We start from the raw sequence: 137110 nt of genomic DNA, 5'->3' as shown, positions 1-137110 counted from the left end.
TCACGGTGTTTGCAACCAGCAAGGCTGACACACCTCTTGGCTTGTTAACCCTCGCCTGGAACCCCATGGTCACCCAGCACAGCAGTCCTCCTTAATCTAGGTACAGAGCAGAGAGGTACGTGCTGGCCCAGCATCCTGAAGAAGTGCTGCGGCCAGGGCCAGAATCCGCTGTCACCCACCCCCTCCCCTGGCACCCCAGCTTGGCTGGGAGACAGCACCCCTCTCCATCCTCGGCAGCGAGGGGTGTGGGCAGCAGGGCCACGTCAGCCCCTCCCACCAGCACACAGAGCCGTATGTGTCTTGTCTCACAAAATGGGCTCTGCAGGACCAACTGGCACCCTCCTAGCCCTAAGGCCAGCCACCCTGCCCGTCACAGCCCCCACGGGGTTCCCCCCAGGCCACGCTGCTGATGTGACCCTCCTCCAGTGTCGGCCAGTCCCTCCAGATGGCACCACAGCCGCTGGTCCTGGCCAGCCCAGCCTGGCCCCCAGGCTTTACGTCTGCCCTGACAGCCCCCACACTGTTCTCCCTGTGAAGGTACTTCCCAGAGCTCAGCCGCGCTTCCCTGTGAGGCTGGGGGCCTCCAGGCAGGGGGCAGCTGGACAGCTGCCAGTACTTCCCGGGCTTTGAACCCCTCCCAGTCCCCACCAGACCCCCGAGGCCACACCCAAGTCCTCTTCTAGGAGGAGCTGGAGGTCCCTAGGGGGCTGCCATCCGCTCCTGCCCACAGGTGGGGAGGGTGGGGGCTAGAGGAGTTGCCCACAGACCTCTGGGGACAAACTGTCGCCATACCAATGGCGCGGCCCCGCCGTGGCCATCTGCCTTGTGACACTGCCAGCTGCTGGTCTCTCAAGATGAGACTCGGAAGAGCCAGGTGTCAGCTCCTGGAGGCCCCAGGCTGGGCATATGCACCAGGGCCAGTGTGTGTGTGCAGATGTAGGTGTGTGTGTGTGCAGGTATGAGTGTGCAGATGTATGTGTGCAGGTGTGTGTGCAGGTGAGTGTGCAGGTGCATGTGTGCAGGTGTGTGCGCAGGTGTGTATGTGGGTATGCAGAGACCTCACATGCCAGCCCCTCTCCCAGCTGCAGGCAACCCCCTTCATGGCCTCAGGGCTCTCACCTTTTTGGCCTCTGCCTTGGGCCCAAGTTTGCCAGGTGGGGGCAGCGTGGACACGGTGAAGTCGCTGGGGTCCTCACAGTCCCGAATCTTGGACTCTTTCATTAGGGAATCCAGTTTCCTCTTGGCAATGTTTTCCACACGTTTCCGGTTGGTGGAGGCCTGTGAGAGGCAGCCAGTCATTGGCCTCCGTCCCCCGCCTCAGGCAGCAGTGTGGACTGCATCCGGGGTCTCAGCAGGGCCAGCGCCAACCCCCTCCTCTCACACTTGGCACTGACCACAGGCTCACTCCTGCATCACCATGCTGGTCCTCACCTCCCCCCTGCTCCCCCTGGAGTGCACAGTAGGTGTGCCGTTTGTCCTGGGCCCCAGACAGGCCCAGGCCCATCTGATTCCAACGCCCGCCTCCTTCAGCTGCACCACACTGCCCTGGGACCCGCAGATGAGTCACGGGTGCCCAGCTGCCACTATGCGCTCAGGGCGGCTCAAGATCGGGAACCGACCACCATCCACCTTGTGTCTGGAGGAGATGAATGGGGGTGGGGGGCAGCCCCAGTGCGGCAGGGTATCTGGGCACCCCCACACCCAGGGTACAGTGGGTGCAAGGGGGCCAGTGCAGATGTAGGGTTTACCATTGCCTCGGGCCAGGCAGGGAAATGCACAGGCCCACCCAGTGCGCGAAGAATCCACTGCCTCGGGGCTTTCTAAAACAATTAGCCAGCAGGGCCAAGAACTCTACACAATTGCTTTCTCATCCGATGGCCCCTCAGGGAGAAATAATACCTCAGCAGCGCCCAGAAAAGGGAGGATGCTAATTAGAGCCCCCCCCCCCCCCCACCTCCCCATGGCCACCTCCCCATGGCCCACTCCTCTGCTGCTCAAGGCTGGTGCTGACTCCTCAGCCTCTCAGCACTGCCCCAGCCTCACGAGCTGGGAGAAGAGGTGACAGTCGCTCCCTGGGAACTCGGGGTTTGTATCCTGTGCGGGGGTGGCTGGGCAGGGGGGCCCCTGTGGCCCAGGCCGACTGCATGCCCAGCAGCCTGGCAGCTGTGCAACTTACCCTCAAGCTGCCCCATGCCCCTCTGTCCCTGCTGCCTCCATCCCCCAACCAGGCCATGAGCTGGCCCTTCAGGGCTGTGGCTCCCCCATCTGGGAAGAAGGTCCCCCCTCCTCACTCACATCCCCGTTGAGGAGCTTGCAGTCTTCATCGATCTCGTCTGCGCTGTCCTCATCAGACACCTCGCCCTCCTCAGCATCCTCACTGATGTTGGCTGGGAGCTTCTTGCCCTGGGGGAGCAGGTGGGCCATGAGAGGGGCCCTGCGGGAAGTGCTAGGAGGCCAGTACCCACAGGAGCAGCAGGTAAGGGTGGGCACCTTTCCCAAGCTTGCTCGTGGCTCTAGGGCCAGGGGCAGGGCCAGGGGAGGGCCAGGGGCAGGAGCAGCCCTGCAGCAGCAGCACGGGAGGGACATGCCCTGGTGTGCATGCCAAGGGCCCTAAGTTGATGGACCTCCCTGGGGAGATGGAGGCCAGGGCAAGGGCAGGTCTTGTCCTGACCCCTCACATCTATCACAGATGGTGTGGAACCCCAGCTGGTCTGGAGCAGGGCCCTGCCCTGCCCTGACCCTAAGTCAGAGGTCGGAGGTCAGAGGCTCAGCAGGATGCTGGTGCCAGGAAGGGCAGGCAGGGTCTCACCTTCACCAGGATCTTGCCCTTGAGCACCTGGGGAGAGGGCAGCGTGGTGGCATCCTCGCTGCTCACTGATGACAGGTCCAGCTTGTCCCCAAGAATGTCGATCAGATACTGGGCCATCTTCTTCTGCTGGATGACGCTGCAGTGGTTCTCGATGGACAGGATCACTGGGTACCTGTGGCCCCAAGATGGAAGGAGCAGGATGAGGCTGGGGGAAGGCCAGGTCCCACCATGTAGGACCGCAGGTCACCTGCAGCACTGCATGAGGAGGGGGGTCTTCACAGGAGCCCAGGAGAGATGTGGCTGCCAGCCACTCTGGGAGGGTGAGGACTTTTCCTGGTGGCCCAGCGGTTAAAAATCCACCTGCCAATGCAGAGGATATGGGTTCAATCTCTGGTCTGGGAAGATTCTACATGCCTTAGGGCAACTAAGCCCACAAGCCACAACTACTGAAGCCTGAGTGCCCTGGAGCCTCTGCACTGCAATAAGAGAATCCACCCAGTCCAACCAAAAATAAATAAATAAAATTTTTTAAAAAAAGCAACCGAGTGTGAAGGATAGGAACCAGAAGACCTTGAGGGTGGGTAAAGAAGGCATGTACTTCTTCTCCTCATAAGAAAAAAAATCAAAGGCAATTAGAAACTCCAGGAAAAATAAAAGGAAACGTTCAAGCAAGTCATAAAATGGGGTCAAAAAATGACGTGGACTGAACTGAGGTGCAATGTGGAGCAATGGACAGACTGTGAGAAAGATTCCCAACCACCGAGATCCTGGGGACACTGTCTGGTGTGTGGTCCTGGGGCCCAGTGTTGGCCCAATAGGAGGGAGATACAGCCTGGCACAGCTATGACCTGCGTGGTGCAGGTAAGGAGAGCAGTGTGGGCATTTTTGTAATAGGCTCTTCAGTTGTTTGATTTATTCTTTTCAGTCACGTGCACGGTTACTTGGATTTTTGTCAAAAGGCAACATAATCCTTTTAGAAAATGTAAGTAACCCCAGCCTAGAAGTTACAAACTGGACCAAGAGATGGCTGAATCCTGTGATGCAGGGAGGCAGGGCCTGGGCAAAGGTGCTTCTCGCCTCAGTCCTCAGGCGAGAACCAAGTGCCTGTAAATATGATGCAGGCATGGGAGGTGTGAGCCCCATCCCGAGACCCCAGCAGGCCCCTGGCTCTTTGGCAGATTCAGGAGACCTGTGTGTCCCAGCCCCACTGCCCAGGATGCCCCCGCACCTGCAGTTCCAGAGGCCAGGCTGTCCTGCAGAGGGCCCCCATGCCCACCCCCTTCCCAGACAGAGCCTGGGCCAGGTCTTCCCAGAGGAACCCCTCTGTTTCTAGTTCTTAAGTCAGTCTCCTTCTCGTCTTCATTCAATTAGCTCTTCCCTCGCCTGCAAGCCTCGCTGATTTGGGGTAACAAACAGTGTGGGGAGGCGGTCTTCTATTTTCAGAAACTAAACTGGATTTTGTTCAATAGTGTCTATAGCCACAGCTGAGTGACAGCAAAGTGAGTCTGGACGCAGAGTGGCTTCTTAAGGACAGTCAGCGCCAGCGGCACTGTTGGAGGCGTCTGACACCTGGCGTTGCTACCGAGTGTGTGGGGGTGGGGTTGCTGCCACACACGCCCCTTCCAGCCCGTGCTGCTATCGCACCCACCGCCTCTCCCCTCCTCCACCCCTTCCCTGCCCCTCATCCTCAACAAGAAAGCCCGAAACCAGCACCTCGGCCACTACAACCACTGCTCCTCAGAAAGGATGTGGGGGAGGGGCAGGAAGAACCCCTTGATTCCTTCCCCCACCTACCCCCCCAGGGCCAGCCCCCGAGTCCCAGTCACTCACTCATTCTTGATGAAGGCGTACTTGTTGATGGTTTCAATGACGTCTTTGAAGAGGATCTTGGAGGTCAGCGTGTAGCCGTGGTGCACGATGGGCTCCCCATCAGGCCCGTCCCAGCAGTCCACTGCAGGCAGGCAGACCTCAGTGGGTTCCAGGGACCCACAGCCCATGGGCTCTAACTGGAGGCAGTCTTCCTGCTCCACAGTTAACACCAAGAGAGACCTATGCCAGCCCCTGCCAGACACAGGGCTCCTCGGGGAGGCCCCCGGGGCCGAGCAGGGGTGCAGGGCCCTGGAGCCCAGCGCTCACCCTCCACACAGCGGCAGCCAGCCTGCAGGACCCGGGCGTACATGTCTGCCCTCGACTGGGACGTAAGCTGGTCGCCTGCGAGGTAGGTGTTGTGAGACGAGGTGATGAAATAGTGGCTCAGTGGCTGCGTCATATCCTGGTGCACGAGGCGGTGCTCTGGGTTGAAGATGTCGCCGGCGGGGCTCCGCGTGTAGTTGGTGAAGCCTGTGGGGAGCAGCGTGGGTGGAGGGGCAGCGAGGGGTTCAGCCCCCATGTGCCAGTCCCGCGCTGGGCTCAGCTCAAGACCACCCACCCTCATGGCATGTGGCCCCCTTGGCACCCCACTGGCCTGGCAGCACTGCTGGGCCAGGGTGGCACCCACTCACCGTCAATGCCCATTGCCCCTTTACTCTTGTTCTCTGGGCAGGGTTCAAACTGCTCAATGATGTCGCGACAGCTCTCAAGGGTCACGCCCGTCATCTAGGCCAGAGCAGGGGGCTTGAGACCAAGCTGGCTTCAGGCAGCCCCTCGTCCTCCTCCACCACGGCCAACCCTCCCACCCCACCTCTGGCCACTGCATCGCCCAGGGGCCAACATGGCGGGGCTGAGACTCTGGTCCTTGTAGTGTGCTCCCCCCACTGGGGGGCTCACTGGCCACCCCTAGTGTCACAAGACTTGGGACTCGATGGCCAGCAGAAGATAGAGGGTCCCCTGGCTTTGGAAGAGCTGGCGCTGGCTAAGGATCCCTGCCAGGGGGAGGGTCTTTGGCCTCATCAGCTGGGCCATCCCCCACTGACGCCGTGCTGGGGGTCTCAGGCTAGCAGGAGTGAGGCCTGGTATGAGAAAGTGCAGGAGGGCCAGGACTGTGTCCCATCTTGGAGGAGCGGAGGGGTCTCACCCGGCCCCTCCTGCCATCTGCCCAAGTCCCTCTCAAGAAAGTTGCACACAACAGCCAAGCCCAGGTGGCCCCATGTCAGAGGCTGAGCGATTCTTAGAGCCCCACAGTGCAGCCCCCAGGAACCCCCAGCTCTTGGAGATAGGCCCACCAGCAGGGCTTCCTGGATGCCCCCAGGAATCTGGGGCAGGTATAGATAGTGGAGTGGACAGATGGGGTCAGAGTTTGGAGCAGCTGCAGACCCAGGAGGCCAAACCACCCAGCTGATTTGGGCCCCAGACTATAGGGAGAGTTGTGGAAAGCTTAGGGCAAAGGTCAGGGAGCAAGGGGTCAGTGCTGCCCTTCCCACACTGGGACCCATTCCCTCCCTCCACCCCCAAGTATGCCAGCTGTTGGGACAGTTGCCCCTCAGCCTTGTGCCAACACTGCCCACAGCCAGCCTGGTACCCACCTCTCCTGCCTGGGCGAACCCCAGTGTCCCCATCAGCAAGGCAGGAGGGAGGCCCCAGCAAACCGTGTGATGGCAGTTGGGGGGAGGGGACCCAGGAGCACAATGCGGGGGCAGCTCCCCGGGTCAGGACACTGGCAAGAGGTCCAAGGTGACCACCACCCAGACCCAGGATGAGTCCACGGCCACTCCTGGTTCCCAATACCCAGCCCCCAGCCCTTCCCAGTGGTGGTCACCCCCAGCCCATCACCATGAGCTGACACTGTACGTGAGGCAGGTGGGATGAGGGCCCTGAGAAGTCCTGGGGCCAGGGAGTCTGACCCCAGAAGGGCAAGGCAGCTGGGGCCTGAAGGTTACCCCAAAAGTGGCTCTGCAAGAGTCCCGGGAAGTTACAGGCCTGGACCCTGATCCCCATGGCCTTCTCCCACAGCCTGAGGGGCAGTGCCTATGCAGTCTGTGTCTGACACCCCTATTCCCCACCCCCTTGGTGAGTGCTGTCTCCTCAGAGGATGCTGACCTTCCCCTCCTCTTCCACGGGCTTCCAGCCTCTGTCCACCAAAGCTGGCAGCACCTGGCCTCCACGCAGACCCCTGAGTTTCTGGACCCTGAGCTTTAGTTAGGCAATGCCTCTTGGAGAGATGGAGCTGCCTGGGGTCTAGGACAGTGGGCAGGCATACTTGGCTGGCCCCCACAGGCACCCACACATCTGCTGGACAAATGATTGAGTGAGTGGGCAATGGGCGCAGAACCCTGGGGGTGTGAGCCCAGGTGGAAAGGCTGGGCCATGGAACCTAGGCCAAGAGATGCTCGACACTAAAGTCGGGGCTGTGGTCAAGCTCTGGGCAGGGGCACGGTCAGAGCTGAGCTGCCCTCCTCCCCCACCTGCTTGGAGGCAGGGTGGCTGATGACAGCCTGGGCTGGTCCAGTATATGGGCCTCAAATGCCAGGCTGGTGCCCACTCTTCTCCCACACTGTGGACAGACTCAAATGCCTAGGGAGGCTGAGGGGAGGCCACCTTGACCAGGAGCCTGGCTCCTGCCAGGGGGCCCTCACCTTCTGCTCCACCTCCAGGAAGCGCAGCAGGTCAGTGGCGTCCAGGTGGTCCTTGTGGTTGCTGTAGGTGAGCATGAGCAGGTAGAGGTCCCGGCGTGTGGACATCATCTTGTAGAAGGCACAGAACTCCTCAAAGCCTAGTGTCCCCTGGTGGTCATCCGTGTCCGCCTCCTGTAACGCAATGTCTCTGCATCCCCTCATGTCCCATCCTGGACCTCGACTGAGAGGGGGCCTTCAAGCCCCTCACCCCTCAGGCAACCCTGAGTCAAGAATCACCTTTCCCCCTCTCAAGGTCACTGCCTGTATCACAGGCTCGTGGAGGGGCTCATCGTGCTCCCTAAGTCCTACAGCAGCAGCCTCACTCTGCCTCTCCCACCAAGAAGCCACCACGTGATCCATTAATACAGATCTCACCCTACTTGCCCCTTTCCTAGCCTTCCAAAGTCAACCAGCACCTGAACCCGGCAATGTCCCCCCACCTTCAGCCAACAACATCCACCCAGTGCCCATACTGGGCTGTGATCTGTAATCACAGTTGGCCGTCCATCGATTAGAAAAGCACAGGGCTGCCAGGCATGCAGAAATCCCCAACTTCAGCCTCTATCAGCATCTCTTCAGCAGAGATGACAGGTCCCTGATCTCAGCCACTGTCCTCACTTTTCTCAGTGAACAGCTCACACAATACCCACAGGAACCCCCGCCCCAGGCAAGCCCACTGGGCTGCTGATGAGACCACAGGCTCCTTCATGAATCCACTAGCTCAGGAAGGATGCACTGTGATGTCAGACTCGGGACACCAAGAGTCAAGGCCACAGGCAGACTCAGAGGACAAGGGCACTCAGTAACAAAGTCTAGGCTGCCCAGAAGATGCCAGAGGTGCTACAGGGCAGTCAGGCCCTGAGTGCTAGGTCAGGTCCTTGGCTGGCGGCTGGGGTGGGGGTGGGGATGAGGTGGGGGAGGTGATTGCCTGGCAAAAACAGACACCAGGTTCAGCACCATGGACAGCAGTGCTCACCAGCCCTGCGCCCAGTCTACATGTCTTTCCTCCTATGGCCACACCATCTGGGATGGCTGGAAAGAGGCCCCTCTGAATCAGGAAAATCACCCACGAGCCAGGGGGCCACAGCCACCCCCAAGTCCCCGAGCCCAGAGAGAGTGGGGCTCTCGGGAAGTCTATCCCTGCCTTTCCTGACCCTGTGGCCTGACACCAAGGTGGGCACCCAGCAAGCCTGTGTCCATCCAGAACCAGTCACCCAGGTGGGGTGCCCATGCCTTGGCTGGAACAGGACCCAGCCCAGAGTCATCTGTGCTGAGGCCAGCAGATGCCAGTGAGGACCCTGTGTCTGCCCAGTTTGAGGGCGGCCCTGCATCTCAGAGCTGGCAGGACACGCCCTGCAGGTCAAAGGGCCTCTTGGGGACAAAGCCAGGCTGGGAGCCCTTCCTGGGGCTGAGACTGAAGCTGGGAGAGATGCCCATATTCTGAGCATCCACCCATAGGGTCATCTGGCCTCCCTGAGGGCTCTGAGCTGGGCAGCACACCCAAGGCACGACTGAAAACCCTTTGGGATGATGAGGCCCTCTGGACCCAAAGGGATGGCCCCAACCCCTGGGCCCGAGGAATTCCTTCCGACGTGGTTCCGTGGCTGCTCTCCTCTCCACAAAAGGAAACTGCCGTGGCTGAAGGCATACACTGGCCGGAGCCACACTGCTGGGCCAGGCCTGGAGCCACCCAGGGTGCTCATCATGCAGGAGGCCCAGGGGCCACACCAGCCTCGCCCACATTCCACTGTTATTTTAGACTTAATGAAATTATGCTCAAGCCTCTCTTTACCCACCACACAGATCTATCCTTTGATTAGGGCAGTTCCAGGCAGTAGAAACAATATTGAGATTTCTCGACAATAAAATTGATGTTAATTATCAGAGTGGCTCTGCCTGGCTGGATGTCAGCCCTCTTTCCCTGGGCCCCCAAGTGCCCACGTAGGGCCCCATGCAGATGGGCCAGGAGGCCCAGGTGCTCAGGGGACACCAGGGACAACAGCCACTATGGGCAGAGCTGCCCAGGGTCTGAGGTCAGCATTCCTGGTGACAGCCCCCACTGGACTCTCTCCAGATCCTCGCCAGTCCTTCTCTCTTGCCAGTCCACCTCTCCAGTCCTTCTCAAAGTGGTCTAGACAGTGCCCAGATACCAACTGGCCTGGGGCTGCTCAGGGTGCTCTGCATGGGCCCCTCTTGCTCCCAGAGGGGCTGGGGATGTGGGCTCTCTGGAGCTCCCAGTGGGGGCGTTTTCAAGCCAGGACTTGACCTTAAGGTGCCAGAAGCCTGTGCCCACTCCATGAGGTGCACTCATCTTTTGTCCTGTCTCCAAGGCCAATGTGAGCCCTGTTGCCTGGCCCCTGGCACAGCCTCATGTTCGGGCAGGGACTGCTGACCCCCGAGCTGCTCCCAGAGGCAGAGCAGGCAGAGAATGGGGTGGGGGTATGGCTCTGCAAGCCTGAGCCACCTGCCAGTTCCTCACTGCCCAGGCAGGCTGTGTCCCCGCTGGGCCTTCAGGATGGGCCATGTGAGACCCCCCAGTCCTCAACCAGAATCTGAGATCATCCAGTTCACCATGCCCCCCTCCCACCCCTGCTATTTACACAGACCCACACACTCTGAGCTGGCCAGCTCCCCTTGCTCCAGCCAAGCATGACTTCCTGTCCATCACAGGAGCCCAGGAGGGAGCCGCCAGGGCTTGCACCTGGAGGGGCAGCTGGCTGTGTGTGTGCATGTGTGTTTGCGTGTGCACATGTGTGTGCATGTGTGCATGCATGTGTACGCATGTGTGCACGTGTGTCTCTGTGTGTTTGTCTGTGTGTGTGTGTGTGTGTGTGCATGTGTGTTGGGGCATGGCACCTCATTCAACCTCACAGAACCCTTTCCCCAGCAGCAGTGAGACAGCGAGTCCTGAGTGAGGGCAGGCTTTGCTGGCCCAGCCCCACCCAGAACCAGGACCCACTGACACCACCTGCCTTCCTCCCCTATCCCAGCAGGGGTTCCGGAAAGAGAGAAACTCATTACAGACAATAAAGGCAGCCGCTCAGCTGAGGATGCATTTTCATAACTGCTAACAGCAGTGGCAGCAGACCGCAGGGGAGGCGTTGGGTGACCAGCACTGCTGCCCGCAAGGCAGGGCTTCTGCCCCCCATCGGGGCTGGGGAGTCATGGGGTGGGGTGGGATGAGGGTACAGGCCCTGTGAGTGGTTTCCTTTGCTGGCCAGGCACCTGTCACGTGCCCAGTCCATCGGCCAGGGGAGGCCCCGGGAGCTGCTGCAGGGAACGAGCACAGCCAGAGGCAGCAACTTGGGGTATCTGACTGATCGCCCCTCAAAGGTCCAGACCAGCTGCTGCCTCGCTATTTGATGGCACAGCCCAGGACCCTCTGCAGCTCGGACAGGGTGGGGCTGCTCCCGACACACACCTGGGTCTGGGCTTACCTTGAACATCTGCTTCACCCTCTGCCGGGGCAGGTTCACGTTCAGCTTGTGAAGCAGCTGCAGAACCTCGCCAATGCTCAGGCTGCCATCCCCATTCTTGTCGGCCTCGTCGAATGTCTGCTTCAGCCACTTTGGGGCCAAGTTAGGGACCAACGTGGGTCCAGCAGGGCCAGCCATACCTCCCCTCCCCTCCCATTCCCGGGCAGGAAGGCGTGAAGGACCCCATCCCAGTGCCGCTTTCCCCAAACACATGAGCCAGCTGGGGCAGGGAGCCCACCTAGGTGGACAGCGAGGGTGCGTCCTGGGGCCCGCCCGCCCGCCGCACGCGAGGATATTGGTCCCGGGTGCGCTGGCGGCGGGCCAGGCTGTCCTCGTCGCTGATGCCGGCCATGAGGTAGCGCAGGCCGGTGACCCAGGTGCGCGCCTCGTCGCCGCTGGGTGAGACCAGGTCCAGCGACTCCCGGTGGCTGCCATGGTAGATGCTGAAGCAGCAGTTGGGGTCGAAGCTGCCGTCAGGGTAGCGCTGGAAGATCTCCGACTGCCGCCCCTCGCTTACCTCCTGGATGGAGTCGATGGAGACTGCAGAGGTAGGGGGGTGCAGCACGGTCACGGCCCTCCCCAGGGTTTCCCTCCTGTCTGAGGCTAGGGGAGGGGGCATTTCAAGGGGCCCTTGGGGTGTTGCTGTTCTGTCGCTTGGTCGTGTCTGATTCTTTGCAACCCCATGGACTGCAGCTTCCTTGTCCTTCACTATCTCCTGGAGTTTGCTCTAACTCATGTCCACTGAGTCAGTGATATCATCCAACCATCTCATCCTCTGCTGCCCGCTTCTCCTCCTGCCCTCAATCTTTCCCAGCATCAGGGAAATCTTTCCCACCCTTGAGGAGAAGGAAAAATCACAGATATGCTGGGGCTGGTGAGCTCGCCTCTTCCCATTCCGCTCTGACCCTGAGGTCTGCCCATCTTCCCTCTGGCCATTAAAGAGGTCCATCCTCCCCAAGAGAAGGGCTGCCTTCCCCCAGTCAGCCACCCTGGGTCTGTCCTCTGCGTCTGGAGTGAGGAGAACCAGACAAGCCAATTCCATCTGTCAAGCTCCGGCCAGTTGCCTCTCATCCTGGGAAGGCAATTGCTGGCCAGCACGGCCGAGAGCCTGTGGCGATCTCTGTGATAAACTCTGGTGCCAGCAGGTGGGAGCCAGGGGTGGTGGGGCCCCGCTTGGCATGTGCCAGATCAGGCTGCAGGAAGAATTTCATTACTGGCCACAGTGTCTGGAGCTCCGTGGAGCCTGTGTTCAGAGACTGAATCCTCAGGAAGAGATGAGCTCAGAGGTCATCCTTAGGGTCTGTTCCTGTGCACTCAGCAGGGTCCTTTCACATTTACCAGGGCACAGGTAGTCAGCAGCCCCTCTGGGAGCAGGTGCCCTGAAGTCAGCACAGCCAGGGACCCCTAGCATCACACGCTCCGCCTGGCTCCTGCTGCCTCTACCCCCAGCGCCCGGTGCCTGCTCCCAGAGGTGGGATTGGCACCCCTCTGGGCATGACCGTGTCTGGTGCAGTAATGGTGGGTCTCCCCGACTTACACTGTGAAGGGTAGCCTCACTCCTCTGTCCTCTGCCCCCACTGCCCCCTCCCTGGGGGCTCCTGCTTCCCCTGCACCCCCTGCCTGGAGGGGGCCTGTCCTGCCTGCTTCTCCATCCAGCTCCCTGTAGCTCACATGTCCTTGGCGAGGAGGCAGGGGTTTGGGGCCCCCAGATTAGGGGATGCTGACAGTCAGGAAATAGCTGCCTCTCACCCCATTCCTCTCTTCCAGGGACCCCTCCAAGGCCAGAGTCAGCTGGTCTCTCCCATCCTAAGCCTGCTGGCCTCAACCTACCACCGCCTCCCCAGAGGGGCCACCATGACCCTGTCCACCGCTCCCCTCTAACTGCCATCCGGTGTCCTTCTCGTCACTCAGCATGACGTGAAGTTATCCTACCATCAGGTGGTGTCACGACCTCACACCCAAAGACCAGAGTCACGTGGGTTAAATTCCCACAGCAAGCCCAGCACCGAAACAGTGCCTCCCGATGGAGCATAGGGGCTCCTGCCTGCACGGCTCACGGTGGCTCCACCTCCACGGGGCCCACAGAGCAGTCCCAGCCCCTTCCTCCAAGACACCCTCCCAGGGGGCTCCACAGTGTGTCTCTCCTGGGCCCCGTGGTGGTGGCAGCTCCCATAGCAACCACTGGGCTCAGGCCCTGCCCTGGCACATCTGCGTCTCTCCAGCTGCCAGAGCCAGAGGAGGGGCGGCAAAGTCCCCTCTGTTACCTGCAAGGGCTCACGTGTCCCTCCCTGACTCCCAGGACCCCCAGCAAGGTCCCTGTGCAAATCCTCACAGCTCATTACCCTCCTGACCCATCCAGACAGCCCTGCAGCCTCCATGCCCCTGCCGGCTGCTCACGCCCCAGGCTGCCTGGGCCAGCACTGGGCACCAAGTCCTGTCCTCAGAGTGCCCAGGGGGCCAGACCAAAGGTCCTTTTGCCTCTTAGCCCCTCCCAGCACCTGGCGCAGGGCTGGGCATGGGTGCCACCCAGTCTCCACGGAGTCCCAGAGGATCTGCTGGGTGGACAGCAAGGCCGGGGCCCTCCCTCCCCGACTGCATCCAGAGGCCACCACGGCTCTCCAAGGCCAGCTGAGCCCGTGTTCCAGGCCTGGGGACTTTCAGGTCTCAGGGTCTTGCTGTCCTTCCCACTGCCCAGAGGCTGCTCTGGGAGGGTCTCCTGTCCCAGGACTGCCCCACTCATTCTTGGCCTTCTCATTCTTGCATGAGGAGGGTCTCCTGCCCACCCCTCAACCCCCAGACAACTCCATCACTCTTGGCCTTCTCATTCTTGCATGAGAAGGGTCTCCTGCCACCACCACCCCCACCCCCAGCCACCAGGGCCAACCCACTCACTCTTGGCCTTCTCATTCTTGCGTGAGGGCCGCCAGCGGATGCAGGAGCGATGCTCATCCAGGAAGTAGAAGCGGACGAGGCCCTTGGAGCTGCCCCGGAGCTTCACCATCTGCGTCCCCGCCTGCATGGCACTCATACATCGCTCCACTGGAGGCCCACCGAGCCGCCACACAGACAGACCGACACAGACAGACAAATGGAGCACTGGTGAGTGCTGCGGCAGCCCCCTGCTCACCACAGCCTCAGGTGTACCCCCAAGTGCTCACGGGGTGCAGAGAATACCCCCCACCCATCAGGGCACCAAACTCAGACCCTCCAGGGCTGCCTGTGACCCCAGGTGCTGGCCCAGGTCACAGATCCAATCTGGGACCCTGCTCAGTAGCCAGAGTCCACACAGAGTTCAGACCAGCTCTGCCCAGCCAGGTCCATGAGGCTGAGGGTGCACCCAAGGGCACAAGTCCCAGAAGGTGCCGAGCCCTCACCTTCCTCACAGGGCCTAACTGCCTCCCCCCGACCCCTCCCTCCTCCATCCATTCAGCCTCCGTCTGCAGCCTGCACATCTCCCATGTCCCAGGGGAGGGGATACTGGCCAGGACAGTGGCCCCCAGGGCTGGAGAGGTAGCAGGCTCCTGAAGTCCCAGGGACAGGACCATCCCGGCCCCCCTTGGGCCTTTACAGCTTCTTACGGAAGGCCCAGAACCAGGAGGTGCCCTCTGGGGAAGCACCAAGTCATTAACCCACGGGGTCCCCTGATGAGGGACCCTCAGGTGGTGTGGAGGCCTGTGGCAGTGCCAGCCCCAAGGGACCAAGCAGTGGGAACTTCTCAGAGGAAGCCAACCTCTGTTCTTGAGCTGCAGGCATGGTGGGCTGCGGGGGGGCGGGGGCACCCAGTAGGGACAGGTGCACAGGGTGGTGGGCTCCACTGAGACACCAGGAGGTGAGGGGATGGTGTGGCCGCGGGGACATAGTAGCAGGTGAAGAGAGGAGGCTGGGGGTGAGGACAGGGATGGTGCAGGGGCCTAGAACAACTGGGCCAAGCCCCACTCCCCCAGGTGGACAGAGACCCAGTGGAACGGACCAACCTGAATGGGGCCCTCCACAGGCCAGCCCCACTGGGACAGACTCTACTGTCCCATCCCCCCCAGAGTCTCACCGCAGTCAAGAGCACCCACTCTGTCGGCCTCTTAGGGCCGACATGTCTGACCCCAGCATGCTGGCCTCTCCCCACCGGGGCTGAAGGTGCTACTGACCCCAAAGTACCAGGGATCCCCTCAGAGAGTGTCCAGCCAGCACATCCACCAGGACCATGCCCTCGGCCCCTCCTTGCTCCTGACTCCCCCACCCCTTCCTTCCCCACTGCTCGCCTGGGGTTCAGCCTCCAGACCCCAAGTGGGGGGCTCAGAGAGGCAGACCAGGGGATGCTGTCAGAGCCCCAAGACCCTCAGAGGGAAACCGAGGGGTCAGGAGGTTACAGGTTTGCATGGGGGCTGGTGGGAGCTCCCAGGCTTTTCACACTCCGAGGAGCAGCCCCACCCTCCTGATTCCAGTGACCCTGGTGCTGGGCGGGGCTCTGGCAGGGAGGAGCAGACCAGTCCCCGCCCCAGACGACCAACCAGACAGGCCAGCCCCCTTACCTAGTGGGCCAAGCTGCCACTGTGGGGACACAGCCACGCTCCCGCCGACCCAGAGGAGGGCCTCCGCCAGGCAGGCCACGGTTCCCTTGGTCCGGCTTGGGGTAAGTGGCCAGGGGACGGACATGCCCCGATGATGGCTGGGGTGGGTTCACGGAGGCCAGGGAGGGCCGGAGCCCCCCACCCTACCTAGGCAGTGGGTCAGGTGGTGGCGGGCAGCCCCAGAGCTCCACGGGGCCCCCTTCTCTCCTCGGCTCCCTCTTTCCCTCTTCGCTGGCCTCTAGCTCCCCTGCAGGGCTGTTCCCAGGCGCCTCTGGCATTGGCCTGACTGTCACCCGCTGTCTCTGATGGCCCCTGTGCCAGTCTGCCCCCCTTCCAGGGCCACGGAAGGGTCCTGGGAGAAGCTGCAGCCCAGGGTCTGGAGGTGGAAGAGTCACAGCGCCGCTGCCCGCCCTGCCCCACCTCTGCCCAATCCCCTGCGCTAATCCAAGCCTGGATCTGGCCCAGCTGGCCAGAGGATTTAGGCCAAGGGAACTCCCAGCTGGGGACCGGCAGGGACTGGCAGTGTCGTCCGAGGCCCCAAGTCACCAGCCCCTACAACCAGCTGAGTAGGGACAGGCAGGACAGATGGGTGGTCTCCCTGGGGACCTGGAGAACACAGCTGCGAGGCCTGGGGCAATAATCCTCACAGGGACCATCCACTGGAGCACACTCTCAGGCCCCCCAGAGGCGGTGTCCCCCACCCTTCCCGTGCGGGAGACCTTGCCCCGGTGGCTAGGGTGGCCAGGGTCAGCTGCCTGGCTCACGACCGACCTGTCCTGAGGGAGGAGCTGGGCCCAGGAAGGACCAGCCTCTGCCTGCTGACCTGACACAAGGCCTAGTCAAGGCCATGCAGCTCAGGCCCAGACAAGAGCAGCTGGGGGCAATCAAGCCCAGAAGGAGCCGACTGCTCTGTGGGCAGCTCTGGGGCAGCAGGAGGCACACCCTCCTCTCGTGGGCCAGGGACCACTGAGTGTCTGGGACTTGCGGGGCAGGCCATTTTGGCAGACAATGGGGCACAGGCCGGAGGGCAGAACCCCACTGAGTCACTGCAGCTGACCTCACGTTCCTCCTGCCTCTGGCCCATTAGCCCCAGCCACCCTGTGCCCCCACCTAGGCCCGCAGGGACAGCGACAGTGCTGGGCCGGCACCCATGAGTCCTCACTGCCATAAAACCCATGGCTCCTGGGCAGTGCGTCAGCCTTCCCTCCCCAGCACAGACGGTCAGGGCCAGGCCTGGGCCACAGAGACTGGGACAGAGGGCACCAGAAACCAGGCAGCCTGGGACACTTGCTGGGGTCCTCACTGGCTCAATGGGGAGCCTCACTAGCTGCAGTCTGGGGGTGCCCTCCCCTTCCACCCCTTCCAAGGCTCCCCGCTCAGGTCACGCCCTTGGGCTCTCAGCTGATCAAGGCTCTCCTACCACCACCTGGGGGCCTTGGGTCCCCATCTTCGTGGTCAAGGCCCCTGGGAGAGGGCACAACACCCACATCCCAGACTCCCTGCATCTTCATGGCTGCCCCGGGCCGTAATCCTGCACTGACCAGGCAGATGAGGTCAGGCTAATCCAGCCTCACTCTGGGCTCTGCAGCCAGGGCTCCTCTACCGCCCAGGGGACCCACAGCACCCATGATGCTCCATGAGACAGGTGGGCACAGGATTGCAGCCACTGTGCGAAGCCAGGAATGCCCCAGACTGCAGGGCACTGAGGGGAGCCCCCCAGGGGTGCTGCCTCACCCCATGGCGCGCCTGAGCACACCAGGTGCGAAAGCTACGCCCCAGTTCATTGCCAAGCTGGGCTCGAACCCACGACAGGCCCCAAGCCCAAGTGGCTCCGTCCCCCAAACCAGGAGGCCTGGGTCCCCTGCTTCTCACCCCCCACAAGGGCACCAGGCTGGCAACACCATCTGGGACCCATGCCCACACAGTCGCTTGAGCCAGTCCCACCCTTCACTCCCTGAGTCACACTTGGGGCCCAGGACCTGAGAAACCCCCTCCACTGTGTGGAGTCCTCTGTCCTGTGACCCTGGGGACTCTTTCAAGGCTCCTCGTCCACCTCGCAGCTACTGATGGGACTGCGTGTATTCACCTCTGCAATCCCCACCTCCTGAGAGAGGAAGTCCGGGCCTGTCCTGCTCTGCCCCTGCACTGGCTGAGACTTGGCACTCAAGTGTGGGTGGGCACAGGGCCCAGGCCACCAAGCCAGCTCCAGGAGATGACAAGGAGCCAGCATCTGACCCGGCCGTCCAACCTTCTAAGGCTCAGCCTCCTGAGGCAGCACCAACACCTCCAGCTGCAGCCCTGGGGGACCTTGGCCAGAGGACACAGCAGACAGGGGGCAGGGCACCTCTTGAGGCCAGGAGAGAGCACAGTGCCCTGGATCCTACAACAACCCCTGGAGGAGAGGCCCCGGGGGCCCACCCCACCTCAGCCGCTGCCCCACAGCAGAATTGCTGGCCGGGACACCTGGCCACAGCACCGCCAGGAAGTGGAGGCCTCAGGCACCTCACCTTGTCCCCCACCTCTGTTCCCCCAGCTGTGAGAAGGCAGCCCCAAGCCCTTCACTCCTTCCTTCCCCAAGCCCTGAGGAGGACGGCGGCCACGGGACATGGGCGGCCACTGCGCCAAGGAGGGAGTGCCCTCGCAGTCCGGTCAGAAGCTGGGCGGCTCTGGCTTAATTTTGTTTTTATGGCCAAGATCGATCTTGTCCTAACACAGCAGCCAGCACCTCCACCTCCCCCTTGGGAAGACTGGAAAATCAATTTAATCTTCCAACAAAACCCACAAATTACACCCACACTCTTCCTGGTGCGAGCACACACACACGCATGCACGCATGCACATGGACCCTTGTGGCACCCAGGCTCTCCATGCGGGGCACCTGCCTTATCCACTCGCCTTTCAGAGGGCAAACCTGTATCTCCCTTCCTGCTTGCCTGCCTCCAGCCCCTCCCTCCTCTAAGGCTTCAGAGCTTTCTTAAAGAACCTTTGAACAGGCCACTCCTTCATCCACTCTGCTCAGAGTGGTCAGCAACAGTGGGACACATGGGCCCAAGGCTGCTCTGGCCCTGCCCCCACTGCAGGCCCCCACTGGGTCCTCAGCCCTCCGCCCTCTCCCCACACTGCATGGCGGGCCCAGCTTAGCATGCAGTGGGTGCTCAGACAGTGCTTGGCTAGAGAAGGGGAAGGCGGACAGGGCCAGTGTGCCGGGCTCCAGCGCCCACAGGGCCTCAGCCCCTGGCCGGCACCTCCAGGAGGGAGGGACGGGCCCACTCACATATGGCGGAGATTATTTAAACGTCTAGAAGCAGCGCGCCCCCCCGCACGTCTGGGAGCCTCCTCCCCAACTATTTTTATTTTACCAGGCAGTGTGAGCTGGAGCCTTCAAGTCCACCCTCCCAGGCGAGAGACCTCGCGGAAGCTATGCCCAGGGCCTGGGGGCATAGAGCCCAGGCTGGCCTGAGGGGTCCACACCAGGCAGTGAAGTTGAAAGGTCACTTCGCCAGGTCAGCAAGGCCTGGGCCTTGCCCCCGACAGTCCTGGGGTAGGGCTGAGGGCTGGTGGCGGGGGCAGCTGCCGGGGAGGGAGACACTGTCACCAGGCTGTGCCCTTTTCCTCCCGCAGGGCCCCTCCCACAGGCAGGCAGCTCAGTCCTGCAGCGGAAAGAGGAGCCTTTGGTGGGCGGGGGCCTGGCCCTGGTGTCTCACCCAGCTGGGCAGTGAGGAGAGTCACAGGGGCAGGGGGTGAGTGGCCAGGCTCTGCTCTGCCATCTTGGGCTGTTTCTGACTACCCGCCCTCTGCTAGCCTGTGCACTGGATCTCAGGAAGCTGGGGATCGAGAGTGTCCTAGAGGATGGGACAGACTGACGGCCAGTCTTGCTCCATCCAGCAGGCCAGTCGGGCTGAGCTTGTCCCTTCCGCTTGCCCAGAGGCCCTTGGTGCTCCTGCTCTGGGCGGGGACAGCAGCAGCCTCCCCACCACCCTGCTCCCTCTGCAGCTGGTGGCCCAAGTTCCTGCCAGGATCAGTCCCAGGAGGGCCTGTGGGAACCTTCTGTCCACCGACTAATAGAGAGATGTAGCCAAAGCACTCACGGGGGTCGAAGCTGTCCACAGCTGTCCCACAGCCTCCTGTGGCAGTGGACACAGTAGACAGGACACTTTCTGGGGCAGGGGGTGTCCAGTGCCCTGCACCTGCCCCCTGGAGAAGCCCCTTCCCACACAGTGTGCCCCCACATTGTCCCGGAGCCATCTGAGCACCACAGGGGCCGGGGTTTTCCAACACTCAGCCTTCCTCTGCCCATGCAGCAGAGCCGGGGTCGCCTCGCACCAGCCAGGGACAGTGGAAGCCCCGGGTCCCCTACCTGGCTATAGTGGCACTCATCCCATTCCACAGATTTTGGGAGAGGACTCCGCTAGCAGTGTTCATGACCTCCAGCTCTCAAAGGCACCCCAGTGCCCGTGTTCTGGGTGCTCCCAAGTCCCCTCATGGCATCACTGGGCAAGGCTCGACGCCATGTGGGCCAGCACATGTCAGGATAGGCCCCGGGGAGCCACCGGGAGCAGCTGGAGGGGGAGAGAGCAGCTCACAGCGGCACTGGAAGAGGGGCACTTTCCTGAAAAGTCACCAGATGGAACCTGGTCTGCCTGGGGGGAGGAGAGGAAACTCCTGCCGGGCTGGGCGGGGGGGCAGCTCCGAGGGAGGGGTCCTTGCATACTGACGAGCCAGTCCTGCCCCAACCCCATACCCAGCCAGGCCCCGTGGGGAGGCCGTGCAGCAGCTGGTGGGGCTGGATGGCTACCAGGCAGAGTGGGCACAGAGCCACGAAGGAGCAGAGAACAGAGGATGCCCAGGCCTGTCCCCCAGCCCAGCCATGCTTCCCAGCCAGGGCATCGGCCACCTCCAGGCGGCTTCCTCGAGAGCCCTGGGGCCTGGGCACCGAGAAGATGTCCCAGGATTGGGCGGGCCCCCAGAGTCTGACTTTCTGAAGCTGCCCACCCTCCCCACCAGGGGCTGCCCAACAGCCCACTCCGGCCTCCTACCCTGGGGGCCCGGTGGACCCCACACTCATGCCACTTGCTGACCGAGGAGGACACTGAACCTGGCCCACTGGCAGGTCCACCACATGGCTCCGACCTCCAGGAGGAGTTTCTGAAGGAAACAGAGCTTGGCTGAGGCAGGCGAGGCCTGGGCCAGGCTGGGTCCTGTTCAATGTGAAATAGAGACCACCCTGAGTCACCTCGAAGCTGTCTGTGGGTCCCTGGATCTGAGCAGGCTGAGGAAACCCCCCGGGACTTGGTGGGGGGTGACTTCCTCATGGCTTGGAGACTTCCTGGGCCACCACACCTGTGTTCCCTGCCTTTGGGACACAGAGCTAGAGGGGGGTCCAGGGGCCCTGGTGCAATGGGAGCAGGTGGACTCAGAGCAGCTCACCTCTCCCCTTGGCTGACCGGCCGGTGCACAAGGCCCCACCTTGGGCCCCTCCACGCAGGCTGCCCGGCGGGGGTAGAAACCCTGGCCCACTTCCTCTCCCCACACTTCCCAGGAGTGGGGAAGCAGCCTGTCCTGGGGAGGGAGTCGGCTGTCCCACCTGGAGGCCCACGCCCACCGGCCTGCCCCACACAGTAAGGCTGTCCAGCCGGTGGGAGCCCACGTAGCGGAGCAGAAAGTGAAGTCCCGGGTAGAAACAGACGTTTCCGATTACTCATCCCCCTCCTCAACGCCCCTCCCACCACAACCCTCAGTGTGTGGAGCCGGCCTGGGCTCGGCACAGGAGGGGCCTTGAGTCCCTCAACCACCCGCCCCCACCCCAGGAGAGGAACACTTCCCGGAGGGGGGCCGAGCCACTGACTTTCCAAGAGCCCCAAACCACCGCCATCCGCTCATTAGCTGTGCAGATGGAAGCTGGACCCAAGACTCCAGCCATCTGCTCCATCCTCGGCTGCACGTTTGAGGCTGTTCTCTCCCTGGGAGGGAGAGAAGGGCAGAGAAGGGCCATGCTGCATGCCCCCACTTGAGCTGGCCGAGCCCTCTGCCCAGAGGATGGGGCATGGAGGGTGGGCGGCTCTCAGTGGGTCCCGCTGCTGACAGCCCACACCCCTCCAAGGACCAGGCTCTTCCCTCGCTGGTGGCATACCCTGGCCATGTCGGGGCTCCCTCAACCTTGAGACCTTGGGGCCATGTGGCAGCAGCCATGTCCATACAGGTGGGCATCCTGCACCCAGAGGCTCTGATGGAGGCTGGGCTAGACCAGAGGTCCCCGCAGGGCAGACTGGCAGGAACATGCTGGGTCAGGACCTCTGCAGGGACCACCCACCCATGGGAGCCCTGCTGTGCACTGGGCGCTGCAGTCAGGGAGTGGGTGCTCCCAGAGTGGCATGAGCATGCAGCCAGGCCGGGAACTATATCACCATTCCATCTGTACCACCAGTCACACTGTCCTCCATTCATAAAAGGTAACTCAGCTGGGGGGGGAGGGGCAGGAGAGGGGACAGGCAATCCTGGAGTAGCCACACAGGCCAGGCACACTCTTCTCAAGGCCACCTTATGAGGGCAATCTTATGCTGTCCTTCTCTTCCACAAGAGGCTCAGAGAGGGCCAGTGCCTTGCTTGAGGTCACACAGCTCATCAGAGGCACCACCAGGGACCCATGCTCAGTCTGCTGGCAATAAAGCCCCTGCCTTCTACACAGGCTCTCCAAGGCTCCCTGCCCCCCCCCCCCCAGCCCTCCATCATGCCCATACCAATCAGAGGGCAGAACAAACTGGGTCTAGAACAACCGGATCCAGACAAGTCACCAGAAGGCTGCTCCTGCTGTCCTTGGAATCCCTTAACTTAGAATCCCAGTTCTTGTGTTGTCTGGCCAGAGACACTCCTGCTGCAGCCAGTGGGGCTGGCCCCCTTCCCTCCCTGCCTCTCCCACCCCTGGTCCAGACCAAGTGCTGCACTGGGGATACACAGAGACCCTCTTTGGAGAAGTTCTTTCCATCCCATCCCTGAAGGATAGACCACGACACCCAGCACTTGGCCCTTCTACACTCAAGCTCCTTGTGCCAGGCAGCTCCGGGCAGCCCCAGAGGACTCCTGCCACCCCTGCTGACCTGTGCAGTCTGCCCAGGGCAGTGCCCAGGCCCCCAGGTCAACACAGCGTGACAGATTTGAGCAGGAAATCGCTCACATAGGTGCCAGAGTTCAGCAACCATGGGCAGGTCCCTCAGGCAGAGGCTACCGTTGCCCTGTCCATGGTGCTGACAGAGGCGTGTGGCTGCCCCCACCACCCTGGATGGGGGCAGGGGTAAACAGGCTCAGCCCCAGGGTCCTTCAGGTCAGGACACCCCAGATTTGCGCCCCCACCAAGGCTTCTGCCCACTGGGGGCAGGCTGGCAGCCGAGGAGTGTGTTGGCTCTGCCGGGGACCTCTTCCCACTGCCCATGGGAGTGGGATGCCAGCACAAGTAGGGACAACGTGGGTCAAGGGGCAAGCAGAGGGAGGGATGTGTGGGTGTTGATGTGAATAGGGTCACCCCAGAGATCTTCGATCAGAGTGGGGGGTGGGTGGGAGTCAAACATTGCCCACGTGGGGTCAGAGGGTCACCAATGGGCATCTCAGCACCTGGTCCTAGGCTCCCCAAGGAGCTGACTGTAGCCTTCCTCCAGCCCCTCCTGACCCCTTACCTTGGTCCAGGCTGAGCCCGCCGGGGTCCCCAGGTGCTTCCATGGCCCGCAGGCGCCACCCCCACCGCTACCAGAACAGCTTGAGGGGTCCCCAGGCAGCGTGCTGGCCCCGTGAGTCCGTCAGAACCGAGCGCCCCTCGCGCGCCCATGCCCGATCAACGATCAACGAGCTGAGTGCTGAGTGCTGCCAGAGCTGCCGCTGCTGCCGGGACCGCCCCTCCCGCGGGAGCCCCGCCCGCCTTAACCCTTCACTGCCACTGCCTCGGCCAGGCTGGGAACCACAGAGGGTGGGACAGAGCACCCCAGGCAGGGGTTGGAGTGGGGGTTGGCATGAAGGAGGCACTTCTCCAGCAGAGGCTCGGGGCACCACCCCTGGCTGTCCCTGACCTCACTCCCATCCTCTGGGCCAGGTCTCCTACCAGAAGGGACAGCTGCACGCAACTGCCCCAGGAGCCAAGTGTGGTCCCAGCTGGCATCCCCCACATCACTGAACAGCCCCCTCCCAGGCAGGTGGGCCGGATCCAGGACAAGTCACCCCACTCCACAAGGGGCCCCCATGAAGGTTCAGCACTTCAGGGGTGACATTTCACTGGTTGTCCTGGTGGGGGTTGTGCAGGATGACAACAGTGGGGGTCCAGGAGCCCCTGGTGACAGCCCAGCCTCTTAGCATCCAAATCCCTCCTGTCCCCGCCCCTGCCTACCAAAAGTCTGTGGGGTCTGAGAGGTGGTGGGGCTGTGGGGTACCAGAGAATAGTCTCCTAGCATGCTGCCTGGGGCAGGCCCTACCAGGAGCCAAGCAGGGGCACAGTCTCAGGAGGACAAGTGTGGAGCAGCGCCCCCACCTCAGCCCCGACCCCCAGCAAAGCCTGCCTCTCTGGCAGCGCTCCAGTTTGACCTGCTGTAGTGCCATCGCAGGGAAACAACACTTCCCAGATCAACACAAGGGGTTTCTCTCCCTCGGGTGCTGCTTTGAAAGCTGCTGCTTCTGCCCGAAGCCCCGTCTGGCAGGGCTGACCCCGTCTGCCTAGGGGCATCCTGGGGAGGTTTACAGGGATGAGGGAGCCTGGCCTGGGGCCAGGCAGGCAAAGGGCCTGAGGAGGAGGACTGGGGGCTCCTCGGGGCTCTCTGAGCCACTGCCTCCCCAGGGGCTGATGGCTTCCTGCCAGGCAAGGCCCCCAAGTACAGATGGGGAATGGAGCCATGTGGGCTATCACCACCACCACCTGGACCCTACCCAGGGAGGGCCCAGGGTCACCCACCCAGCCCCATGAGAAGGCAGGGAGCAAAGCGAGGAGGGACAGTCCAGCAGCCACACCTGGGCTTGGTAAGTCCAGTCCCCACTGGGAATGGGCCAGCAGCCCCAAACTCTCAGAAGGGGAGAAACCGGGGCAGGAAGGGGGGAACAAGGGAGAGGAGATGACAGGCTAAACCAAAGGCAGACCTGAGATGGAGAACGTGCCGGGGGGGGGGGAGGGGGGGACAGGGTGGGGGCAGGTGTGTCGGGGAACCTCAGGGCCCTGGGGGAGGGGCTCTGGAAAGCTCAGCACGTCTCCCTGGAGTGGACCAAAGGCCCCTTAGCCCTCCCCTGTGGAGCAGCCGGATGAAACTCAAGTTCAGGTTCTAATGAATAATCCATCGGTGTCGCCAGCCCCGCCCACTGAGCTCAGCCCAGCGAGATGATTTCCGTTACTGGGGCCTGCGATTAAAGGCGGTGATTAAAAGCTGCCTGCTGCACATGTTAATTTGCTTAAGATTCTGATCTCCTAAATCTCCTTTCTGGGCATTTAAGCAAAATTCTGCCTTTGGGAGCATGTGATGTGGCCTGGCTAGTGTGGGTGGGGCTGCACGTGGAGGAAGGGCCACCAGCCCCCAGTTCAGGAGTTTGATTTCCTTCTTGTTTGAAGAAGCAAACAGGACAGTCAGGTGATGGGGAGTGGGCACAGGGCCACTGTCTGAGCCCCATCTCTGGGGCGGGTGCCTTGTGCCCTTGAGCCTCAATTCTGTCCTCCAGGCTGGGCACACTGCCCTCTCTCCTGCCCCCCTCCAATGTATGACACTCCTGCTTTGGGATCAGGCTCGGCTGCCTCAACCTGTTTTGGGTTGACTGGGGGACCAAGGGCCTTGCTCAGGCCTGGGGTTACAAGGAAGAAGGGGCTTCCCAAGCCCTGGGGACGGAGCCCAGACCTGGACACCCAGAGCTGGGTGGTGCATTTGGCCCCACAGGTCAGAACAGTTAAGGAGGACCAAGCCCAGCACTGTGACCTCTCTACCCCACTCTCTGGGGCAGGGCCACTTCCCAGCTCTAAAACGCTGTGTCCGGCAGGGGCCAGTCTGAGGCTGGATCTGGCCATGAGCTCCAGCTGGGTCCAAACTTCGGTTCCCAAGCACTGCCGGGAGGAGCCAGGAGACTGTGCCCTAAGACATGGGCGCCAGCCTGCACCTTGGACCCAGAGCCCTTGGTTTCCAGGCAGGCCTGCAAGGTGGGCAGACCTCATGGTGTCACCTTGGTTTCCCTACCCGAACTGGAAACACTGCACATGTGCCCCTAGGACCAGGCTCTGGAAGGGGGCAGCCACTCACTACCAGCTCCTGATAGCCAGGGCCACCTCAGGACCCTGCTGAGCCCATCCTCCCCTCCTAAGGCTCCCTGACCAGACCTGAGCTGGCCCTGATCCCCCCACGACACGCACCAGGGGTCACCTCCTGCTAACGCCATGCTCGGTGTCATGTGTGTATACTGCCATCACCCCTGGTCCTACAGTGTCTCCACCTAGCTCTGTCTCTGCTGGGGGTGGGGGGCTCTAAAGACTGGACAGAGACTCAGAGAGGGGCGGGGCCGCCCAGGGTCTCAGAGGGCAGAACCTGGTCCCCAGCTCCCACGGCCTACCAGAGCCCTTCCACAGCCTGAAACCCAACTCCCACTTAAGAGTTTCATGGTTTACTTAAAGGGGATGGCACAGCCCCTGTCCTGTGGTCCTGCCAGAAGAGGTCCTACAACTCTTATCCCCAAAAATGCATCAGGCAGCCCTGTCCCTGAGCTAGGTTGGAGACCTGGGCCATGACCAGGACAAGGTCTCTTCAGGCTCAGGGGACTCCCAAGGGCCTATGTGAATGCATGTGTGTGTGCCCTGAGGATGGTGGGCACTCCCGTGCACAGCCTGTGGCAGCCTGTACCTGACCCTCTGGCCTCAGCTTCCCCATCTGTAACTGAGGAAGTTCCAGTAGTTCTGAGGGAGTGGCCAGCCTGGAGCCCCAGCTGAGGCCATGGATGGTCTGGAGGGCAGGGAGGAGCAGTGGGCACCAGGCAGGGTCGCAGCTGCAACCAGGCCATCTTGTGCCACAGGTCCAAGTGCAACACCCCTCGTGGGGGCCGCTGTGAGAAGAGCCCAGCCCTGAGCCAGGGGCCGCCGTGGGGCGAGCCCAGCCCTGAGCAGTGCCTGGGCTGCAGGACAGCTGGGCAGCCTGGGCCGCAGCGGCCACGGAGCTGGACGGCCCTCAGGAGCAGACAGCCTTGAGGAATCGCCTTGCCACTGGTGGAGTAAGAAACCCTCAGAAACCTTCACGGGGCACCTCAAGGTTCCGGATTCTGACTCCTACATGAACCTCCAGGGAGATGTGCCCCAGGACCCTCTGCAGGACACCAGCGTGTGACCACAGCCTGGTTGCCTGTGAGGCTCTGCCGAGGCCCCATGGGCACCAGGGACCCGGCGCACAGCAGAGAGGTCCTGGTTGGGTCCCTGATTCTGCTTCTCCAAGGCTGCTTCGGAGTGTCCCAGTTAGCAGGGCCCTCAAGGCACCAGGTCCAACCTCTCTTCTTTTCCATAAGGAAAACCAAGCAGAGGGGTCTCGCCCAGGGATCACGGCCAGGCAGAGTCAGAGCAGAGACCAGGACCCAGGCCCTGACCTCAGGCAGCACCCGTTCCAGAAAGGTCACCCCAACAGCCACACTGGTCCCTGCTGCCGCCTCCGGTGTGGGCCCCGTGGCCCAGCGCGCACACGCATGTCTTAATCACCTCTGCAAGGAGTCGAGCGCTTGTTTAAAGATGGAAAGGCGGCCCCTTGGGCAACAAGGCGGTACTGACAGCCCCTCCGCTGGGAGTAACACAGCCCAGTGGCACCGAGGAAGTTTTATTAATTATTTAACAATGAAGCCAATTTAGCATCACTTTCTTGGTTGGTTTGAGAGTTCTGTAAACGTTACGGCTTCTGTTAAAGGGACTGAGAAGCCCGGGAGGCCTTCATGGGTGACCTGATGCACCCCATCATCTTAGATACGCACTCAACACACCAGTAAGGGCTGAGCAACATCCTGCCTTGGGAAGTAGCTGGGGAGGCAGAGGCAAGTGGCACACAGAGGCCAGGCAGGGGTCAGCCCCTCTGTCTGGGCCCCAGGATGTCCTCCTATGAAGATTTCCTGCTCCCTCAGGCCCTGATCCCCTCGTGGGATCACCCCTGTGATGAGCTGAGCCCAGGGCTTGGGCCTGAGGTTGCGATCACAGAGGAGCACTTGGCCTGGCTGGAGAGGACTGACTAAGGGCAACCAGCCTGACCAAGCTGCCTGGAGTGACCACAGCTGCCCAGAGTGACCACAGGCCACGGGAGGAGATGGGGGCAGGGTGTGAGGTGGCAGTGTGGTGTGCGGCCAGCTCAGGCCAAGCTCCAGAGAGCATCTGGGAAGATGACTGAGAAAATGGGACCCAAGGAACCGATAACTGGACAGAATCATGGGGTACAGGGTGAACAGCCCAGGAGACCCCGACGCAGACTTCCTGGGTGAGAAGGGTGCTGCTCTGGGCCTGGCATCCCCACCACCCCCCACACCCCCATGACAGCCCCCTACAAGGGCATGAACCTGTCTTTTGGGGCCCCAAGCCTGGCAGAGCCAGGTGACCCTTTGAAAGAAACATCGTTGCTCAATCCCCAGGCAGGAGAGGGACAGAGTCTCACACAGCAAGGAGGGGCTGGGTTTGAGGTCGGTGGATTCAGAGGGCAACAGGGGCAGCGGAGTCTCACTGACCAGGGAGGTTCCCATCGCCACAGCCTCCTTGAGGGTCACCGGGCAGGATGAGGGCCAAGGCCCCAATGTGGCCAGATCCCTAGAACTTCAGGTCAGCCTGTGGGAGGAGGCAGGAAAAATAGACTGGCAGAGAGAGGAGGACACAGATGGGGGAGGAAGGAGGAGTTCCCAGAAGATTCTGCCTGAATGGCCAAGGCCACACCCTCACGTGCAGGCCCCCAGCTTCCCAGGGGCCCAGTCCCCACTCAGGCAGGGGCACCGCAGCTACGACACACATCCACTCACCTCCCCCAACCCTTCCCCTGGACAGCCTTGTGCCCAGACCACCAGAGGGGCCTGGCGAGGTCACTGGGTCAGGGCCCAGCCCGAGGCTGCTGCGCTCCCCCAGACACAGCCCACGGGAACAGCATTGCCCTCACTGCCCGGCGCTGCTGCCCTGCACCAACCTGACCTAGATTCTGCGCCCTCATGCAGAGCTGGGCAGAGCCATGGCTGCCGGGCACCAAGACAGTGGGCTGGTTTCCAGGCTAAATGTGGCTGCAGAGCCGCCGGCCCAGCCCACCCAAGGCAACCCCCAACACCCCAGAAGCGGCCTACCATTGACCCCGTAGCAGACTGCGTCAGGCCCCAGGACCTGGGCATCCCCTTCAGCCTCGCCAGGCTGTGCACCATCTTGGCACCCATGTGCCCCTGAGCACGGGGATGGAAAGCCACTTGGCCACTTGCGTCAACTAAAACTACACACATCTTTGAAATTAGAAGCATGTGCATGCCAAACCCAGCCTTTGGCCACCAGGCCCGCAAGCCTTGGACATCCTCCTAGACCAGAGGGGCACAGGTGGCACGCATCCCCATGCTCTGGCCACATTCCGCCACCCGTGTCCCTGGGCTGTCCTTCCTCGCCCTTCCCCCCACCTGTTCCACTGCCACACACCGACCCCCACCGCAGCCAACAGCCAATGTTTATTAACCACCTGCTATGTGCCAGGCATTGTGCTTGGGGCTGGGGAGGGAGTGATGAGTGAAGTGGAAGCAGCCCACACCCTCAGGGAGCTTGCAGTTCAGGGAAGGTGGAGGAGTGGTCAGCAGTCCCAGGCCCTTTGCGGGAGCCCTGGGTTGGGTATGCAGAGCGGGGGACCCCTGGAGCCATCAGCTTTTGCAAACCCTGGGAGAGGACAGGTCACTGCACTGTGCGGGGGCGTCTCTGACAGGGGCGGGGAGCCGCTCTTCAGGCAGGGCCCAGACCAGGCAGAGAGGGGGCTGAGGGCACAAGGAGGCCAGAACAGAAGCAGAGATTTCAGTGGGACCACATTCACACAGTAAGATGAGTTCTGGGCCCAGGATCCAGCTCAGGGCACAGAGGAGCCGGAGGTGGGTGAGTGGGAGGAGTTACTTGACCCCTCCTTGGCCATCAGCTCCCACCCCGCTCCCGCCAAGGACGAACAGACAGTCCTGTCACTGGTGCTGGCCTGAAACCGTCCTCTAAAAGCTGCCTGCCCCAGTCTTCCCGGAGGTGCAATTTCATGTACAAATTATTTCTAAATTTACTCCATTGCTATATCCAGACGGCCACTTGCTGGGTGTTCGTTGGTAGAATGGAAACCATTTAAAAATCCTGGGCACCAGCACATGTGCCTCCAACCACAAAACTGAATAAGCAAATTAGAAAGGATTTACGATAAGGGTGGAGTCTGTCCTGATGACTTGTAGGGGGAAGGTGAGGCCACTGGGACAGGGCCAGGAGGGAAGGGCTCAGGGGCTCCAGGCACGTGGAGAGTGCCCTGCAAGCTCGTGGCACCCGCCAGATTCCCAGTTTTTCCACAACACATGCTGAACTCAGTCTGGACACAGACCACAAGGGGCCTTCAGGACTGACCCTTTACAAAGAGAAGCCAGGTCCTACGAAGCCATGGTAGGCATGTGGACAAGGACACCCTGGGTGTCACCAAATCCTGACCAGTGTCCAAGGGCCGCCCCAGTCACTGGGAGAGGGGGCCCCAGAGCAAGAAGTTAGCCACTAGCACCAGGAGACTGCTGACAATCAGCTTTCCACCAGCGGGACAAAGCTTACATCCACACAAGTATTCAAACCCAGCAAGACTCCAGGGACACAGGAGGCAGACACAGGGAATGAAATCGGGACTGTCCCATGAAGACGGGTCTATGGGGGGACACCAGTTTTTGAGAGCACAAGTCTGCCCAGGAGGCCTCAGCCGGTGCCAAACAGACCCACTGTCCCTCCACACCCCTGCCCCACAATGGAGTTCAGATCAGATCACATCAGTCACTCAGTCATGTCCGACTCTTTGCGACCCCATGAATCACAGCACACCAGGCCTCCCTGTCCATCACCAACTCCCGGAGTTCACTGAGACTCACGTCCATCGAGTCAGTGATGCCATCCAGCCATCTCATCCTCTGTCCTCCCCTTCTCCTCCTGCCCCCAATCCCTCCCAGCATCAGGGTCTTTTCCAATGAATCAACTCTTCGCATGAAGGCCCTAATCATTACTCCTTCAGAGAGGTGGGCAATGCCCTGAGCAAGAGGGGTGCAGGGTGTCTGGGAGCAAGTGTGAGCACAGCTGGGAGAGTGAACACAGTTCAGAAAGGGGGTGTGAACACAGCTCAAGAGATGAGTGGGGGTGTGAAAACACAGCTGGGAGGAGGTGTGAACACATAGCTGGGGAAGGTGTGAACACACAGCTGGGGGGAGGTGGGGACACATAGCTGGGGGGGAGTGTGAACACACAGGTCAGGGGAGGTGTGAACACAGCTGGGGAGAGGTGGGGTCACCCAGCTGGGAGAAGTATGAACACACAGCTGGGGGAGGTGTGAACACACAGGTCAGGGGAGGTATGAACACATAGCTGGGCAGAGGTGGAGCCACACAGCTAGGGGAGGTATGAACACACAGGCCAGGTAAAGTGTGAACACACGGCTGGGGGAAGTGTGAACACCCAGCTGGGAGAAGTGTGAACACACAGCTGGGGGGAGGTGGGGACACATAGCTGGGGGGAGGTGTAAACACACAGGTCAGGGGAGGTATGAACACATAGCTGGGCAGAGGTGGGGCCACAGAGCTGGGGGAGGTATGAACACACAGGCTAGGTAAAGTGTGAACACACAGCTGGGGGAGGTGCGAACACACAGCTGGGGAAGGTGTGAACACACAAGTCAGGACCAGGGCACCTGGAAATCATACTTTCCCTCACGTTCAGAGACACCAAGATCCAAATGGACCAGGGGTCCCACCAGGCAGCCAAGGGTTCAGGGCCTGGGGGGATGTGGAGGGGCCCCTCTCACTACTCTGTGCAGAGGACACTGCCCACAGAACAGGCAGTCTGGGCTCCTGTGTCCATTAGCTTCCTGCTCAGCTTCCCTGAGCCTCGACCCTGGGCAGTCGCCTCTCCTTTGCTTTCAGGTTCCCAGGGACGACAACCTGGGGTGGTGACAGGTCACTCCCCTGCCACATGGTGATCGCCACCCAGGTTCCCTCCACGTACATGCATTTCCACTCACAGCCCAGGGCATGAAGCCCTGGACAGACATAGCACTGGGAGCCCAGGCACCATGCCCTTGGCCCCCTGCTGGCCCCTTGCAATTGTGTGGGCCCCCGCAGCCATCAAGTGCTACACATGCAAATGTTTATTTTCTCTTAGGGCACAAAAAAATAAAAGCAAGAGGGTTGGCCTATCCGGCGGGTGAGTCACTGAGGGTGTTCAAGCAGAGGCGGGGAGCAGCCCCCAGCACCTCACAGTGGGGATGGGAACAGCCCCACCCACCCACCCCTGCAGGTGCCACCTTGACACAGAAGGAATGCTGGTCAGCCTCTGGCTAGTCACTCCAAGGAAAGCTGCCTCCTCCAGGGAGTCCTCACTGACCACCTGCAACCTCTTGGTGCCCCTCAGGGGTGGGAAGTCACCCAGTAGGCTCAAGAAGGGGGCATCCCCCACTTCAGCAGACCATGGTTCCCCAGGGACCAGCTGAGCCTCATACTTCTAAGTGACCCACTGTTGGCAGCTGGAAACGAGGGCAGAGGGGTCAGGAACCCCATATCATAGCCCTTGGGGCTGCCGAGGCACAAGGCCCCCCAAACCCCAAGTCCCTCACAGCCCCCACCCCATGGCTGCACCTGCCCCTGAGTGGGCAACCAGCCGACTGACTGCAGGCTGGGGTTCCAGCAAGCCGGGGCGGGCTGACCCAGAACAGCCCCTCAGGGCCAGATCACACTCCTGTTCACCGAGGATGGAGTCACCAGCCCATCGGTCCAGGATGGCTTCCAAGGGTGGCCCCACCTGGCCCGTCCTGAGAGATATGTGAGTGTCCTATCCCCAGACCACCTGGGTAAGGACTGACCACTGTGATGACCATCCAGGCAGGACGGAAAGCCACTGCAATAGCCTGGAGATGGCTCCTTAGGAAAGGGGATGGCAGCCAGGGACCCAGACTGGACAGAGGATCCGAAGCAAAGGCTCATGGATGGTGCCAACCACCCTGTGGTGCCCCAGTCACAGGGGCAAACCCCACAGTCTTTTCCCACCTGGGAGCTGATATGGCCCTGGGACCCATTCTCTGCCCATGGAGCACAGCCCTCCCCGAGCCCGGGGAAGGATGGGAGGGGTTGTCCTCTGAGGACTAGATGGGCTACAAGCCAGGGCCCTCCTCCCACCCAGACCCTTGGACAAGCCCAGATGAGGGGAAGGTGCCAGAGGTGGTGGCAGCTTCCAGCCCGATCCTCCACATGGACCAGCGCCCTGCCCTTCCATCTTCCCTCCCACCCTGTAGGACCAAGGGGCACTCACAAATGCAGTCTGGGCTCTGCGGGAGGCCAACTGCTGGGGGGTTGCCTGGGCCCCCACCTGACAAGCCTGCAGGTTTCAGATGGGCCAAGCAGCCCCAGTGACCTCGTGTGTCACCAGGAGTGGGGCCCAGTGGTGACGGCTGAGTCACCTCCTAGGGCTTTTTCAGGCTCAGCTGAGTGCAAGGGGGCAATTTAGGTCTTTTTGAGGAGACAGGAGAGCACGTGATAGAGAACACGAGGTCAGGACTGAGCACGCAGCCACGTGTCCCCCCGCAATGGGACGCCCCCAGCTCCTGCAGGTGGGGGCCGCAGATGCAGCGTGGGGCCTTGATGGGGTAGGAGCAGGCACCCCAGAGGTGGGGTGTGTAATGGGCTTGCTGAGCTGGTGGGGCCAGGTGGGCCTTGATGCATGACTGGGGGGGTTGCGTCCTAGAAACCAGCTGTGGCTCTTTGAGTGTCTTTCTAGGAGGGGCAGCCCAGCAGCCCTCACCCCACTCCTGTTCTGTCCTGGGCAGCAGGCAGAGGAGGTCAAAGGCTAGTAGGGGTCTGGCGCTATGGTCTGATGTATCATCTGGTCAGGCAGCTGGCTGACCCTGACTGTGGCTACAGACCCGAGGGGTATGGGCTGGTGGCCTCCCTGTGCCTAATGTCCCCCTCTGGTCATACTGACCCTCCCTGGGCCTCTGTCGTTCCCTATCCATCTGCCTGCTCTGAGAAAAGTCCCCCAGAACCGGGCACCAGCCAGAGTCCGTCCTTTCTGGCTCCTCGGCTGTCCAGCTCAAGCCGGCAGGTCTCTGCAAAGCAGCCCCTGCAAGGGGGACCAGGGAAGGACTCGCCGGAAAGGGCCATCAGAACCCATGGGCCAGAGGTAGAGGGCAGCCCCAGGGAGACTCCTGCCCTGCCCCTATTATAGCCCCCAAGGGCCCCATCTCACCCTGGGCTCCGCTTCCTAAGACGCATCAAGTACCCCCCAACTCAGCCTGTGTTGATGCTGTTTCCTTACAGACACAGAATATAACTCCCAATAATGCCAAGCCCAAAATAACCCCACAATGCGCCACGTGCCAAGCACCCACCGGAGAATGTAGCCGAGCTGAGCACAGCTGCAGAGTCGCTTTAAAAATACTCTAAACACGCACATGCAAACACACACAAACCTGCTTCGAGGATGCCCGCCCCACCCACAGCAGGTAAGGGGTGAAGATGGGGGCACAGGCAGGAGGGAGACCCTGTCCTCCTCCCAGGCACCGACAGGAGCCCCCAGGCAGCAGCACGGGTAGAGGGGCGGACAGAGCACCCGAACGTGCTCTTGCACTCCTGGACGCGGCTCTGACCCCCGGCCTTTCCCAACCCTGCCCCTGAGACCTCGTGGGATGATGCTACCTACCCCAGCGGGAAGGCCAGTAAGCGGGGCAGCACCCCGGGCGAGCTCGCCTCTGCTGGAAGACGTGGCTGCCTGGACCTCCACCTTCCCCGATCCAGCCCGACCCCATCTTGGGCCCTCAGCCCCCGCCTGCTCTCTTCTGCCACCACCCCGCCATCCCAAGGGGCAGCTGATGCCCCCCATGGCCAAGGGAGGTACAGATGGGCCTTTCAGGGGGCTGTCCTCGGCTCTGCTGGGGGGCGGTGGGCCTCTCCCAGGCCGGGTGCATGTCTGCCTGAGGCAGGTGGAGGAGACACCGACTGGGCCTCTGGTGCCCAGTCCCAGATGCCCACTGGCCTCGACTTCCACACCTGAAGGTCCTGGGCCTGGCCAGCTCCCTGCACCCCCAGCCCCAGGGCTGCACCTGAGAAACCCAGTCTAGCAGCTCTTCAGCTACTGAGAGGCCAGCAGGGCCCAGACACTGCAGAGGCCAACCCAGATCCCCCCGCCGAATGTCAGGAGAAGCTCACTGGTGCCCAAGTCTTCCCCTCCCCACACTCGGGGCCTCATCCGTGAGGGGCGCTCCAAGGGCCCTCATGGTCCCCACATTCCAGGATCGCGACCACAAGATTCCCAGGAAGGTTAAGGCAGCCATCAAGCCACCTGCTCCCGGTAAAGGGGCCAGGCCCACCCAGGGCATTACCAATCCAGTCCCAGCAGAATGAGGGACCGAGACTTGGACACTTGGAGCCTCCATGGAATGACCCCTCATTGAGCCATCCTGTGGGGGGCAGCCACGCAGGCCATACCCCACGCAGGCTGGAAGGGTGATGGCAATAGGGACAGGCCACGGTGACGTCCATTTGCTCAGTCCCTTGGGACGCAGCTTCGCCCAGAGTGACACAGGCTGGCTTTGCTCTGAGGAAGCAGAGCCCCTGCCTGCCCCCCATCCCCAAGCCCATCTAGGTAAGCAGAGGTTGCTGGAGCCCAGCCCCTGCTGCTGCCCGAGGGCCGGGGTGGATGGCCACCTGCTGCTCTGGAATTCCACTGCGCCAATCAAGCTGCAGCTGAGAAGTGGGCCACGGCCTGGCCTGGAAAGCGGTTGCTCAGAAACGCTCCGTGGTCACGGGGTCTGCTCTGCAGCAGACGGCCTGCGGGAGCCGCGTGCTGCTGAGGTGCCCGGACCTGGGGTGGAGCTCCCAACCATCCCCTCCTGCACCCCTGGGGGAGCGGACCCCAGCAGCCCGGATCTCATGCTCATGGCCTCTCCCACCCCCAGCAAGGCTCAGGTGGTGCTGGATGCCGAGGACCCCAAGCCTCGGGCTCACCGGGGGCTGGGGGCTCCCTTTGCTACCCCTCCCCACCTGAGGAATGCAGAAAGGGCTTTCCCAGCAACCCCTGGCCCGGTGTGGGCCACAGTCCTGGGGACTCTGGCAGCTGCAGCAGCCCACCCCAGGTGGGGGAGGGGGCACGCACACCCAGGCAGGGCCCACTGCTGGGGTCGGCAGGAATGGGATGCCAGCACCCCAGGGGGCAGGGTGCACAAGAATGAGAACCCCAGCAGAGCAGCAGGACTGGATCCCGGCACAGCTATCCTCCTGGTGGGGGTAAAGCCAGAGGGCAGCACCGAAGGTGAGGGTCCTGTTTGTGCCAGGAGCAGTGGTCCCACCCCCCGCACCACAGCCAGCATGGCTGGGCCCCGTGACCCCTTCCATGAAAGGAAGAGGAGCCAGCACCCAGTGAGTGCCTACTGTGTGCACAGACTGTCCTAGTTAACCAGCCGCCACGGGTGTCACCTACGCCTCCACCTGCTGCCCCAGAACTCTGGCAGGTCACCCCACCCAGCCTCCTTGTCCTCAACTTTTAAATGGGGCAATAACAGGACCAAGGTCTCTAGGCCTGGAAAAAAACACTCATAAGGGGGTTTCCCAAGACCTAGACAGAGGGACAAGACCCCTGGACCTGACTGGACAGCCCTGGCCAAGCCTCCCCACATGGGAATTATTTAGGTGCCTCTCCAGGCAGGAGGGGAGGGCGAGGTGGGGGGAGGCGACAAGAGGCGGGGGCAGCCTCACGTCCCACTCGGGCCAGCCCTCTCCCCAGGGATCACTCCAGGGCAGCACTGTCTCTAAACTGAGATTAAATCCTCCCACCAGGCTGCTCTCCTGCATGCAGGGTGGGTCCCGGGGACCCCAGCCCAGCACGGCTCTTGGGAAGCTCCCATTTGCTCCCTGAAGGCTCCATCCAGCACCCAGGCCCAGCTGTCCCCTGGGCTCACCTCTCCTTTTGCAAACCCGGGTGGACACGGTGCCTGGGGGTGAGACAGTGGCTGACACAGCCCCACAGGGCCCCCGGGGGTGCCCCATCCCAGAGGGGCCCTGCTCAGCCTGCCCTCCAGGCTGCAGGGAACACAACCCCCACTGCCCAGGTTTGGCATTTCTGGAGGGTGACAAGATCCCAGGATCGGAACGTGTTTTCTGTGTGAACAGACACTGGCACAGGGAGTGCCGGGTGCCAGCGCCGCCCCCAGCTCAGCCCCCCAGCTCAGCCTGAATCATCCCCTCCTGGCAGTCCCGGCGGGGGGCGAGGGCCAGGCTGGGGGCCCAGAGCCCATGGACACAGTAGGCAGAGGCCATCCACTGAGGGCTCGATCCACAGTTACAGGGGAGCTCTCTGCTCCTAGTGCAGGGGACCCTCTCCAGGCGGCCCTAGCACTGGGTAAGGGTCCCACACCGCCAACCTACAGGGCTGCCCATGGCCCTCCTCCTGAGGAACGGTGAGGGTTAGGGCTCCAGGGGTGAGCTTTGGCCCACGGAGCCAGTTCCTGGCAGGGGTCTTCCGGGGAGCAGGAGTATATGGCTGGCACGGCCCCCAAAGCCATCTTCATAAGCCATATTCTTGGTGACAGTTTCTGGCCTGTTGCGGGAGGCTGCAACCCACGGACATCCCCTCAAATAACTGTGGGGGGTGGCGGCCCCTCTGAGCGCACACAGCTCTGGGCTCCAGACCCCCAGAGGAGCTGGGGCAGGCCCACCACTCCGCCTCCATCCAGAGATGGTGGGACCAGGGGGGTCGGGAGCCCGTGGCCCCTTGGCGATGTGGAGGCCAACAGAGGCCTCCATCCTGGACCACCAGGCCCTGTCCGCCAACCGCTGCCTGGCACCCTGGGTCCTGCTTCCAGGGGCCGAGCGACAGGAACCCATGTTCCCTGGGGAGAGCAAGGAAGCCCCAGCTCGAGTGGAGCAATCGCCACCTTCTGGCAGGCTCCTCACCTTGGCTACAAGTTAACTCATTCACCCTGCCATCACCCACATCCCTTGTGACAGGAGAGGATGCTGAGCTTGGGGAACCAGCATCCGGCCCAGGAACCCACAGCCTGGAGAGCTGCAGGTCCAGGAATGCTGGGAGACAGTGGGGCTCAGGACCAGGCTGTAGATTCGCCCCTCTCCGTTTTCTGAAGGGTGCACCAGGCCTCCCGGGAAGCCTTTGTCCTCGCTGCTCAGGAAAGCGATTGGGAGCTCCCAGAAAAGTGGGCCATTTGGTGACTGGCCCAGAGCAACACCCTATGCTGAAAGACCACCCAGAAAGGAAGGGAGCCTGGAGGACACGGAAGGTCTCCTGGGAGGCGGGAGGGGCAGGAGGCCCCAGCTTTACTCCAGATGGAGAGCCAGGCTCTCAGCTCCACTACGGGAAGGGGACAAGCCCCTCTGACCAGCCTCAGGATGCCGGCCACTGCTGGGAAGCTGTTGTATACTCCCTAAGGGCCCTGGTGGAGGCTGGGCTCTGCTGAGCTCTGAGTATAGAGAAGTGGCCATGCTCACCCAAGTTACAAGACCTGCAGGCTACCAGCGGCCATCGCTCAGCCCTAGGCACTCGGAAGCAGCAGAGGCCAAGGGGGGAGGTTCTTCAGGCAAGAGCCGAGTGGGGGGTGATGGCAAGGGGGTCCCCACTGGGGTGGGGCAGAGGGCTACACACACAAACAGCCTCTCCCTTACTGCACTGCAGGCTATTACGTCCCCATTCCACAGGTGAAGACACTGAGGTTGAGTCCCTGCCCGAGGCCACAGAGGAGCTGAAGAACTGGAGCTGACCCAGGCCTTCCCACTCTGGGGTGGGGTGGAGCCCTCCCACTCCTCATCCCAGCCGTCCTGGGAGGGCAAGCCCAGAGTAGACGGTGCTCCCAGGAAGCGGAGCTACCTGCAGACCTGGTCTCCACCCATCCCTGACCTGGTATCCTGTTTACAACACGTATTTAGTAGCCCATACCTCTCTTGAGTCTGTGTTTTCCATGCTCTCAGCTAACACCTAAATCCTGCTACACACAGTTCTGGGGCTGCAAGGGGCCGCACCGGGGCCAGAAGGGCCTGGTCAGAGCAGCTGACTGAGGCACTAGAGCCCCCAGATTGCTGGCTGCAGGGGTCAGGCTCTGATGTGGGGCCATTTGGGAGACCTCCCACAGGGGGTGCTGTGACCAGTGGCCGGTGGGATCTGGGAACAGCCATTCACTAAGAGGATGAAGCCCCTGCCCAGGACCCACCCGGCCTCCACACCCCCCAGGAGGCCAGGACCTGCAGGGCCCCCTCCGCACCTGCCCCCAGGAGCCTCAGGAGTCAGTTCGCATCCCTGTCTCTCAGCCAAGGAGAGATGGGGGTGTCGGAAACCAGGAGGCAGCCAGGCAGGGCTCCACAGCTGGGCAGCCCTGCTCATATGTCAGAGAACCCCATGCCAGCCCCATCCTCAGCCTGGGGCGCCCAGAGAGGTGAGATCCAGGCTCTGGCTCACCAGTGGGTGCAGTAGACTGACAACACGACTAATGTGGGGTGCTGAATGGCGGCCCCCAAAAGATGTGTCTACACCTCAGATCTTATTTGGAAAAAAGTCTTTGCAGATGTAATCAAGTTAAGGATCTTGAGACAAGGCCATCCTGGATTACCCAAGGGAGACTAAATCCAACAAGTGTCCTTGTAAGAAGAGGGGGAACAGGACACACAGAGGACCCGGCCGAGTGAGGACAGAGCCTAAGGCTGGAGGATGCAGCTGCAGGCTTCAGAGGGAGCGAGCTCCTGTCGGCACCTTGACCTCAGACTTCCCACCTCCAGGAGGTGTGAGAATAGCACCAGTCATTTGAAGCCCCCCAGTCTGTGGTCATTTGTTCCAGAAGCCCCAGGGCACTCATGCTACCCTCTGGGCTCATGGGTTCAGGAAATGAGACACTTTCTTGAGGCCTCTGCTGGGGTCTTACTGTCTGGGAGCCACCAGGACAAGGACCACAGAGGCCTTAGGCCCAGGAGCCTCCCACCCTGGCAGGGAGCCCCTTTCAAGAATGACTCGGAGGACGGAGACAGCTCGGGGACCAGGGGAGGCCAGGCAGGAGAACCGGTGCCTCGCTCAAGTCAGAGTTTCCCCCAGGCTCTCCCTCCCTGCGTGAGAAGGCAGGGACATTTCAGAACCTGCCCCTACCACCGCCCTCCCTGCCCTCCTGCCTCCTGGGGTTGAGGTCTCAGTCATAAATGAAGCCCCGGGGTCATAGCCCACCCTTCGACCCACCCACAGGTGGTCCCCGCCTCCCTCCATCACAGCTTTCCTGTCCGGCTCACGTGTCTCTGTGCTCCCCACACCCATCCAGCTGTTTGGTCCTGTTAACTGGTGGGACAAACCCGTGGTGGGTGCCCCCAACGTGCCAGCCATTCACCCTTTTCCCCGAGGTCTGGGAGCGAGACCCTGTATAAGAGCCAGGGTCCATGCACATTTCTGCAGGCCCCACAGGGATGGAGGCAGTGAAGTGGTTGCTGACCCCACAGGATGAAGGCGAGGGGAGCCTTTCAGGGCCTTCCCCACACATTTTCAGGGCTGCCTGGATGGGCTTGTTTGCCATTCAGCCTGAGCCTCCTGGAGCCCCGGGCCCAACCTGTCTGATGCAGAGCAAGAGCTGTGAAAAGAGGCGTGAAGAGTCTGCTCTGATCTGCGGGGGTGGAGACCCTGCGATCAACCCCAGAGGCTGCTGGGAGCACAGAGTGGGGAAGAAGCAGAAGAAGAGCCTTGGGGGGTAGACTGGGAGCAGAGTGGACCCCCAGACCACTCTGCCCCAGAGGGATACACACACACACACACACACACACACACACACACAGCTGCAGGGGCTGGAAGCTATCATAGACCCAGGCCAGATGAGCCCCAGGGAGCACATGCCCTCGGGCCGGGGCCCTTTCCCCGGGTAGGGCTGGGTTGGTTAGCCAGGCGGCCTCCTTTGTCCCTTTGTGCTGGGCTGCAAAGGGACAAACTGGCTGGCTGGCGGCTGCGCTGGAGACATCTCCCAGGAGCCCTCCCTCCCCGTTCCGTGGATGCGGGCCTGTTACACAACAGACCTAAGAATAATCCGGAGGGCGGGCAGTGCAGGGAGAAGGCCGTCCTGCCTCCCGGGACCCCTAGAGCTGCGGCAGGGGGTGGAGTCAATGGTGTGTAGGTCCCGCTGCCGCCTGGGGCCGGGGTCTGTCTGGAGGCTCGGGGATCCCCCGGGGCATGCCCACCTCCAGCACCTGGGAGACTGGGCAGTAGAGTCCTGACTCCCACTCCAACCCTGGCTCTCAGGATGGGTCTGGCAGTTGGGAGGGGCAGGCAGAGCCCTAGAAGGCCCAGGGCCCTGTCTGTCCAGTGGCCCTTGGGGTCAAAAGTCCTGCTGGGCCGCAAGAAATCTGCAGGTTCAGTGGGTATGTGCCCCGAGCCCCTGAGGGCTGTCCTTTCCCAGCAGCTCCCAGCGTGCGGGGCCTGGGGGCTACAGTGGACATGGGTGCATGTCAGGGTAGGGGACAGTTGACCCAGCAGTGACAGGAGGGGAGCAGGTGGCAGGCCACCCATGGGTCCCGGGCCCAGACTCCCGTCCTTCCAGGGAGCAGCTGGCAGGGCTGGCAGGATAGTTACCAGCTAATGAAGTAGTCCAAATAAGTGCAAGGTAGCAGAATATATACAAATTGGCCCACAGCTCTTCATCTACTGCAGACATTAAAAATTAAAATCCAATTACAACTCGTATTGTCAAACCTGGCTGCTGCGGCTTACGGCAACCTGTGTGCAGGGTGGAGGATTATGTAAGCTGAGCTCTTAGCTGCATGGAGTAAGGGCCTCGAGGAACCTCCTAGAGAGTCTGCAAGCACTTCTCCTACCCACTGGCCCCTCTGGCACCTAAGGGGTGCCAGACCTGCCCCAAGTCCCAGCTGAGGGAGTCCCTGCCTGGCCACCTCCAGGAGGGGTCGCTGCCAGCCTGCTGGTCGTCCTCCCAGTGCCCCCAGCAGCCCCCTGACAGCAGCCGCATCAGCTCTGCCAGTGGCTGGGTGACAGGCCCAACCCCGGGGACCCCAGATCAGTCTTGGGCTCACTGCGCTCCCTGGACGCACCTCATACAAGAGGTCAAGGCCAGCAGACCCCCCCTGCCTCCAGCCAGGGCACCCCAGGCACAGCACACACTGCCTGGCCTGAGAAAGGGTGAGCTCTCTCCCACCATGGGCACAGGGTCACTGCCTCTGGTCAGGCACAGGCCAGGGCAGGGCCACCGAGCTGTTGGACCTTGGGAAAGGGGGCCGTGGAGACCCTTCAGACACGGTCCAAGGGCACACACTCCACCTGCCTCCCCGCACTTTCTGGAACCCCTGATCCTCCCCACAGGGCGGCACAGAGGATGTGGCTATGGGTTAAATGCAGAGGGAATATGATGGGAGTGAGGGGCTGCTTATCCCAGAATCCTAGGGGAGACAGGCCAGCTAGCTCCTGTTCTCACCACCCAGGAGAGGAAATGATGACCTCTGACCTCTGTGAACCCCCTCTGGGGCTGCAGCTCTCTGACTGGTCTGGGGGCTCAGAGGACCCTGGCTGATCACAAATGCTGCCGTGAGTGCAGCCTTCGGGCCCCAGGTGCCACAGTGTCACCTCTCAGGGGCCATGCACAAAGGAACAGAGAGGACACAGAGCCAACACATTTCCAGGGGTGGAGAAGGCCATGGGGAAAGGCCAGCCTGGGCAGGGGGTCTGCGGTCACTCTGTGCAGCTCAAGGGTCCCTGAGAAGGAGAGGGTGGAAGAGAGGGGTGGGGAGGCCTTCTGCTTCCTGGGCTTCCTTCCTCTGCCAGCCACAGAGGTGTCCACATCCCCAAAATTACGCTGGCCCCCTAGCTCCGCTCACAGGCCCCGGGCCCCAGGAAGGCCTGCTTCTCCCACCCCCATCAGCAGACCACCTGGGCAGAGCTTTCCCTGAGCCTGGCTGTGTCCTGCCAGCCACAGCAGTGCCCACCGCACGCACCCCTGCCTGCCAGCACTCGGAGAGGCTGGCCCGAGGCCAGAAGCGGCACCTGCATCCCCAGGAGACATGCCAGCCCCTTCTCTGCGCAATGTCCACCCAGCACCCAAAAGGCAGGGCCCCTGTTGTGCCGTCCACACCCAACTAGAGAACGTGGCCTCTGGACCCGGGCTCTGGGGGCACAATCTCAGCTCAGACATCCATCCCCAACCAGGGCAGGAAAGTTTGCAGGGGGCGGCCCCCAGATCCCTCAGCCGGCACCTGCAGCCTCCAAGAGAGCCCAAGACCTTTCCCGTACCATCCTACACCCATACCCCGGCCCGACCCCTCCAAGATCAGGGCCGAGGTCTGGACCTCAGAAGCAGCTCGACCCACCAGGCGGCGGCGGAGGCCGGCACGAGGGGAGCCGCTCGCGCCCCCTCCCCATGGGGCCCGGACCCGCCGCCCAGGGCAGCGGCGCCCCCGCGCGTTCACGGAGCCCAGGGCGCAGCAACAGGAGCGGCGCGGCACCTACTGTGCTTCCGCGGGGCGGCTCCCGCGTCCATTGTCTCCGAAACGGCGGCAGCGGCGGGGGGCCGCGGCAGTCCGGGCTGGGGCGCTGTCAGCGGCCGGCGCGGGGCTCGGGCTGGGGCTGGGGCTCAGGCTCGGGCGGCATCGCCCAGCCGACTCGGAAGCCCGCGGCGGGCTGTGCGCGCGGCGGGCTCGGCGCGCTGACACTGCGCCCCGTGGAGGCGCCGCGCGCGGAAAGCGCTGTCACTCGTGCCTCCCGCACCACACCCCCTGCCCGCCCCGCGCGGGGAGGGGGCCGGGGGCGCGGGCTCGCGGCCGGCGCAGAGCTGCGGGCGCCGGCCGTGGAGCCGGAGCGCAGAGCGCGGGGCGCTGGGCACATAGTGGGGCCAACCCTCCGGCCCCGCGCTGGCCCGGCCAAAGTATAATACATTCCGGGTAAGGATGCGCCAGGAGCCTCCCCGCCCCGCCCCCACGCCGCCCCTCCGGGCCTCGGGTAGGCCCGGGCCGCGGGACCGGGAGGGGGGCGGGGCCGAGAACCGCTTCCCCATCCCGAGGCAGCGCACTTGTGGAGCCAGCCGGCAGCTCGGCTCCGTGAGTCGGGCGTGTGCCAGGCGTTGCCTTCCCACCACACTCCCATCCACCGCCACCCTGGTGCTTGAAGCAGGGACCTGGGCCACCCCTCATCCAAGGCATAAGGTGGCACGTGCAGAAACATGCAGGAGTGCCTGGAGCTGGTGGGGGAGGGGTGGCAGCCCAGCCCCAGAGTGGTTCCTGGGCAGGACACCAGGCACCCCCACCCCTCAGCTCACACCAGGGGGCCGAGGGCCCTGAGTCGGAGGAGGGGCGCTTAGCTGCGCTGTCTTGGAAACTGGGACACTCCCCCCCCCCCCCCCCCCCCCCCCCCCCCGCAGTCGGGAGAGAGCCTGGATACCACGGGCAGCAATGGGAACTGCCCACTGCCTGCAGGCCACAAAGGACAGCACTCCCTAGCAGCTGCCCCAGCACACTCCTTGTCAAAGATCCAGGTCCTTGGGGGCCCCCTAAGCAGTGACGCACAGGCTCTGGACCCTGGTCTCTCCTTCGTGGGACCTCCCAGCCAGATCAGGCTTCCTGAAAGCCCTCAACTGCCCCTTTCTACTGCAGTGGAGGAGGCAGGGACAGGCCGGTCAGAGAACAGGTCCAACCAGGCACCCGTGTCCAGAGAGGCCGAGATCCCGCCTGCCAGCCCTGGTCTGGCAATGACAGGAGACAAGATGCAGGCTCGGGTCCCAGCTCCCCACAGACCCATGCAGATGTAACCTCAGCTCAACCCCTCCCCTCTCTGGGCCTCAGTTTCCCTGAATATAAGACCTGTTGGTCTCTAAGGTTCTTTATAGACTGCTGCAGCCTGGAGAGGCCCAACTTTCCCCAGGCTGCATGGTAGGTGCCATGATGTGCCACAGACCGTGGGGTGGGCCTCAAGATCCCTCCCAGGCAGGGCCTCGCAGACCCCCGAGAGATAGCATGCTGGCACCGGCCAGGGCCAGCCTATCTCCTGAGGGTTTCTGCTTTCCCAGTGCACTGGACAAGGGCTGAACTCCTGCTCCCAGCTCCCCCTGCACACCCGCACTAGGAGCTGTAACCAGGCAAGTGCTTGGGGTGCTTATCTAGCCAAGGCTGACCTAGCTCTGGCAGCCAATGCTCAGGCTCTCCCAGGCATCAGGCTCTCCCACTGGGCTGCAAACTGAAGACAAAGACCGCCCACCCCCCTCCCCCGCAACACTTCCAGTCAGAGAGAGACCTCCAGAGCTACAGAGGCAGCAGTCAGGTCATGCCCGCACCCTCCACAGGGATGCACCCTCCATGCCCAGGGGACACAACTGAGTGAGCCCAGGACCCAGGGACAGAGAAACACAGAGACACCCAGACACACAGAAACCAAGGGTAACGATGAGACAGGGAAACTGGGCTTGCTCCCACAGGAAGCCAAAACTTAAATGCAAATTGGAAGCCTTGAAAGAAGGCTCCATCCTGAGCCAGAGACTCCAAGAATCCCCAAAGAGGACCACAGAAGCTCTGGGACTCAGGGCCTCCAAACAAAGAGGCTGCACAAAGCATGGGCTGTCTGTGTGTGGATGTACCTGCCACATACAGTGTGCGGGGTCTGTGTGGACACTCCTACTGCACTCGGCATGTGCTGTCTGTGTGGACACGCCCTCCAGATCCTCTGGGGGCAGCCTCAGCAGCCAGGATGGACAGCCTGCTCTCCCCTCACCCACTTGTGCCCCCACTGAGACCCCCCCCCTGGCCACCCTTCCTTACCCATGTGTCTCTGACTGGCTGCTATGCAGGCCTCCCCATCACCTCCTCTGGCCTCAGGGCCTCCCTCCAAGGCACCCTACCCCTGCTTCTCCTACACGGGCCTCAGCAGCCTGCTCTGGCTCCAAACCCTCAGGGACTCTGCTCTCCTGTCACTCAACACAGACCGCTCAGCCTGGTGCCCAGGGAGCCCCACCCACTGGCCTCCACCCCTCCCACCTGGCTCCCAAGGCCTGGAGTGAGACCCCTCCTCCAGGAAGCCTTCCCTGGTTCCCTCATCCTCCGGGCTCACTCCCTCTGGGACTGCCACACAGAACTTCCCTTGAGATGTCACAGGGGCTTTGCCCTTGTTTCCAGTCTGTCTCCAGCAAGATAATGAGGGCCCTGCAAGCAGGGCACCCTGTGCCCACTGCTCCCCCAAACACACCAGCCTCTCTGGCTGCAGGTGGCCTCAGGCACATCTGCTCTCCAGACTGACCCGCTGCTCCAGGAACCTGGAAATCCCCATGGGCAGCATTGCCTGGCTCTGGGAGAAGCAGGTGGTCCTGGCGAGAGCCCAAGGTCACCCTTGAGGGCAGAGGCCCAGAGACACACACGTAGAGGCAGCGAGAGGCACAGCGCATGCCATGGGCAAAGCAAGGGTGTGCTCACCAGATCAATAAGCATAATTGGGTGAATGTGCAATTCTCACCCGCTAAATTTAGAAAGTGTTTCAGTTTCCACCAGCATCTGGTCTTAAGACATCTCGTTCTCCATCAGAACTCAAGACAACGTGCAGGATCAGAGCCAGCTCACCCATCTCCCGCCTCTACACACAGCGCAGGGGGCAGCCCTGGCCGGGCCAGCGCTGGCCTGGGTGGCAACCAGCTATCTCCATGGGCACCAGAAACGGAGTGGGTGAGCTGCCCCCAGACCCCCGGGGAACTTTGCTGCCCCAAGATGGTGCTGACTGGGGGGATCTCTGATGGGCTGGAGGTCTCTATAGGCTCTACCAGCCCTTAGGAACCATCGATTCCTGACCCTGCTTTTCCTTGGAGAGGGAGCTGAGGTGCAGAAAGAGGAAGGCACTGGCCCCAGGCCTCCCCCACCAGAGACCAGGTATTTGGCCCCCAAAGCACTTTTTTCATTGGCAAGGGTGGGCACTTCCATCTGGGTCTGGCAGGACAGGGAGGGCACCTGAGCTGGATCAGGACTCAGTGAGCCTGGTCCAAGACATGTATAATGTGGCCATCCACAGGGCCAGGCCAGCCTGAACCCCTGGGTCAGGCAGCACAGTCTGCATCTGGATGAAGGAGGTAGAGCACATGAGCAACCCCCCCACCGGGGGCTCTCAAGTCCTGGGGCCTGCAAGGGAGCTGCCTGTGGACAGGAAGGGTGGGAGGCTGGTGGGCAGGCAGCGTGGGGCAGAGGGCTGCTTCCAGAGCAGGAGCCGGGGTCAGCTGGGGAGAAAACAGTCGGCGGCTGCAGCCCACAGCAGCATGGACATGAAGGTCCACAGGCCAGGGAGGAGGCGCGGATGGGGCTGGGCTGGGGTGCGGAGGGGAGGACAGAGTCCTTGACCTGCCCAAGCCAGGGGTGGCTGGAGGGGCCCTCTCCTGGCCCCGGTGGGGAACAGGACAGGGTGGAGAAGCACAGCACCCTCCCCGTCTTCCCTGAAGGCACCCCAACCCACCCTCGGTGCCCACCACTGCCTTCTCACCTAGCTGGGGGTCACTGGCTCAGGAGGGGCAGGGAAGGACCTGAGTGACAAGGAGGGAGATGGGTGGGAGAGGGGAGTGTGCCTTAGACAGTGGGGAGGGACAGAAAGAGAGGGTGGCCAGAGCACAGGAGGGTGGTCCTAGCAGAGAGACCCTCCCCAGGGCCACCCCAGGGGGGTCTCTAGACCAGGAGACACTGGGGCCTGCCCCTCTTCTTACCCCATGCCCAAGCCCCTGGCCTATTCCACCCACCACTCTTGTGAACCAAATATGGCTCCCATGCAGCAGCCAGCCCATTCATTCATTCCCCCACTTGTTTGTTCCTTCAGTTCTGTAACCACTGACAGACACTCTTTGTGAGTCCCCAGGGTACCCAATGGGATGATGGGATTCAGTGGGCCCCCATCCCAAGACCCCTGCCCTGGAGGCCTCTGCCCACTAACCAGCACGAGCTAACCAACTCGCCTTGCATCCTGGTTGATGAAAACTGTCACAGCTGACACTAGGCAGCTTCCTGGAGGAAGCACAGCAGGAGGGATCCTTAGAGGGGAGGGGCTGAGCAGAGGGAGCAGGGCTGGGGGTGCGAGATAGGAAAGGGATGCAGGGGCCAGATCACAGAGGGTCTTAGAGACAAAAGTGAGGAGGTATTCTCAGGTCAGGTCCAGAAGATAAGTAAGACAGGTGGTTAGTGGGGAGGGGCCAGGAGAGGGGAGATGAAAGCCTGTGCAACAGGAGGTCTGGCTGCAGGCCTTGTTAGGCAGATGCGGACACCCAGGTGGCTCAGACAGGCAGGGCCATGGGCTTGGAGAAAAGTGTGGGGACCCGAGACATTGAGAGCAGAACTTGGGCTCCTGGACCGTGGGGGGCAGTGCTGTCCTCTCAAACTGAGCTGACATCAAATTCTCATGCTGACAAGTCTGAGATTCGGGCGGAGCCGTCTGACTGGCCTTGGGATGCCCACGGTGCACCCAGCCAGGAGGGGAGCCTGGGCATCTTGAGTGGGGTGACTCCTGGTGGGAGTAGAGAGTAGACCTCAAGTCTCTGGGGTGGGCAACCATGCTCAGAGATCAGGGGGTCTGAACCAGGCAGAGTGGCATCCTGCTGCTACCCAGGTGCCCCCCTCGTGGCCGGCTGGATGGAAAGCAGACCCCGAAGCTGTCATCCAGGGGCCAGGTCTGGACTACACTCTCCCTCTCCCACCGGCTCAGGTCTGGAGTCCTGTGCCCGCACACGCTGAGGATTAGCTGTCCCCTGCCCACATGGCTGCCCGGCCCAGTGGGAGGACAGAGGCCCTGGGCACTGGGCTCCGGAGTAGGTCCTGGGAGGGGCCAAGCAGGACTTCATGCCCCTCACCCCCCACCCACCTGAAGGGTGTCCTTCCTGGCCCACCCTTCCTCATCTAGCCAGACTCCAGAGAGATTGGACCAGCCCCCTCACCAGTCCCTGCAGAGAGCTCCCAACCTGCCACCCCTAACACCCCTCACCTCACAAACACATTCATACATCCTCTGGCCTCAGCGAAACCCAAACAACTTCTGCTGAGCTTGCTACTGGCCTGGCTGGCTTCCTCTGGCCAGGATGGTTGGGTACAGTGCTTGGAGAGTGAGCCACCAGCACGGGTCAACTCAGAGGTGTCCTGTGTCCAGTGCATGAGGCCCCCTGCTCCCCTGGCCTCACTCTGAAAACCCCTAAGACCAGGTTTCCTCCCACAGGAAGCAGCTCCCAGGGTCCTAGCTGCAGCCCCTGACTGTCCACTGGCCCCACACACTGGACCAGCTGCTCCGTCTCCTGCTTCTACCTGCCACGGCCCCTTCCCTTCTCCTGATCAGAGTTCAGTGGTCCGGCCCCCTTTCCAAGCCGCCCTGGGGTGCCCTCCCCTCTGTAGACCCGGCAGGATAGTCTGGGGCCATCTGCTTCCCCACCCGCCATCACAGCCAGGTCTCTGTCCCAGGGCCTGGCCCAGCTCTGACTGGGTTTGCTGGGTTTCTGGTGCCTGAATAGTTGGGAGCTGCAGGGCCCAACACTTGTTAGAAGAAATCTCCCCTGTGCAGAAGCTCTGAGCTTGGGGGACCCCCCATGCTACCCAAGGTGTGGAGGCTGGGGTATCCCTCTACACCCAGGGCCTGGGCGGATGCCCAGGACCAAAACAACTCATGGCTTCATCCACACAACTAGCCCAGGATTCACGAAGACAAGAAGCGTCAGTGCACGTGGCACCAGGAAGAGAGCCTGCAGGATCAGAGGACATGATCAGAAAGGTTCTGTCCCCCATCCACCTGGCCAGGCAACCCTGCAGTCAAGGGCTCCTCTAATTGCTTGGGCTGGGCATTTACTAGAGAAACACCCTCACCACACTCTCCAAGACTGGGGAGTCCAGTTGGCCTGCTCACCCTCTGGGCCACCTGTTAGAAACTGTGTGTAAACGAAGAGTTAATAGGCCACAAGTGAGCACCTGAGGGAAGCGGATGAGCTCATAGTACTTGGACTTTATCATATCTACTTCGTCTACTCACAGGCAGGGTTTGGTTTTGCTTCTCTAAACCAGGCTGCATTCTGGATTCCTGAGGATAAGGACTCTTCCTGAGGGGAGCATGCCCCTGCCCAGAGGCCCTCAGGGTGTCCAGAGAATGAAGGAGCCCAAAGCTGCTATTGTCCTGGGAGCCACAGTCACTTTGCCCAGATGCAGATGGTCCTGAAGGTGAGTCCATGAGTCCTGCCTCCTCCAAAAAAGCCCATGGCGCCGCACCAAGCAAGAAAAGGCAGCCGGGGAGGCCGGAGCAAGTGCACCAGACGCCAAGGCTGCCCAGGAAGCTGAAGGTGGGAGCTTCAAGAGCTTGGATGCCAAGCACACGGCGCCTCCAAGGAAACAACGAGAGGCACAGACTGAGATGCCTGCATAACTGCCAGCGATCACAGGCTCACTGGGTGCTCGGTACTGGCCGAGGCACCGCGTCCACCAGAGTGAGGCAGCCAGGAAAATTCATGCTCTGGAAGAAGATGCGAAGGTTAGAAGGGAGCCCCAGGTCTAGGCTCCCAGGGCGGGGCTCAGCAGGAGGGAGCAGGAGAGTGAGGGCCAGAGAGGCACAGGCGGTGACCTGCAGCAGCTGGAGCTGCACATAGAGGGCAGGGGAGGGTGCGCTCTGTGCCTCCAGACCATCTCCAGCAGGCCCCGCCCTCAGCAGGAAAGAGACGCAGCAAGGCCAGCACAGGGGGACCAACTCCCAGGTAAGCAGGCAGTCTGAACACACTTTGAAGCCCCAGGACCATCCGCACTCCTGCCGTGTAGACTCCCTCCAGTCCCCACCCCCAGCCTCACGGCCCAGAGGCTACAGCCGCCACAGACCCTCTGGCCCCAGGTCAGCAAGGACACCCACTCCACTGACCCAGCACTGCAAGCCCCAGGGCGGTGGGGGGCCAGACCCACGCCTTGAGCCCCTCCCACAGCACCCCCAGATCCATAACCTCAGGGCAGCTCATTTGCACTCTCCGGCCTGGTGCATGGGATTAAGTAACTCTAAATGCAGGAGAACCTGGGTAGGAGACCACGCTGTGGGGCTGGGGCCTGGCCCCACCCTGTCCACTGGCCCAGGCCCAGTAGGAGCTGGTGCGTGTGGTCTGCTCTGGGCCAAGAGCCCTAGGCCAAGATGAGAGCCACAGAATGTGAGCCACACCAGCCACACGCACTGCCCGGGCTGGAGCAGGGCCTGCCCCCATCGTGGACACCATGGATGCAAGTCCAGTGTGGGTGGCACTGAGTGGGCTCCAAGTGGGTCACTGGCCCCATAGCCCGAGCGACCAGGACTCCAGAGCAGCTCCCAGGCCCCCACTTCTGGGGTGCCTCTGCCCCCCCCCAATGGTTCCCACTTGGGGACAGAACTGGCCTGGCCAGGGTAGCCATTGTGGCCCACAGGAGCCCAGACGTGCTTCAGTTCAAGGCAAGAAGGAGCCTTCTGACCATCCCAGACAGCCTCCAGGACATACTGGCCTGCTTCACCGGCTCTGAGCCTATCTCCCAGCCCACGGGCCTCCTACCATCCCGTGCTCACCAGGGCTGCCTCAGGACCTTCTGGAAGGACTTCCAGGCCAGATCAGTCCCCTGCCCAACCCTGCCAGCCCTGCCCTCAGCCCCACACCCAGCACAGGATCTAGCCTGACGTCAGCATCAGTGAGCCAGGCGTGGGGGAGACAGGAAAGCATGGAGGCGGGGGCTGGGAGCAGGGGGAGGGGCATCAGTCTGAGGGTGGGGCCCCCTTTCCTCAACATCACAGCCCCTCCCAACAGCCAGAACTGCCAGGGGCCCAGAGGCCTCCCCTCCCCTCCGCTCCCTTGTCCAAGCACCCCTTCCTTGGGTGTCCATCCCAGACTGAGGTGAAAGGCAGGCCCTGAGCCCAGGCAGGGGACCGTGTGCCTCCAAGCAGACACCCCCTCAGGCGGAGAAAGCTTGTCTGGGCGCATCCAGGGAATGTGGAGGAATGAGGTGGGCGGCTCCCTCGGGGCCCAGAAGTGGGGGACAGGGAGCATAACGCCCACAGGTGTGCACACACTCTCAGCTCCGTGTGCTCTGCTGGGGGCATGGCCCCCCAAGAGGAGCAAGCCCTCGTCTGCACGAGCACACACACACACACCCACACACATGCAGGCACGCCCCACTGAGACACAAATCCGTCATCATGCCCACGGCCTGGTGCTAGCCGAGCACCATGCAGACCCCCACCCAGGACATTCCAGGAGAGTCAGGGTCCCCTGAGCTGCTGTGTCTGCCAAGGAAGCTCCAGGAAGAGCCCCCCGCCCCCCAACAGCAGGCAGAGACAGACATGCTGCACAGCAGAGGGCCCAGCCAACCAGCCAGAAATCTGCACCCCAGGGTCTCTCCCTCTGGGTGGGCGAGAGACCGCCCCTGGGCACCAGGCCAACCACATACCTGAGAAGGAAACACTGCCGAGATGCAGTGTGCCAGGCCCCCGAGTTCTGCTCCCGTGGCCCATCCATCCCCCTCCCAGGTGGGCTCAGCACCCCCTCATCCTGCAGCTCCTGGCTCGGGGCTGGCAGGCCCACAGCAGCGAGGGGCACACACACTGTGGTAACCTCAACTCAGCCCAGCATGTGGACCTTGGGGCAGACAGCAGCCAACCGCCCTGGGCAGGGAGGGGACAAGCCCCCCACCTCCCTGTAAGTCTGCCACACGTAGCGCTGCAGGCACGGTCTGTCTGGCGGGATGTGGAGCCTGGGCGGTCCAGGGAGGAGCAGGACACCGCTGGGTGCCCACCCTCCCCTCAGGCAAGGGCTCACACCTGGCCAGGTCCACCCACACACCTGCACGATTCCGAAAGTTGGAAGTCGAGATGCAGCAGACAGATGTTAGGTGATGGACGTGAGAAGACTGGAGAGCCAGGGTGTGGGGGCAGCTGGAGCCCATAGTTCCCGCTGCATGACCGCACCCAGCTACGCCCATGAGGTCTGTGTACTTTCCAGTCTGGATACTAAACTCCCGTGGTTTTTAAAATCAAGAAGACAACGGGCTCTTCAACCCACACAACCCACTTCCGAGGCCACAAGTGTCCCAGCCAACAGACCACAGGACACCAGGAAATGCGTACCAAGGGCCAGAACTAGAGGCACGGCACATGGTCATAGGAGGCCCAGACCAGCTGAGGACCCCCCAAGCCAGCGCAGGGCTCGCAGGGGTCTGACCGAGCCAGACGGAGCCGGAGAGAAAGCTGGTAGCCCCCAAGCTGGCTTCCTAATAAGTCTGCTTGTGCTGCGTCCCCTGTCCCAGAAGAGGTCCCACTCCTGGCAGCCCACGGCACCCCTCACCATTCCAGAGGAGCAGGCCTGACCCTTTCCTCAGGTGGGACCAGGACATCACACCTGCTGGGTGAGCCCAGAACCACGTCATTGTCTGGCTGGAGACCGCACTCACCCACGGGCACGATGTTGGTGCTCAGGAAAGACCGTCTGCTCTCCAGATCAGGGCCCGGGTCCTCGGGCGAGGGTGCCATCGCAGAGGGACCTTGGCTCTCGGAGGTGGGGCAGCAGGTGAGAGGTGGAGCTGGCCTGGATTACTAGCTGAGGCTGGCCATCTGCAGAAGGCAGGGAGGGGCTGCACTGAGATCCCTCTGCCCGGGGTCCCCCGCCCCTTCCCCTGCCCAGATGGACTCTGGGCTTGCCCCTCACCACATCTCAAGAGGCAGGGGTTGCGGGGCTGGTGGGGTGAGGCCTGTCCAGCTGTCCAGGTCAATGCTGGGGCAGGAGGGCAGGAGGCGGCTGAAAGGCAGTCCAGCCCTACTCCCTCTCCAGCGCAGGGTGCAGGGCAGCCTGGTGGGAGTCGGGCAGGAGGGCGACCCCGCCCCCCGCCCACCCCCAGAGTATCAAGGCTTTGGGAGAGGAGCCGGTACAGCCAAGGGCTTCCCAGGGGGGCTCAGTGGTAAGGAATCTACCTGCCAGTGCAGGAGATGCCGGAGACGTGGGTTTGATCCCTGGGTGGGGAAGATCCCCTGAAGAAGGAAATAGCAACTCACTCCAGGATTCTTGCCTGCAAAATCCCATGGACAGAGGAGCCTGACGGGCTACAGTCCACGGGCCGCACAGAGCCGGACACGACTGAGCACGCACGTACACGCACAGGCGCAGCCAGAGGCCGGGACCATATCAGTGGCCTCATCACCCGAGTGTGGCTGCATCGCTCTGCTGGGACTTGTCCCACAGCTTGATAAATTTCAAAGGCAAAACAGGGGGTGTTTTCACAGAAACCAGCCAGCCTCTTCTGCTGTAGATAGTACTGGATGCCCTGGCCACACAGGGGCCCCACAGACCACAGAGGGAGCCCAAGGCACAGCTGGGCCCCCTCTGCCCTCAGGTCCCACTGCACTGTCACCCCCAGGTCTGCGGTCTCAGGCCTTCCCAGCCACCACTCAGTCTGGGCAGTGGCTCAAGGCCGTGCTGGCCTCTCAGGCTGCCCCTTGCCCCTGGGCTGCTGGGCCCAGGCGCCGCCCAGCCTCCTTGTAGCCTCCACAGAGGCTCTGTCGCCCCTGGGCCTCTGTTCAGGCCCCTCTGCTGCTCCCCCCACCTCTCCTGCATCTACCCAGCTCCTCAATTGCCCACCCATATCCTTCCATAGGCTTCCTCAGTGCCCACTCCCTCCTCTGAGCCTCCTCCCCAGGGGCACAGAAGGCCTTGGTCACTGGGCTCTGGAGACCTCCTCACGTGCACAGGACAGAGCTTCTGAGGCCTGGCCCTGGGAGGGACATCGGGACAGCTAGGCTCTCAGACCCTGGGAGCCACGCTCTGCCCAAGGGGAAAAAAAAACAGCTGGGGGTGGGGGCAGCACCCCCCAAGGGCCCCTCAGAGCAGCCCTACTTTGTAGCCCTTCTCCGGCCACCCAGGGAAGAAGGGCCCCTCCTCCACTCCAGCAGGCTTCACCCCCATCCAGGCTCTCCTCTTGCCTCACCCCCATGCCAAATCAGCAGCAGCAACCTCCCCCAGAATAGGCTGCCACTCCCCAGACTCAACCACCAGGGTCCCCCACCCCCGCCTTGTTCATCCCCTCCCCGCTCCCCCAGGAGTTCTCCGGGGTCCTGCTCATCCCGTGAGCACAGGGGCAATGCCACTCAGCCCTCCGTCCAGCCCAGAGGCCTCGTCCACCCCAGCCAGGCTGGGCCTACCCTCGCCCTTCACAGGCCTACATCCCATCCTGGGCCCCTCTTGACGCGGCCCGGGCCCCCGGCTCACCTGCAGGTAGCTTCTCCGGGGCGACTGGATCCCCACGGCCCCTTGGCCACACAGCCCAAAAGGCAGGCACTGCTCTAGCCGCCGTGCCGGCTGCTGCCGGGGATCCAAGCAGGCCTGCGCTTCCTGCCGCGGCGGGAGCCCAGGAGCTGTGCCCGGACACGTCTGCCGGAGCGGGGCCGGGCGTGGGGCTCGGGCTGGCACAGCAGAACCTAATTAGGCAGCAGCACCCACTGCGCACCAAGGCGAGGCCGCAGAGGACTGTGAGGTCAGCACCGGCGCCTTGAGCCTTCGCTACCGGCCCTGCCTGAGCCATGCCAGGACCCTGGTGATGCCCCTCATTCCAGCCATCCCAGTCCCCCATGGGGAGGGTCCCCAACTTGGCCCTTCCTCATTTCACAGGCTGACCCCCAGCTAAGGAGTGGGCACCTCCCAAATCAGGCCTCCAGTCTCTGCCCAGACCCCAGCTCAGTTGCCAGCATCAGGCTGGGAACTGGCCGCTGCCCATGGGTGTGCAGTCGGCATGACGTCATTAAGAATCAGGCTGAGTGGGTGGGGACGGGGCCACGAGGCCCACTGGACCCCTGCCCCTCAGAGGCCAGCCAGGACAGGGCGGGAGGGTGGGTGCCACTGTCGACGCACCAGGAACAGCTACTTGGCAGCCACTTCAGCCCAGCCTCAAGGCTGGGCATTGGCCACTGTAGGCAAGGGAGTCTGCTGGTCTGGGTGTGGGCATTGCCATCTGTGTATGTGGGCTTGGCTGGCCACCCTCCAGCCTATCTGGGCCTGTGCCCTGACCCCCAGGCTAGGCAGGAGTGACCAGGTAACACACCCACACGTCTGGGTCCAGGGGCTTCATGGAGCAGGACCCAAGCCCGGGGACAGGAGGGAAGGGCTTCAGTTAAGGGCAAGTCCTGGGTACAAGCAGGGATCACTCAGCCAGGGCCCGTGTGTGTAGCCTGGGACCCAGCCACTCTGCCACAGAGAAAACCCCTCCTAGCCTCAAGGGACTGGGGCAGGGGTGCTGGAGGTCACACATTTGGAACAACACATCAGAAAGAAGAAGAGAGACCTCTCAGGGGAGAGACACGCATGGTGAGAGCACAGCAGCAAACGAAGGAGCGGAGATCCGAGGGGCAGCCAGCCAAGGCCATGCCCCTGAGCACTGCTTCCCAAAGTGCAGCCCACAGAACCCCAGGTGCCCAGAACTTTGCAGGGGCCCTCAAGGTCAGAACTGTTCTCATGATTCCCTCTCCTTCCCCACGTAGATGTGTGCACCAATGGGGGCAGGGGGTAGCGCTCGCTCTGCACGGATCAAGGCTGCAGGGCCACGTCCTCATGCCCTGCGTCACCACGTGCTCAGGATTGAACAAAGCAAATGCTGTTTCCCTGAACACGTCCTCAACAGAGCAGTAAGAAGGACGCATCCGTGAAACCTCAGCTCTGGGTTCGCATCTTTCTAGTTTTCTGTTCGAGATGACGACAAAGGGCTCCCAAGTGCACGCAAAGCTGCTGCCCCTGAACCGGCCGCGGATGCAGCCACAGACACCGTGTTTCACCCGGAAGAACAGCTGGCCCTGCCGTATGGGTGTGCAGACATCTACCAGCTGCTGTCAGAAACAAACGGAGTGAGTCCGCCACTTCAGAGGAAAAGAAATGAAATGACAAGAGCTGCCGCCAACGCTAAAAGTCAGAGCTTAAGTGAGTATCAGCTTTTGGGGAGAAATGGTACCCACTGCTGTGGGTCTGATAGCTTCCCATCGGTGACGGCTTTTTCGCATGAGATTGGTGGTGTTAATATGATCTAATGAAACATGTTAACACTTGGAAAATCCAGCAAATGAGTATTTCCCAAATGACCAAAACAGGATAGTCCAAAATCATGGTGAAGATCCTTTGCAAGTGAAAACCAGACCAGTGGGTGTTGGTGGAACAGAATCCCTGATGGCCACTGATACAGCTAACACTTTAAAAAAATATATCTATTTATCTGTTTGGCTGCATCAGGTCTTAGTTGTGGCACAAGGGATCCTGTGTTGTGGCTTAGTTGCCCTGCCGCTCGTGGGATCTTAGTTCTCTGACCAGGGATCAAACCCATGTCCCCTGCATTGGCAAGCGGATTCTTAAACCCTGGACCACCAGAGAAGTTCCACTTGGTTGTAGCTTTCACATCTCAACTTATTAAAGAAGCTCTCATTGGTTCCGTTTTGGCAACTCATTGAAGAATACTCACTGTTACCTGGGCTTCCCCCGCAGGACAGTTGGTAAAGAATCCGCCTGCCAATGCAGGAGACATGGGTTGGATCCCTGGGTCAGGAAGATCCCTTGGAGCAGGAAACGGCTACTCACTCTAGTATTCCTGCCTGGGGAAATCCCATGGTCAGAAGAGCCTGGCAGGCTACAGTCCTTGGGGCCCCAAAGAGTTGGACATGACTGAGCAACTGAACTGAACTGAACTAGCACACACACGCCTGAATCAGAAGATTTCTTCGAATTCTTTACCACAACCAGGAGGGCAGATGGAGCTGTCTTCTCTTCTCTACCCAAACATTATGGAGATTTGCAACAATGTAAAAAATGTCACTCTTCTTACTGAATTTTTTGTTTGGAAAAACATAGTTATTTTCATAAAATGTTATTTATATTAACATGCAATGTGTTGATTGTTATTTTTAGTAAAACTCCATCCATAACTTTTTTTTTTTTGCTGTGCTGGGTCTTCCATGCGGTGTGCAGGGGCTTCTCCAATCACAGTGCACAGGCTTAGCTGCCCCCACAGCATGAGGGATCCTAGTTCCCTGACCAGGGATTGAACCCACATCCCTGTGCATTGCAAGGCAGATTCTTAACCACTGGACCACCCAGGAAGTCCCCCACAGCTATTGTTTTAAACGATCACTTTTATGGTCTTTGTGGAAACTGTCAGGAGCTCCTAACCCGGGGTGTGCAAGTCAAGCTCTCTGGGGAGGAAAGCCCTGCAGGTCATGCTCACTGATGTCTGTGCTCTAAGTGCACCCGCCTCGGCCAATTTCAAGCTACAACCGTGAGATTCAGGAGCAAGGAGTCGGGAAGAAATGGGCACATTCCATCCCCTGGATTGCCAGTCCTTAGATGGAACAGACACATATCCTATCTATAGTAAGAAGTGAATAATTAGGAAGTGCTAAATTTTGAGTGTTGATTGCTTGTTTTTTATATAACTTATATGGTTTATATAATTTGATTTTTTTTTCATTTTTAACATTTTATTTTGTATTGGAGCATAGCCAGTTAACAACGTTGTGAAAATTTCAGGTGGACAGTGAAGGGACTGAGGCATACATATTGTTGTGGTTGTTCCGTCGCTAAGTCGTGTCCTACTCTTTGTGACCCCATGAACTGCAGCATGCCAGGCTTCCCTGTTCTTCACCATCTCCTAGGTTGCTCAAACTCCTGTCCATTGACTTAGTGATGTCATCCGACCATCTCATCCTCTGTCATCCCTGTCTCCTCCTGCCTTCAGTCTTTCCCAGCATCAGGGTCTTTTCCAATGAGTTAGCTCTTCGCATCAGGTGGCCAAAGAATTAGAGCTTCAGCTTCAGCATCAGTCCTCCCAGTGAATATTCAGGGTTAATTTCCTTTAGGATTGACTGGGTTGATCTCCTTGCCATCCAAGGGACTCTCAAGAGACTTCTCCAGCACCACAATTCAAAAGCATCAATTCTTCAGCACTCAGCCTTCCTTACGGTCCAACTCTCACATCTGTACATGACTACTGGAAAAACCATAGCTCTGACTATAAAGTTTCAGGTGGACAGCAAAGGGACTCAGCCATACAAACACATGCATCCATTCTCCCCCAGGATCCATTCTCCCCCAGACTCCCCTCCTATCCATGCTGCCACAAAACACTGAGCAGAGTTCCCTGTGATGTACATTAGGACCTTGTTGGTTATTCATTTTCATAATTTGATATTAATAATGGCTATGTTTACCAACCAGCTCACAGAATTACTGAAGATCTCACAGCCAGCTCTCGCCAGCTCTGCCTCTGTGGGGTCCCCAACAATTGTTCAGAGTGGAAAGGGATACAGAGACCAAAAACCTCTGTGCCGCTAATATAGATATGAATCAAAAGTAATTGCAGGGGGTAGGAGGGACACTCAAGAGAGGATAAATGTATACTTAAAGCTGATTCATGTTGTTGTACAACAGAGACCAATACAACACTGTAAAGCAATTATTTATTAAAAATAAATTTTAAAAAGTAATTACAACACAAAATGTGGAAGCAATCTGTGTCCATCATGTCCATCAACAGATGAATGGATAAAGAAGATGTGGTACATATACGGGCTTCCTTGGTGGCTCAGCGGTAAAGAATCTGTCTGCAATGCAAGAGATGCAGGAGACGTGAGTGAGATTCCTGGGTCAGGAAGATCTCCTGGAGGAGGGCATGGCAACCCACTCCAGTATTCTTGCCTGGAGAATCCCAAGAACAGAGGAGCCTGGCAGGCTACAGTCCATAGGATTGCAAAGTGTCAGACACGACTAAAGCGACTGAGCATGCATGCATGCATGTTGCTGCTGCTGCTAAGTCACTTCAATTGTGTCCGACTCTGTGCGACCCCATAGACGGCAGCCCACCAGGCTCCGCCATCCCTGGGATTCTCCAGGCAAGAACACTGGAGTGGGTTGCCATTTCCTTCTCCAATGCATGAAGTGAAAAGTGAAGGGGAAGTCACTCAGTCGTGTCCGACTCTTAGCGACCCCATAGACTGCAGCCTACCAGGCTCCTCCATCCGTGAGATTTTCCAGGCAAGAGTACTGGAGTGGGATGCCATTGCCTTCTCCGTGCATGCATGTTACATATATACAATGGAATATTAGCCATAAAAAGAATGAAATAATGCCATTTGCAGCAACATGGATGGACTTGGAGATTATACTAAGCGTATAGAGAACAAACTCATGGTTTCTGGTGGGGAGGAGGGATCATATGGAGACAGAGGACTTGGAGGTACAAGTTATTCAGTGTAAGACAGTCTACAAGGATATATTGTACAACATGGAATACAGCCAATATTTTGTAATAATTATAAATGGAGTATAATCTTTAAAATTGTATTTAAAAAGCTTTTAAGGTGATTGCAACAAAACACTCTATGCATTCTGAAAAATAACTAAAACCAAAGATGAGCACTGAACACCACCAGAGAGCACCCTGGGGGTACCGGGTAGGATGAAGACAACTGGTCAGCTGTGCGCCAGTCAGTAAAGAGGGCACTGGGTGGCACTGGGCAGTGAGGGCGTGGCCACAGCTCCCAAATGCAAGGGAAGACTTGCACAGGGGGAGAACACTAAAGACACCTCGTGGGGTTCCCCCTCAGCCCGGTCTCGGGGATGGGTCTTGGCAGGTTCCACTGTAAACTGTCATTTTACAGCCCCCAGACAGGCCACATCAGGGAGCCTGTGGATGCACACAGCACCCAGAGCCTCCTGCGAGGGACTCAGCTCCCGACCCCTGGCCTCCAACAGATGGGAGCCACTCTGTCCACACAATGCCTTCCCGGGTGCTCACCAAAGAAGCCCCCGGACCGCACTCCTGCGTTTCTGCCTGGGGAGCCCCGCAGTGCACTTGCAGTCCCCAGGCCCTGGTCGCTCTCTGACCCTCACATCCCAGGTGAGGAGGCTGCGGGCCTTCAGTAGCCTCAGCTCTTCTACTTCGAGAGTAAACATCCCTCCTTGGGGGTGCTCAGTGCAGCCTCAAGGCTGCAGAGGGGCTGTGGGAAGAGCTGGTCATTGGCAGCTACTAGCCACCGTGAGTCAGGACAGCCTGTGCCCCAAACCCAAATTCAGAACCAAGTGGACTTGGAGGTCCAAACCAGCGCAGTTCCCTCCAGAGCCCCGGCCAGCGGTGGGGCTGGCGAGACAGACCACGGCCTCACTTTCTGACGAGCACAAGCTGGGGACCGTGCCCGCTGCACATCCAGTCTCATCCACTCACCCTGGCTTCGCAGCTCAGTCCACACAGACCCCCAAGCGCTGCTGCCCACCGGACGCCCACTGGGAACAGACAAGGGAGCCAGACAGGAGACGTCCTCTGGACCATCACTGGAGTCACAGACAAAGCATTCTGCTTCTGAGAAGCCTGCAAACCCCTGAGGCCTTTACCACCTGCTGCCCCACCTCCCTGCAAACCCTGAGCCACTCAGCCCCAGGCCGCTCACGAGGGGAACCACAGCGAGGGGAACATCAACCCTCGGGCTGCCCCGTGCTGCCTGCACTGCACACACGCAGAGCCTGGGGGCTCCCAGGGCCAGCGGGTAAGACTTCCTATCCCCCATTTGGCAGGTGAGGATCCTGAGGCCAAGGCCGGTGAGGACCTGCTGAGGTCACATCTACAGCGCAAAGGTGGCAGCCCCAGTGCCCGCCCCGTTAGGAGGACACTGTGATGGAGACAGTGACACGGGGTAGGGGGGACTTCTCCAGGGAGCCTCCAGCAGATGAGCTCCCAGGACAGGATTGACCTCCCTGAGCCTGTCCACATGCGGCACCCCTAGCGGATGCCACTCTCTGGGCTGGAGTCACGGGAGTGTGTGTGGGTGACCTGTGCCCAGCCAGGGGCCTTTCTCAGGCCACCCTCTTTAGGCCTCCCTGGCTTTGCCTGGTGCCCATGGATCCTCCGTCTTGTGGAGGGTACCCCACCTTGCAGGGTCCTGGCTTGTCTTACCTCCCTTTCCCCCTGGGAGGCTGGAAGAATGGGCTCTGGTGTGGGTGGAGCCCCTCTCTCACATGCCAGTGCAAAACCTCTTCCTCCAGGAAGTCCCCCGAGATCACCTTTCCCTTGGGCCCTTAGTGTCCAGGCCCCAGTTATCAACCAGCTCAGCCCTAGGATGACAGCTGCTCTCACACCTCCACCTTCTCCCCAGCATCAGGCAAAACCATCAGGATCCAGATGTGGGACCAGGCAGACTTGGGGTTCACCTTGCACCTGCCTTGGACTAGGCATGGCCTCTCCGAGCTCAGTCGCAGCTCTGCCACAAGGATGGTACCACTTCCCACGTTGGTCCCTCAAGCCCCAGATTCCTGTCCCATTCCCCCTTGAAGCCTGATAGAGGCCCAGGGCCCCCAAGTCCAAGCACCCCATTGAGCCAGGAATCACACTGGCCCTGGCCACTGGCAGAGTCCCTGGCCAGTGCCTGTGCTCCAAAATCTCTCGACACTACTTCCCAGGCCAGCTCAAGCCCCAGGCAGCCCCTGTCCCGTCCCCTCTCCCAACAAGCCCCTGGCCAGGCACTGCTCTGGGTCTTGTGATGGGGGGTCGGGGGAGTTGGGGAGGCTTTTGTCCCAGGGGCTGGTGGGAGTCCCAACTCAGTTCTGGGGGGCCACCCACAGAAGGCAGCTGCCTGGCGGGTAAGGTGTGCTCCCAGCCCAGCAGCACCACTGGCTAGAGGAACCTGTTCTCCTGGCACCCTAAGGGCCAGTCCCTCCCGCTGTAGGGAAGGGGGGAGTTGGGCCAGTCCAGCCCCACACCTGGGGCCAGAACTGCAGCAGCCCACCCCCGACTCTACCCCCACTTCCCCACCAGAGGCATTAGTGCGCACCTCTGCTCCACGCCCCACAAAGTGCCTGCTCAGTCAAGGACCCAGGCCCGACAGCACAGCTGACCCAGGGTCCCCAGCCATCTGCGTCTCCCCACGCCACCCCCAGGTTGGCATCTCAGCCTCACTGGCTCCTCAGCCATCCTCAGACAATGAGAAGCACCTGCTCCCCACTATAGGATGTGCCAGGGGATCCAGGGTTCCAGGAAAGGTTCTGCTGGGAGAAGACCACCCCCAGTCCCAGGGCAGCGGTGCACCCAGCCAGGTATCCTGCCATGCTTGGAGGACCCCATGCCCTGGAGCTTTGGGAGGAGGGGGTCACACAGCGAACCACCTTGGCAACAATCAAGTGCTGCAAGCTGACCCACCATGCCTCTCCTTCCTTCTCTGGACAGGTATTCCTGAGCCAGGCTCGAGGGCACAGCAGCTGCCCAAGCAAGGTGTATCCAGTGAAGCTGGTCTCTCAGCAGAGGGACACAGATCAGCTGGCCAGCCTGACCACTGGGCTGTTGAGTGGGGCTGGAGGAGGGTGGGAGATGAGCAGGGGAAACAAGAGTGTGCATAGGGCTGCCCCCCATGCTGAGCTCAATGAGGGGCCATAGCAAGTGTCCCGAAAGAGGGACCAATCTGACAGTGTGAGGAAGTGACTGAATTCAGTGGCGAGGTGAGGATCCCACTCCCATTGACCCAGCCCCAGCCCTGCCCAAGCTTGCAGCTGCAGATACACACAAAATAGGCACTTTATAAGCATCAGCTCCTTATATCTGCATCCCCATTCCGCAGACCAGAAAACTGAAGCCCAGGGGTGTCAGAGGGAGCAGGTGAGTTCCTGTAGATGAGGTTACATAGCTGAGGTCACAGCAGGTTCCTGGCTCAGCTGCTTCTGCAGAACGGGAGCCAAATGAAGTAGAGGACGTCTAGGCCCCATGTGGGGTCTACACCCGGTCAGATATCTGCCTGGTCCCAGTGGCCAAGTCCTTGCAGGTCTTCCCCTTCCTGTCGCAGGAGCCAGAGTTGGTCAGAAGTCACATGGTGAGGCCTCCAGCAAGAGACCATCGCACGCCCGGGGCTCCAACTTGCCTGACCACCAGAGGACAAGGACAACTGACACTTGACCAGGCTGGGACTTCCCGTCCACCTCGACTTCCTTCTGAAACTGTCTCATCCCCCTCCTTGGTCATGTGGCCATCTCTGCACCCTGCTAGCCTCACTCCTTTGGTTTTGATCCAGAGTCACTCTTCAGGGTGAGACTCACTACCCAGTCCTCTACAAGTCTACCGCTACCCTGGCGGAGCAGGTGGGCTGATGGCGCCACCTGCTGGCCATTCTGGGCTCTGACCCTCCTCCTAAAAAACTCAAGTCACAGTTGGGGCCCTCGGATCCCAACTAACCATCTCCATGGCACGTGAAGAGACCGGGGGTGGCCTGAACCCAGCTGGATCCCAGGCCCCACTTCCCTGAGAATGGTCACACAGTAACAGTTTCTGGCCTTGCCCTGCCCAGTGTGGCAGTGCTGGTGGGAAGACCTGGACATGCAGTGCGAGGCAGGAAGGTGGAACCAGCCAGTGGGGGAGGTGATCCAGCTTAGGCCCACCCCTCACAGTTCTGAAGGAACCAGATGGTAACCCTGAGGAAGGGGACAAAACCTCTTCAAATCAACCTTGGTGCTGGTGGACACTGTCTGTCTGTGCAAACCCACAGGCCAGGGCGTCTCTGGGGTCAGCGTGTCTCACGAGAGTTGGCCAGAAACTAGTGAGGCTTGTGTCTCCACCTGGCCTCTGCCTGAGGGTCCACCCCGGACTACAAACCAAAGCAGTGGGTGGCCTCTGTGACCAGGGTACACAGACAAGGGCACCACTCCAAGGGTCACTGGGGCTTCAGTAGCAGGAGGGACTGTGGGACCACCCAGGTCCTGTCTCCTCCCTCTAGGTGGGGCCTGCCTGCACCTGGTGGAGCCCGACAAGACCTGAGTCTGTCCCCAGGCTGGCTCCGTGCAGCTGAGCTGTGCTGTCTGGGCACATACCCATAGCAACATCCATGTGGGAGCAAAAGTAAGGCAGGAGCTGCAACCCGTCTCAGCCCACACCCTCCCAACCAAAGTCAGGGCCCTGGTGGTTCCCCCATCCCCTCAGGTCACCTGCCTCCTTTCTCTCCTACCCCTTAGGTCCGAAAGGACAAGGCCCTCTGGTCCTTGTGGGGCGCCCCTACACCCCCCTCCACTGAGGCATGAGGCACACATACAGACACTTTGATGCTGCAGTCCATGGGGACACAAAGAGTCGGACACAACCGAGTCATTGAACTGATGGCCTGCTCACTTCTCAAGTGACTCAGTGGTAAAGAACCCGCCTGCTAATGCAGGAGACACAGGAGACTCTGGTTTGATCCCTCGGTGGCGAAGATCCCCTGGAGGAGGAAATGGTAACCCACTCCAGCATTCTTGTCTGGAGTATTCCATGGACAGAGGAGCCTGGCGGGCGACAGTCCATGGGGTGGCAAAAAGAGTTGGACAGACAGCAAGCACACACACACACACAACCTGCTCCAGACCCAGAGCCCTTAAGGCACCCCAACTGCCTCCTCTCACTGCCCTCTCCCCAGGCCCCTCTCTGGGCCCTGAACTGCAGCTCAAGTCCAGCTGTGGCCTGTGCCTGGGCACCGGGATCTCCTAGCTCTGTCCCCTCTGGTGCGTGGCCTCCCAGTCTCCCCACCCCCCGCCCCTCACCCCCGCGGCCCTCTTTGGTCCCTGCTCTGAGAGCAGCTGAGAGGAGTCGGGGGTCTGCACGTGTGGGGCAGCCGCTAGTATAAACACCGTGGTTCAAGAATCCGCGCTCCCTGCCCTCTCCCGGGCCCCAGAGCACCTTCCCTGGGCCCACAGGCGCGTCGCGGGTATTAGAACACAGGGGCGCCAGCGCCCCTCAGAGAGAACTGCAGGGAGGGGGGGAGACCACAGCCCACCTTACTTCCGGCCCCGGGGGCGACCAAGTGCCCCACCAAGAGGAGTCAGCACCTGCTGTGGCTCTGACGCTTCTCCCAGTTTATGGGGGCTGTCCCCGCGGTCACTTCCCACACTGTGCCGCTCACCAGTCCCCGGCTCACCCGCCCCCTCCAGCCCCGCGTGTGTACCCTGAGGCAGGTTCGCGCCGCTCTGACCACGCGGCTCAGTCAACCCCGCCCCGCCCCAGGCCCCGCCCTCGGTGACGCTCAAGGTCTGCGCCGCACGCCGAGCCCAGTTCTGTCATCTGGCGCCGCCGCGTGGGCGTGGCTATCTGGGTCCCTGCGTCGCCTCCCCGTCCCCTGGTCCCCAAGATCCCCGCGGCCCTGCAACCCTTGACCATGGCTTCCGCGGTCGCCAGCCCGCCGGAGGTGGTCCGCGCGGCGCAGAAGGACGACTACTACCGCGGCGGGCTGCGGAGCGCGGCGGGCGGCGCCCTACACAACCTGGCAGGTGAGGGCCGCTGCGGGGGCCGTGGGGGCGCGAGGCGGGGAGACGAGCCCCAGGCCCGCTGGTCAGCCCTCTGCAGGCTCGGCCTGACCCTGTGCGCCCCCCGAGACCTGAGCTGAAGGAAGGAGCAGGTGCTCTGGTCTTTGACCCCTGCTGCAGAGGGCGGCGTTGGAGGCCAGGCACCAGGCGCGGAAGAGTTCACGGCTCTGCTGACACGAGGCTACCGTGGAGCAGGGGCGTTGGAGTCCAGTGTAGGGGCAAGAGCGTGGGGTAGATTCCAGCCGACAGCGGGCTCCTTCGGAGCAGCTGAAGGGAAGCTGGACTGTACACTGGGGCCGGGTGGCCATGGGCCGGCCTTGAGCAAGAGAGTAACACGACAGGATCAAAACAAATGGCCCGTGTGTTAATTTTGCTAACAGATTCACTTACTCCATGTCAGACACTGCTCTCCGTGCTTCAGAACATTAACTCGTTTTAACACATGCCTGCCTGGAGGACCTGCTGCTATTACCCTCCTCAGAGACAGAAAAATGGGGATCCCAGAGATATAACTCACCTGAGCTCACAGCCAGCAGTGTGGGAACTCGGGTTTGATGCTGGTCACTGTATTACACTGCCTGTCCTTTTGGTTCCCTGGGTTCTAGAGCAGATGCCTAGGTGGATCCTGGAGGGGGCATGGCTGCAGGTGGGTAGGTTCTCAGGACACTCAGGGCCCAGGTGAGGCAGGTGTCAATGGAAAGAGTGAACAGCGCGAGAGTCCAGGCAGCGAGCAGAGTGTAGGGGGCAAGTCAGGGGCTACAGGGCTGAGCCTGGGCAGCAGGAGCAAAGATCGTTCTGATCCTCATGCCCCACAGCCCCCAGCCCCTCAGGAATAACACATACAGTTCCTCCTCTTAGGTGCGAAGAAGTGGCTGGAGTGGAGGAGAGAGGTAGAGCTGGTGTCGGATCTCGCCTACTTCAGCCTCACCACACTAGCAGGTAGCGGCCACAGTGCGACCTCCCGAGGGGCCCCGACGACAGGAGAGAGCTGCCTGCAAAGGGAGCTTTCTGGAGGTGCTTCACAGTGTCCCCCAACTGGCCCGCATGCAGCCTCTGGGAAGGAAGGGGCCCAAACCCCTCCCTAGGTGGGGGCCAGGCCCTGAGTCCAGGCCAGGCCTCTGGAAGCCCTGAGGTTCCCTGTCACGTCTGTCTGGGACTGTTTCTCCGCAGCTGAACCCGTGGCCCGAGAGGGGTCCCAGCACTGCGCCCTACCACAGGGCGTGGGCTGTGAGGATCATCCTTTGGAGGGGAGGTGGGGCCCCGGTAGAGGAGATCGCTGAGAGGCCCCTCTCCCTGCAGGCTACCAGACCCTTGGGGAGGAATACGTCAGCGTCGTGCAGGTGGGCCCGTCACAGCGCCACGTGCCCTCAAGGCTGCGACGCGGGATCCTGGTGGCGCTGCACACCGTCCTGCCCTACCTGCTGGATAAGGCCCTGCTCCACCTGGAGCACGAGCTGCAGGCCACCAGCGATGGCGCCTGGCCCTTGCGGGGCAGCCTGGCCCCCAGCAGCCAGTCAGGGATGAGGCGCTGGGTGCACCGCTGCACGGCCGGCCTGACGGAACAGCAGCAGGGGGTGCTCCTGCGGGCCGTGTCAGCACTCAAGCAGGGCCTCGGGTGCCTCCAACGTCTCCACGTGGCCTGGTTCTACATCCATGGTGCCTTCTACCACCTGGCCAAGAGGTTCACAGGCATCACCTACGTAAGTAACAGGTCTGGCTGGTCTGCGGAGGCTGTTCTTCGGGGACTATGCCCGCAAGCAGTCACAGGGCCGGAGCTGAAATCCCCACTGGAAGCATGGGTCTTGTCGGGTCCTGTTTTACTAAAAGACCGGAGGAAGTCTGGTTTCCAAAAACCCTGAGGAGGGTGGGGTGAGTCTTTTTTCCACTGCCAGCACCTGTGGCCACCTTGCTGTATACCCGGGCTCCTGGGCCCTATGCCCACCCCATCCAGGCCGTCCTGACAGAGGGTCAGGTTTGGGGACATCCCCCGAGGGTGACCAGATAGCAACCACATGGACCCCGTTGCCACCAGCATCCCTGCTGGCCTCCCACCTGGGGAGGTTTGATGGTCTTCACCCACCACAGGGACTCCAACCCTGCTGGGTCTCAGCTGATGCCCTGGCTTCAAGGTTCATCCAGAAGGCCTCCCCTTGGGCCCCGCCTCCCGAGGGTCTCCAGGCTCTTCCCCACCACTGGCCTCCCCTGGCAGGGGTGTCCAGTGCCTCTGCGCCCTCCTCCCAGCTCCAGCGCTCACTGCCCTCACACTGCCTGCTGCGTCAGGTGTCTGTCGAGCTACTGCAGCCCACTCGGGGCCTCGGGGCAGCCACGGGGGCTCTTCCTCCACAGACACCAGGGCCCCACCTCTTGGGCTCTGGCTGGTCTGGCTACCCTGACAGTCCCTGCTCCCAGCTAGGGAAGCAGACAGCAGTGGAGGGCAAGTAGCTTTCCACTGGAGGATGTGGCTGGGAGTCCCAGCCTGCAGAGAGTCACCTGGTAAGCCCAGGGCCTTGATACAAGCAGGAGCTTGTTTCCAGATGGGGCTGAATAGCAGATCCGCCATGCAGGGCTCCCCTGCCGTCCGCAGGGCTCCCCCGCTCAGGCCTCTTTGCTGGTTCCTTTTCTGTGAGGCTTGGGTGCCTAGCAGTCCCCTTCCCACGATGCCTCGCTTGCAACCAGTAACCTGCAGGCTCCATCGCCACCCTCCTTGCTCAGTGCTGGGCCCACCAGGCACTCCTGCGGGCAGGCTTGGCTTAATCCCACCCGAAGGCTGGGCCCTTGGGCTGCTCAATACCTCGTGCCCTCTGAACATTTGACTGTCCCCCGGGTCTCTGACAGCTCCGTGTCCGCCGCCCGCTTGCCGAGGACCCTCGAGTTCGCGCCAGCTACCAGCTGCTGGGGCTGGTGTCCCTGCTGCACCTGGCGCTGGCCACGGGCCTGCAGCTCTACGGCTTCCAGCAGAGGCAGCGCGCCCGGAGGGAGTGGAGGCTGCAGCGCAGCCTGTCCCACCGCAGGTGCATGGGGCAGGGCGGCGGTGTGGGGCAGGGGCTGGCTCCCCAGGTGCCCGGCAGGACTCTGGCTGAGTTGTGTCCCATCCACCCACTCCCACCAGGAGCCATGCAGAGGAAAGAGCAGTTTCCAGAAACCCACTGTGCACGCTGTGCTTGGAGGAACGCAGGCATTCGACGGCCACACCCTGCGGCCACCTGTTCTGCTGGGAGTGTATAACCCACTGGAGCGACACCAAGGTGGGCGCCTGGAGCGTTCCTGTCCCCAAAACCACCTGTCATTTGGGGTAGGGGTGTACTTCTAGAAGCCTCCAGATAGGCTGGACCCAGGGCAATGTCTGGAGTCAGGGCGCTGCGCTGGTGGAAGCTGAAGCTCCGACCCAGAAAGGCAGGCCCTAGAGTCCTGGGGCCAGAGCTCAGCCTTGAGACCTTGGAGTGTGGGGTCCAGCAAGCCAGGGGGCCAGAGCAGGGGACTTGGCTTGTAGGCCTGTAATGGTTCCAGGCAGGGGCAGCCCCTGGGCCCCCGTGTACCTCCCCATCTCTTCCGGGGGCCTGAGGCCCAGCTTGCCTGGTTCCTCAGCCCACAGGGCCCCAGGGGCGGGGGTGCTGCAGCCTCCTCCCGGGGTCCAGGCCGCCCTGCAGAGGCCCCAGGAACACAGGCACTGCCTCCCACACAGCCCATGTGGGGCACGTGCCCTCACAGGAGGGACCCAGTCCCAAGGGGTGGGGACAGGACACTCAAGTTCACATCCCAGAACTCCTGGGAGGCTCTGGGTAGCCATGGTCCTTCAATGGCCAAGCACCCTCCCCATCCCACATCACCTGTGGCCTGACCATCCCCTCACTGGTCACTGTCCCTGCCATGTGCCCCGACCGCCTGCAATGTCTCAAAAAATGCTCTAAGAGACATGGGTACATCCCTGTTTTATTGGAGATGCTGTGCTGGGTGCAGCCTGTGACTGTCCCCCCTCCTCCCCAGACGGAGTGTCCCCTCTGCAGGGAGAAGTTCCTCCCCCAGAAGCTGGTCTACCTGCGGCACTACCGCTGACCCCTTGCTGGAAGAGCAGTCTTGTCGACTTCTCCTGCACAGACATCAAGAAAGTCTCAAAACTTTTGTCATGTGTGATACCATGCCAGGTGTCAGGAGGATGGGCGCCGGACCTGGACTTGAACCTGGCTAATGCAGGCCTGCAGGGCAGGCTGGGTGGGGACCTGCTGGGTGGCCAGTCCACCCTCAGAATGCCCCTCCCTTCCCCAAACCAGTCACTCATAGGGCGGGGCCTGACTGACCTGGAGCCGAGCACCAGCAGTTTGCTTTCCCAGCATGATAATCCTGCAGCCCAGAAGGCCCACAGGCTTCACCCTTGTCACTGGAGCTGGCTTTGGAGGGCGGGAGCACAACTGTTCCCAGAAAGCCAGAAGCTGTCATCAACTGTAACACCTCTGGCACATGCCTTCTAGTGAATGGTCAAGTCTGCTTCCCATTCTAAAACACGGCAGTGTGTGTTCCGGCCTCACCACAAGAGGGGTCTCCTCCCACGTGGAGCACCTAGCGGGCCGGCCAGCTTGCCATCACCACTCACCACTGTGGCCAGCCTGCTTCCTGCCACCTTTGTTATCTTCAGGTTTTAGATCTGCTTAAATCCTGCAGACTGGATTTTGGCGTAGGCATCCTTACAGCACCAATTCCACAGAAGTGCTGGTGTGCTGACGCTGTGAGGGGTGCACACACCCATGTGGAAGGGCCTCTTCTCCACATGACTTGGTGGCCAAGGCCCTCCTCAAGAGGCGGAGGTCAGCCCCACAGACGGGCTGTGACCGCAGGCCCTGCTCCAGGCAGGTAGGAGCACAGGGGGAGGCTCCGTGGGTCCTAAACCCCATCCTCACACTGTCAACCAGTGGCTGCAAGTTCCCGTCAAGTCTCACATCAGTGCACTTACTGGGACAACAGTGTGAGCAAGTCGAGAGCACAAGCGCTGCAGCTGCCACAGCCTGGTAACAGGTACTGATCTGAACATCATTTACGTGTGAAGTTTAAAATTCGGGTCAGGTACACAAAGATCTTCATGTGGCCTCTTAAAAGCAAGAGCTGCTTAGTTCAGATTTGCAAAAACTGGCAAAAAAGAAGCCATGAGGGGAACACTTGAGGTCCGAAACCGAGATAGATGGAAATGGCGCTTGGAGCCAGGAGTCAGCGGCGTGGCAGTGTGACCACCTCCCAGGCGGCTGGGCGCCCTGTGGGCCCTCGTGGTGCAGGAGCTGTGGTGGGTTAGATAGAGACTACACGAGAGCGGGGACATTGTCTTTAATAAAGTTGGAATTAAAAAGTCACTTAGTAAAATGTTTACGAGTATTGGTTTTTATCACATCAAAAAAGCTGACATGCAGGTTAAAGTTGTTTCCCTGTAGAAAGTGAGAAGCCGTGTGTTAAAGCCCATGGCACTGGCCCTCCTGCCAGATGCCTCTGAAAGGGGCTGCTGCCGAGAACACACTTGAAACAACTCCTGACGTATCAAAGAAAGGTGTCAAAATAATCTCAAAACAATTAAAATATATATTTGTAATTCCAGGCCCTCAAAAGCAATCATGGTGGTTAAGAACAAAGTTTTGAGTCATCATGGTAGAGGCCAACTCGACACATCTCCCGTGAGATGAACTGGGAAACTGGCATTGGAACCCGCAGCTAAGGGAGCGGCTGCTCCGGTGGGCGCGCATCCTCCACGCGGGTGGCAGGCGTCCTCAGAGGCAGCAGCCGGGCGTCCTAGATCCCTCTGCGGGCTTGACCCCACCGCCAGCCGGCCGGCCGGCCACCCACCCTCCCCAGACTGCCCGGCTGTCCCCCAGCCTGCGTTCCACTACAAGTCCGGCGTCTGCACACCTGACCAGCTGGAAAATAAATCAATGCGATTCAGTTTAAATGCCAGTTTCTTCAAAAACCTGATACTTCAGTTACAAATAATCGAAGCTTCTTTTTAGAAAGAAAATAACTCCCTTGTACTCAACTACTGTATGTGAGAAGAGAAGGCGCCATGAGGCAGCAGGTGGCCGTCTAGCTGGCGAATGTCTTGCCCGCGTCCTCTTTGCCCTTGTATGTTCTCTTGCCGTGCGTGAATGGGATGTACCGGTACTTGATCATGTGCTGGGAGACAGACAGACAGAAGCATCTCAGCATGGCCTCCCCATGGCCCAACTCCCCTCCAGCTCTGAGCCCGTCTTTGCTGCGTGCAGGCGGGAAGCCAGGGCTCCTCAGACACCCCTGTCCCCCTACCGCCTGGCTGAGCTAGCTGAGCTGCTGGAAACCCCAGGGGTAGGGGACAGGTTTCGTGACCCCCACCCTGTGTGCAGAACAAACTAGAACTACTAAGCTGGAGACCTGGGATTGGGGGAGAAGAGGACAAAGCGGAGCCGCCCTGTCACCAAGTATGGCTTAGGGTGATGGTGGCATCACATGACGCATCCTGGGCCCTGACTGTCCCCTGGATGATGTGCCAGACCTGAGGGTGTGACCTGAGGCTGTGCTGAGGACCTGGCCCTGTACACGGACCAGACACAGCAGCTGTGGCTCATGCCAGTGGCAAGCGCACACACCCACCAGACTGCACAGCCCCGGTGTCTCGGACCGAAGCCTGGCTCAGAGCTCCTGATACCAGGCATGCTGTCTCACGGCACAGCAGCACCTGAGCTTTACCTTTATCTGCCTCTTCATGGTGATACAGAACAGCATGATGAAGTACATCACCAGGATGGGCCAAAACACTGGGACGTTGAAGGCCTCAAAGAAGGTGCACACCATGGCCACCAAGATGCCCTTGGTTGCCGCGTGCCTGCGGAAGGAGAGGTCAGTGGTCAGTACAGGAGGCAACCCCCGGGGGGTGGGGTCTCCTCCAGAAGTGGGGTGGGAGCTACGTGTGGCATGTGTCACGTACTACATGTGACACAGACACAAAGCGTAAAATGAGCAGTGGGGGTGCTGGTGCTGCTCAGGCTGGTGGCTGGACAGGGATGCCATGTGCTGCAGGGTCATGTCTAGAAACTCAGTCCCAAGCCTCCAGCCCAAGTCCCACATGCCTGGCAGGCTGTCCCCCAGTGGCCAAGCAGCAACCCGTCAAACAGGTGCAACTAGACCTCAGGGTCACCCGCCCTCCAGCTCAGGGCCAAGCACTCCAGGGTCACAGCCCTACTTCAAGAGCACCTGGCTCTCCCTTTCTAGCGCGCAAAGGCTACCCCAGAGCGCAGACAGGACCTGGCCTCGCCTGATTCCCACCCCTCCCCTAGCAGCCCTGGGCCCAGCACTTCACACCCAACTGGGGCTGCACCCGCACCAGGAGGGCAGGGTGAAGACGCCAAAGACACAGGACAGGACGGACACACTCACAGACCCTCCCACTTCCCCAGCCAGCGGGGTCATCTCCACCCCCTCTCACACTCATCATTACATCACACACATGGGACCACCTCCAGGAGGCCTACAGACAAGTCAACCCCTCTTCACACCAACACCTGCCCTGTGCTCAGGTCATCCAAGAACCAAGCTGGGAGGGAGCTAGTCCCCTCAGTGCAGAGCAGCGTACCCCCAGAGGCTGAGTCAGTCACCTACCCAGGACCCTCCACCCTGAAGCAGCCCCCTTTTTGTGGCTTCAAGGTACAATGATGTTACTTTGCAACCCAGAGCAGGGTGGGCCCTGGAGGCCCCTAGGACCCTCCATGCCCAGCAGGCATATCTCACATTCTGGGTGAGACAACGTCCAAGACAGGGAAACACACTAGAGCTGGCGTTTCTCTGAGGAGTCTAGGCTGCCAGCTCACCAGAACCAAAACACCTGCCCAGGTCAGAGCCACATGTGGAAACAAGCACGGGGGGGGGAGGAGCATGGGGGGAGGAGCACAGGACGGGGGGAGCACAGAGAAGAGCACGTGAGAAGGACCGTGTGGAAGAAAAAGGGGGAACACACGGGGAGGAGCATGGGTGGTGGTACAAGGGTGGGGCGAGATGGAACACGGGGGCAGGACCACGGGGGATGAGGGACTCACCAGAACTTAAACTCTGGGAGCCTCCTGATGAAGGGTCGGAACTCCTCATTCTGTTTGGTGGGTAATGAGGGGCCGTCGTCTGAAAGGTCAGAGTCAGCAGGGTGAGGCAGGCAGTCCCATCCTTCCTACAGCTCTAAGCTCCCTAGGGCTTTGAACCAACAGCCCTGACACGTGAAACCCAGACTTTAACAAATTACAAAACGGGGATTTCGGCTGATTTAGAAACATTCACAGCTTTAGATTTGTATGAGAATTTCTTGTTAAGACTACTTCAAGAGATCGTGTAAAAAATTGACCCCATGCCAATTTTCAGGAACCCATCAACCGGACGACATGAGACCTGAAGGGAAGGGGAGAGATGAGCACACACAGCCACGAGCAGGCAGAGGCGGGAGCCGTGTTGGCTCGAGAGGGTGCTGGGCTCGGGACAGCTGCCCTCCGCCACAAGCCAGGAATCCCACCCCACCCCACCCAGGAAGGTGCCCTCCCCAGTGACACATGGAGAAACTGAGGCCTACAGACATGCCTCTTGCTTTCTAATTCCCCAAATGGCAACAGTAAATGAAACGGTTGTTTCCTTTGATATTTCCATCAGGTACTCCACAGAGAAAACACACTGTTCTAGTCACGACCTGCAGTCTGGACAGTGTCTCTGCCACAACGAGCAGGATCCCATGGGCTCCGCAGGAGCTGCAGCGGGTGTTACCAACATGGCAGCGTTGGCCCAAATGAAGGCCTCAGCATCTGGTCATGCACCGCCTCATCCCCAGCTGGCTGGCAGGCATGCACTGAGGCCTCCATCTGGCCCAGGTATGCCAGGAGCAGCCAGAACCAAGAACTCTTCAACCCACTGTCCTGGGACATCGGGGCCAGTGGCCTCAGTGAGCCACGCCAACCAGTATGGATGCCTGCTTTTGCGAGAGGGGACCTTGGCGAGGCCAGCTGCCCAGGAGGCAGGCCCCGGCTCACCCCCACCCTACCCCTCCATCCCACCCCTGAACAGGCTCCAGAGCCCCAAGGCTCAGTTTCCTCATCTGCCAAACACAGAAAGGAAGAAGCGCCCACCTCCTGTGACTGTGACAGGGTTTATCAAGTCCTTCTACAAACAAACTTGCCAGGATCACAGAAGTTCCAAGTACATTTTAAACACCTAAAGAACAGTCTCCAAAGTTGAGATTTCAAATGTTTCTGGAGAAAAAAGTTCTGTGAAGCACATAAAATCACAACTCTCTCCAAAGAGCAAAGGAGGCACACTTCACTGTACCTGAATCTTCCATTAACGAAGGGTCCACTTTTGGAGAAAGGAAAGCTATGAACAGATTCAGGTGGTAGATTCCCAAGGCATAGGTCACGATGTACCAACCCTAGAAGAGAAGAGACATGGTCAGTAAGGCCACCCCGAACCCAGTCCTCGTCTGGACTGAACCCACGTGGACACAAGCTCAGAACAAGTGACAGAAGAGCAGTGAGCGACCACAGTGACAGTGAATCTCAGGCTGCATTGTGGGTCTTGAGCATGGACAAGCCAGCGTCCGGTTAAATGCACCCAAAACCTGAAGCCACCAGAGCCCCAGAAGATAGCAGAAACAGGGTGCTTCACAAAGCCACACACCCAGGCTGCACACCCAGGTCACAGGTCTGTCCTCGCCAGCAGCCCCCAACCTGGACACGGGCCCCGAACCAGCCCAAGACCTGAGAGTTCAGCTCCCTGCAGCAGGTGGCTGGCACCACACACACCGTGCGAGGACTGCTCACAATCTCTGCCCAGAAGAAATCCAAAACCAGAAAATCAGGAAACCAACGAGTCAGAGTATTACGGAGAAAAACCTTCCTCAGGAGACACAGAGGAGGGCGTACGTCTGCCACTGGGCTTCTTGGTCGCATGGCACACGGCATCTTAGTTCCCCGACCAAGGATCGAACCTGGGCCCCACACTGGAGGTCCTAACCACTGGACTGCCAGGGAAGTCCTCAGCTCATTCTTAAAGGAGTGAGTTTATCCAATGAGAACCAGAACTGCGCTGCATGACCAATTCTAAAAGCCCAAACGTTTTCACACAAACCAGTTGAGATCTGTCATGCTGGCATTTGATGTCCTGATACCTTAAAAAATGTTCAAGTGAGACAACAAAATCCTAGATGTGAAAAATTAACAGCTGAGTGTTTACCCAGCTCCTGGTGGCAGGGCTGAGGCTGGAGGGATGTCAAATCAGGCATGGACTTGGTGAGTCTAACCTGGGAAACTAGCCTGTACGAAACACACCCCCATCCTGCCCTAATCCCCCAATTCAAGGTTTCGAGGTCACTCTTTCCATGAAGACTGGACCAAGGTCCAATTTCTTAAGAACACCTAAACCCAAGCACAGCAAACAACGTTAACTGTAGACTGCCAACACAAACCGTGCCTGCTGCAGAGCTGCTCCAGGCCTGCCACCTCTGCACTGAGCAGGGTTAGGCTTCCTCCCGGAAACACAGGCACAAGCACCACCACCAAGGATGAGTCTCTACACTCGGCTGAGGGAAGAGTTTCCCCCAGGGCTGGACGCAGGGCAGTGTCCAATGGGTGAAGTACCTGTCCTCACACCCACCCTTCTTAACCTGGGAGACACCCAGGAAGATGGGTCTGCTCTCATGGAGGAAACAGCTATCCTGCCCAGGGAAAAAAGCCCCAGACGAGGCCTAAGCCTCCCTGCTCTCAGGGTCCACAGGGACTGCCACCTGGGAGCCAGGCAGTCAGCAGGGTTCAGGGAGGATGCCCGGCCCCTGGGAGAGCCCTCAGTCATCTCACCTGGTCCTCCTCAGATGCCAACCTGTCTCATGCACCCAGGGAATGAGGTGGCCAGTCCAGAAGATGAGTTTGTCCCCAGCCCCCAGGAGGCCCAGCCAAGGGGCACCAGGAGGTCCCCTGAGCAGACCAGGACACTTCTACCCCAGAGACAGAAGGAGAAACAACCCTCCCACCTGCACAGCAGGCCAGGTCCCGCCCCACCGACCTGCAGCAGGTAAACGCGGATCATGTAGATGAAGCTCAGGCCCAGCGTCACCACCCATCTCACGGCCGTGTGCGGCGTAGACTTGTCCAGCCAGGACTGGTAGATCTAGGAGGGACACAGACTGTGTTATGGCCGCCCCGGGGGTTCCCGCTGCACAGCACACCTGCTGCTGACCTTCGCGCCGAGCGGTGACTACAATTAATCCAAAAGTTACTTGCGACAGTTCTGGAGACGCACTTGTTCTTTAACCAAAGACATTACAGATCTCTCTCACAGCCGATGGCCCCACAGCATCGGCCCGAGGGGCCATCGTGGGGAGACAGAGAGGACAGCAGAGACAGAGGAATGTTACCACTCTGCACCTGGGGCTCAGGGGCAGGTCCTGTCCCGTAGCCACTTACCCTGGAGCTGGTCCCGCCCACCCAGCAGTTGGGGGGCAGGGGGCGAGGAATGGACACAGCTGCAGAGCAAATGGCCAAATTCCTAGATTCACACATGTCTACGTACGTGTGTACATCTGTGTAAGTATTTAACTAATATACACGTCTGTATTCTCATTTTGATTTGAAATTAATTCCGACTTTTAAGTTCTAATTATGAAAAATTTTAGTCATTCATAAGAGAGAATGTGAGCCCACAGAGGCCCATGACCTGGCTTCAATAATTATCAAGTTTTCCAGATGCTATTTTTTTTTCTTTTAAAAGTTAACACAGTTTTAGTTCTGAGCCCTATGTCAGTCTGTACGATTCTCTACCAAGTCAGACTTCTTCCTCCAAGACAGACGCTCATAGGCCTTGCTGTGGCATGAGGGGTGGTCCCGCCATGGAGCGCAGACCTGGGGGCAGGGGGTTGAGAAGACATGGACAAGGGTAGATGTGGGTGGCTAAGCAAGGGGACAGTGAGGGCAGAGGCAGGGCAACCGTGTCTGCTAAGAATCAAGGTTTTTCACATTTTAAAAGTTGTTGAAAAAACGCAGAAGACAAGTATGTGGCCTGAACCACAGGAGACCCAACATCCTCACAGTAAGATGCTTCTTACTTCAAGACAAGATGCTTCTGAGTGTGAGTGTGAGACTGAGGGAGTTGCCCCCCCGCCCCACGGGGGCTACCAGGACACTTACACTCCATGGGGAAATGCCCCAGGGTCAAGTCTCATTTAAATGTGTATGCTGCTGCTAAGTCGCTTCAGTCCTGTCCGACTCTGTGAGACCCCATAGATGGCAGCCCACCAGGCTCCGCCGTCCCTGGGATTCTCCAGGCAAGAACACTGGAGTGGGTTGCCATCTCCTTCTCCAGTGCATGAACGTGAAAAGTGAAAGTGAGGTCGTTTAGTCGTGTCCGACTCCTAGCGACCCCATGGACTGCAGCCTACCAGGCTCCTCTGTCCATGGGATTTTCCAGGCAAGAGTACTGGAGTGGGGTGCCACTGCCTTCTCCTTAAATGTGTATACAGCTCTGCAACCCCAAACCAACCTGTCCAAGTCGTGTGAAAAATCTGTAGACCACAGACGGCTTCCCATGGACAGAATCTCCCACACTGTCACCTTCAGACATTCTGTAAGCCAAGAAAAACACAAAACACTTTTATACTAAATAAACAGCATTCAAGTACCTAATCACTGCCCTATTTCCATCAACACCACTGAGCAGGTTTTTCCAGTATTCACTATTTCACACACACGGAGGCTTCCGGCCTGTGTCTTTACCACGAGTCATCCAGGAAAGAGAAAGAAGCCAGCGACATGCTCTGGTGGAGAGCCAGGAGGCCATGTGACATGCAAAGCAGCACTGGTGGACTTTCATTTCCGCTCCTGTCACCTGCTCACACTCCTCCCACCAGTCCCAGGGCCGCCCCGCTGGCTGCAAAGTCCTGTGGACACATTCCCTGGGGCCAGTCTGCAGCACAGGTGGCTACGCCCACCTCCCCAGGGCTCTCCAGACTCGCCCACTGCCAGCATCTCCTCCTGCCGCTCCACAGGCTCCCAAGTGGCCCCTCTTCTCTAGGCCCCACCTGGTCTCTGTCCAGGCTGCTCCCCACGGTGCCAGGCCCTGTCCAGACCAGGTCCCCACTCCATGGCCAGGATTCCCAGTAGCCGTCTGTCTGCGTCCCAGTTCCTTATCTGTGCATGGAGGTAACCCTATCTGCTCCTGACTACTTCATGTGACCGCGCGACTCCATGAGGACTCAGCACATGAGAGCCCAAATCGCCAAGAGAAGGGTGGGCACCATCACCCCTATGCCACAGCAGCACATCAGCCTCAGAGAGTCCAGGCCACTTGCTCAAAGTCAAGAGCAGCTCTGGCCTTGGCTCCTACAGCCCAGCATGGCCCCCACCTGAACCGCAGAACAAAAAGGAAGCAGAGGGCAGAAGGCCATGCCAGTCCAAAGCTGGTGAAGATGCTAGGGACAAGCTCTCACTGCCCCCGTACCACGGGTGGCTTCCTCCCCACCTGTGGCACCATGGCAGGGCTGGGAACCAGAAGTGGACTCCAACATGGAGTCCACCGCCCCTGAGTGGTATGGTCATGCAGCCACCGTTCCTCATCTGGAAGGTGGCACAGCAGCCCTTCCCATTTGGGCAGACACCTGAGGCGTCCAACAGTCTGAGCCGCCCCCTTGTTTGGCCTCTTCACGTCCAGGCTGGAGCCTGGATCTGCACATCCTCCCTGAATGCACCCGCTAGTTAGCAGGCTCACAACATGATCCTAGATCCCAGATGGAACACAGTACCAATTGCAGTGGGTCCTTGAACAAACGCAGGGGCGTCAGCCCCAGCAGTCAACGATCCAAGTATAACTTTAGAGTCAGTCTCTGGACCTGCAGTTCAACCAATCACAGATTGTGCAGTACTGCGGTACTGTTCTCATGAAAAAAATCCACACGAGAGTGGACCCGTGCAGTACAAACCCATGCTGTTCAAGGGTCAACAGTACAACTTTGATATGCAGATAATCTGAGCAGTCCCACAAGCACCAGCACATCTGTGCTAGAACATCTACTCTGATTCCGTAACACCATTTCCTGGAACCCAGCAGTGGAGGGGTAGAGTGCCAAGGAGACCCAGAAATGCCCTTTGCTTTCCTGGGAGCCACGGTGAACTGTAGCTCCTAGCCCTGTCTTTTGGGGAAGTTTGCCTTTATATACAACTGGGGAAAATTTCCTATTCTCAAAAGGGCTAAATTAGAGAAGGCCAGCCACGCTATTTAGACCAAAGTCAGGCCAGAAGAAAGCTGTATCAGTAACATCATTTATCCTACGATTCCATACAAATTTTTCCCTATTTTACTTTTTTATGACTAAAGTGTCTACCATTTAAATGCCTTTACTTGAATTGAGGTATTAAAATTAACATTAGAAAAACACCTGCTATTCCTCTAAAGCAGGCCCTACACAGAGACAACCGCTTCTAAGTCTCGTTCTCTTAACTGAATGTGTGCAAGATCTTCCCACGACATGTTGACCAACTTCAGGTCACCTGACATAAGACATATACATTAACATAACTCCACGCCTTGGCTGAACTCCCATCAACATTAAGAAGGTGAACTTTGGATCAAATGGCCTGTCTATGGCGTGACTCGCAGGCCACTGTGGCCCTCCCCACTCCAGTCTGTGAAACAGGGCCACAGCATCTCAGCACCACCCCCCAGGCCTTTGGTGGGGAGTCAGCAGCCAGCCTTGTTAGAACCAGTGTGGGGCCCGGTTCTAACCAGAGGCACCCCCAGGAGGAAGGCAGTAAGCTGGCCTTGTTCAGACTTGTTTCCAATCAGGGTGGCCGTCACACAGCTGGGGTGTCTGCAGTCCTCTGCAGTTCCAAGGCCACCTCCTCAAAGAGGCCCTCCATGACTGTCCAACTGGCGCCTGTCCCTCAGATCACACCATCCTGTTCTATTTTGTGGGACAATCACTTCTGACTGCTTTCTGCCTCATTTCTCTATTTCCTCCTTCTAGAATGCAAGCTCCTGGAAGGGGAGCCTTGTCCCTCCACTGCCGGCTCCGTTATCCATGAGGCCATGCACAGAGCTAGCAGTGGGTTAAGTTCTCCATCGGATGTCACTGCCTCAGGCTCAGCCACAAAGGAAACAAAGAAAAAAACAAGATCAAACTGTTCCAGACAAAGACCGGGAGTATCACTTATGCAGGTTTGTGTGCAGAGTACCAGAGTCATACTGCACCTGTCTGTGGAGCTGTCCCCACGCAGACGCATCCCACACAGAGGACAGTCCTGCCTGGCACCGTTTGGTTCCCTCTATGTCTCCCCTCATCCCCTGCCCCCTTTCTCCCGGGTCCCGAGCCTGGTAATTTCCCACACTTTCATCCTCCGATGTTGTTCTCTTCGCTGAAAAGCCCTTCCAGACCTCACCCACCCGAGTGCTCGGCCAGGGCTCACGGCCGGCTCCTTTCCCTGGGCACGACCACCTTCCCGTCTCCACCACACCTGCATCACCAAGACCTGGGGGCCCTATATTCACCTACGAGGAGAGCTCCACCTTACACATCTCCGGGAATGAGACCAATCCGACCGAGTAGCAGGCGCCCAGGGACGCTCCCAGGCCTATGGGCCTGGGGCAGGTTTCCGGAGGCAGCTGTGGGACAGCACGCGGGGCGCCGTCGGGCGGCTCAGCCCGATCGCTCGGGATCTTCGGTGTGCAGAAGGGCCAGAACTCGACCCCGAGCGACCCAAGTCCACCGCAGCGCTTCCTACTCAAGTCCCGCAGGCCGCCCTGGATCGGCGAGGACACCGAGGTCCCACGGCCCCGGGCAGGCAGCCGACCCCTCCCAGGACGCGCTGCCAGGGAACTGGAGCCGGTCACCGCGGCGACCCCGGGGGTCCGGCCCTGCCCCAGTCTCACGCGCGCCCCTCAGGACCACGGCACCCGCCCGACCCCAGCCCCGCCCCGCCCGCCAGCACCTCGCGGTCCACTGCGGCCGAACGCGGTCTCCCGAGGGCCGCGGGAAGGAGGACGCGGGTGGCTGCCGCGCCGGCGTTTCGCTCGGTCCGCGAAGGGGCAACCGAGCACTTCCGCTCAGTCCTGCGCGGCACCGCCTCCCGGGCTTCCAAGATGGCCGCCGGGGCGGGGCCGTGAGCCTCCAACCATTTCCGCTTCCGGTGCGAGCGCCCAGGCCGTTGGCTGGGCTGTCACGTAGGCGGAAGAGACGTAAGCGGCGGAAATTCGCCATGCTGCGCAAGCGCATTCGCGTCCTCTGGCTCCGGGCCCAGATAGTTCAGCTCCAGAACTTGGTAACGCCCAGGGACTGACTAGAGGCCACGCCCCCTCACAACCAACAAGCCAGTAGAGAAGAACTATGTGGTTGCTAAGGGAAACCTCTAGCGGCAAGATGGCGTTCGCCAGTGAGGGATGCGCGACCTCCTGCTTGCCGCACCGGGAGCTTCCAGGAAGGCCACCGCGGGACGGTAACGGCCGACTACCCTACCAGGCCTCCGTCGGGAAGGGAGGGAGGCGGACAGGTCCGGGCACTCGCTGAGCATCCCCGCACCTTCACTGCGAACCCAGCTCGCACCCCTGGGAGCTTTGTCGTCCCCAACTCAGGTGTCTGGGTGTCCACGATATGGGCGGGGTCCCGGGCCCCGAGTAGCAGAACCGGCTGGGACCTGGAGACCCAGTTGGGAGGAACTGAGTCGACCCTCGGTGACCCATGGTGGCGGGACGGGCGCCTCTGCACGGGTTGGGCGCTCAGCATGTCTGCTGTATAAACGGATTAACAGAGTTGTGACCCAAACAGCTTTTGGGGAGCAGTGGGGATGAGGCTCACTAAGAGGTGAAACGACAGACACCTAGAGAAGCCCCGGGATGGCCCCCACCTTGTGCGTGCTTGTCGTCAGCCAAGTCATCTGTACCTGGTGCTCAGCTGGGTGTCCTTTCAATCTTCAGGTTATGGGGTCTATGTTTATCCGAATTCTTTCTTTCGATACGAAGGAGAATGGAGAGGAGGCAAGAAACACGGTAAGGACAGGCTATGGCCTCTTGCTGTAGCCATTCCACTGTCAGCACACATCCCAGAGGAGTTGGGGCCACGTGCCTGCCTGCCATACCGGGCCCTCACTCGTGCCCATGAGGGGCCATCTCCTGCAGAATGGGGGACCCAGACAGCCGCCTTGGTGCTGATGAAAACTGTCTGTTTTTTCCTCGAAGATGAAGAGCCTGACCATTTTTGTAAAAAAAAAGAATCTAAATAGCAAGGAGAGCAAGTAGCAAGTGAGAGTCCCCTGGCGTCCATCCCAGAGGCAGACCTGGACTTTGCAAAGTTTACTGTCACAGTTGTATGCCTGTTTGGGGTTCTGTCTGCTCAAAGCCTCTGCAGATTTTTCTGCCAGAGGATTGATCTTTCAGTATTTTCTCATGAACTATTTGTGTATCAGTTGGCTGCCAGTGCATTTTGAACCTTTTGACTTTTATGGGAGTGTTTTTGCCACATGGGTGTTTCTCCCTTTTGTGCTGAAATCTGTGCATCTCTTCCTGACCTGGACAAAGTGGTTCCTTCTTTTCAAAATGTATTTTTCAGTGTTGCCTCATGCTTTTCTCTCTCTCGCCCTTTCTCTCTCTCTCTCTCTCTCTCTCTCTCTCTCTCTCCCCCTGCACCTCCCTCTGCACCTGCGCTGACAGAGGCAAGATGGCCATCATGTGCCCTCTGAGGAGATCTAGGGGCAGGGTCCCTGAGGTTTTGATGGCCCAGACAGAACCAAATACAAAGACCTTGCGACCTGCTCTTCTCCCTGCCGCACACAGGCCCCAGCAGTCACTCCCAGCCACAGCCTGACATCACGATGTCTTTCACCAGGTCGGGGGAAGCTGCTGTTTAAAGATGGGAGTTACTACGAAGGTGACTTTGTGGATGGAGAGATCACGGGAGAGGGCTGTCGGCTCTGGGCACTGACAGGTCAGCTTGCCAGCGTTTCCTCCTGAACCCACCCTGCTGTGAGCTGCCCCCTCCTTTCTGGATGCAGAAGGCACTTGTGTCTAAACCTGAGGACCCCTGGCTCCCCAAAGGTGTCTCATAGCGGCCTCATGCCAGCTTGGGGCGGGATGGCCCCTGTGCTGCCTGCAGGACCTCAGACCCTCACAGGCAAGCATGAAGTGGATTTTTGGTGGAGAGAAGTCTCACCCCACAGACTCTGGCCTGGAGGGGCCTCTGCTCCAGGCATACAGATGCCCCCGAGAGGGTCCCTAAGAGAGCGGGAGAGGATCGTAGGAGATGGGACCATACCTACTCTGTCTCATCTCCCTCGTCCACCAGCGTGAGCTGTGAGATAAACATATACCCTGCTCTGTGACCACTGCTGCCTGGGAGTCAGGTGAAAACTGGGTATCATTACCCTGAGGATGTCAAGAGGCGGTTCTAACCCTAGACATGGCTTCCTGCCTCCCATCCAGGGAACACCTACACTGGACAGTTTGTTCTGGGAGAGCCCCAGGGACACGGCATCATGAAGTACCAAGCCGGCGGACATTACGAAGGGGAGCTCTTCTGCGGCCTGAGAGAAGGTCGGGTGTCTGCAGCAAGGTGCAGGGTGTGGGCTGTGGGGCAGGCACTGCGGAGCCTTGTCCATAACCCTCCTGGGATTCTGACTCAGGGCCTGACGGCCCAGGCACCAGCATGCTCCCCTGTCCACTGAGGTTCAGAGTAAGGGGTTTACAGCAAGCCACCCAGACTTGGTGACTCAGGTCCCCGTTCTGTCCTTGCGCTCAATCCTGGGCTGGTCTGGCCTCGTGGGGGTCGCAGCCCTTGAGCAGGGCTGTAGGGCTCCTGGGGTGAGAGGCTGATGGCCCCCCCTGATCCTCCACTCAGTTGCCATCTCCACACCCTGCCAGGCCAAGCCAGTCAAGAGGCTACGTGTTGAGGAGGCCAGACAGCGTGAGTCAGTAGGCCACATGGAGGGGAACAGCGCCAGTCAGGAGGCCACCATGGGGAGGATCAGTGCTGGTCAGGAGGCCACGTTGGTGGGGGGCCAGTGCGAGTGAGGCCCCGGGGAGTGAGGGGAGTGGCTACGCCTGCAACAGCCCACCCCCTGCAAAAGTCCCCGCCCCCTCCAAGGCCTCCCCGTGGAGTCTGGATGCACTCCCCTCCCTGAGTGTCCAGATCCTGGAGACACCATGTCTACACTGGCGATTTCTCTGGTCTCTGGGTCCTTTGAGTAGATGGTGGAGGCCCAGGATGGCTACGTGTCCTCAGCATGAACTCACTCCTGCGAGCTGGCCTTGACTACACCACAGCACCACCCGAGTGGGACATCAGCATTTCAGTCTCTATTCTGGGGGATCGTGGCCCTTGAATGGCACCCCCACCCTCACTCGGGACCTTGAGAACTGAACCCAGAGCTTCTCCCACTGCGTGTGGCTGCCCAGCTGTCCCAGATCAGATCTTGGGGCCGAGGGACCCCATGCAGCTCAGTCCCCAGGGGTGCCAACGGTAGCTTTCCTCCAGACAGTCCCCTCCCCTAAGGGAGGCACAAGGTGACCTCTGCTCTGGGCTCCTTCTCCAGGACACGGGTGTCTGGTGGACGCAGACGGACAAGTGTACTGGGGGTCGTTTCACGACAACAAGCGGCACGGCCGAGGGCGGATGGTCTTCCGGTGAGTCCACTGGCCAGTGGGCCATTCCCCCTCGAGCACCTAGCCCTGAAAGGAGGGTCTGTGTGCCTTGATGGGATTCTATAATTTCTCTCTCAGTTATTGAACTTGGTTCTATGTGTGTTTAGTAGAAAAAATATCAATCTCCACCTCCCTTCTCCATCCCATGAATAAAATATCTGGTAGGAAGGTGGAGGTTGGGGGAGCGTAGAATGGGGCTGAGAGCACACCCCCCCAGGTTTCTCCTTCAGACCTGTGGCTGGGCATCTTCCTAATTCTGGGGCAGTTTTCATGCAAAATCCTGCCCTGGGGTTTGCAGGGTCCCTTCCTCCTTGCGCTTCCTTCCCCGTCATCCTCCCCAGTCTTCACACCTGGGACCCAGCAAGCAGGGCCTCCTGTCACTGCACCCTGCCGGGCACCCAGGCTGCCTGCCCCTCCGCCAGGTCCTGGCAAGGCCGCGGCTCACGCCATCTGTTCCGGGCCTATTTTTGCCTCAGTCCCGGGGACATGCGCCGGGGCCCAGCCGGGGGGCCGGTCTGCGTCAGTGCAGCCACCTGGCCTTCCCGGCCTGAGAGCAGCCTCTGCGCTTGCCCCCAGGAATGGCGACGAGTACGAGGGCAACTGGGTCCGGGACCAGCGCCAGGGCCATGGGATGCTGCGGCTCGCGGATGGCTCCACCTATGAGGTACTGGGGGCCATCCAACCAGTGTCCTCTGCCCTGGGCACCCCCAGGTGCAGCGGGTGTTGTCCTTCTGACCCCGTGGGGTAAGGACGACCCCTGTTCCCGTTTTGCTGATGAGAACACTGAGGTTCAGGGAACTTAAGGTCCAGCTACTCACACCTCTTCATCCATCTGGTTCCTGATCTACCCTGTGATCAACACTGTCACCTGTGGGCACGGCTGGTGACGCCTTTTTGAGGGGACATGCTTGGGGGTCCCATTGAGCCAACGACCTGGGGAAGCAAGCAAGGCCCTCCCCCTTCTCACAAACAGGGCTCTGTGCCCCCCGCCCCCGCATCATGGCAGTTGCTCCTCTCAGCTGCCATGATGTGGGGGCGGCTCTCGATGGGGTTTAGGTGCCATGAGGCCAAGAGGGGCGGGCACATGGGAAGACCTTCTTGGTCCCCAGAATCCATCATCCTTGTGCTTCCTGGACGCCAGCCCATGTGTCTGGCTGGGAGCCAGGATGTTGGTACCCAGGATGTGTGTCCTGTCTAGTGGTTGGCTGACAGGGACAGCCCAGCAGCCCATCCAGTGGATGAGGAGCCCCACTGGCTCTGCAGAGATAGATGCCCAGGGTCAGAGAGTGTCATGTGAGCCCAGCCTGAAGGATGGGAGAGGCTGCGTGTGCAGACAGCATGCAAGGGCACTGTGGGCAGAGCAAGGCGACAAGAACAGAAGTGAGGATGTCCCCCCATTGATGGCCCGGACATTGGATGGATGGCGGTGATGCCTGAACCTGAACCAGGAGACAGGAGCCATACCAGCAATTGAAAATGTTAACGAGTGAAAGGGAAGAAGATGCTGCAAGAGGTGGAAGCAAGAATATGGAAAAGGCAAATGGGAAACTGGCCCAGGAGGTGCCCCCAAAGGTGGTGTTTTGGGACTGGCTTGGCTGCGTCCTTGGGCCCAACCACCGGGCTGAGCACCTGGGAGACGTGAGTGACTCGTGGCCGCAGCTGCAGGAGTAACCAAGCTGCCATCGTGCTTGGCTGTGACAGGACGGCTGTGAATGCATGACAGTGGCCGTGAGGCCCCCGGTGTCCTGGACACTCGCAGAGAAATGATGCGAGCTCAGGTCTGCGTTCAGCTCCACCGCACCCCCAAGAGGCGCACCTGTCTCATAGTCTTGGGGCTCAAATAGAATCTGATCATGTGGGTTGCAGGATTAGGCTGTCAGTTGGATTCACATCTTTGCCAATTTTCTCATGTGCAAGTTAGAGCAAAGTTTGGAAAGGAAGTCCCAGGAGACAAGGGAAAGCCCAGCCCCTCTGGAGATGCAGGCAGGCTGCGGCCACAGTCCACCGGGTTGGGGAGCTGCCCAGGGCACCAGGCGGGTGTGCAGGAAACCTGGGACGCAGAGGAGCTCACCGAGCACAAACCCCCTGAGCCTGAGGGGTCAGGAGAGAGCACGGTGAAGCCCAAGGGAGCCCCCTTTCCCCAGCGTCCCTGCAGTGCCTGCCTAGGATGGCACCAGCCGGCGATGGGACACATTTTGGGGTCTGGCTCCCAAAGCACAGAGCTGGGCGAGAAGGGTGGATTTGGGGCTGAGAGGTGGTAAACTGGTAACTGACTGGGGCCCTTCCTGAGATGGAGTGGCCTGGAAGGGATCATGGAGTCCTGCCCTGGCCACAAAGCTCCCCGCAGCGTGCTCCCTGACGTGCTGGTAAAATAACGCTCTGCTCAGGTACCACCACCTCCCAGGCCCTGGTCCAGTGGCTGGCTGCTCCCGGGATGTTGTGTCCACACAGCTGCCGGCCAGTGCCCGGGCTGCAGCGTTTGACAGTCTGCACTGGAGCCTGTTTGCAGAGGCCACTGTGACCCAGCCACAGCTTTGTCTCATCTCCCCAGGGGGATGTCTGTCCATTCTCATGGAGCCCTTTGGGGCTCCCCCTGGGCAGCCCAGCCTGAATTCTGCAGAGCTGCTCTGGAAGAAACACAGGGGGACCCAGAAGAACCCCCACGGCGTCCATACCTCTTGGGCTGGCGACCAAGGGATCACAGCGCCCTGCACTGTCCTCAGGGCCTCACTGACTCTCACCACCCGACTCAGAGACGAGGAGGCCTCCCAACCAGGGGGTGGCAGAGACCCCACCTTCTTCCAGAGAGCCCCATAAAACTTCGCCCCCACCTCCACCCCACATGCCCTGCCCCTAGAGGCTCTGCGGGTGCCTCCAGGGCTATCCTGGGTTCCCCATCTCTGCCTCCCTTGCAGGTCTCAGCTCAGCTGCCCACCCCACTGCCCTCCACCAGGGGGCAGCCCAGCCCTGCCGGCCGCTGTCCCCGCAAGGGCTGCTCCAGTGCAGAGCTGGGCTCCGGGCTGAATGTCAGATGGAAAAGGTAGAGCACCAGGGGGCGGCAGCCCCATCCCCACCCCTCCACCCCTGGGCGCTTTACAGGTGAACAAGAGTCCTTCTCCAAGATTTGAACTGTCCACCTGTGTTCCCATTGCTTAGCAGTGCCCAGCCTCAGGGCCTCGTGCTCTGAGGACCTGCCCTCCACCCGGGCCCTGAGCGCCTGAATCGTCAGGAAGTGCCACCTGCCCTCCCACTCCCCACCATGGTCACAGTCCCCACCAGGGGCAGACACCCAGGCCCTCAGGCCACTTTTGCCAAACGGCTTCCTGACACCGTGGACACAGGCCAGGCCTGCTCACTCAGGGTTGCAGGGTCAGGGCTGGTGGGAGGACAGGGCCGCATGGACGTGGGCTCCAGGTCTCAGTGCCCACCTCTGAGCTGTAGGGCTGCCTGCTGGTCTGACTTCTGGGCGTGGGGGTCACCCGGCAGAGGCGGACCCACCACGGGGAGCTGGCGCATCTCCCGTGAGGATGCAGCTGTCCCCAGGCTCTCACTAGGCAAACAGCTAGCTTTCTATTTTGTAATTTTATTGTAAAATACAAATAACAAAATTTATCATTTTAATTCAGTGCACAGCTCAGTGGCATCGGGCCCATGAATGTTGTTGGGCAGCCACCCCCACCATCATCTCTAGGACTTTCTCCTCTTCCCAAACCGAAGGCCCACCCCCACCCTCCTGCTTTGTGTCTGTGTGACTCTGACTCCTCCAAGGACCTCAGAACAGGGATCACGTAGGATTTGTCCCCGGGTTTGTCTCACTCAGCATCGTGTCCTAAGGTCCATCCACGTTGGAGCAGGTGTTAGGACTTCCTCCCTGTTTGAGACTGGGTCCTGCTCCATCGCACAGATGACCCTTCCACACTGTATCTGGCCGCTCGTCCATTGATGGACACGCAGCCTGTCTCCACCTTGGCATCTTCCTGTGAGTGACACTGCTGTGAGCCTGTCCTGCTCCAGACTCCCCTGAGAACAGTGTACCTGTTGGGTCACATGGTGATTCTGTTTGTAACTTTCTGAGACTCCACACCATTTTCCATCCCCACCAGCAGCACCAGTGTTCCAATTCCCCCACATGCTCTCGACACTTGTGTTTTCCGTTTTCTAAACAACCTGGGTTCCGGCAGTCAGCCCTACCAATAAGGTGATAGGTGAGCCTCGTCCACTGTAGCCATGGCCTCTGCTTGGCTGTCTGGCCTCTGCCGAACCCTCCTGGGGGACTCCCTGTGCTCACCTCTCTGGGGTACATCCTAAGGCCGGCCCCAGGTACAGCCGTTCCCCGCCTGAAGTACATGCTCATTATCTAGGGATGTATGAGATGCCTCATGTGGTGGGTGGGGGTTCCTCCACCTTTTGACTTCCACCCTCAGAGTCTTTGCCCCAAATTGAGGCCCTGGCCTCCTCAGACTCCACCCTCCCCAGCACCCTGTTGCTCCAGAAAGCCATTTTGGGCTCCCCTCACCACAGACCCCCCAGTGTACTGGTCTTTATCTCTCCTGCAGTGATTTGATTTCCCAGAAGGCAGACGGTTTGTCTTCTGTGGGTGTTTTTGTGTCAGAGCCACAACCCCCCCAACCCCGAGTTCCCTGCCCCCGCCTCTCTTCCAGCAGCCCAGTCCATTCAATGGGAAAACGTCCAGTGTGGAGAGCAGTAAGGCCCAGGAGAAGGGCAGCCAGAGCCCTGGCGTCACTGCACAAGGGCCCCCGCTGCCTTGTCCCCAGGGCCTCCTGAAGCCGAGCTTCTCAGGGAAACTTTAAAAAAATTAGTTCTAGAAAAATCTTATCCCTGAAAATCGATGCAGTAAATCTGTTACAAAGTAAGAACAATAAATCCCAAACCCAAATTGACTCCCACTGCCTTGCAGTGGGGCCAGGCACGCAGTCAGGCTGGGTGGCCATAGTTTGCAGCAGCCAGGTCATCTGGTCCAACCTGGGGCCTGAGGGTGTGTCTGGCATGTGCCAGACTGTCTGTGCTGCTCCCCCGCCGAGGGAGATGGGGACACGCATGCCCAGCAGCGGCAAGCTCATCACTCCTCCTGAGGATGTGGCATGGGCTGTTGACCCCCAGGAGCACCAGGCAGCCCCTGGGAGAGTGGCATCCTTGGGGCCGCCTCCGTGGAGCACAGGGAACGATCGTTGGCCGCGGAGGTGAGCGCATGCCCGGCAGGGGGGATGTGGGCTTGCTGTCCACTGAGGCTCGGCCTTGGGTGCATGTGGATCGTTCGTACCTGTGCAACAGTAGCACATGGTTCCGCCAGCCTCCGTCCGTCCCTGGGGCACCTCCGTGCACGTTGGCTGCGTTTCTCGTGTTGGCTTTCCTGGGGGAGGCCTGCTGGTCGGTGCACCTGCTCACTGCAACAGAGCAGGTGGTGGCCTTGTGCGCGTCCTCACCTGCTTCTCACCTGTGCATCCGCAGGAATGCCAGGGTCCTGAGTGCGCAGCCAGAGGTCAGTCTAGGAATGGAGGCCCTGACCCCAGGAGCACTGTGAGAGGTATCGGCCAGTTGTAGCATTGCCAGCGGAGGGGCCTGGGCTGCCAGAGTGGAACCCGCACCACCCTGCATGCCGGGTGAGGAGGGTAGACACAGACAGACCCGCAGAGGCAGCTTGTTTATGCAGCAGCAGAACTTGTCATACTTTGAAACCCGAGGAACGTTTGACCAGGATCATGGTGGCCAAAGGTGATGCCTTAGGAAAGTGAGGGGCCTTGTGTCTGCTGAGACTGACAGTGGTGGCAGGGCCACCAGCACTGGCCTGTGTGGTCACTGTGGCCCCAGCACATCACCTCAAAATCTGGAGACCCCGGCCCCTGCAGTCACAGGCTCAGGCAGGTGACTTGGGCCATGCCCCCGCCTGGTCTGGGAGCCAAGGCCTCAGGAAAGCCCCCACCTGCTCCAGGAGTGAGTTTGGCGACAGTGGGGGCCGCCCCCTCCAGACTGCAGATGCCACTGAGGCAGGTGTTGCAAAGCTGGGCCCTGGCCCTGCTGGTGTGTCATCAAGACCCCAGTGTCCGGGGGAGACCTGAAGGTGAAGAAGAGACCAAGGAGGAGCCAGGAGGGTGGCCTTCTGACCAGGGCAGAGATTCGGAGTGTGCCTGGGAGTGCCGACAACGCAAGAGGGGACAACACAGCCACAAAAGCAGTTCTAGGAAAACCACCAGCACTTTCCCCGGGAAGGAAAAATAGCGTCAGTTAACTAGAAAATGGAAGGCTTTCTTATCTCTCCTTGCTTGAACTGTGGTGTTGGAGAAGACTCTTGAGAGTCCCTTGGACTGCAAGGAGATCAAACCAGTCCATCCTAAAGGAAATCAGTCCTGAATGTTCATTGTAAGGACTGATGCTTAAGCTGAAACTCCCAATACTTTGGCCACCTGATGCGAAGAACTGACTTATTTGAAAAGACCCTGATGCTGGGAAAGATTGAAGGCAGGAGGAGAAGGGGACTCAGCTCCTCAAGTAAAAGGCCAGAGAAGAAGTTATGAACACGTACATCCCCATCCTGCAGCTGCGAGGCCCTGGGCCCCCCAGCAACCGTCTGCCACAGGCATGGCTCACTTACCCCTGGCGACCATCTCCTGTGTCCCCTGCCCCTCCTGTGTCCTAACGGGGGCCCCATGCCCTTCTGGCTCTGTGTGTGTTATGGAAGAACCCTGTGTGGCCGTCATCCTCACTTCCTCCCTGCCCCTCGCTAGCACGCACGGGTCCTCACCTAGACCGGGGGCAGTGGGGGCTGGCCTCCTCTGTAAGACGGGTTAACCCATGTTTGTTCCTGCTTGGGAGCATGTCGGCTGACTGAGAAAGGGCAGAATTTTCAAAGGCATGCTTTATAACAGTGATTAGATTCCACACTGTTGCATTAGTTACGTCGCTGGGGTCTATCTGCCCCGAGTGAGTTCTTTGTCGAAGCCTAAGCTGGTGGGAAAGGAGAGGGGCCCAGATTCCAGGAGCATGATTAAATGGCTGGTCAAGGGTCGGGAAGGACCCCGGTGGCAAGTAGACAGCGAGCACTGGACAGAGACCTCCCAGGGAGCTGATCCTGCTGACACCCGGTGTGAGGCTCCTGGTCTGATGGGCAGGTTCACAGCCCATCCGCTTGGCAGTCTGAGTGCCCCCGGCCGCCCTCCAAGGTGCTGCATGCTGGATTTGATTGCATCTGCTTCTGGCTGAGCCCAAGGTTCTGCCTTCATACTTGTGAAAACCCACATCTCATCTCAGACCCCGCCCCCCCACCCCGACATAGTTGAGTGGCCCTGGGCCCATAGCACTGTCAGAGTGTCGCATGTGCGCATTCCTGCCCTGATTGTCTCAGGAGGCCTGAGGGAAGTGTGATCCTTGCCCCCAGGAAGCTCGTGTCCTGACCAGACAGACAGGCCATGGCCACGATGGGGAGGGAAAGGAGGGGCCAACGGGCACAGAACTTGGCCTCCCATGGCAGTAAGGTTTGGGGTTACGTGATGGAGGCCCTCGGAGGGGAGGCCCAGGCAGTCACGTGGGGGAAGGGCCATGCACACCGAGCTCCCTTCCTCCAGCTTTCCGTGACTGGACTCCCAGCCTCCCACCTGCCCCTGGACATCCTCTGCAGGTGGCCCGGCTCCGGGGGCCTGGTGTCCAGCCCAGTGGGACGGGGGGAGGGGAGGTGACCCCAGCACCACTGCGCGGGATGAGGATGAGGCCCACGGCCACCCGGGCAGACAGCACTCACCCTGGCGCAAAGTGAGCACAGCCCCTGCCACGGAAACGTGGAGGCGAAGGGCAGTGCGGCCCCACAGGAGGGATTTGTCTGTGAAGGCGGCCACCCTTCCCGGGGCCATAGGCCAGACTGCATCCCGTTAGACCATCTGCTGATGCCCAAGCCTGGGGCCTGAGCCAGGGTGGCTTCTGTTCCCCAGCGCAGAGCTGCAGAAGAAGGTGTGGACGTCAAAGCAGAAGGGCTGAGGGGGTGGGGCGAGGACAACAACTTCACTTTGGCTCATGAGAGGTCTGTGTCTGACCAGCCGGGGTCCTGCTTCCCAAGTGTGAGCTGGTGACTTGTCAGGTCTGGGGACAGTGTCCTGAGCAAGGGAAGCAGAGCGTCCCAGTGACTTCTTCACCCACAAGCGTCACCGCCAACCCTAGCCAACAGACTGCTGGGGCTCGAGCAGGGGAAAAGTCTGGTGCCCACATTAACCTGCCCCACATACCTGGGGGGCCACCCTGCAGTCCCAGGGCTATCCCCACCCCAACTCGGGGGACAGCAGCCCTGCTTAGGCAGACACATGCCGGCACATGGCATGATGCAATGATGCACGCAGACGCACGACACAGAAGCCTGTGTGCATGCACGTGTGTGCACAGGAGTCCTTCCTAGGAGCAGGCATCCAGCCCAGCAGATGCCGCTCAGAGGCCATGCCATTTCCAGGGATGGTCATCGGGCAACTCTGGGGCTCCCCACCCCTAGCCTGGATGGCAGCAGGGGCCCCCATGCTAGCTGTGGTCCCCACCTGCTATGATACCTAAGGCATCGCCCCCACTTTAGCCTGGTCAGCTGCCTGCAGATGTGAGCTGCATCTTAAGGGACGCGATACAATGACTGTCAGGTCATCGAGCCAGCCCTGAGCTTTCTGGGAACGTGGCCCCCCAGTCACTATCTGGCTGGCTTTGCCATCTGGGTGTGGGGGCTGAAGGGATGAGCTGCTCCTCAGCTCCAGGAGAGCCAGGCCTCTGCCCACCTTCCACCCAGCTGGCAGCCCGGCTCCTGAAGCTGACCTGCTGGGCGCCACAGTTGCCCGACACCCCAGCTGGAGGGCGAGCCATGGCCATGCCCTTCCCATCAACTCACAATGAGATTGCAGTGGCCGCGTGCTCGAAACAGCCTTGGAACCTCCTCCCCCGAGTCTGGGGGCATCTGAGCTCTTTAGGGCTGCAGCCTTCAGGGGCCGTTCCCACCTACTGGTTCCTCCCTAGGGCCAAGAGTGCCTGCTGCAGGGCCCAGCTGCTGGGTGGCCTTGGGGCCTCAGAGGGCAGACCACAAAAGTGGGAGCCCAGTCAGCTTCTGCACCAAACATGCCTTGGGCTGATTCTTCTTCTAACAGGAGCAATTCATAGTCAGTAAAACACCATTAAGATCTCAACTTTCCATGAAAATAATCTTCCTGCTATTTTCCATCCTTCTTCCACTCTGTCGTGTGTATTGGTTACAAAGCAGGCTTGTTACGGGGGCAGCAGGGCTGCGGTGTGCATGAGCCGGCATTGCCCAGGTGGGCTGTGCGGGTTCACGCTGAGCTTTTAATTGGCCCTTTCATCATCAAGGAATGAGCCAGAGCGCTCGGCTCCACCACCCCACAGGCCTCCCGTGATCCTCTGCACAAATGCAGTGTCTTTGTACTAAAAGCGTTTTGTGCCATAAAGTATTTGGAGCCGTATTTTGTTTGCATTTTGCATTCAGGCCATTGTCCCTAAACTCCCAATTCACAGGGGAGTGCACTGTGTGGAGCAAATTGGGTCCCCCTCAGCTTGTTTCCCCAGGGGCCCCTGAAACCTGGAGGGCAAAGTGTCCTCAGGGCCCAGCCCGCCTGAGCCCACGGTTCTCTCCGCAGGGACAGTGGCACAGTGGCGTGTTCAGTGGACAGGGCAGCATGGCCCACTGCTCCGGGGTCATCTACCGAGGGATATGGATCAACGGTCACCCCATGGGTAGGTGCCCTGGCTTTGCTGCTGGCCTCACGGGGTCCTCAGAAGGGTCACATCCGGGTCAGGCCATGTCCTCTCCTGGTTGGCGCTGGGCAGCTTCATGGGAGGAATGGAGCAGGGGGCTGGGATGAAGAGGGATCTACAATCCCCTTTTGAGAAATCCATGCTCTGTGTGGTCTTACCGGGCTTAAGACATGCAGAGGCCCCTGGACTCTGGAGCCACGTGGTCCTGCAAGCAGGCCTCCCAGTCACAGGGTCTGCCAGTCTTGGACTCTCCCAGCCTCAGGGCTCTGGGTGCCTGGCCCCCTGCCTGGTCTCTGTCCTGCCCCTACCCTGAGCTCTCTGCACTGCACGTGACCTCAGGTGGCCTGTGGCCTTCCAGGTCCTCTGCTGGGGCCTTCCCCCACCCTGAATTGCCCCCCGGGCATGTGTGGGGACCTTTTGTTAGCCTCCAGGACAAGGGCACCACCTTGGGGTGGTGGCATCACCACCCCTAGGCATCACCTAGGGGTCAGTCTGGCCGGGGACTCGAGTCCCTGATCAGAACCTTGGTACCAGATCCATGGGTGCAGCTGCTGACTCAGAGCTGCAAGTAGGCCCCTGGCCAGGCCAGCTTCCAGGCAGGTGATCGCAGCCTCATCCAGCACATGTCAGGTCATGGACTCAGACACAATGAAAGCAGGGCCCGGGTCAGAACGGTGGACAGGAGGCCGTGTGCACCGGACACCGCTGAGTGGTCACCTGCGCTCAGTGGTCACCTCTGCCCTGCCCTCCCCCAGCACCATCAGGTGGGTTCAGAGCTGACCCTCAGGATAGGGTTCATGGCATCCATGAAAACCCCAGCCCTGATGGCCGTGCCATCCACACCCCCCTCATCCGGGTGCCCCAGGGACGGGGCTGAGCACCTGCTTAGGGCGTGTGGGGTGCCGATGCAGACCTGGAGTCCCCAACCCAGCCCCCCACACACACATACGTGTGCTCTGTTTTCTGCAGCACAAGCCACGAGGATCGCAATTTTGGGTCCAGAGGTGATGGACACAGCCCAAGGGTCTTCCCTCATGTTGACCGTTCAGCTGCAGCAGGACAGCGGGGAAGTGGCCACAAGTAAGTGTCTCCAGGAAGACAGTGAGCTCTTCAGAAAGACGAGCAGCTGTCAGCTCGGGAGACGAGATGCCACAGGTGTCTCCTAGCATAGGGGCTCTGTCCAGGTGCCCCCGTTTTTGAGTTCTTGTTGCTGGGGCCCTGGCAGAAAGGGTGGCAGGGTGCGAGCCTCCGGCTGGCGGGAGGCAGCCAGCCATATGGGGCCTGCGTGTGCATGTGAGCACGAGGGCTCCTTGTATGCCTCCATGTGAGCACGTGGGCTCTGTGCATGCCTATGTGTGTATGAGTGCATGGGCTCCATGCATGCCTCCGTGTGTGTGTGTGAGCATGTGGGCTCTGTGTGCCTCCACGTGTGTGTATGTGAGCATGTGGACTCTGTGTGCTCCGTGTGTGAACACATGTGCACATGCATGTGAGCATATGCACATGTGTATGCCTGTGTGTGTGCACATGGGCAGCCCTCCCTGGTGCTCACTCAGAGTCAGCGGACAGGGAGGTTGCAAGAGGGCAGGGCCAGCCATTCAGCCTGCCAAGAGGAGGGCTTCTCTTGCTCCTCCAGGGGTAACCAAGGTGGACAGACGCCCATCCATCCAGGCTGCATTTAGATGCTCGGTCTGCCCTCCAGCCAAGCAAAGGGACCACCAGGCTTCTCACCCCATGAGCAGAGCAGACTCCGGGGGGCAGAGGGACAGGGCAGGACTACCAGGGATAATCACTACTGGTTCACCTTGGCTCCGAGGCTCTGTGAGGAAGCATGGTGTGTAGCATAAATCAAGTATATTTAGTCACAATTGGTTTATTTTAACTTCATCACAGTGTCACTTACATACCGTAAAACTCATCTATATTCGGTGAGCCAACGATTTGTAGTAAACTTGCAGAGTTGGGCAAGCATCACCACACCCATTCTGCTTTGGAGCATTTCCTTCTGCCCAGAGAGACCCTTGGCTCCCACCCCATGCCTACCCTCCACCCTGGGCACCACCAATGTCCGTTCCCAGAAGCTGCTTGTGGATGGGATCCAGCCTGTGGCCGTGCTCTGCCCCTCAGCCCACCCACGCAGCCCTGCTCGCCCCTCCGTGGGCCTCACACCTCTGATCCTGCGTCCCCAGGGGCCAGTCCCGTCCTGGGTGCTTGGCTGCAGTGGACATCTGTGTGTAGGGCCTGGTGTAAACATGGTTCACTTCTCTCAGGCACACATTCATAAGTGGACTTGCTGGGTCATGTGGCAGGTTGGCATTTGCATTTCTAAGGAAACACCCAAATGGTTTTCTGAAGTGGCGATACCATTTTACAATCCCGTCAGCAACATATGAGGTTCTGATTTCTCCACATCCTCGCCAGGGAGTGGCCATCCTCAGGGTGTCCAGTGGCACCTCCTCATGGTTTTGATCTGTGTTAACCCAAAACTAATGATGTTGAACAGCTCTTCATGTGTGTATTGGCCATTTGTACATCTTCACAGAAAAATGTTTATTTATGTATCTCACCCAGTTTTTTTAAAAATTAAGTGGTTCGTCTTTTTACTTGTATACAAGTTCTCTATGTGTTCTGGATATGAGTCCTTTGTCACGTGTATCTTTGCAGATATTTTCTTTCAGTGTGACCTTTTTGTTGTTGTTGTTGAGTTGCTCGGCCTTGTCCCACTCTGTGACCCCATGGACTGCAGCACACCGGGCTCCCCTGTCCTCCACTATCTCCCGGAGTTTGCTCAAATTCATGTCCATTGAGTCAGTGATGCCATCCAACCATCTCATCCTCTGCCGCCCTCTTCCTTCTTTGGTTAATGCTGTCTTTTAATGTTCAAAGTTTTAAAAGTTGTTTGTTTTTTTGTTTTTGTTTTTTTTTTTGCCATACAGCCTGTGGGATCTTACTTAGTTCCCTGACCAGGGATCAAACCTGTACCCCCTACAGTGGAAGCGCAGAGTCCTAACCACTGTACTGCCAGAGAAGTCCTCAAAGTTGGAAAATTCTGATGAAGCCCAGTTTGTCAATTTCTTCTTTTATCGACTACGGTCTTAGTCATGCATCTGAGGATTCTTAACCCAAGTTTACAGAGACTTTTCTCCTCTTTTCTTTTACAACTTTGGCTCAAGTTAATTTTCATGGATCAGATAAAGGTCTGAATTCATCTTTTGTCACGTGGATTCCAGCTGTCCCAGTGCCATGTGTTGAAAAGACTGTTCTTTCCCCACAGAATTGCCTGGGCACCTTGGTCAGAGATGACTTGACTGTAAGTGTAAAGGTTTACACGTGGATGGATGTCAGTTCCACTCCATCGATCAATATGTCTGTCCTTACACCATAGCCTTCCAGTAAGCTTTCAAAGCTTACTGGGCTTCCCCAGAGGCTCAGCGGTTAAAAAAAAAATCTGCCTGCCGATGCAGGAGACACAAGATCGATCCCTGGGTTGGGAAGATCCTTGGAGAAGGGAATGGTATCAGGATATTGCCAACCTTATAAAGTAAGTTGGGGAGATTCCCTCCTCTTTAATTTCCTGGAAGAGTTTGTGTCGAATTAGTATTGTTTCTTAAATGTTTGTAGAATTTAATACGAAGCCCACCTGGGCCTGGAGATTTCTCTGTGGGAAGATTTTTAACTACTAATCCCATTTCCCTTGCATATAAGCCTATTTAGGTTATCTGTTTGTTCTCGAGTGAGCTTTGGTGTTTTGTGTCTTCCAAGTTGTCCGATTTCTTGAATGTTCATGACATTCCCTTGTTCCCTGCTTAATGAACTGATATCACCTCTCTTGTTCCTAATATGGATTACGGGTGTCTTCATTTTTTTTTTTCCTGAATAGTATAGTGAGACGTTATCAGTTTCATTGATAAACAGCCTACTTTTGGTTTCATTCGTTTCTCTATTGTCTGCTTTTTATTTCATTAATTCCTATTTCTATCTTATTACTTCCTTGCCTCTGCTTAGTTTGGGTTGAATTTTATTTTCTTTTTTCACTTGTTAAGGTGGAATTGTTTCCAAGGTTCTTTCATACTTTTCTTTTCTAATATAGAAGTTTGTTGCTATAAATTTACCCCTTAGTACTACTTTAACTGAATCCTGCAAATTTTGATGTGGTATGCTTTCATTTTCATTCAATTTGAAATACGTTCTGATTTCCCTTTTGATTCCTTTTAGACCCAAGAGTTATTTAGAAGTGTGTTGTTTCACTTCCAAATATTTGAAGATTTTCCAGAGATCTTTCTGTTACTGATTCTAACTTAATTCTATGTGGTTAGAGTCATACCTTGTATCTTAAACTCACTTAAATTTTTGAGACTTGTATTACGGCTCAAAATATGGTCTGTTTTGGGAAATGTTTGGAGTGCACTTTGAGAAGATTGTGGATTCTCTTCTTGAGTGGAATTGGATAGGATATTCTATAAATGTCAATCAAGTAAATTGTGTTGATATTTTTGTTGAGTTTGCTATATCCTTACTGATTTTATGTCTGTTTGTTCCATCAGTTATTGACAGTGGTATATTGAAATCTTTGATTATGCTTGTGTTTCTGTTTATTTCTGCTTTCGTTTCTATCAGTTTTAGCTTCATGTATTTTGAAACTCTGTTATTAGGGGCATAAACATTTAGTATTTTTATGTCAATTAATTGACCATATCATTGTGAAATTATCTCCTTTATGCCTGCTAATAGTCTAGGCTCTGACACCTACTTTCATTGATATTAATGCAGTCACTCAGTGTTCTTTTAACTGGTATCAGCATCCTCATCCATGCTTTTACCTTTAACCTATTCACGTCCTTATAGTTTAAATATATTATTTTGTAGGCAGCATATACCTAGGTCTTGCTTTTTTATCCATCTCTCTTTTAACTCAATGGTTTACACCATTCACATTTAATATAATTTTTAATACAGTAGGTTCAAACTTACCATTTTACAATTTCTTCCTTATTTTCCCTGGCTGGTTTTTTTCCCTTATATTCTATTCCTTTCTTTTTTGGATTAATTGAGTTTTTTTTTTTTAATTCCATTTTATCTCCTCTTCTGGATTATCAATTACAACTCTTTTCTGTGTCATTTTAGGGGATACTTTAAGGTTTACTTAAAGATGTAAATATACATCTTTAAATTATCAGTCTAACTCCAAGTGCTATCATACTCCTTCATGGACAGTATAAGAGCTTTACAGTTTATACTTCCTGTCTACAATACAATCTTTATGCTCTTGTTTCAGTACATTTTACATTCATGTGTCTAATAAGCTTTATAACCTGTAGGTCATTTTTGTTTCAACAGTTGTTTATCTTTGGGGAGTAGCTGACAGACAGAAAAGGAAGTGCCATCTGCCTCCAGATGCCATTTCTGGCCCCCACTGCTTCCTGTAGACGCAGGTTTCCATTGCTGCCATTTCCCTTCTGCCCAAAGGACTTAACTTTTAACGTTTCTTGTCATGTACATCTGCTAGTGATGAGTTCTCTCGGCTCTCCTGCATCATGGTTTTGTTCCCACGTCAAGGATCCTGGCTCATCTTCCATTGTGCGTGGGGTTGCCTGTCTGCGCTGCTTTCCCCGAGAAGCCTGCCTTCATGTCTCTAGCAAATGTCCTTTTCTTCTGGGCCGTGGGCAGCTTGGCTGAGGGTGGAGTGGAGCTGAGGGTCCAGGAATGCAAGGGTAGGGCAAGGTGAGCGCGGTTGCGGCCCCATCCGGTGCCCTGCTCCTCACAAAGGCCCAGGGAGACGGGTCCGGGTCCTGCCGCTCCGCCCTCACGGCCCTCAGCAACTTCTCTCTCCTTCTGGAAGGTGAGGATGGCCGGGAGTTGGAGATCTCTGCGGGCATCCGGTACGTGCAGCTCCCAGCCTACTCGGAGGTCAGCTTTTTCAGAGTGGATGACGGCTTGGGGCAGACGCCCATCCAGACCCCCTTGTGAGTAAGGGTGGCCCTGGGCAGCACCTGGGCAGGCATGGCAGGAGCGGTCCCTCCTTTACTCTGCAGAGGGTTGGCTGGGACTGTCCCTGCCCACGCCTCACACCAAGATGTGTGGGGTCACCACACACTGATCTGGCGAAGGCGAAACCAAGGGCCCTTCTGACGGTGGTGGTGGGGCAAGGAAGGGGTCCTGGGCCGGGGGCAGCAAGGCAGGGAGGCCAAGTGAGACACCGCCCCTTCCCTGCTTCCTCCCTACCCCCTGGCCTCTGAGGAGCCACCCAGCCCTTTCTTCTCCCTGGACTCCATGTCTTTGCAGCTGCATGACACTGTCCTTCCCTCCACAGTGGATTCCAGTGCATCTCCTACCCTCTGTCCAGCCCCGAGTCCGAGGGCCCGGAGCCCAGAGCTGCCCTGGAAAGTGCCAGCACCGACTCACCGCTCCCTGAGGGGGACCCTGGTGGCCCGCCTGGTGAGTGGGGCTAACTGAGGGGTCTGCAGGGCAACATGAGCTCAGGGAGGCATGGCTGATAGCAGTGTCCCCCAAACCTGGGCAGAAGGAAGTGAAGTTGACCCCTGAGAACATGGGAGTGGACACGGGAGACCTGGGATGTCCCAGGAGGACACACTCAGGCCCAGGCCAGACGGTTCCGAGGACAGTCACTGTGGCCGGGGGTTTGAAGGCGGGCTGGGTGTGGCTGACCTGTGTCCAGGCTGCTGGACATGCTCACAGTGCAGATCCAGAGCCCCGGGCGGGCAGGGGTGGGAGGTGAGTGGTCCGGGCTGCGGCACCACTGTCCTGCGCACTCCAAAAGCGTGTCCCTTGTGGCCGTGAACGTAGAGTGAGGCCGTCTGTTTTTCATCTCTGTAGTTAGAGCTGAGGATTGAATCCTCTTGCAAACCTGGAGCTCTTAGTCGGCAGGGGGTGTGTTTTAGTTAAGGGAGGGCAGTGTCCCAGCCGTGGGGGGTCCCGCCTGGTACCCCAGGTCCTTGACCCTTCTGGGAGGGCCTCTGGGTAATTGGAGCTGGGGTCCCCACCGGGCAGGTGCATACTCTTCAATTTAGGACCTCACATTCTCCTTCGCCCTGGTGACGCCCCAGGTGGGTAGGGGCACAGACTTGCCGCGTCCAGGGCCCGAGTCAGATGGAGCAGCGTCCAGACCAAGGCCTGGGTCCCTCCCTCCCAGGGTGGGCAGGGCTGGCTGGTTCAGGGGACCCTTGGTGACCTGGTCCAGGACCCTGTCTCTGCATCCCCTTCTGTTTACGGAAGCAGATTCAGCGGCGTTGTTGTTGTCCTTGTCGCCATCGGAGGACGTGCTGGTGTTTCTACATAAAGGTGCTCACTGGGCGGCAGGTCCGCTGCCAGCCCAGGTGTGAGCCCCGCGTCAGTGACCATGTGCAGGCCCCTGCACTGGACCCAGCATGTGGGTGTCAAGCCATAGAAAACAGCCTGTGGGGAAGCCGAGGGGTCCGCACCCACTCAGCTCCAGCCCCTTCAGCGCTCGCGGCTGAGTCGCAGGCCCTGGGTGCTCAGCAGGAGTGACTCCATCCCTTTCCGCCTGAACATCCCTAGGGCTCAGCTCCTCTTCTACAAAATGAGGTGCTCTCAGCATCCGCCTGCAGGACGATGGACTGAGCCCCCCTGCACCCTCTGCCCCGCCACCAGGTCTGGCCCTGGACAGTGCCCTGAGGAGGGAACAGGGCCCCCATCTAGAGGGCAAGGAGGACACTCCTACTGTTCCTGCCCTTCTTAGGACTCAGTCTGCCCTTTGCAGGAGTGGGTTCACATAGGACCCTTCCAGGTGAAAGTCCCCACCCCCCACGATGACACTCGCCCCCTCCCCATACCCCAGCCCCTCGGGCCTGTTGCTAGAGAGCCTGGGTCAGCCCAGGGTGGTGAACACTCTGCATCTGTCTGTCCTGTGGTGCACACTCCAGCTCTTCTGCAAGGAGGTGAGCGGTCAGCCTCCAGTGAAAGAAACCCTAAGATAATGACAGAACACCCATCCTGAATGTTCACTGGAAGGACTGATGCTGAAGCTGAAGCTCCAGCTCCAACACGTTGGCCACCTGATGCAAAGAGCTGACTCATTAGAAAAGACCCTGATGCTGGGAAAGATTGAAGGCAGAAGGAGAAGGGGACGACAGAGGATGAGGAGGTTGGGTGGCATCACCGGCTCAATGGATATGAGTTTGAGCAAGCTCTGGGAGTTGGTGAAGGACAGGGAAGCCTGGTGTGCTGTAGTCCATGGAGTCACAAAGAGTCAGACACAACTGAGCGACTGAACAACAACAAAAACAATGATGGTTAAAACTTGTGAGTCATGTACACGGTCAGCAGGAAGGAGGGCCCAGGGTTGCAGGGGGTCTGGGGGGCACACAGTTGGACCTAGGACCCTGGTGGGTGGAGCAAAGCCCTGAAATGGCCAGAGGAGTGACCAAGCCTTTCCTAGTTCTGATAAAACCTCCTTTTATGACTATACAGGGATGTGTGTATATATGCTCAGTCTTTCAGTTGTGTCCGAACACATGGACTATATAGCCTGCCAGGCTCCTCTATCCACAGGATTTCCTAGGCAAGAATACTGGAGTGGGCAGCCATTCCCTCCTCCAGGGGATCTTCCTCACTCAGGGATCAAACCCACATCTCCTGGATCTCCCATATTGCAGGTGGATTCTTTACCATTGCACCACCTGGGAAGCTCAACTGTATGAGGATAGATATCTTTAACTTTTAAGTTTTCTTTATCCCTCCCTCGTCCTGAAGGAAAGCAGAGAGCGCAGTGTTCTGGGGCAGCTCCGCCATACGAGCAGCACAAACCCGGAGTCCTTTGCACATGGGGTGAATGTCTGTATCTCAGAACCAGGATACTAAGCCCTGTCCCCCTCACACTCACACAGCCATGACCCTTTCTTGCTTGGTTCTTAGACCCAGACCTTCACTAGGGATTCAAGCCCTTTCTCCAGCCTGTTGAGGGCCCCAGGGGTCTTGGATGGCTGTCTCTGCCTGCGTGCTCCCCTGGGTGAGGTCTGAGATGGGCAGGACACGGCACGGAGGGCAGCCCTGCTGAGTCTGAGGCCGGGGGCATTGCCGTGGGCCCAGCCTGGAGGATGTCTCTTCAGGTTGCCGGCCGCAGCCAGGATCCCTGCACAAACAGGTCTCAAGAACAGCCCAGTGGGTTTCAGATCAAAGATAACCCAGCACAAGTCCCGGAAGAAACTTGAGCCAATAGAACCTCTGAGGTGACTGTTTCCACTGAAGCGACTTACAGGGACCACCCCCCCCCAACCCAGAAAAGTCCAGTGAAACATCCAGCTTCCCCCCAGAGTTGTGAGCACTACCAATTGCCTGTTGTGACCAGCACAACCGGATACGGGGCGGCACTCACCCAAGCCTAGTCGCCCAGCCCCTTGTGCTCATTGGGCAGCCCCACTGTGGTCACCCGTCTCTCAGTGACCGAGGACTCCTGCCTCTGTTTCCTAATCTGCTACTCTGTGCACCACTTTGTGGCCCTTGAGGGTTGCACAAGTGCCAGCCATCACTGCCATATTCCAGCTAGCAGGAAGAGGGAGGCATAAGGAGTCGGAAGCCCTTCCCTTCTAAAAAGCTTCCTGGGGTTATCATTCCCATCGCCGCTTACACCTCACTGGCCAGAACTTGGTCACAGGACCCCACTAGGCCATGCAGAGACAAGAAACAGTTTGCCAGCTTGGACCAGGTTCTGCTACCAGAGAAGAAGCAGAGGCTGGATATTTCTCATCCTCTGCCAAGTGTTTTGAAGCCCAAATCAGAAGCCCCATCATCTTGCTCCACCACCAGGCCCTGGAGGGCACAGAGCTGGATGGGACACAGGCTGTGGGCAAGGACCTGGGCCTCCTGCCACCTCTGTGCAGGTACCCCCACCTCCCCCCACATCCCCTTGTAGAAAGCAGGCCCATTTGTGACCCCTGCCTGCCCCCAACCTCACCCTCCAGCCCCATGACAGGACTGTAGACTGTGGTTAACGGGTTTGGTAAAATGGGCTGGTGGTGAAGATGCTGATTCTGTTAGACCAGCAGGTACCAAGGGAGATGGTGTGGTTGTGCCATGGGGATGTCACAGCCTCGGGAGCTGATGAGGGCCCCCCAGGCCTACTCAGTGGGGCAGGCCAGCCAGGGCTGAATGCTGGGGGTCAGGAACCACCAACCCCGGGCCCTGCCCTGAGCCGAGACCCCTTGGGCGTGTCCAGCAGACCCTGGCAGGGGTACCTGTGACCCTGCTTCTAGAGGAAGCGCTGTGTTCAGCGAGCGGATGAGGAGAGCTGCTGTGTTCTCCTCCCCACCCCCTTCCCACCCTGGAGCACAAGGTCAGGTTCAAACACTGGAGTGGTTAGGGGTCTCCCAGAGGTCGACTGCCCTGGGAAGGGAGGGAGGAAAGACAGCCCTGAGCAGAAGCCTTGAAGCTGAGGCTGACCACAAGTTAGAACAGAACCCGCGTCGTCTTACATTTAAAAGCAGCTTTCCTGTTTCAACTTGTTCTGACAGCCCAGACGTGCATGAGCACAGACCCCAGCCAGCCGGAGCAGCTACCGGGGCTCGGCACCCCTGCGCCCCAACCCTGCACCCCAGACTTCTCTGGGCAGAAGAAAATATAGCCTCCTGGTCAGTGGTTCAGAACTGTGGGTGCCCAGGGCCAATGCCTGTTTACAAAGGAGGGGCCACTGGGAAGCACCCCAACTCAGGGTCTCACCCCCTACTCCAGCCTCCCACAGGCCCCCTGCCCTGGGGGCTCAGCCCTCACCTGCCCCAGCCCCAGCGGGGCCAGGCTCTCGCAGATGGTGGGTCAGCACTCTACTCCCGCATCCCGCAGGCAATTAAGAAAATGAACCTCTGAGAACTTGGCTTCCAATTATACAAATAAGTGAAACAAGGAGAGAAAATGCTTTCCCTTTCCAAAGGCCTAATGTCAGTAGTACGTAATTCAAAACTCTGTGTTTTATTATTTTGTTGACATGAAATATTTCAGTTCTTTGATTGTTTTTAACTTTTGAATAGACAAGTTGCTTTTTGTTGAGAATAAAAAACGATGTCATAGACGTGGACTATTGCCAGATATTCTAAACCCTAATTTGGTTAAATTATAGCACCCAGATTTTTGTAACAAAGCACATTGATTTTATATTCAAAAAATTTTTTTATATTTAGTCTCTTAACCTTTTGTAATTCCCACCCACAGCTTTAAATGGTGCAGCTCTTTTGTGTTAATTGTTGTCAGTGGGGTGTCTGCCTCACCCCCCAGTAATTTAAGTCCATTGAATCCTAATGCAGGTGCTGCTAATTGCTAGAGGGACATTGTGAGGCTAGCAGAGCCCGGGTGGCTCAGACAATCCCCTGTAAATTGGATTTGGGAACCTAAAAAAATGCCAAAGCAGGGAGGGAGAACCTCAGATTGCTGTTTTGTTGTTGTTTTTTTTTTTTTAATGCACAAAACCCTACCAGGAAATGTTTCCAGTTGATCTGAGTGGCCCTCATTTTCACTGTTGAACATGGTTTTGAGTGTCCATCAGAGGGGATCTGTGAGACGATTTTAAAAATCAAGGTGCCCTTTGCTGCTAATCCAGTCTTGCCAATAAAAGTGACAGAACGCATAGCAGAGATCTGGAAATTTCATTGCCTCTTGGGGTGATAACGCATTTTAATATTAATTGTCTATGGTTAATTATGGGAGAATAGCATGAAAGATCCATATTTTTAAAGGAAAATTTGTGCTATAAATTTCTTGTCTAGGAATTGTCCCAGCTAGAAGGAACGTCCCAGGGAAATATAAAAAGATTCCGTGCTGCTTCCAGGGCTGATGCTGTGGAGGACAAGGGAAGTGAACTCAGATGGGAGGGAGCTGCCTGCCTGGAGCCGGCATCAGAGGGGTAGGGGCTGCAGGCCCCCAAGACCACAGCTTCTGGGAGCCGGGGCCCTGGCTGGTCTGGTGGTTCTAAGAGGTCTGGGCCCCCATGACTCCCAAGGTCATGAAGAGAGCCCACTGGATGATCCCAGCAGTGGGGTCCTTGCCTCAGAGGCTGTGACCCGGGGCTGAGATGGGGCCAGGCTGGCGCCGGGTTGCCAGGAGGCTCGTTCAGGTCACCCACGGTTCAGTCCTTTCTAAGGAGACAGGTACACAGCCCTCTGGCCCTGCAACAATCCTGCGGTCTGGGAGCCCAGGGAGGAAGAGGAGCCTGTCTGCAGGGCAGTGGGGGCCTGACCTCCAGCATCCAACGGGAGCCCCCTCCAGCTCCTCCTTCCCACACTTGATGCCTGTCTGGGGCTGGCCAGGAGCTGCGGGGCACCAGCCCCTCCGTGTGTCTTGCAGCCCCGTGGGCATGGGCAGCAGCAGGACTCTGGCTCTGCCTCGGACACCCTATGCCCTTTGGCCCCTGACAGTGGGTCTCTGGCATCTGTCCAGTGGGCCGCACTAGGTGGAGAGAAAAAGGGAGGCGAGTGTGGACCAGGCTCCCTGTGCAGCCAAGGTCTGGCAGGCCACGATCCTGAACCCATGTGGATGCTCACGCTGGGTACATCTGTCTCCTTAGAAAGGACTGAACCGTGGGTGACCTGAACAAGCCTCCTGGCGACACGGCGCCAGCCTGGCCCCTGTCTCAGCCCCAGGTCACAGCCTCTGAGGCAAGGACCCCACTGCTGGGATCGTCCAGTGGGCTCTCTTCATGACCTTGGGGGTCATGGGGGCCCAGACCACTTAGAACCACCAGACCAGCCAAGGTGGTCACTTATTTGCTTCCTGGTCTCCCTCACGTTCAGATTCTGACCAAGAAGACAACTAACTAGCCAGTGGCTGCTGGCAGCTTCCAGGATCAGATAGGGTGGGCCTCCCCCTCCATCACCCCTTCTGCCTCCCACCTGGGCGCCCCCCGTGGGGCTGCCCGTCTTCTGTGGTCAGAGCCCCTGCCTGTCTGCAGCCTCACCCCAGGGGTTCCCACAGGAACAGTTTCTGCCCTCTCCCATTACCCCACTATTTCACCGAACCCATGGCTTCCTCCATCGGCCAAAATGCTGCCTTCTGCACTGACTGACTGAGATGCCGCGGCTGGTCAATGGGTCCACGGCCTGGAGGGGAGGCACAGGGGCTTGTGGTACAGCTCGTGGTACGTGTGGCCCCTAGGGTCCAGTAGCAGCTTCAACCAGGAGACTGTGGAGGGCGGGAGGCCAGGTGGGTGCCCTAACTTGTCCAGGGCTCCCCTCAAGACGCCAGGACCCAGCCTCTGTCAGGAAGCACATGCCAAAGGCACTGGGGATGGAGGAAGGGGTCTCCTTGGGGGGTTACTGTGGTCCCAGGGGCAGCAGGGCAGGCCTGAGTTGGGCCCCAGGGATGGGGGCAGAGTCAGGACTGGGTGACTAGGAGGAGGGGCCTGGGCCAGGTGAGGGGCTGCACTTGTGGGGGTGTGTGTGCACACATAAGTCTCTGTACACACGTATGTGTGTGTGTGCATTGGAGGCCTTGCACTAGGGAGAGTGTTTTCCCTGTGGCTGAGTCCCGTGTGTGTGTGAGTGTGTGCACACTCTCGTGTGTGCGTGTCACCACGCACTCTCACCCCTCAGTCAGGGCACAGTTTCCGGAGCAGTGTGGGGAAGAGAGTGAGTCTCATGGCCTCCTTGGGTCCCGCCCCCCAACCCCTTAGCCCCCCAAAACCCCCACCCTCCCAACTCCCCCCCCACCAGCTGCTCCCAGGCACCTGGTGGCTGGAGCCCCTACAAGCCTTTTCTCGAAGCCTCGGACTCAGCACCTGTTTTTGGCTGTGCTGGGTCTTTCCTGTGGAACACAGCTGTCTCTCTAGTTGTGGTGTGTAGGTTTTAGAGTGTGGGCTCAGTAGTTGTGGCCCACATGCTCACTTGTCCCATGGCATGTAAATCTTAGTTCCCTGACGAAGGATCAAACCTGTGTCCCCTGCATTGGAAGGCAGATTCTTAACTCCTGGGCCACCAGGGAAGCCCCACTTTTTCTCTTTAAAGGCAGTATGCTGACTCCGTTCCTTCCTTCCTCAGAGCCTAGGGTCTTGTGCCAGCCCTGCTCTGTGCAGGAGGGGGCTGGAGGCAGAGACAGCATGACCAGGCCCCACATGCCCTCCACAAGCTCTGGCCTGATGGTCTCCTAGAGAGAGCGACAAACAGCCCTCCACTCTTTTCTGGAAGAACAGAAGCACATGAGTTCCCTCTTGTGAAGAAGTACAAGCCCCGCCCAGTCCGAGGCTGACTCAATCACTCAGAAAGACAAGCTTCTGCCCCTGGAGACCCCAGGCCTCCCCGGCAGCCACCCAGCCTCCCTGCCTGCTGACTACTCGCCGCAGTGACCCTCATGGTGGAAAGCAGCTGCCAGTTGCCCTGCTTCAGGCCACTTCATGGCCCCTGAGGCTTCTGACCAGGGCCATCTGAGACCCCCAGGACAGTTGTCATCAAAGTGTCATCAAAGCTTCAGAAATGGCAAGTTCCCGGCATGTAAAAGGACACATCTCTATAGGAGAGACCTAGGGCAAGCGTCCTTGGGCCACTCCTGGGGTCTGGGCCCCACCCCACCCCTACTCCTCCTCCACCCAGGGTGAGGCTGCTGCTTAGCGAGCCACCTGCACAAAGTGAACACACGGGGAACACCCGGGGGCCATTGGCTGCTTTTCAGTCTCTGGCTGAGGACTGGGGAATGGATGGGAACCTGTGTGCTAGTGGGAACCTCCAGGAGCTGCTACAGTGCTGCACTAGATATGCCAGCAAATTTGGAAAACTCAGCAGTGGCCACAAGACTGGAAAAGGTCGGTTTTCATTCCAGTCCCAAAGAAGGGCAATGCCAAAGAATGTTCAAACTACCATACAATTGCACTCATTTCACACGCTAGTAAGGTTATGCTCAAAATCCTTCAAGCTAGGCTTCAACAGTACATGAACCAAGACTTTCCAGATGTGCAAGCTAGATTAAGTAAAGGCAGAGGAACTAGAGATCAAATTGCCAACATTCACTGGATTATGGAGAAAGCAAGGGAGTTCCAGAAAAACATCTGCTTCATTGACTACATTAAAGCCTTTGATTGTGTGGATCACAGCAAACTGGAAAATTCTTAAAGAGATGAAAGTACCAGACCACCTTACCTGTTTTCTGAGAAACCTGTATGTGGGTCAAGAAGCAAAGTTATAACCAGGCATGGAACAGACTGGTTCAAAATTGGGAAAGGAGTATGTCAAAGCTGTATATGATCTGCAGCCACCCACCAAGGCAACTGGAGGTTCCACATGCCCACCCCTCCCAGGCCAGGCCAGGCCAGGTTACCGTCCTCTGGCTGGCCTGGAAATTCTTGAGTTTGAAAATCTCTTATTAAAAAAAATAAGCTGAGTCCCCCAGCTGGGAAGAGGGCCCAGTTACAGATAAGGCTCTGTGTTCCCCACACGGAGAATTTATTTCTGGGGCTGATCTTGGGCCCATGTCTCCATCCCAGGTGCAGGCAGCCGGGACAAGTACAACCAAGATGGAGGGGGCGCCCTTGCAGGGGCTCCTGAGGGAATGCAGGCCCAGCCAGGGCTCTTCAAAGACAAGCTCTGTGCGCCTGCCTCCACCCTGGTGGCACCAGCAGAGCGGTAGGCACCTTGACCAGAGCTGGCTGTCCTCAGTTTCCTCGTCTCTAAACAGGGAGACGATGGCGGCTCTTCTGGGCCGAGGTGAGGGTTCCATGTGTGTAAACCACCTGGGAAGAGCTTAGCAAAGGACCTGGCCCCTGGAGAGTGCAGAGTGACCCACCGTGGAGGTGAGCACAGTCGTGGTGGTGATAACGATGATGATGGTAATGGTGATGATATGGTGGTGATGGTGATGAAGATGGTGAAGTGGTGGTGATGAGGATGATGACGGTGTTGATGAAGACGGTGATGGTGGTGATGGGGATGATGGTGGTAGGGTCGTGAGGACAATGCAGCAGGCAGAGCTGGTCCTAAGGATGCCTAAGGACTGAGGCCATAAGAGCCAGGAGGGACTGTCCAGGAGAAGCAGGCTTAACTCCTCAGGGTATCAGCATCCAAACAAGGTGTGGAAGGAGGTCTAGGGAGGAGCATGTTTGGGGTTGGAGGAGCCAGCGGAGGTGAGCAACAGCGAAACTGGAGAAAGGCCCAGGTAGACGGGGACCGTGGGAGATGGGGAGGAGCCAGGAGGAAATGGATGAGGCTCTGGCTTTGTTTTCTGTACAGAAACAATCCCCACTTGGTGAAGGATGCTCACAGCCTAACCTTAGAGAGGATGTGTGGTCCAGGGGGTGCCAGGTGGGGTCAGAAAGCAGGACTCTGGGTGGATGTCAGCCGTGATTGGGGCACAGTAGCCCATCCACTCTGGTCCCTGCCACACGGACCCACCTGCAGGGTTCTGAGGCAGTTGTGGCCTCAAACAACCAAAACCCACAGCCTTTCTTACTTCCTCCTGTCCTGAACCATCTCCTGGTATCAAGTGGTTCACGGACACCAGAATTGACTCCTGGCTCCAAGGTCAGGAGGACAGGACTGAGAGGGGCTAGGGGTCCCTGCTCCACTTCTGATCACCTGGGGCGCTCAGGGTGCACTCGACTCTCCCAGCCACACCGCTCACCCCCTCAGCCAATAGGACAGACTGACCTGTCAGATGTCAGCGGCTCGGAGCTACTCATCCCTGACTCCAGTGTTTCTCTCCTGTCGTCTCCCTGGACAGGAGCATGGGTCCACTGCAGGGGGAGCCCCAGCCCTCGGGCCTACTGCATGGGAAATGAAGTCCAGACAGCTCTGCAGGATGTGGCCGCTAGGACGGGTGTTGGGGGAGCTCACCCAGACATCCAGGGTGCTCCCTCCGGCTGGTTCACTGAATGTACATGGAGGAGCCTGGACTGCTTCCAGTGACTGTGGGGGGTGGTACTTCCTCTTTCCTCCCCCTCCCCTTTCCCCAGGAGCCACGGCAGGGCTGAGGAGGGGCCTTGTGGGGAAGGGTCGCTCAAGAGGTTTTTGACAGACGTTAGGAAACCCTCCCAGGCAAACACCACTGACAGGACCGAGGCCTGGTCTGTGGGGGCAGCTCCGTTGTTCGGGGGTGAGGTCGGCACCCTCAACCACATCCACAGGTTGGCATCAGGCAGCCCGTGGAGAGGGTCACAGGGTAGTGGCCCTGGAGCTGGAGGCCTCTTGGGCAAGGGAGTGTGAGAGTCGGGACTTGTGTGTGCGCATGTACGTGTGTGTGCACACCTGTGCCAGGTGGGGAGGCAGCTGACCGGCTGAAGGCAGACCCTCCAGGCCAGATCCCAGGCCCCAGCAGAGTTGTGTGCGCCCAGGGACAAACGGGGCCCAGAGGGCTGGCACACAACTCAGAGGGAGCTGTCGCCCAGGTCCTGGGCAGCTGGAGAAGGGCAGGGAAACCCCCCAGCCCTCAGGCTGCCTCCCCTGCCCTTGGCCATCAAGACCCAGGGCCCCAGATGTCCTTCCCGCATGGACCTCCCTGCTTCCCCGGCTGCCAGCTGCTGGCTGCCCGCGTGTCCGTCTCTGTAACCAGCCAGCCCCTTACTGATGGAGTCTACCCTGAGACTGGCGTGGTGTGTCTGGCCACCAACAGATGGGCCAGCTCGTCCTCTTCAGGCTGGTAACCTTCTAGGGGCTCAAGTCTTGCTAGAGAGCAAACGTCCTGCCTGGAGCCAGCTGCCCCAGAGACCCGGGCCCACAGCAGCGGCACTTATTCCCGAGGTCTCTGCGCCTCCTCTGTGTCCTACACAGGTGATTAGGGAGTCTAATTGAGTCGGCTGTAAAAAGATAATTAATTGGCATTTCCCTCCCGGAGAGGTCAAGCTGCCCGCTCTCCCTGGCCAGCTCGGCCTCCTGCTCCCTGGAGGCAGCACAGTGACCTTTATTTTGCTGATAAAGCCGTAATTGATGTAATTAAAATCGACAGAAAGGTTCGGAAGTCACCCCAGAGAGCTGGAGTCGCAAACCTGCTTGCGGGGCCACCTCGCTGGGGAGGCTGCAGAAACACACCAGGAGCCGCCCCAAGGGCCCCGGAGGCCCAGGCAGGACCCTTGCCCAGGAGTGATGACCCTTTCATGACGCGAGGGGTAGGGGCTCCCTCCCTCTCCTGCAGCATCCTCGGGACTCAGGTACCCTTGAAGTGGCCACTTGGCCCGCACACACTCGGCCAGGAGAACGGCTAGCCTGTCCCCACCAGGGAAGGCAGTGGGCAGCCAGGGGCCTGGCAGGGTCTCTGAGGCCGAGTCTGTTATCAGAAGTGGGGTCTTCCCTCCCGTGGGGCACCCACCTCTCCTATGGGTAGTTCAAACTCTCAGGACCAGGTTGGTCACAGGGCAGACAGGGTCGGGAGGGGTCATCACGCCCATAGCAAGGACTTGATTGGGAGGCATGGGCAGAGGCCAGCAGCACCAAGGACCAGAGGGCTCAGCACGGCTCAGCCATGAGCGAGGATAGGACCAGCTCGTGCTCAGGGTACAGGCAGAGATGGATCCATGCACTGGAGCATGAGGGGTGAACTGAACATCCAGAGCCTGGAACTGAAAGGCTCAGTGGGGTGGCAGTCACCAGGGAGGGCAGTGGGCAGCTGGGGGGGTCCCCCTGAGAAGTATGAGACTGGTGAGCGGAGGTGGCTATAAGTGGCCAGGCGTCCAGCACGGGCAGTGCATGTCTGTGCGGATACACACCCCTCCCCCGTCTCCTGTGTCCAGGATCACAGCCCCCAGCCCCAGGCCAGGGTCCACATGTCCCCGAATCTAGAAGGTTCCCTCCTAGGACTGCAGGTAGAGCTACCTATGGGGTTTCAGCTGGACAGCGCCAGGTTCTATCACTCAACAAAGGGGTCTTGGAGCCCTTCCTCTTCTGTCCCTGGATGGTAAGCAGGCGTCCTGGGGGTCAGGGTGCCCACCCTCATAGCTCAGGTGGAGGCGTCCTGAGCCACTGTCAGGGTCTCGGCGTCCCCTCCTGGTCACGTCCGCCCGCGTGGTTTCAGGGTCATGTGCACACCCAGAGCACTGGGGTATCACTCCACGGTCCAGCCTCGCTTCCCCAGTCCCTCCTCACTCGCGGGGAGGACACAGGAGCACCCGTGCTCCGGGCGGCCTGTGGGGTCTGGAGGACTGACCGGCCTCTTCCAGCAGCCCCATTGGTGCCCAGAGCCCGGGGGCGGCAGCTCGGGCTTAGTGTGGATGTGCATGGACTTGCACACCAGCTTGTTTCCACACAGGTCCCTAGTCCCCAGCCCCCCAATACAGTGCTTTGTGGGCCTAGGTCTGGTTGCTGCCCAGGAGGAACCACGGCCTCAGCAAGCCCAGCTCTGTCTGGGGCCCACTAGCCGGTCACCTTGGCAGAGGACACAGAGCGGGTCTTTACTGTCCAGAGGTGGGAGACGTTAGCTCCCACGAAGCCGCACGGAAGCTGCGGTGCGTTAAGAGCTGGAAACGATTCTGTCAGCAGCGCGTTCCTGTCACTGCCCAGGACATCCACAGTGCCCGGGCAGCCGAGCTGACAGGGAGACGGCATGCACAGAGGACGTCCTTGCGGGAGCAAAGACTCTGCTTTTATAATGCGCTGTAACAATGAGATTAAGACCCCGCTGAGAGAAATAATTCCCCACCTGTAATTTGGAAATACTTCTGGGGTCCATCTCCACCTCTCCCTGCAGAAGCTGGGCTCCAGGGAAGGGGTGTTAATGCCTGCACCCCAGGGCCCTATCCAAGGTATGGAGGAGAGACCCCTTCACTTGCCCAGACCCCCCCCCGAGGGGGCCGATGAAGAGACACCCCTCCACTCACTCAGACCCCCACTGAGGGGGCCAATGAAGGGTCCACCCTGCAGAGTCGGCTGGCAGGAGTGTCCAACCACCTCCCCTTGGCCCCTCCCCACTTGTGTATACGTGGGCAGGGCCCTTGGGGCAGAGGGTGGTCAGAAGAGCCCTGAGTCCATCCCCATATGAGAGCAAGCCTGATTGATGTGCGTCTGTTTGGGACAGTCGTGGGGTGGCCCTGCATAGCACCACACTGCAGGGGCCCCCGCAGGCAGAAGAGACACGGGGAAGGGGAGGGGTAGAAGCACTCCCTGTGACCGTCAGACCTTAGGACTCCTGGGGGAGGGGCTGGAGGAAGCCAGGGTGGGCGGGGGCCCCAGTGGGGCAGATTAAACCCAGCCCTGTGACGTTCTCCAGCACTAGAGGGTTTCAGGTCCCCTGAGGGGGCGGCCTCCCTTGTGGGGCTGGTGGCTGTGGGCCCTTCCGTGCTCTGTGCTTGCCACAGGTGTGGTCTGACGTCACCACATGGGGTAGCCCTCATTAAGGAGGCACGTCCTCCTGTCATACTGTTCAGAAGAGGACATCAGGCTCTGCCTGGCTGAGCACAAGGCCTCTGACCTGGGGCCTGTCCAGTCCTGTCCAGGACACCCAGGGCCTCAGTGGCACAGGTATTGTGACAGGAGACCCCCTCATCCCCAAAGCACCACCTGCTAGGCCTCGTGGTGGACCGCAGACAAAGGGGCATCGAGAGGCGGGGGACCCAAAACCACACTCCGTGGGGCCCTGTGTCTACACCAGCCCAGCCACTCCCCTGGAGATGGCCATGTGGCCGGCACTCTGGGCAGTAGCGCCAGGCCCCCCAGGGCCCGTGTGGCCATCCATGGCCCAACAACCTCAGCCACACAAGTCCCACTTCAGAGAGACCATAGGAAATGTCCTTTCTGACTTTTGTTTTGTGATACTTAAAGGGCCTTTTCCTTTGTTTTTCTGGAATCCTCTTTCCCCTCAGCCGGGAAACACGAGCCCCGCTGTCCCGGGAGCCGTCGGCGAGCAGAGCAAGGCTGCGTCCAGTTCTCCGACGTCCGCCTTGGGCCCCCACCACCAGGGTACCACGCCATCCTGTTTCTGGAGGGCCTCCACGAGGTAGGGGTGGGACACCCCCGACAGGGCTCAGCCTGACGCTGAGGCCATGCATGGGGGATCTGGAAGCTGAACCCTGCCTCCACCCCGCTGCTTCTAAAAGGTGGGCAGCAGGCCCAGAGGCCAGGACCACAGGGGGATGACGCCCATAGCGCAAGGCCCACCAGGAGGCAGCAGGTAGGAACACTCATCGGCGCTGGGGTTGCTCTGGCCTCCCCATCAGCTGGGCCACAGCCAAGCCTCCCAGGTGTGTGCATCCCAGGATGGGGCCCTTCTCCACCCACCTGCCCGGTATCCCCAGGGCCTGAGATGACTTGGACGCCATGGAGCCCAGCCTGGTCTAGGATGGCGAACTTCCTGCACCGAGGGCCTTGCCTGGGAGCAGGCAGCTGGGTGGAGCCCACCCACGTCCTGCGGCTGTCCACGTGGGGATTCGCCCAGGCAGGCCTGAGGCCAGGGGAGCAGAGTGGTCACAGGGGTCCCCTCCCTCAAGGGGCCTGCAGACGCTCTGGCACGTGGACAGAGGCCGGGGCCCCCAGGCAGGCAGCAGGCCCTCAGGCGGCAGCACCGTGGCCTGGAGCTTGGTCTGTGTGCCTCCCTTTCTGTCTGTGCAGGCCGTCACATACCTGGGGCCACAGCCGCCCGGCCTGCAGGCAAGGAGACCAGAGCTCACCCAGGCTGAGTTCAGGTTTCTGTCTGAAGAAGTAGGCAGGGCTGTGTGGGGGTCTGGGGGGAGGTGAGGGGACATCCCTCAGCTGTTCCTTCTCAGGAAGAAGGCTGGATTCCAGAGAAATTCCTGGAAGCCCCCTGCCCCCCACCTCCCCGCCAAGCCCCATAGCTCCAGAGGTTCGGGTGGGACTGATCCTCACCCACCTGAAAGCCTTGAGCACTGGGCAGCCCCCAAGGAGCCACCAGCGCACCCCCATCTGAGGTCTCCTCCTGGGGTGGAACCTGTGAGGTGTGGTTAGGCAAAGCAGACCTGGGCTGGCAATTCGGCCATGGAACCCCAAAGACAGGAACCTTCCTTCTGGAGAAGAGACCCAGGCCCAGGGGAGGATGTGGCCACTCAGGCCCTCCGAGACTCCCACCTCCCACCAAGGTCTGGCCTCCAACCCCAGCGTGAGCCCTCGGGAGTCATGGGGTACCATGGACACCTCTTGCCACCAGCCTAGGGCACACGTGGAAACAGCCATGCAAAAGAGCAGAGGCCAGCCGGCAGAGACGCGGCCACAAAACTCTAGGAAAATGAGAAACGCAGGACAAACGGGCAGGGGGCGAGCGGCCCTGAGCCACTGCATCCGCCAGCACTCTGCAATTAGCTTGCTCATCGGTGACGATGACGCCAGCGGGCATGGGCCGGCCGGGACACTTGGAGGCTGGCACGGGGTCGCAGGCTGTGTGGGGATGCGCCATTTCCAGAGGAAGGGGCCACCCTTCTGCATCGTTCTGAGTCATGGTGTGTGAACTAAATATGAAGCTCATTTCACACAACAACCAGAGAAGCACAGGCTCCAAAAAAGAAAAGGCTCCTGCAAGACACAGAGACCCCACATTGCCCGGTGTTTCGGTCTCAGGGACGTGCATGCTGGCCAAAGGCTGAAACACCCCCAGGACTAACTCACAACACAGCCCAGGCCCAGATGCTCACGGCGAAGCGTGTGCTGGATTCAGTAACTGTGGCAACTCAGCAGCTGAGGCTGATGTGGAAACGTCTGATTTCAGCAAAAAAGGAGCCTTTCACTGTTGTCCTCTTCCGAGAAGACAGGAGCAGCGAGCTCCTCCTCCCGTAGTCCGCTCTGCCAAGGGCTCTCCAAGCTCTTGAAATGCAGTGTCCTCACCCAGGCTGGGACCATTGCAGAGGGTCCCTGTGCTCTGCTGCATTCCCTCATCTCGGCCTAAGGGGCAGGCTGGCCCGTTCTCCCCGGGGAGCCCCTCTGAGCTTGTTCTCCAAATACAGAAACCCCGGGGAGATATTCTCCCAAAGCTGGGTCACCCCCCCCAACCCCGGCCATGCTGGCTATGGACAAACAGGTGTCTGTGTACAGAGCTCCCCATGGGCCTGGAGTTACCTTGGTTAAAGACACAAGCCAGCGTGGTCAGGCAACCCTGGTCTGGCCACAGTGCCCCGGCCCAAGCCCACCTACCCGGCCTGACCTGCCTCTGAGGCCCCAGGCCAGGCTTTTGCAGCCATAAGCGCCTTTCCTTCCTGCGGGCACTGGTCTCCAGACCTCCTGAATCCAGGCCCAGCTCTGTGCCCCTGAGCCCCCACCCCGATGGATGTCTGTATGTCCAAGGCTCCCACCCAGAGAAGAGGTGGAGAGCCTGCCCGAGGCCCCCAGGGCCTCCTGATCCACCATCCCCGCCACTACTTCCTCACGTGTGTTCAGGCTCCAGCACCTTGCGCCAGCATCCAAACCCGGCTCTGGACCCTAAAAGACCACCTTGAGGTTTTCTAAGAAATCCAGCAACTGGCTCGGGCAAATAAGAAGCACCTGGGTTGCACTGAGAATCCCTGTGAGGTTGTGGATACTTCGTTTCAGCTGGGCCTGCTGGGACTTCCTCAGTGGCTCAGTGGTAAAGAATCCGTCTGCAATGCCAGATGATGCAGGAGACGTGGGTTCAATCCCTGGATCAGGAAGATCCCCTGGAGAAGGAAATGGCAACCCACTCCAGTATCCTCGCCTGGAGGATCCCGTGGACAGAGGAGCCTGGTGAGTTATAGTCCATGGGGGTCGCAAAGAGTCGGACACGACTGAAGCAACTTAGCACACACCAATGCCTGCCCCCACCGGGGGCAGGATGTTTGCACAGATCTCCCCCATGACCTGATGGGGCAAAGGGACAGTCCTCCTGACCACCTGCAAGGAGTGAGACAGGAGCATGAAGTGCCTGGCAGGGCACAGCCCAGCCCGCCCCTGATGTCTGGTTAGCGAGCATGCAGCAGCTGGCACTTAAAACCCTTCTGTTTTCCCCAAAATCCCGCCTATGGGGCCCGAGTTTGTCCATGCCCTGTCCACGGGCCTGAGTTTGTCCATGCTCCATCCATGGGCCCGAGTTTGGCCATGACCCTGGAGCCTCCAGGCTGGCCTGTGGTTTTGGCTCTCGGTGTCAGATCCCAAAGTCCAGGAAGGGTGGAAGAAGCCGCTGAATTCAGGTGGTGCCCCCAACCCCCAGGTGGCCCAGGAGGAGATCAAGGACAAGCCAGCCATTCCTCAGCTTCTGGTGAGCAAGGAAGGGGTCCAGGCGGCCAACTGCAGGGCTGGCCCAGGACAGGCCAACCTTGAGGCCCCAGGGCCACCTGACCCTCGGAGCAGGCTCCGGTGGCCCACAGCCTGCATGGCCCCGCATTCAGTCACCGCCTTCCCTGCCCTGCTGCCCCGGGGCCCCCGTGTGTCTTCACCTGGTGACCCCCCAGAGCCACAGAACACCTCACATGGTCACGTGTTAGCTTCGCCCATGGTCGTCATCAAGGGGTTCCAAGAACAGGAAGGGTTGAAACAGTGTCTCTTCATCCCCACAAGGTCTGGCAAGACATGGGCCCCCAACTTCAGGGCCGAGTGGGTCTTTATTTCACGCGACAAGGGCACCTTCAGGACGGACTTCTGGCCTTTTGTCACGATGTTCGGGTCTAATTAAACTACCTTCATGCACGACCAAAGCGACTTAGCAGCAGCAGCATGCTCTCTAAACACAGTGGAGGAAGGGGTCCACTGAGCAGACTAGCACCCTTGGCCTAGGGGTCTGGGCCTTCCCAGAGCCCAGCCGGTGGCCCACTAGACCCCTGCCCCTCCAAAGACAGAATGTTTGGTCTTGGGGTGAGTGCCCCAATTTTGGAGAAGGGGTGCCCAGGTACTGCCAAGTCCTGGGGCTCCCAGGCTGGCCCAGCCCACTGGGACCCCTCACCACACAGACCCCAACCCCAGAGAGTCAAGGCCTGGAAGGGGCCTTTTGCGTGCACGACCTGGGAGGGCCTGAGCCCGGGGTTCACAGACAGGTGTGGCCGCCCTGATCTCCTCCTCCCCCGGAAATGGCCTGTGTCCACAGGGCTCCGGCCCTTGCTGGCCATCGCACTCGCGGCTTCGTCATATCTCAAGTCTGGTTCCTGAGTGGCTGGCTCAGCACGATCAGGGGAGCCTGCCTGGGTCGCCCGGCTCTGAGCTCCGGGTTGGGAGAGACGGTGTGCACACGGGGCGGCCTCGGCACCGGGCAGGCCGGCGGGTGGCCCTGCACGGCGCTGCTCCCGAGGCGAGCCCGGGCCCCGCCGCCGGCCCCGCCGCATTCCTGTGGAGACATTCCTGGCATGTTACGGAATTTCACAGCATGACACAGAGCCCTGGCAGTTCCTGACTGACGTGAGACTGTGTCCGCTCGCTGCACAAGACCGACTCCATTTCAGAACCGTGGCCTGGAGCCTGCCCGGCCACACAAGGGACTCCCGTCAAAACGCACAGCGCGTGGCTCCAGCCGCATCCTCCCCGAAATCCTGAACACCGGCTCTGCACAGGAGACATGCCTGCAGCCCCGTCAGCGCAGTGACCGCACTGACCTTGCCCGTACTGCTCCGTGGAGAACCGGCCAGAGCCCAGCACATGCCAGGAACGGGCCCCTCCCCCGCTTGCTCGGAGAAAAATGGGTTTAATTAAGACTTCCGTGATTAGTCATTTAATCAGTCATTAGCCAACACAGATGGAGACAATTTTTTACTTGAACAGATAGTTGATGCCCGAGGCCCAGGAGCCCCACCTCCACGCAGGGTCGCTGTGACCGCCAAGCACCTAGGACAGGCTCTCGTCCCCCCAAAAGGCTACCCGCCCTGAGCCTGCGTCCTGCCTGCCATCCCCCTGCCTGCCAAGTCCCAGACAGCGCTGGGGGCACTGGGGACACCAGGGTCCACGAGTCCTGTCTTGAGCGTCAGCACCCCCTCCCCGGTGCACTGGGCCCAGTGGGGCAGGCCTGGTGAGGCCTGGCAGGCAGACATGAGAGAGGTGCACCCCCAGGCATAGGGTAGGAATGGGGCCCACCTCAGCCCCCATGACTGAGTAAACAGGCAACTCCCCCGACGGCCGCAGGCGGGGGCTGCTGCCTCCCTCAGCCCCCAGGCCTCTCCCTGCACCCTCTGCTTCTGAGAGCCAATTCTGGGCACCCTGACCAGCCTAGACAGCATATTCAAAAGCAGAGACATCACTTTGCCGACAAAAGTCCCTGTAGTCAAAACTGTGGTTTTTCCAGGAGTCATGTACAGATGTGAGAGTTGGACCATAAAGAAGGTTGAGCGCCAAAGAATTGAGGCTTTTGAACTGTGGTGCTGAAAAAGACTCTTGAGAGTCCCTTGAACAGCAAGGAAATCAAACCAGTCAATTCTAAAGGAAATCAACCCTGAATATTGATTGAAAGGACTAATGATGAAGCTGAAGCTCTGATACTTTGGCCACCTGATGCAAAGAGCCAACTTATTGGAAAAGACCCTAATGCTGGGAAAGATTGAGGGCAGGAATTGAGGGGGCAACAGAGGTTGGATGGCATCACCGACTCAATGGACACGAGTTTGAGCAAACCCTGGGTGATGGTGAAGGACAGGGAACCTGGCATGCTACAGTCCATACAGTCACAAAGAGTCGGACTCAACTTAATGACCGGACAGCAAAAAACTCCCCACTCTGTCCTACCCAGAGCTCAGCCCTGGGGTGTGCAGGCAAATGCCACAGAACTGAATCTCAAATGACCCTAAGAATCCCCACATGAGGACAAGGGCAAAGTCCACAGGCCCTCTTCCCCACCCCCGCCCTACCCCAGTTAGGAGAGCCTCCGAGTGGCTGTTCACGGAACATGAGAGAAACAGAAAGTTCTTTCTGTTGTTGTTTAGTTGCTCAGTCGTCTGACTCTGCGAACCCATGGATTATAGCCTGCCAGGCTCCTCTGTCCATGAGATTTCTCAAGCAACAATACAGGAGTGGGTTGCCATTTCCTTCTTCAGGGGATCTTCCTGATGTAGGGGTCTAACCCGTGTCTCCTGCATGGGCAGGCAGGTTCTTTACCACTGCACCGCCATTAGAGACTTTCAAAGACTGAGAAGTGAGCCTTGTCTGAGTGGGAATAACAAACCAGAGCAGGTGTGGGGGCCGGGTGAGAACAGCTGGCCAGGCCGTGTTGCTCTGGCGCCCCGACCTCCCCCCGCCCAGCAGGGCAGGATGTTTCCCGCCTGACGCAGGCCTGGAAGAATCACTCCCACGGCAGATGGAGAAGCTGGAGGCCGGGCAGCGCCCTTAACCCTTCACACACCTCTTGCCAGGTACAACCCACAGTTCCCCTGGGTGAGGACCCCTGCAGCAGGCAAGCAGGCACCCCCAAACAGAAAGCACCCTGCAGACTGTCCAGGGCCCAGAGCTGAGCACCAGAAGGCACCCCGTGGGACAGAAGAGCCTCTGCAGAGGAGCTCCCTGGGAGCTGAGCTGGGCCAGACACTGGGCCTGCACCTCAGCCTGGGCTCAGAGCTCATGGCCTGCGGCTCCTGTTTCTCGGGGGCCCTCGTGAGGCAGTGACAGTTTCCAGCTTGGCCCCAAATCAGGGTCAGCTGCAATGCTGCAATTAGCTGACTTCCAATTTTGGAAGTTTCTTACAGGCTGTCATTGGGGGCCACAGCAGCCCTGGGTCCACAGCCCCCGTGAGCTGCAGACCCTCAGGGCAACCATGTCCCTGATTTATGTCTTGTCTGGGCTCCCATGAGCACCGGTTTGATCCTTCCCCACCCCCACCCCCACCACTGCCAGGGTCTGGACTCAACCCAGACTTCCCAGGGCTGTCCCCTGACCAGGCTGCAGAAAAGGGCCCCCGCCCTCTCCCAGCCGGCCAGCCTTATAGACTGGTTGCCATGGCCAGATCAGGTCTGGGGATCCACACTCCATGTGCTGCCTACATGTTCATTTCAGAGTTTGGAAAACTGACAGCCACAAGGGTCAGGATCAGAACCCATGCCCTGAGCCCCCTGGCCTGTGGGTCTATGGTGGACAGGCTGGGAACCCCTGATGCACTAGGGAACCAGTCTCCCCAGAAGGTGAACCACTTCGCCACTGCCCTCGGTGTACCTGGCCAGGGAAGTCCACTGCCTGCTCCCCCACCTCCTGCCTCCACTCAGCTGCTCCAGCCAAAGAATGGGGTGTGTGCAGGTGCCCCCACTTGCCAGGGTCTGGCCAGCCAGCCTCAAGCTTCTTATCCCATCAGGGCCCTTTTCTCACCTCTACCCATTGGCTCTCCTGATCTGAGACATGAGGAAAAGCACTGAGAAGCCACAGAACACGGAGCATGGCTGTGGCACCCACACTGTGCCCAGGATCAGTGAGCATCGCCTTGGCAACGGCTCTGCTGGGGGACAGACGTATTCGTGGTCATTTCCATGGATAGGACCCAGGGCAGACTCCTGGGGCCCCTGTGACCCCAGTGCAGTCCTGTGTAGCACCAGCTCCAGAAGGATGCTCTCTGGGCCTCCAGAAGGGAAAGGCATGGCCAGGGGACAGCCAGTGGACTGGCAGAGGGCAAGGCCCCCGGGCCTCGTGGGGGACCACCAGGAGCTTCACTACAAGCATCGTCTCACAGGGACACATCCGTCAGATCGAGATGCTGCTGTGGGGCCTGGAAGGACAAGCCCACACAGCAGGTACAGGGTGAGGGGGCAGGAGTTGGAGGCTGCCCTGCACCAAGGAGTCCCACCCTTCAGGGCGGATCACTGGGAGACGAGCCTGGGCTCTCTGGGTGCAAGACCTCGGTTTGGTCTGTTCAGGCTTCTGCTTCCAGCCAAGGTGGATCACGAGGGGCTGGACTCGCTCTCCCACGAGGACACATGTAATTAACTGGACAAGATACACAACAGAGCTAGAGACATTTCACATTCGATGTTGAAGGGCGGGGATCCATCGTGGTGGGAGCCCCCAGTATGCTGCCCCTAGTCTCCAACTGTCGTGCAGGAAGGGTACTCAGGCCGGTTCAGGAGTGCCCCCAAGGGGAGACACGGAGTGGGAGGCCTGGAAAGCCAAGGCAGTGAGAGTTTGCTGGATGGGAGCCCTGGAGAAGAGGGAGCCCTAGAGTCTGCAGAGCACAGATCAACCCATGCATGAGAGGATCAATTGTGCCGGAGGCCAGGAAAGACCCACCAAGAGGGTCAAAGGGAGTCATGCCCAGAACTCAAACAAGATGTGAAAAGTGGGGGCTCATTCTGACAGCCAGGCTGAATTCACGGAGTGTTGGCATAATACTCACAAGGGTCCTACCTTAAACCCCACCAAACCTTCAAAGAAAGGCCCACAAGAATCAAACAGTTTTAAGCAGTGTAACAGCATCGAGGATATGTACAAGAATACAAAGTATCCAGCCTGCAAGAGGGTAACCCCAGTGTCTGGCATCTTTTCAAAGATCACCAGGCATGCAGGGAATGCAGGAAGGCAGGCCCCATAATAAGAGTAAAACCATTAATCAAAACTGAACCTGAATGACAGAGCTGTAAGAATCTGTAGACAAGGACGCTGGACGGGTGATAACTGGACAGGACATGGAAGGTACGAAAAGACTGAATCAAATGTCTAGAGGTTGAAACTGCAGTGTCTGAGGGAGGGGTAACAGCTGTAAAGAGGGCAAGTGGATCCAAAGTGAAATACAGAGAGAAAGACATGACCAGACCCAGTAAGCCAATCCTGCTTACTGAACCCTGAGACTTCAAGAAGCCAAATAGACACAAAAATCAGAGCTTCCAAAGTGATGCGGTGAGGAGAAGACAGAAAAAATATTTGAAGAAATAATGGCCAGAAGTTTTTCAAATTTGATGACAACTATGAACCCACAGGTACCAGACAATGAAGAACCCCAAGCACAAGAAACAGAAGCACAAAGACCCTAATCACAGGGCAGGGGACTGTAGGCCCTCAGGGTACACCCAGCCCCTCCCACATCCCTCCCCACCCCACCCAAACCCAAGTCACGGGTCTCCCCCATCTGCTTTCCCCCCGACCTGGGGTCCAGGTGGAGTCTGAGAGGCAGCCCGTCAAGGGTCCCAGCTCCAAGCCCTCCTGATTCCAGTGCTGTGTACACCAGGGGGTCCAGTCGGCATTTCTGGGCCCAGACAGAACCGCCATCTCACACGCTGCCCAGGCTGCAGCTGCGCCTGCGGGTCCACGGGAACTGTCAGTTCCTGCACCTCTGGCGGCTCCTTCCTGACTCGGCCTGTTTTCTTGAAACACTGGGGGTTCTGTAAAAACTCTCAGGATTCTTGTAACCCGGTTTATTTCTCTTAAAGCTGGCAGCCTGACAGGCTCTGGTTATTCTTAGAGCTGAATTATTTATCTGCCTCCCCTCCTTACCCGCACTTCAAAATCTTTAACGTGGCTCCTGGGTCCAAGCCAAAGCCCATTTTCCCCTACTCGAAATGAAATAATTTTGAAATCTTTTGTCTTTAATTTTTTATCACCCAAACCATGCATGTGGTATCGAAGCTTGGCAAGGGGTCAGAACCTGGTGGGACACCAAGCCTGCGCAAGGAGCGCCCCCCTCCCCGGGTTCTGAGAACAGGAAACCGCTGGCCAGGGAGGACAGGGGTGGGCGTTGCCTGGTTCCCCCAGGTCCCTTTGGAGGATAATTCAGGGCAAATAATTCAGGATAATTCGCACCTCGGACTCTGCCTCCCAGAGAGGATCCAGGGTGGCCATCCACGCGTTGCCGGCTCCCTTGTCCCCCAAGGAAGCATGGGGGGCCTGAGGGTCTGACCCAGAGGAGAAATGGAGGAGGCGGCCAGGAGTCAACTGGGTACAGGGCCCCGTATGGGCAACCTGCATTTCCCTGGAGACGATGCCAGCTGGTCCTTGCCAGGGACACAGCCAGGTCCTCCTGGGCAGGTGACCCTCCCCTGCGGGCAGGCAGGGTGAGCCTGTCACACAGCAGAGCGGAAGCTGGAGTGGTCGAGACAGACACGCTGAGACTGGGCCTCGGGGAACAGCTGCAGCAGCTGCGGCCACAGGTGAGGGCCTCCAGCCCTCAGACGTGTGGGCCTGGCCCCTCCTGTCTTCACCTGCTGCCTCTCCTCTCCTGCCTCACGTGGGGGGTGCCAGTGCCCCACGGCCCCACAACCGCTGAGTCCTGGCTGCCGCTTGTCACTTCCTGCTGGAAAATAAGCACAGCTCTCATGTCCCCTCCACACAGACGCCGCGTGTCCTCGAGGCCCGCTGTGGCTCTGGCGCCCACTTCTCAAAGCCGTTCCTGGATTCTGTACGCGCAGCACCCGTGGGGTGGACGGGACTGGGTTTGTCTGTCTCCAGCTCCATCCATCCATGGGCACGTCTGGGATTAGACAATGGGGTTCAGGGGCTGAGGGCCCAGGGGGTCCCAAGCCTCACAGGGACACCCGTCCTGCCCAGGTGCAGGCAGAGCAAAGAGAAGTTGGCAGCAGTGGGCCTGGGAGGACAAGACAGTCACATGAGGGCCGGCCTGTGGCCTCTGCCATCCTCAGGCCTGGATGCCAGAGGCCCAGACTCGGGGGCCGGGCTGTGCATTCAGAGCTTCCTCCTCTCTCCCCGCAGGCTTGACGGGGTGGCCACGGCGGAGCCGGCAGCAGAGGCCTTCCCAGGTAGGCAGGCAGCTGGCAAACACGGTCAGGTAGGGCATCCCCGGCTTTCACTCCACCATCCCAGCAGAACCTTTGTGTCCACCCCTGAGCACATTGTCATAAAGGGCAGCTCTGGGGCTCCGGATGGGCCCTGAGGTGCATGAAGCTGCCTCCAACCATGCTCTCCGGGCCCTCCGAAGGAGCACCAAGAGGGCCTGGCGGGGGAGGAGGGTGTGCCAATGGGCCGAGGGTCTTCCCAAGCCTTGGTCCCCTCAAAGGACTGCATATGCCAGGCAAAAGGGTACCTCCTGTCCCCTCGGCCAAGGCAAAAAACCCTGGCTCCTGTCTCTAGGATCCTGATCGGAAGGCCAGTAGGCCTCCAGGTGTGGGCCCCCCAACCCCTCGTGCAGTGGTGAGTGTTGGCAAGCCCTGCTGGCTGACTGCAGCCGGAAAGGCCTTTGTGCGGGGCAGAGCTGGGGTTCCAGGCAGTGCCCCCATCTTTCTTTTGGGCTGGTACTCACTGTCCCAACAGCCACACATGCCTACCAACCAGCCAGTAGGGTCAGCACCGAGGTCACCCCCAGCAGAACCCTAGGACCCCCACATGCTGAGGAGGTGGTGGAGAGGCTGCCCCCCACCACCCTGTGCACCACCTGGGAGACACCGGCAGGGCATAGGCTGGACGTCCAGGCTGTGAGGGGCGAAGCCAGGTGGACGGCTCTGAAACGTGGGTCAGGCCAGGCCAGGCCAGGCTGGGCGCCGGGCCCATGGCAGGACCACGTGGCGGTTGGGTCCAGGCCTCGGATGGTTTCTGAGGCAGGCAAGGGGGCCCCCGGCCAGGCCTTTCCCATCTGCTGGGAGAAGGGCGGCCTCGGGAACAAGGTCAGCTGAGGGCTCGGGCTCGGCTCTGAGGCCGCTCCCCAACCGGTGGGCGCCCTCGGCCGCGGCTGGAGTGGCTGCATGTTCCCGGGAACACCTAGAAACCGGCTGCTTGGAAACACTCTGCGTTGCCATGCGCAGTGTTCCTCCGGGCCGGCCAGGGAGGCCCGGTGCCCCGGCTGCGGAATGTGGGCCCCCTCCCGGCCCCCCGGCCCCCCAGAACCGTGGTTTCTTCTGAAGGAACTGACTCAAGGCTGAGCAAATTCCTGCCAGCCCCAGAGGCCCTTTCTCGTCCGCCCTGGGAAACATGGGGCAGCCACAGGCCCCCAGGCTGGCCTGAGTCGGAGGGCAGCCGCGCAGCCAGGGAGGCAGCCTGTTTTCCAGGCCCGGGTGCTGGAATGTTCCCTGACGGTGGGAGCGGACTCCCGCACCCCCCTCAGCTGCGGCTGCATTCCTGGTGGGAGCCCCGGCCAGCCCGGCGAGCTTTTTCCGCGCTCCGGTGCCAGCCCCCGCGGGCTCAGGCGGGAGAGGACGGTTTCCACGGCAACCTCACTTTCTGTTATTTCTTATTTTCTTTTTTATGGTTTCTCCAACTTTGAAGCTCTCCAGACAGTTTACAGACTATGGAGGAAAAGTACTTCCTTCTCTCCCCATGTCCCCCAGCGGGCGGCCCCACCCCCACCCCCAGAGCCGACCCTTCCCACAAAACAAGCCAGACAGCCATGTCTTGAGAGGCTAATTATTTTTAAAAACATTCTAGAGGAAGTTAATTATTTTTCTCCTAAAAAGATAGGAAAGTATTTTCGAAAAAACCCCTGCCCTCAGCCACACGGCCCCACTGGCAGGGAGGGGAGGCCTTGAGCTGGTCTGCGTCCCTGGTGTGGCCCCCCACTCCGCCCTAGGACACAGAGCCATCACTGGGCCTTTGTCCCGAGGTGGGAGGTGGCTTCACTCAGCCCCAGTGCACTTACTTACATTGTACCCCCAGCACCCCAGGAAGAGAAAGGCCTGCCGCCCTAGACCAGGCACTGAGCCAGGGGCCCTGAGGGTGGGAGCAGAGGATCTGAGGGTGGCAGGAGCCGAGTCCAAGTGCCCGTCTCTTGCAGGCGAGTATGTCATCATGATTCGCGACGTGACCACCCCTCCATTCCTGGGCCACACGCTGCCCACGGCCTTCAAACACCTTCGGGTCTTGGCAAGGGGTGCAGGCCAACAGCCCCACGTCCCCAGAGAAGACCCGGAAGCCCTGAGCTAGAGGGGTGCCCAAGACTCCCACCACTGGCTTTAATAAAATGCTCAACAACCACTTCTGAGAGCTAACAAGAGGGTGTGGCCCCTGCCTGAACACCCAGAACCAGGCTGGCTCATCTGGGCCTCCCAAGGCTGGGCGGATGATGTGACCAGTACCCTTCTCTGCTGTCTCAGCTGCACTATCCATGCTTTCCCTGGGGGGAGCCCGGGCCAGCCAGCGCCTGCTTCCCACCATCCCTGCCCTGGAGGGTGGCTCAGGGGCCTTCCCAAAGCTAGGGGCCACGACGGCTCCCAAACGGGAGGTCAAGAGGCCACGGGCCGGTGACTGAATCACACACTGAACTGAGAGGCCTTGTCTGCAGGGACCACTTTTCAGATGTTACAGCAGCCTCTGAAATGCACCCCGGGGATAAGCCAGGCCTGGGGGTTGGGGATAGAGGGCCTCTGAAATGCACCCTCAGCGGATAAGCCAGGCCTCAGGTCAGGGATAGAGGCCCAGCACACCGGGAAGCCAGGGAGCAGCCAACCCCCTACTTGGGGCTGACCACACCCCAGCCTCAGATCCAAGGCCCCCCATCTCCCTGCATCCAGAAGGGATGAGCTCACCCCCATCCTCTCACCTGACCACCTGCTTTCTTCACGGAATGGGGGAAGGGACACTCAAAGCCCTCTGGTCCTGGCCGGCAGTCACCTCCAGGCCAGGGTGGACTGGCCACTAAAGCCCCAGCTGCCGTCTCCCATTTTAAAGGCCCTCCTGGCCATCAGCCTCCATCCAGCACCCACTGCCCTCCCACACCTATGGTCTACGCCCTCCTTCTCCCCCATGAGCGCTCTACCCCACCTGTGATGTACTCCCAGCAGGGCCCCTGCCTCCTCTCTACCCAGCACACCCCACGGGGCTCCAGACATCACTCTTGGCCCTGGTATGCCCCACCCCGCACACCCCGCCCCCTGACTCAGCCTTGGGGCCCAGAGCCCGGTCCCTCCTCCAGATTTCTGATCTCTCCCAGCCACATGGCCAGTAGCAATGGTGAGGCAGCCCCCTTGGGCGGGGGTCCAGGGCCCTTCAGACCTGACGTGCCCCATACCAGCTCCTCCTGCTCCACGGAGGACACCACAACTTTCTGTCATCAAGGCCCAGACCATCAGCATCCGACTCTGTTCTCTGGCTCTGTGGGTCACATCTCTGCCCCGCCCCACAATGATCCTGTGGGTGCTCAAGTTACAGCCGCAGCACGAGCCATCTCACCCCGACACCCCTCCCCAACACAAGGGGCCGCTGGGCCACATCGTGACCAGGACTGCAGGCCCAACCAGAGCTGGCACCCACAGCTCACTGCCCTGGCCCCCCATGGCCCCCGCTCCCTGCAGCCCTTCAGCTGAGCCAGGTACGCTCTGCCTCACGGCCTCTGCATGTGCCCTTCACCTGCTTGGCAGGTGAAGAACCCGCCTGCAGTGCAGGAGACCCCAGTTCCATCCCTGGGTTGGGAAGATTCCCTGGAGAAGGAAATGGCAACCCACTCCAGTATTCTTGCCTGGAGAATCCCATGGAGCCTGGTAGGCTACAATCCATGAGGTCACAAAGAGTCAGACACAACTGAGCAACTAACACTTTCTTTTCTTCACCTGCTCACAAGACCTTCCTAGCTCACCTGCTCCAAAGCCCCCTGCCCCCAACTCTCTCGTCCCCTGCACATGTTACAGGCCAGCACGCCATGTATCTCACACAGGAATCTCCCAAAGGCTGGCACTTCTTCAGTTCTGTTCACCAGCACAGCTCGGTACGTGGCGAAGTGTGTGGCCTACAGGAGGTGCCCGGAAGGTACCTGTAACCAAAGGGTAGACGTGGAGCACGCGGCTGGTGCAGCAGCCACTCTGTGACGTGTCCAGAGGCACTGGAGACAAACAGGCAGAGAGGTGTGCAGGACAGGGCGAGAGGCAGAGGACAACTGGAAGAACAGGCAGAGGGCGGACGGACGGAGGGATGGTGGGTGGGGATGGGTGATTATGGACGGATGGATGTGGGAGGCAGGTCTGCAGGAGGGTATGGCAACCCACTCCAGTATTCCTGCCTGGAGAGTCCCACAGAAGAGCCTGGAGGACTACAGTAGTCCATGGGGTTGCAAACAACTGGACTCAACTGAAGACTAAAACCACTACTATGTTGCTGCTGCTGCTAAGTCGCTTCAATCGTATCCGACTCTGTGCGACCCCATAGACAGCAGCCCACCAGGCTCCCCCGTCCCTGGGAGTCTCCAGGCAAGAACACTGGAGTGGGTTGCCATTTCCTTCTCCAATGCATGAAAGTGAAAAGTGAAAGTGAAGTCGCTCAGTCGTGTCTGACTCTTAGTGACCCCATGGACTGCAGCCTACCATGCTCCTTCATCCATGGGATTTTCCAGGCAAGAGTACTGGAGTGGGTTGCCATTGCCTTCTCCTACCGTGGGATAATTATGTTCTCACATGAAAGGCCAGACGAGTCTGATGACTGGAACCAATCCAGTCATGTCCTTGGACCCACCCATCCCTTCACCATTCCTGCTTGTCTCTTAGTAGGTTCCCACACAATTTCCCTCAACACACCTGCCTCAACACAGTCACAGCTAGCAGAATGGGGCAGATGGGGTGGAGCTGGTCCCCCTGCAGGACCAGATGACCTCCGCCTCTGCTGGACCCCAGCTCCCGGAGCAGGTGGGGCAGCTGGGCACTGAGCCCCCAAAGGGCTAGCTGTGGCAACAGAACAGAGAAGAATGACAGCCAGGGAGAAGGGGGTCCAGGAAAAGGGGGGCTGACCTAGTTCTGAGTCTGAGAAGCGTGGGGGGTGCTGCCAGGCACCCGGAGCAAGACGTACCTGCCAGCCTGTTTCTGTTCCAGGAGCTCAAGCGGCCACTGACGATGCCAGCCCTATCCAGCCGGGCCTCGGCCTCTGAACATCTGTTAGGAGAGGATAGGCCATGATGTCCCAGAGATGAGGATATCATGTCCCCTCTGGGGACAACAGTTCCCCAGAGGGACCTGTTCTCAGGCAGCTCTGACTCCTGTGTCATGCCTGGGCCCCAGGGGTCTCTGTCCTGCCCAAAGTGCATGGAGGTAGCTGGAGGGCCTGCAGGACAGAGTCCCCTCCAGAAGGGGGTGCAGGTGAGCTGCAGGGTGGGGGGGTTGCAGTGTCCACACTTGGCTGCATGAATGTGGGGGCAGATCCCCAGCGGGACCCCCAAGTGTGGGGCCAGGAGCCAAAGGGCCACATGTCCCTAAAAGCCCCCTGAGACCACTTCCTCCAGCCACCGTAGTCCACCCGGCCCGCCCAAGACAGCAAATTCTCTGCAGCTCTTCCTTCCCCACAAGATGAAACCACATTTCTGTCAAAAGGAAAACAATGAAAATGATGTTTCAATTTAGAAAACAAAAACGCTGGAAACACAAGCAGCTGCTGTCTCCCGCACGCCTGGGTCAGGAGGCATCTTCTCAGGTTGAACTCCAAACCGGCATCATGGTTTCCAGTCACCAAGCCCAGGGCCGCAAGCTCAGGGCCACTGTCTCATGAGGACACAGGCCTACTCGGACGCAGGGCGGGTGCTCCCCACATGGGGCCCCTGCAGACTTGGAGCAAAGCTGACTTTTCAGTCGGCAGCCTCTCCAAATGCAGACCAGTGAAACCTCTATACTTTGCAAAGCCTAAGAGCAAGGGCGACTTGGAGTCTGGGAGGCAGGGTAGCCGCAGCAGTTCTGGTCCCAGGTGAAAGGCACTTCCCCTGCCCCACCCTGTGCCCACCCCCTGGCAGGAGTCTTGGGTGGGGCGTGGGCACCACTCCTGGCCAATGCACCTGAGTTGATGACCAGCAGGTCTTTTAGGGGCCACGGCCTCAGGAACCTGCTGGACTTTGGTTGAAGGTGTGGGGGAGCTGGAGGTTCACAGAGGTACTGCCCCTCCCTGACAGGACCCCCCAATCCTAACACTGTGTCCCACAGACAAATCTATACAAAATCTGAATTCTCAAAAAATACACCAAAAAAAAGAGGGAGAGTCAGCAGCGGCCAGAGGTGCTGGCCTGGCCATCGTGTCGGCTGGAGGAGGAGCTGGGTAGGGAGAGGGATGGTCCTGAGAGGGTGGTATCCAGCCTGGACCATGAACAGCCAGAGCATCAAGATGGCTGGACTCCATCAGGCCTGCCTCCCTGGGGCGGCTCAGCATCTGCCCCTGGCCTGAAGACCCTGGGGCCACCTTCTCAGAGGAATCAGGCCTCCTGGGCTCTCCCACAGGCCAGGTGGGCCCCCAACCCACCCACCTCCATGCCGGGGTGGGGTGCAGGAAGACTGAGATGGGTGTAGAGGTGCCATGAGGCTGCCCCCACGTGCCTCACACCCCAAGGAGGGCACCTTTCCCCCTGGGGCCTCAGTGTCCCCCGCGGGCCCTCCTCCTGCCCTCTGACTTCTAAAAGGGTGACAACATCAGCTCCGGATGGTCCACTCATGTAATGGACATTTACTGAGTGACAAGCACGAGCCTGAGCCCTGAGTCAGGAATCACCAGAAACAGAAAACATCTTCCTTCCTCGACTGGAGTCTAGAGCCACAGACAAGAGATGCAGAGACAAAGAGATGAGAAAGGTGGGGGCACCTGCCCTCTGTCCAGCCCACTTCCCTGCAGAGCCTTGGCAGGCACAGCCCCTCAGACTATCAGCGGCCGCCTAGCAGTCAGCACAGGACAGAGCCTGGCACGGGCAGCGCCTCCTGGCCTCCCCTCCCGCTGGTCCGTGGGTCACCCGGGATGCTGCTGGGGGAGGCCTCCCTTCTCTGCATCCTGGGCAGGCCTCCTAGTCTCGGTGCCAGGCAGGTGGCGAGGCCAGCTGTGCAGAACAACCTCCCGCCACCCCAAGCAGGGCTTCCTGGAGGGTGCAAGGGGACCAGCCCACCAGTCTGGCTCCTGTGCAGCGTGGGCAGCTCACTGCGGACTTGAGGCACCCTGGGAACCTCGGTCCTCGAGGCATCAGCAGGGGTCTCTGGGCCTGTTTCAGCCAGATCACTGGGGCACACGCCAGCTGCCCAAGGCCTCTTCCTTCCTGCCCCATCCCTGCAGGGCACAGCCAGCCACTGAGGACAGCCCGGGGCCTCTCCGATGGAAGAGCCAGGCTGGGTCAGGCACAGGGGACCTCGGGAGGTGGGTGGGTGGTGTCTCCAGTAGCCCCTCTCCTCAGGCTGGAAACTGCCTTGGCCCCTCAGTAGGCCTGCGGAGCGGCTGGGGCAGGCAGCGAGCCAGGTGGTGACCCGCACTGGCCACAGCAGCCCCCGCCCAGGCTCCTCTTGGCAGGAGGCCCGAGGTCTCGAGGCGCAGGCGGGTGCCCACTGCCATGGCCAGGGACGTTCTCTGGTGGAGGCTATAAATAGGACTGTCATCAGTCGGAGGCAGCCTGACCGTGCGCCAGATGTACGGGACTGAGCCAGCAGGCCAGTCCTCCTACCGTACTGGTCACTTCCCGCAGGGGTACCCTTCGTCCTGCTCCCCCCCGGCCCAACACCAGGAGAGGCTCTCCCACGGATGGGGCTGCAGAGCCCAGCAGGGTGGACCGGATGGGAGTCCTGCCTCCAGGGTCAGCCTGGAGGAGCGCTGCCCAGCCCCCAACCCCTCAGTGCTCCCTGACCCTCCAGGAGTTTCTCATCCTGTGGGCTCATCTGTGGTGAGCTCCTCTTGAGGACCCTGCTAGAAAAGACAGAGTAGACATGAAGGGCAGCCATCAGGCAGATGCCAGGGTCAGGGCTGGGATGCACCTGGGCACCACACAGATGCTGATTAGGCAAGAACCTGCTGCCAGTGGTGCACTGGAGGGCTGGGGAAGGCGCCAACGGGCTGCGGTGAGCTGGTGGAGAGAGGCAGGAAGCCAGTGGGGTGAGGGGTCCATGCGTTGGACAGTGCCAGAGAGAGGTAAGCCGTGTGGACTAGGGGGTTACCATCCTGATGACCGAGAAGCTTGGGGACAGAGATAGGCCTAGAGAAAACAGGGAGGGAGTGTAACGCAGGGGGAGCAGGTCACTGTGGCCTTCTTTGGTCACGTCCTTCAAGGCCCATTCCACCTCCCACCCACACTGGTGGCTGGGGTGCCCTGGGGTTGCCCCTCCAGAAGAAGCGCTTAGCCGCCTAGCAGTGACTAGGATAAAGTCCGGCCTGGATGAGGGACCTGGATGGGGAACACTGCAGAGAAATGGAGCCCAGGGCCTGTACTGAGTGGGGCACAGTTGTTGGCACAGGGACGCTTTTCCATACCTGTGGGATCGCGCTCCCAGAATTCAAGGGATTTAAAAGGATCGGGTTTTCCTTCGAGCCTGGCATACTAGACAAGCGACCCCCCCCCCCACAGAAAAACAGCACCCAAACTGAGCTGAAACCTCGATTCGAATGCGGACCCCAGGACGCGCCCCTCCCCGCGCTCGGTCGGGAGCTGCAGTTCCCGCCGCCGCCGCCGGGGGTCGCGCTGACACCCCCCCCCCCCCCCCCCACCGGCTCCCCCAAACCTAGCTGCACTCAGACGCGTGGACACGTCAGCGCCCGTCCGCCCCCGCAAGGAAGACGCTCAGAGAACCAGGGAGCCCCCACCCTACCCCTGAGCGAGGGCTCGCTCCAGCGCAACGTGCCCGCGAGGCGCCTCCTCCCCAGGGTACCCCTCTCTCTCCCGCCATCCCAATTCTCCCCCGCGCGTCGGACGGGAGGGAGTCACTGTGCTCAGGACGCGGTGGGAGAGCGCACTTCCTGCCGCCCGACCCCCTCCTTCCCGAGCTAGCGCCGCCTCCGGGCCCCCGGACCGCGCGCCCAGGCTGCGGAGTGGGGGTTGTCGCGGCCCGCTCGGCCCCCACCGTGGCCTGAACCTGATCCCGCCCCTCGCGGGGGAGGGGGTCGATCTCGGGGCGGCCGGGTACCGCGCGGCCCCACCCCCGGTGCCGGCGCAGGCGTGGAGAGGAGGGGCCTGGGCGGGGGCGGGCCGCCCCGTCGTAACCCCTTAGTCGACCCAGCCCCACGGCCGGAAGCGCCCCCGTGCCCTCCCCCGTCGGAATCCGAGGCAGTCTGAGCCCCGCGCCTCACGCCGGGCAGGGGGAGGGGAAGTGAAACCGGGCAGCGGAGCCTGGGGGCCGCGTCGGGGTTTCTGCAGACGCGTCATCGGAAACTGAGGCCGCGGGGCGGGGGCGCGGCAGCCGCGCGGCCCTTCCGGACCCGGCCGCCAGCGTTCCCGGCGCCCCCGCCCTTCCCGGGAAGCCCCTCGGCCGCGGACTGGGGCGCATCACGCGCCCCTCCCCGGCCCTCAACAGCCTCTCTGGATCGCAGAAGGAAGCTTCGCGGAAGGAAGTGGGGGGAATCTGCCTAGTCCCCAACTGGGGCGTGGTCTTCCTGGGGCGGGCACAGCCCGCTCTCCAGGCTCCTGGCACCGCCCACGAGGGGCGCACACCCTCTCGGTGACTCACTCCGGCGGCGACACCCACTCTGCCTGACTCACTGGGCGCCGTGCCCCATACGGACACCCGGTGCTGGGGTGCATCTCGGGTTCACGTTATGCACCCCCATCGGTGCGTTTGCGGGGCATCTGAGACCCGCGTGACTTGGGAGGGGCCTTCTGGGGTGCCGTGCAGCCTTGGGGTGTGTCCAGCCTCTGCGCAGTAGGGCGTGGCCCCCGTACCCGCCGCCCTAGACTCGGCACTGGGAACCTGGAGCCGCGCGCAAGGGAGGTGGCAAAGGGGCTCAGATTCACCCCAAAACGGCCTGCAACCATCCCCCCGCCACCCTGGTCCTGCGCACCCTCCCCAGCCCGGCTTCCGGCCAGGCCGGAAGAAGCAGGAATTTGGAATGTTTGGAACCGGAGTTATAACTCTCCCGAGGCTTCTCCGCCTCCGCCCGCCGCCCGCCGCCCGCCGCCCGCCTCCCGCCTCCCCCCGAGGGGGCGGGGCCTAGCCTGCCTCCGAGGAGGGGGTGGTACTCCAGGGCTGGGGGCAACCCTGGCGTCTGGCCGGGTCGCAATCTCACGGGTTCTGGGGTAAACCCAGGCCAAGGGAGACCCGGGCGCCCCACGGCGCTGCCTTCCGTCCCAGGCTCCCAGCCCACCGCCTCCCTCAGGCCCGAGGGCACAGCAGGGTGGCGGTGCGCCCCGCGTCCTGGCAGGGAGGCCGCACTGGGCGGAGGAGCCCGGACCAGCTGGGCCTCCCGGCGCTGGGCGTGTCCAAGCGGCTGCTGTTTTCCCGCCGGGGAAGCAGCCGTGGGGAAGGCAGACGCCCCCGGTGACGGGCCGGTGACACCTGCCTGGCGCGCCGGCTCTTGCCCTCCTCGCGCAGCAACTCCCCTCCCCG

General features: G+C 59.7%; 4 protein-coding genes and 2 long non-coding RNA genes across 18 annotated transcripts in view; 3 read left to right on the top strand and 3 right to left on the bottom strand.

Annotated features, from left to right (window-relative positions):
• The window catches only part of PLCH2 (phospholipase C eta 2), a 64434-nt gene extending 9172 nt beyond the window's left edge, over positions 1-55262 (bottom strand). Inside the window, exons 1-12 of one of the 3 annotated variants that reach the window (XM_006044644.4) lie at positions 54766-55262; positions 52958-53117; positions 13728-13874; positions 11132-11375; positions 10797-10926; positions 7321-7491; positions 5311-5404; positions 4946-5149; positions 4640-4760; positions 2810-2981; positions 2296-2403; positions 1120-1278 (exon numbers count right to left, since the gene is read on the bottom strand). In XM_006044644.4, coding sequence (XP_006044706.4) covers positions 1120-1278; positions 2296-2403; positions 2810-2981; positions 4640-4760; positions 4946-5149; positions 5311-5404; positions 7321-7491; positions 10797-10926; positions 11132-11375; positions 13728-13874; positions 52958-53036 — 1629 coding nt within the window. In that variant the 5' untranslated portion in view covers positions 53037-53117; positions 54766-55262. Of the gene's footprint in view, positions 1-1119; positions 1279-2295; positions 2404-2809; positions 2982-4639; positions 4761-4945; positions 5150-5310; positions 5405-7320; positions 7492-10796; positions 10927-11131; positions 11376-13727; positions 13875-23067; positions 23308-52957; positions 53118-54765 lie in introns of those variants that run through there. The other 2 variants (XM_044942883.2, XM_044942884.2) reach the window with 2 other exon arrangements.
• LOC123333682 lies at positions 15329-27212 on the top strand. The gene is made up of 3 exons (XR_006551129.2): positions 15329-15462; positions 18763-18903; positions 26411-27212. It is a non-coding gene; the product is annotated as an uncharacterized LOC123333682 (long non-coding RNA).
• Positions 55263-65571: 10309 nt separating the features above from the next.
• On the top strand, positions 65572-71175 carry PEX10 (peroxisomal biogenesis factor 10). 2 transcript variants are annotated; one of them, XM_006044651.4, is made up of 6 exons: positions 65573-65793; positions 66688-66768; positions 67129-67529; positions 68665-68840; positions 68939-69074; positions 69814-70034. In XM_006044651.4, the coding sequence occupies exons 1-6, from the start codon at positions 65682-65684 to the stop codon at positions 69880-69882; spliced, it is 975 nt and encodes a 324-aa protein (XP_006044713.1). In that variant the 5' UTR covers positions 65573-65681; the 3' UTR covers positions 69883-70034. The 2 variants fall into 2 exon arrangements, with proteins under 2 accessions (XP_025141560.1, XP_006044713.1); XM_025285775.3 differs by lacking the exon at positions 68665-68840 and having other exon boundaries at positions 65572-65793; positions 69814-71175.
• Positions 71176-71370: 195 nt separating this feature from the next.
• On the bottom strand, positions 71371-81933 carry RER1 (retention in endoplasmic reticulum sorting receptor 1). Of its 2 annotated transcripts, none has more exons than XM_006044649.4 (7): positions 81771-81933; positions 78331-78412; positions 76858-76962; positions 75130-75229; positions 73866-73944; positions 72523-72658; positions 71371-71973 (listed from the first exon to the last, which is right to left on the bottom strand). In XM_006044649.4, the coding sequence occupies exons 2-7, from the start codon at positions 78409-78411 to the stop codon at positions 71884-71886; spliced, it is 591 nt and encodes a 196-aa protein (XP_006044711.1). In that variant the 5' UTR covers position 78412; positions 81771-81933; the 3' UTR covers positions 71371-71883. The 2 variants fall into 2 exon arrangements, with proteins under 2 accessions (XP_006044711.1, XP_025141561.1); XM_025285776.3 differs by lacking the exon at positions 81771-81933 and adding an exon at positions 81331-81691.
• Positions 81934-82080: 147 nt separating this feature from the next.
• On the top strand, positions 82081-128840 carry MORN1 (MORN repeat containing 1). Of its 9 annotated transcripts, none has more exons than XM_045165704.1 (14): positions 82081-82328; positions 82753-82824; positions 83608-83758; positions 84253-84363; positions 85362-85452; positions 86047-86134; positions 95097-95193; positions 96184-96294; positions 101054-101177; positions 101525-101649; positions 115943-116076; positions 116177-116250; positions 126630-126676; positions 128641-128840. In XM_045165704.1, exons 2-14 carry the CDS (start codon positions 82756-82758, stop codon positions 128787-128789), a joined length of 1371 nt encoding a protein of 456 aa, XP_045021639.1. In that variant the 5' UTR covers positions 82081-82328; positions 82753-82755; the 3' UTR covers positions 128790-128840. The 9 variants fall into 9 exon arrangements, with proteins under 9 accessions (XP_045021639.1, XP_045021638.1, XP_045021636.1 ...); XM_045165703.1 differs by having other exon boundaries at positions 82082-82274; XM_045165701.1 differs by having other exon boundaries at positions 82082-82328; positions 83660-83758.
• Positions 128841-130383: 1543 nt separating this feature from the next.
• Positions 130384-136654, bottom strand: LOC112585077. Its single transcript, XR_003109424.3, has 3 exons — positions 135380-136654; positions 131637-131719; positions 130384-130611 (listed from the first exon to the last, which is right to left on the bottom strand). It is a non-coding gene; the product is annotated as an uncharacterized LOC112585077 (long non-coding RNA).
• Between the last annotated feature and the right edge of the window lie 456 nt (positions 136655-137110).

This window comes from Bubalus bubalis, chromosome 5 (assembly GCF_019923935.1).
Source record: "Bubalus bubalis isolate 160015118507 breed Murrah chromosome 5, NDDB_SH_1, whole genome shotgun sequence".
NCBI classification, from domain to species: Eukaryota; Metazoa; Chordata; class Mammalia; order Artiodactyla; family Bovidae; genus Bubalus; species Bubalus bubalis.
The sequence above is the reverse complement of the archived record's forward strand: the minus strand, read 5'-3'. Positions and strand labels throughout refer to the sequence as shown.

What these genes read in the sequence shown, in the direction of transcription:
- PEX10 (XM_025285775.3), top strand. Translation starts at nt 65,682, where the DNA reads ATGGCTTCCGCGGTCGCCAGCCCGCCGGAGGTGGTCCGCGCGGCGCAG. An exon ending in GGTTCACAGGCATCACCTAC is followed by an intron (nt 67,530 to 68,938) that starts GTAAGTAACAGG and finishes CACTCCCACCAG; the next exon opens with GAGCCATGCAGAGGAAAGAG. An exon ending in CCCACTGGAGCGACACCAAG is followed by an intron (nt 69,075 to 69,813) that starts GTGGGCGCCTGG and finishes CCTCCTCCCCAG; the next exon opens with ACGGAGTGTCCCCTCTGCAG.
- RER1 (XM_006044649.4), bottom strand. Translation starts at nt 78,411, where the DNA reads ATGTCTGAAGGTGACAGTGTGGGAGATTCTGTCCATGGGAAGCCGTCT. An exon ending in TCCGCGTTTACCTGCTGCAG is followed by an intron (nt 75,230 to 76,857) that starts GTCGGTGGGGCG and finishes CTTCTCTTCTAG; the next exon opens with GGTTGGTACATCGTGACCTA. An exon ending in CCATGAAGAGGCAGATAAAG is followed by an intron (nt 71,974 to 72,522) that starts GTAAAGCTCAGG and finishes TCTGTCTCCCAG; the next exon opens with CACATGATCAAGTACCGGTA.
- MORN1 (XM_045165701.1), top strand. Translation starts at nt 82,166, where the DNA reads ATGTGGTTGCTAAGGGAAACCTCTAGCGGCAAGATGGCGTTCGCCAGT. An exon ending in CTTCTGCGGCCTGAGAGAAG is followed by an intron (nt 84,364 to 85,361) that starts GTCGGGTGTCTG and finishes CTCCTTCTCCAG; the next exon opens with GACACGGGTGTCTGGTGGAC. An exon ending in GGACCCTGGTGGCCCGCCTG is followed by an intron (nt 101,650 to 115,942) that starts GTGAGTGGGGCT and finishes CTTTCCCCTCAG; the next exon opens with CCGGGAAACACGAGCCCCGC.